The 125,956-nt window shown below is 42.7% G+C and overlaps 4 protein-coding genes across 5 annotated transcripts; 3 read left to right on the forward strand and 1 right to left on the reverse strand.

The window, feature by feature from the left end:
* Positions 1 to 2,563: 2,563 nt before the first annotated feature.
* LOC115264234 (major royal jelly protein 1) lies at positions 2,564 to 88,364 on the forward strand. 2 transcript variants are annotated; one of them, XM_062847423.1, is made up of 5 exons: positions 2,564 to 3,209; positions 86,010 to 86,669; positions 86,729 to 86,915; positions 86,973 to 87,167; positions 87,230 to 88,364. In XM_062847423.1, the coding sequence occupies exons 2-5, from the start codon at positions 86,027 to 86,029 to the stop codon at positions 87,828 to 87,830; spliced, it is 1,626 nt and encodes a 541-aa protein (XP_062703407.1). In that variant the 5' UTR covers positions 2,564 to 3,209; positions 86,010 to 86,026; the 3' UTR covers positions 87,831 to 88,364. The 2 variants fall into 2 exon arrangements, with proteins under 2 accessions (XP_062703407.1, XP_029723655.2); XM_029867795.2 differs by having other exon boundaries at positions 2,565 to 2,950.
* On the forward strand, positions 17,447 to 20,269 carry LOC134284122 (uncharacterized). The gene has a single exon (XM_062842430.1). It carries the CDS (start codon positions 17,447 to 17,449, stop codon positions 20,267 to 20,269), a length of 2,823 nt encoding a protein of 940 aa, XP_062698414.1.
* Positions 88,365 to 99,084: 10,720 nt separating the features above from the next.
* Positions 99,085 to 101,621, forward strand: LOC109404016 (glycerol kinase). Its single transcript, XM_019676879.3, has 5 exons — positions 99,085 to 99,374; positions 99,456 to 100,130; positions 100,231 to 101,047; positions 101,109 to 101,213; positions 101,342 to 101,621. Exons 1-5 carry the CDS (start codon positions 99,297 to 99,299, stop codon positions 101,449 to 101,451), a joined length of 1,785 nt encoding a protein of 594 aa, XP_019532424.3. The 5' UTR covers positions 99,085 to 99,296; the 3' UTR covers positions 101,452 to 101,621.
* A 96-nt stretch (positions 101,622 to 101,717) lies between these two features.
* Positions 101,718 to 116,042, reverse strand: LOC109404017 (uncharacterized protein C18orf19 homolog A). The gene is made up of 2 exons (XM_019676880.3): positions 115,088 to 116,042; positions 101,718 to 102,145 (listed from the first exon to the last, which is right to left on the reverse strand). Exons 1-2 carry the CDS (start codon positions 115,743 to 115,745, stop codon positions 101,907 to 101,909), a joined length of 897 nt encoding a protein of 298 aa, XP_019532425.3. The 5' UTR covers positions 115,746 to 116,042; the 3' UTR covers positions 101,718 to 101,906.
* Positions 116,043 to 125,956: the final 9,914 nt, after the last annotated feature.

Raw genomic sequence — 125,956 nt, forward strand, 5'->3', positions numbered from 1 at the left:
TTATTAGCCATCAGCACTATGTCTTTTGACATCCATATGAAAAATCATGAATTTTGAGCCGTCGAACGATGTGGTTCTGTGAAATTCAGAAAGTGTCCCCTTTGGGTCCCTGCCGAAACCCGTTCCGGAATATCCGGAAGTGGCCAGATCAATTATTAGCCATCAGCACTATGTCTTTTGACATCCATATGAAAAATCATGAATTTTGAGCCGTCGAACGATGTGGTTCTGTGAAATTCAGAAAGTGTCCCCTTTGGGTCCCTGCCGAAACCCGTTCCGGAATATCCGGAAGTGGCCAGATCAATTATTGGCCATCAGCACTATGTCTTTTGATATCCATATGGAAAATCATAAATTTTGAGCCGTCGAACGATGTGATTCTGTGAAATTCAGAAAGTGTCCCCTTTGGGTCCCTGCCGAAACCCGTTCCGGAATATCCGGAAGTGGCCAGATCAATTATTGGCCATCAGCACTATGTCTTTTGATATCCATATGGAAAATCATAAATTTTGAGCCGTCGAACGATGTGATTCTGTGAAATTCAGAAAGTGTCCCCTTTGGGTCCCTGTTGGAACCGGTTCCGGAATATCCGGAATTGGCCAGATCCTTTGTCGGACATCGGCACTATGCCTATTGACATCCAGATGAAAAATCATGAATTTTGAGCCGTCGAACGATGTGAAATTCAGAAAGTGTCCCCTTTGGGTCCCTGCCGAAACCCGTTCCGGAATATCCGGAAGTGGCCAGATCAATTATTGGCCATCAGCACTATGTCTTTTGATATCCATATGGAAAATCATAAATTTTGAGCCGTCGAACGATGTGATTCTGTGAAATTCAGAAAGTGTCCCCTTTGGGTCCCTGTTGGAACCGGTTCCGGAATATCCGGAATTGGTCAGATCCTTTGTCGGACATCGGTACTATTCCTACTGACATCCAGATGAAAAATCATGAATTTTGAGCCGTCGAACGATGTGGTTCTGTGAAATTCAGATAGTGGCCCCTTTGGGTCCCTGCCGGAACCGGTTCCGGCCTGCTACGCAGCCGGAACAAGTTCACCTGTCTCAGAACCGTGCATGTACAGGTGTACTAGAATTAAGATTTAAAATCAATTGATTTGTTGCGAATTTCAACACGTTTTCGCGTGTTTGTCTCAAAAAGTCCTGTTTTGGTACCTAGGGTACCCCAGGTTTTTCCGGCCTAAATCCGGAACAACAGTGAACTTTTATGGTTCCATTGCATATGTCTAAAACTCAACTAATTTGTGATTTTCTGTAAAATTTTTATCAAAATCGGATGAAATTTGAAAAAGTTACAGATTTTTAAATTTTTGATGTTGGCATCTGGTACTGTGAAGGTTAAATTAAAAGTGCATAAAAATAACATGCATAAAAAGAGGTTTTAATGTATTCCTATTCGTGCGGCTGGCACAAACAATACTCAATTCCCAAGGAAGTCTGGAATATTTTCATTACCAAAAGATTCTGTGAGACCGTTAAGGAGAAACTTCAGAGAATACAATCATGGCGGCCACAATGGCCGACTTGGTCCCCTACTCACATTTTCAAGAGCACAAATCATGAAAATTCGAAAACAAATGCTCTCGATTTGGAAAAGCTGCCTCTTTTCGCAAGTGAGCAAAGCCAGAATAAACAAGTTCAGCTTGGTTTGATGCTTCGTTCGTCAGATTTGTGCCTCTAAAGTTTGTATGCAAAATTGCAATGGAATTTTTTGATGTTTCACCTTAAAGATCGACAGTCGGATCCTTCACATACTGTTTACTGCCACGGCTATATGTGCCTAAACTGCTGTCATGAATGCTGAAAAGTGACCCGATGTTTGCCCGATGTTTGCGAACTAAAGTTATTCGCATGTTCGCCGATTATCAAAGTGGCCCCAGCCCCAGCCAACCTCCTGCTGTTTACGCCCTTGGATCAGCCTCCTAGGCTACTAGCCAGAATCGTAGAGCAGGATGAGGGCAGCGGTGTTCCCATTCTACACAACACACCCATCGCAGCAAGCCCATGCTCGCATGCTTGCGAACTAGAGACTGCTCGCTCCTTCGATCAGATGGCATTAGAACGTGAACAGTGCAGTAGTAGGCGAGTTAGAACGTTCGATGCGGCATAGCGAGGGAAACCCGATCGAAGCCTACTGTGATTGGATTGCATGTGCTGCTAAAGGATCCTGATGCACGACGCGATCGCTTGTTCGGTTGCTAAAGTTCGACTCAACTCACGTATGCGACGGTGTGAACGCTTACCGAAGTGCCTTACGCGGTACGCCTCAAGCTCACGTGAAACGCAGAGAGCCAACGCTTGCACTGCTTGGTCGTTTAGGCGCGTAACTAGGGTAAGGGAACCTCAGGTGCTTCTCAGGCTTCTCTGAGCACACCAGACGCTACCCTACCGATTCACTGCAAAAATAAATAAATATATAAATAAGTATCACTATTCGGTGTACTTCTTGCATCCACAAGCTCTCGTCTCTCTCTCGCTCTCATTAAATCTGAGTGTAGTCTAGTTATTAGCTCTTGGCCGACAACGACGGAGCCTTTTTCTTTTCCGATTCGTTGCACCTACCGACAACGGCAGCGTGCTGTGAAACCCTCGGAAAAACAAAAGAGCCCACTCGGCGGCACGCGTTCCGCAGTCTGCATTCAGACGCGAACTTATTCGGTACCTTACCTACCTACCTGGCTGCTGGTCGCGTGATTTCGCTTTTCAGTGTCGCGTGTTTCCCGAGACGACAAGGACTGGGCGAGCTGACGTAATTCCCGCGCGTACAACGGCCTACTGATCCGCTCCCGGTGGTGCGGTAGTTGACAACTTTGGTGATTTGGTTGGTCGCCGCTTGGTTACGGAATTTAAAAAGTGAATCGCAGCAAGCAGCACTGGTTCGAATCGATTTGTTGTCGAGAAGGTGGGCTACCTACTACGATTTATTATTGGTGAGAAATCTTTGTGATCTTTGTGTGAATTGTGTGCAGGGGTGTTTTCTGATGTTGGAACAGAATTTGGTGCAACTAGTAGACGAAGAAGATTGTACAATTGTAATTGTAGATAAGGCGGGCAATAGATCGCAGCTAAAAACAAAGGGGTGTGACAATTTATGGAACGGTGGCAAAATGAGCGCAATTTGGTGGTAATTTGGAGAAGTGCACTGTTCATACAATTGAATTAAATTTTCACGGACTCGGCTGTGAACAGGTGAGGAACAATGGCGACAAAATCCATTACCAGATTTGATCTTCAAGGTAAGTTAGTGAATTGATGCAGACTGATGATGGTGGCGTTTTGGTGCAGACAGCCACGCTGATGGAACTCATCATGTTATCCTAAACGAATCTTGTTAGCCGGAACATTGTGTTTAATACTGCGATAATAATCAAAGTAGGCGTCTTTGACGCAGACTCAAAGAAGCAAAAGTGAGGACATTCGATCGATGAAGCCTCTGCTCAATGGACTGTTATGGACTACTAGATCGTATTGTGACCCGATTACCCACGACGTTGCAAAACTGGATTAGAAACAGGCTTTGTGCTGAAGTGAAATTAAGTGACTGGAGTGGATATACCTACCTACCGGACGAAAGAAAAACTGTGTCCAACGGGTGGGTAAGCTCAATCAGGTGTCCGTTCATTATCGAGTGTCGTTTAATTGCTTGTAGCCTTATTTGTTGACTCGAGAAAGGGGAAAGATGATTAATATAATGAGTTTTTCTATTACCTTAATTAATGATGGCTAATTTGTTTCTCTATATCTATATCTATAAATAGCAAAATATTGTTGTGGTTTTGTTCTTTTTTATTTAACTTCTGATCTTACTTCCGAACTTTTTGTTTCAACAACTTTTTTGTGTTTATCGGCCTATTTTGATTTTTATGTGGGAAATACAGAGAAGGATTTTCTTTGATCGCAGTACGCAATTATTGACAAATCAAATGGTACCGATTGTACATATAAAGTTTCTGCCGGGAATCGGTCAAGAAATTTCTTAAGTTATTCCTTTCGAGCACGAAGCTGGGCTCCCGACGAATTTCGGTTAAATTTTTAAAGAGCTCTGTCTGTTATGTCTGTTCGTCTGGGGCAGAGCACACGCACATACCTTTTTCCATGTTGGGACCACTTTTCATCCAGACACCTTATGTAACGATGGCCTATTTCACCTTCGTTATGGCATTCATCAATTATTTCCGCAATTACGGACCCTTTCTTTCATTTTTTACATCATTTAATGATGACAACGTGTTTTGCAGTATTAATAGTCAATACAATTCATTTTGTATCTACTATAGAGGGTAAAACTATTATTCTATGATGGTTTGAAGTCTTTCATAAATATTGCACTCTTAATCCTGACTATGCAGTAGCGATTTTATTGTTTGTTTTATCGTTGTTTTCTTTTTGCTGTTCATTCCATTTTGTGGTAGGTACGGAGCTCGCAAGATTTTTTTGTGGCTTATCACGTAGTGACGTAGTGATGCTTGCAGAACAGAACCCTCCGAGGCATTCCTGAAGGAATCCCGTTAGTAGTTTCTACAAAAACCTTTAGAAGAGCTTCGGATAAATCCCATAATGGCAGAGACGAATGCCCCAGAGGTAAAGTCTCTCTAAACAAAAAAAAAAAAAAATCCCATAAGTAATTTCTGAAAGAATGCTTACTGCAATCTCCATAGAAATTCCTAGAGGCATTTCTGGAGGAATTCCTGGAATCATTCCTGAAAAACCATTGAAGGAATTATTATTGCAATCTTTGAAGAAATCTCTGTTAGGTTATCAGATGAAATTCCTTTAGAAACTCATGGAGGAATTATTGAACAAAGTACTGGCGAAATATCTGGAGCAGTTTCAAGAGGAATTACATCAGAAATGGGTCGATAAATTCCAGGAGAATTTCCAGCAAGAATTTCTAGACCTTGATCACAATGTCCGAGGCCATACTGTCCCGGTTGTTAAGTCGCGCTTTTTGGCGAAACAACGACCAAGAGATGCGTCATAATATCCTATGTGCCTGCTTCCCTTGAACTTCTTGACATATCTGCATGTTTGGATGCTATGCCCCCTGGAAAATGCGTCATAAAGTCCTGGGACATTATGGCCTCGGACGTTTTGATACTGCGCCGAATTTCTATAGGAATACCAAGACCCTGGAAACCCTGGAACCCTGGAAAAATCCCAAGAGGAACCGCCGAGAATACCAAAGAGGATGCCAAATTGGGGAATTTAATAGATTAATCTATATGAGTAATAACTGAAGGCATTAATAGAGGAACATTTTAGGAAATTCCTAGAAGGATTCCTGAAGGAATCCTAAGAGGAATTCATGAAAAAATCCTTAAGAAAATCGCTAGAATTATTCATTCGGCTCCAGGGGCACGTTCTCCTCCATTTGGGAATTTTATACCATCCATAGATTTGTTCATGGATGAATGCACGAAGTAATTCATATTGGAATTATTGCAGAAATATCTACAGAAATCTCTGAATACATCACTAGAGGAGTTCGTGTAGAAATTACTGGAAAGTTCTGCAGGAATACCAGCAAATTTTTTCGGAGGGATCCTAGCAAGAGTTCCTGGGGGTATCATAGGAAGAATGCATGAGCAATTTTTAGGGAAATATCTGATGGGGCTCTTATGGACATTTCCTGAAAAATGCTTGAATCCAGCAGAAGTTCCTGAATCAATCAAAGCAGATATATACAGAGAAGTTCCAGCAGGATTTCTTGAAAGAATCCCTAGGAAAATCCCAGTATAAATCCACGAAGCAATTCTAGGAGGAATTATTGGAAAAATCCATAAAGAAACATTGCTCTAGGAGTTCATGCCGAAATTTTTGGAAAAAGTCCTGCAGGAGAACCAGCAAGAATTTTTGGAGGAATCCCAGCAGGAGTTCCTGAATGAATCGCAAGAAAAGCTTCTGGATGAATCACAGGAAGAATGCTTGGAAAAATCATTAAGGGAAACATCTGAATGGATCAATTATAAAGTTCTCGAAAGAATTCCTGCAAGAATTTCCGGCGAAATGCTTGGAAAAACACCAGCATACATACATACAAGAAACGAAGCAAACATTCTTGAAGGAATCGCAACAAGAATTCCTGACGGAATCCCACCTCAAATTCCTTAAGGGTTCTGGCTAAATCCCTGGAAGAATTCTGACAACAATTTATGATGCAATCCAAGTAGGAAATCTACATCATAAATCTCATAATAAATTTCTGGAGCAATCCCAACAAGTAAACCTGAAGAAATCCCAGAGAAAGAAGAAAGCCGGAAAGAAGAAGTAAATTGGTAAACTTCCAATCACAAAAACGTTCAATGTTTGTTTCTGATCCAGAGGAAATTAGAATGAATAGCCTTGCTGAGCGTGACGGGATCGATTTTTGGTTGGCCCGGAAACGTTTCGTAATGGAAATTTCCTTAGCTATCTTGTGTATAAAATATCTTCATGACTACCACACGATATACATATGCGAAATAGTCATTGGCAGTGGGGGATCTCAGTTAATAATTGAGGAGCCCAGATGCAAAGGGGTGTAAGTGACCATTTTGTCGATTTCGAGCTGAGCATATCAAAAAATTCTTTAGATTTTTGGCTTTCAGGAACATTTTTAAGTTTATTTTTACGATGGCTAGAAAATTTCAATAAATCGGAGAAAATTGGGTCGATTTAGAACTTCATACATTTTGTATATGGGGTGAAAAATGGTGAAAACTTTAAACCTCATTTACTCGAAAGTAGATTTTTGTCACTTCACTCCTTGGCTTCTAATCCCCTCAATTGTGAAGGTACTCGTAAAATACTAAGCTGAAAGAGAGAAATAAAACACTAAGAGAGAGCGAGAATCTTCCAGCATTAATTGTATTAAAACGCAGGGGTTGGGCGCCAAACGGCGTAAATATGTTAGTTTGGGATTCCCATATAACATGGGATAATTATGCGTAGGACGGCAGTGTAGTACCATAGACATTGTAACTTTTTTTTTATTTTTTTTTCTGATAATCGGACGAGAATTATCGTGTGTGGTCGCTTTCCGATCATACTGCCTACTATACTGCCGGTGGACGCATAAATGTCCCATGTGCAAAAACAGACAATCGAGAAAATCGCGTCCAAAGTTCGAAAAAAGTAAATTGTCTCAACTATGAAGTATAAGTGCTGAATCGTGTTCTAACATTGACCGATTTTTAATTTGTGCACTATTTTTTGTTTTAGAGCGATTTTTTAGTTCCATAAGATTTCCAATGAAACGTGACGCTTATGCGTCCACTTTTAAGAGTGTTACAAATCGGCCATGCATTTTTTCAACAATTTTCGGAACAAACTACCTATTTTTATTTTCGCATATGATAGTACCCCACGATACATGGTCATGGGCTACAAAATCTCAATATTGCCAAAAATGCACATGGGACAATTATGCTTCCACCGGCAGTATAGGTGGCTCCTAGATTCACACAATACCTCAGCCTACAAGCAAATCCTACTCATTCCCTTGAAAAATCTGGGATACTGTAGATTCCACACTGCTTCTAGTAGCAACGGTTGTCGAACTAACATTCCTTCCCTTTCCCAATGACCGTAAGGACGTGTTCGGTGCCGTTATTGACTTTTTGAATGTTGAGCTCTCGAATTGTTGAGAACCATTGAGAATGGTTCTCTGTGCAACTTTGAATGTTCAGACTTTTTACCTCGCGGTGTTCTTTTTGGGAATACGTTTTGCTCGTCAAAAAACCTTGATTTATTTTTCCTTTCAGATACATTCACTCGTATTTTTTTCCTCATAGATTTCAATTTTGAATCTGACTAGATTATATTTTCTAATGCTTGCTGTCTTGCAGGGTTGTTACAAGAAGCATGGAAAAAAAATCCGCGCCAAATCCGCGAATATCGCGAAATCCGCTGAATTTGCAAAATCCGCGCTGTTGTAACAACCCTGGTCTTGCAATACTCTCATCTTGAGGATATTTTTCGAAATTTTAAATGATTTCAGACAAATTTAAGCATTTTGAGTAGATTTCGGATAAGTTTATGCCGAGAATATCTTCAAAGTCCTGTGTTGGCATATTTGTGGTATAATATTTGATATTTCACGAAGGAAATAACTAAATTTTGGGAGACGTTTTTGACAAATTCCTAGGAAAGCATTGCTATAACTCCACTTGCAAGGTTGTTGATATATGCCTCATAGGGTTCCTAGAACACATATAAGGAGATACGACATTTTTTTTTTGAAAAACATATGACATCATTGATAGTTTTTTTAACAGATTATTTAATATGCTCAAGAGATGCAATGTCCATTCCTTGTGAGAGACTTAATGCGATATATTTGAACGATTTCTAAGAAAAACGTTTTTACTTTTGTTTTTGTACTAAGATCTTTCGCTCATTTTTGGAAGATTATTGGTGTGTTCTCCGGTCAAAATCTATGGTTGAGATCTATTGCAGATTGTCGTTGTGATATTTTTAAGAAAGCCAATGAACTCTTCAACTGGAAACAGTGAATCAAAATTCAACCATCGCGCAACAATAACGACAATGTCGCAACCTGAATTTGTTGCGACATTCTACCCAATGCGACATAGGTTTGTCCCAACTTGAAAAAAAAATGGGATAAACATCATGCAGCATGAGTTTAGAGATTTTTAAGCCTTGCATTGTGATTTTCTAACGGTAACTTCGAGTCGGTAAACACTGCAACGCTGCTGAAGATGTATCATCAAAAAGTTTCGATTTTGGATTCGTAATAGGGTGCCTCTACCAGTTATCGCACCACCTAAGAAAAACTATCTCTACAAAAATAAGAAGACCGACGAATGTAAACAATAAGTCAAATGATTGATTAGTTTTCATACTTTACAGGAAAAATATAAAACCGGAGCCAAAACTACTTTTAGTATTTATTACGGCGTGTGCCAATGATAGGAACCCTGTACCAGTTATGGATACATTTGTTAATTTGGGTTCCACTTCGCACTATTTACATGCATTCCTTATGGGATTTGCCATAACTGGTACGCCCAAGGGCGTAGCGAGGGGGGGGGGGGGGCAGGGGGGGGCCGTGGCCCCCCCCTGACCGATCAACTATATTCTTACTTAACCGAAAAACTTAGATGATCAGAGCTGTTTTTGACTAGTAAAAATAAAATTCTCCTGCATCCTCGTCTTTTTTTAATGTATGCAGGAATTCCTTCAGAAATTCTTGGAGGAACACCTTCGAAAATTCCTGAGGGTATTCCTTCGGAATTACCTGGAGGAATTCCTTTAGAAAATCCAGAAGGAATTCCATCCAAAATTCCTGGAGGAATCCCTTCGCAAATTCCTGGAAGAATTCCATCGGAAATTCCTGGAGCAATTCCTTCGGAAATTCCTTGGACAGTTCCTTGGGAAAATCTTGGATAAATACCTTCGGAAATTCCTGGAGGAATTCTTTCAGAAATCCATTGAGAAATTCGTGAGGAAATCCTTAGGTGAATTCCTTACGAAATTCCTGGACAATATAATTCCAAACTTCCTGGAGGAATGCTTTTGGAAATTCCTGGAGGAATTCCTTCGGAGATTGCTGAACGAATGTCATTGAAAATTCCTGGAGGAATTCCTTCCGAAAGTCCTGGAGGAATTCCTTCGGAAAGTCGTGGAGGATTTTTTTCGGAAATACTTTTTCGATTTTTTTTGAAAATTCTTGCAGGAATTCCTAGCGAAATTCCTGGAGGAATTCCTTCGGAAATTCCAGGAGGAATTCCATCGGAAATTCCTGGAGGAATTCTTTCAGAAATTTTGGGAGGAATTCCTTCGGAAATTGCTGGACGAGTTCCTTTGGAATTCCAGGAGGAATTCCTTTAGGAACTCCTGGGGGAATTCTTTCGGAAATTCCGGGAGGAATCCCTTCGGAAATTGCTGGGCGAATTTCATTGGAAATTCCAGGAGGAATTCTTTCGGAAATTCCTGCAATAATTTCTTCGGCCATTACTGGACGAATTCCTTCGGAAATTGCTGGACGAATTCTTTTGGAAATTCCTGGAGGAATTCCTTCGGAAATTCCTGGAGGAATTCCTTCAGAAATTCCTGGAGGATTTTTTCTGAAATTCTTTTTAGATTTTTTTTTGGAAATTCCTGGAGAATTACCGTCGGAAATTCCTAGCAGAATTCTTTCGGAAATTCCGGGAGGAATTCCTTCGGAAATTCCATTAGCAATTCCTTTAAAAATTCCTGGAGGAATTATTTCAGAAATTTCGGGAGGAATTCCTTCGGAAATTGCTGGACGAATTCCTTTGGAGATTCCCGGAGGAAATCATTCGGAAATTCCAGGAGAAATACCTTTAGGAATTCCTGGAGGAATTCTTTCGAAAATTCGTGGTGGGATTCCATCGGAAATTCCTGGAGGAATTCCATTGGATATTCCTGGAGGAATTCCTTCCAAAATTCTTGGAGGAATCCCTTCGCAAAATCCTGGAAGAATTCCTTCGGAAATTTCTGGAGAAAATCCATCGGAAATTCGTGAAGGACTTCGTTCGGAACTTACTGGAGGAATTCCACCGAAAATTCCTTGGCGAGGTCCTTCGAAAAATCTTGGATGAATACTTTCGGAAATTTCTGGAGGAATTCTTTCAGAAATTCCGGGAGGAATTCCTTCGGAAATTGCTGGACGAATTCCTTTGGAGATTCCTGGAGGAATTCATTTGGAAATTCCAGAATGAATTTCTTTAGGAATTCCTGGAGGAATTCTTTCGGAAATTCCGGGAGGAATTGCTTCGGAAATTCCTGAAGCAATTCCTTCAAAAAATCGTGGAGGAATTCCTTAAAAAAATTCATAATTCTAGGAGGAATCCCTTCGCAAATTCCTGGAAAAATTCGTTCGGAAATTCCTGAAGCAATTCCTTCGGAAATTCCTGAAGGAATTCGTTCGGAAATTCCTGAAGGAATTCCTTCGAAAATTTCTGGAGGAATTCCTTCGGAAATTCCTTGAGGAGTTCCCTCGAAAAATCTTGGATGAATACCTCCGGAAATTTCTGGAGGAATTCTTTCAGAAATCTATAGAAAAATTCCTGAGAAAATCCTTGGATGAATTCCTTAGCACATTCCTGGAAAAAAAATCATTCTAAATTTCTTAGAGGAATGCTTTTTATGGTTCCTGGAGGAATTCCTTCGGAAACTACTGGACGAATTCCTTTGGAAATTCCAGGAGGAATTGATTCGGAAATTGCTGGAATAATTTCTTCGGAAATTACTGGAAGAATTCCTTCGGAAATTCCTGGAGATATTCTTTCGGAAATTCCTGGAGGAATTCCTTCAGAAATTCCTGGAGGTATTCCTTCGGAAATTCCTGGAGAATTTTTTTTCGGAAAGTCTTTTTGGATTTTATTTTTGGAAATTCCAAGAAGAATTCCCTCGAAAATTTATGGAGGAATTTCTTTACAAATTCCGTTAGGAATTCCTTCAATAATTCCTGGAGGAATTCTTTCGAAAATTCCGGGAGGAATTCCTTCGGAAATTGCTGGACGAATTCCTTTGGAGATTCCTGGAGGAATTCATTTGGAAATTCCAGAATGAATTTCTTTAGGAATTCCTGGAGGAATTCTTTCGGAAATTCCGGGAGGAATTGCTTCGGAAATTCCTGAAGCAATTCCTTCAAAAAATCGTGGAGGAATTCCTTAAAAAAATTCATAATTCTAGGAGGAATCCCTTCGCAAATTCCTGGAAAAATTCGTTCGGAAATTCCTGAAGCAATTCCTTCGGAAATTCCTGAAGGAATTCGTTCGGAAATTCCTGAAGGAATTCCTTCGAAAATTTCTGGAGGAATTCCTTCGGAAATTCCTTGAGGAGTTCCCTCGAAAAATCTTGGATGAATACCTCCGGAAATTTCTGGAGGAATTCTTTCAGAAATCTATAGAAAAATTCCTGAGAAAATCCTTGGATGAATTCCTTAGCACATTCCTGGAAAAAAAATCATTCTAAATTTCTTAGAGGAATGCTTTTTATGGTTCCTGGAGGAATTCCTTCGGAAACTACTGGACGAATTCCTTTGGAAATTCCAGGAGGAATTGATTCGGAAATTGCTGGAATGATTTCTTCGGAAATTACTGGAAGAATTCCTTCGGAAATTCCTGGAGATATTCTTTCGGAAATTCCTGGAGGAATTCCTTCAGAAATTCCTGGAGGTATTCCTTCGGAAATTCCTGGAGAATTTTTTTTCGGAAAGTCTTTTTGGATTTTATTTTTGGAAATTCCAAGAAGAATTCCCTCGAAAATTTATGGAGGAATTTCTTTACAAATTCCGTTAGGAATTCCTTCAATAATTCCTGGAGGAATTCTTTCGAAAATTCCGGGAGGAATTCCTTCGGAAATTGCTGGACGAATTCTTTTGAAGATTCATGAAAATTCCTGCAGGAATTCTTTCGGAATTTCTTCGGAAATTCCTGGAGAAATCCCTCCGGAATCACTTGGATGCATTCCTTCTGAAATTCGTAGAGCAATTATTTCGGAAATTCCTGGAGGAATTCCTTCGGAAATTCTTCGAGAAATTTCTTAAAAATTCCCGGAGGAATTTCATTGGAAATTCCTGGAGGAATTCCTATGGAAATTCTTACGGAAATTCCTGGAGAAACTCTTTTGGAAATTCCTGAAGGATTTTTTTTGGAAATTCCAGGAAGAATTCCTTCAGAAATTCCAGGAGAAATTCTGTCGGAAATTCCTGGAGAAATTCCTTTGGAAATTTCCAAAGGAATTTCTCCATGAATTTCCTATGTAATTCCACCAGGAATTTTGCGAAGGAATTCCTTCAGGATTTTCCGAATGAATTCCTCCATGTATTTCCGAGAGAATTCCTCCAGGAATTTCCGTGGCAATTCCTCCAGGAATTTCGGAGGGAAATCCTCCAGGAACTTCCGGAGAAATTCCTCCAGGAAATTTCGGAAAAAAATCCTCCACAAACTTCTGGAGGAATTACTCTAGGAATTTCCGGAGGAATTCCTCCAGGAACTTCCAAAGGAATTCTTCCAGGAATTTTCAAGGGAATTCCTCTTGGAATTTTCAAAGGATTTCCTCCTGGAATTTCCGAAGGAATTCCTTCATGAATGTCCGGAGAAATCCCTCCATGAATTTCCGAAGGAATTCCTCCAGAAATTTTCCGACGGGATTCCTCTACGAATTTCCGAAGAAATTCCTCGAGGAATTTCCGGAGGAATTCCTCCAAGAATTTCCGAAGATATTCTTCTAGGAATTTTCAAAGGAATTTCTCTTGGAATTTTTAAAGGATGTCCCCCTGAAATTTCCGGAGGAATTCCTCCATGAATGTCCGAAGGAATTCCTCCATGAATTTCCGAATGAATTCCTCCAGGAATTTTGCGAAGGAATTTCTAAAGAATTTTCCGAAGGAATTCTTACATGAATTTCCAAAAGAATTCCTCCCGAAATTTTCCGACGGAATCCCTCCACGAATTTCCGTAGGAGTTCCTCGAGGAATTTCCGGAGGAATTCCTCCAGGAAATACCGAAGGAATTCCTCCATTAATTTCCGAAGGAATTCCTCCAGGAATTTTGCGAAGGAAATCCTAAAGCATTTTCCGAAGGAGTTCCTTCATGAATTTCCGAAGGAATTGCTCCAGAAATTTTCCGGAAGAATTCATTCACGAATTTCTGAAGAAATTCCTCCACGAATTTTCAAAGGAATTCCTCCAGGAATTTCCTGAGAAATTCCTTCATGACTTTCCGGATGAATTTCTTCAGAAATTTTCGGAGGAGATCCTCCAGGAATTTCTGAAGGAGATCCTCCAGGAATTTTCAAAGAAATTCCTTCTGCAATTTCCTGGAGGAATTCCTTCATAAATTTCCGAAGGAATTCCTCCAGGAAATTCCGAAGGAAAAAAATCCTCCAAGAATTCTCGAAGGAATTCCTCCAAGAATTTCCGAGGGAATTCCTCCTGGATTTTCCCGAAGAATTCCTCCATGAGTTTCCGGAGGAGCTTGTCCATGAATTTCCGTAGGAATTCCTCAAGGAATTTTCAAAGGAATTTCTCCTGGAATTTTCAAAAGGATTTTCTCCTGAATTTCCGAAGGAATTCCTCTACGAATTTCCAAAGAAATCGCTCCCGGGATTTCCAAAGAAATTTCTTATGGATTTGCTTTGAAATACCTCCAAAAATTTCCGAATGAATTCCTCCAAAAATTTTTGACGGTTGTTCTCAAAAAAAATCCTTAGGATTTTCTCACATAATCCCCAAACGTGTTTCTGAAGGAATGTTTGAAGAAGTTACTCAAGTTTTCGTAGGAGTTTCGCAATACATTTTTGAAGGAATTTCTTGAGGAATTTCCGAAGAAACTTCTCAAGGATCTTTCGCTGGAATTCCTTGAGGAATTTCGTAAAGATTTATAAAAAACCGAAAGAAATTCCTCAACGAACTTATCAAAAAATTTCTCACAAAATTTCCGAAGGTATTTTATAAGACTTTTCAGACATTTGTCAAAAAAAATTCCAAACGAACTCCTTTAACAATTTCCGAATTTTCCTTATTAAGGCATGTTTAAAGGAACTCTTTAAAGAATTTCCGAATGAGTTTCTCTAGGAAATAAAATATCACAAAAAGCATTTCTTCAGGAATTTCCGAAATATTATTTCAAGGAAGTTTTGAAAGATTTTTAAAGAAATTCCTTATGGAATTTCAGAAGAGATATCTCAAGAGACTTTTAGTGATTTTTTTTTCAATATTTTCGAAAGAATTGCTTCAGGAATTTGGGAAGGAATTCTCACAGAAATTTCCGGATGAATTCCTCCAAGAATTTTTGAAGGCATTCCTCAAGGAATTTTCGGAAGAATTCCTCACGAAAACTCCGAAGGAGTTCCTCAAGGAATATTCTAAATCTATTTCAAAGAAATTCCTCAAGGAGTTCCCGAAGAATCTTCTAAAGGAAATCGTAGAAGAACTCTCGAAGGATTGTCTTATGGAATTTCTCAAGGAGCTTTAGAAATGAAGGAATTCCTCAACAAATTTCTGAAGAATTTGTCAAGGAATTTCAGGTGGAATTCCTCATGGATTTTCGAAATAAATTCCTGAAATTATTTTTTAAATGATTCCTTTAAAAATTTCCGAATGCATTCCTCTAGCAACTTCCAAAGATATTCCTCCAGGAATTTCCTTTAGAAATTTTCAAAGAATTTTTTTCCCGTAATTCCGAAGGAATTCATTAAAGGATTTTTCGAAGAAATTTCTCCAAAAATTTCTTAGGGTTTTCCTCAAGGAAAGGAATCTTAGTTTGATTGGAATTTTTGAAAGAATTTCCGGAGAAATTCTTAAAGTATTTTCTGGAGCTTCTCAAACGGATTTCTGGTGGAATTAAGAATGATATTTGTAAAGAATTACTGGGGAAATTCTCAAAAGAATACATGGTGAAATTCGTAATAAAACTTCTGGAGGAATTATTGAACAAATTTCTGAAGGTATTCCCAACGGAATTACTGCAAGTTTTCCGAAGGTAATTTCTTCTGGAATATCTACATTAAAATAACCTGGAAAAATATTTTAAAAAAATCTGTAGAAACTGCTGGATAAATTCAAATTCATGATGGCATTTGTTAAGAAATTCCTGAAGCAATATCTTGAGGAATTCCTCAGGATTATAATCATATATGATTCTTCCATTGAACCATTCCAGTTAATCACCCATATTTCATACTTCACTTTTATTTTTATTTAAATGATGAAGTATTTGAACTCCTTGTTACTGCAAAGTGGTTTTCAGTGTAAGGCTGCTCGCCCCCCCCTTACCGAAAAGCTGGCTACGCCCTTGACTACGGCGAAATAGGGTGCAAGGAGGCCGAAAAGTTAAGGAAAATGATTTATTTCTACCATAATTTGAGCAAATTGTGAAGTTTGAAAGATTGCAATCATCTTTTGTGATCGTGATTTATTGTTCACGAATTTTTTCTTGTTGATTTGTATCTGTAAAGGTTGAAAATCAACTATGGCGAATTTGAGGTACTATAGCCATAACTGATACACTGAGCCTAATTGATTATTCATGAGTTGAAACAAATTCAGCTTCCGTTTTGTCTGCAACAAAAAATTTCGGGATCATATCATTATCTGTTACCAGTTGGGATTAAGAGTAATCGCTGCGCCTTCTTTGTTGCTTGTTTTGTGCCTCTTTTGTCTGACAATTCTCTTCACTGACTGGAAATATGTCTTATCAGAAACTTTCCATTAATTTTTCCTTGCATCTGAGGTTTACGGATTTTTTTACCAGTTAGATGCCGTGTGCAGCATAGTTGTCCCATGTTAATAGGGATTCCCATAGAACAAGGGACAACTATGCTGCGCACGGCAGTTTCTGTATTCAATATTTTAGATATTGTTCCGTACCGGAAGAAGTTTATTACGCGGCAGAAATCATGTTCAAATCGAATTTGTGAAACACTATTTTGTATTAAGACCTTTTCGTATGTCATGCTTGGTTTAGGTTCTTTTCGTATGTTATTCTGTATACTTCTATAACGCGCCCGTCTTCCCACTCGCTCACTCACATGTAAATTGTAAACAATGAGTGAGAGCGGTGATCGCCAGTTTGCCGGTTTGACAGCTAGGCCAGGTAGCACCAATATGACAGCAGGCGACCGTAAGCACCAACCACGAAATTTCCTGAAAGTTCTGGATGCACGCTAACTGGATGATACCCGAAAGTTCGAGAAGTACCCCAAATGGGTATAAATAGCGCAGTGCAACCAGACCGGAGTCAGTTTTATTCCAACCGCGAATATAATCGTACCAAAGTGTAAAAGTGAAAAGTGAAATAAAGAGAAAGTTCTAAGTGAATTGAAGTAGTGTTTCTATTACAGTACCAAGTTCCAAAGTGTTTAGTGTTCTCCAGTAAGGAAATCGTCCTCCACGTTTAAGAAGTTACTTCCAATCCAACGGTTTCCTTACATCTCAAGTTCGAACCATATACAGTCCACTGCCCAGAAGAGAGTCGTCCACCAAGTCTACGAAGTTCCTCCTATCCAGCGATTTCTCTTCTCCAATTCCACCAGCCAGTGTGGAACATAATTTGGTCCTTCGAGCCCGGATATCGACCCATCGATTCCAATTCCTGAAGTTTCAACGTTCCTGTCTTCGAGTGAAGTGAAACACTACAGTTACAGTTTCAGTGAAGTGCAATTCCAAAATGCCACCAGTGCAGTACTCTCCGATCAAGCCTGTCAATAAGAATAATCCTGTGGTCAATCCTGAGATGAATCCCAATCCAGGAACCGTCTCGAATCCAGCAGGAGTGACAAACCCAGCAGTTGTGCCAAATCAAGTGCCAAATTCAACAGGGGTTCCGAATCCAGTGGAAGCGATGAATCCTGTGATGCCTGTAGTGCCAAATCCTCTTTCGAATGCAGGCCAATCAAGCAGTGGATCATCCTTCCATGGATTTCATTGGCAGGAACAAGTAGACCGTGGTACCATGACTAAGCTGAACGGACTTTTCCGCCAACGAAGCCAGGTCGAGCAGAAGGTGGTTCGCATCCAGTTCACCTTGCGAGACCAAAGACACCTGAGTCTGGCTCAGCTTAACGTCATTACCGGCAAACTTGCGGCAGCCTACGAAGAATTTAGCAAGTTCCACAGCGAGATCATGGCCCTGATCCCCGACGACGCTGAGGATGAACAGGAAGAAATCTACACCGCTTTCGAGGATCGTCACGATGCTGCATCCACCGTAGTCCAGGAGATGATCATAGCACTCAACCGCAACACTCTTCCAGCCGTCGCCACACCTCACGTAGTGGTCCAGCAGCAACCCCTGAAAGTTCCGATTCCCACATTCGACGGGACTTACTCCAGCTGGCCTAAGTTCAAGGCAATTTTCCAAGACCTAATGGAAAATTCTGCCGACTCTGACGCAATAAAACTGTACCATCTGGACAAGGCCCTAGTTGGAGCTGCTGCTGGTTCTCTCGACGCCAAAATCATCAACGAGGGAAACTATGAACAAGCTTGGAGAGTGTTGAGCGACCGCTATGAGAACCAACGGCTCATCGTCGAAAGTCATCTACGAGGCCTGCTCAACCTGAAGAAGATGTCCAGCGAATCATCCAAGGAGCTGCGCTGTTTGCTCGACGAGGCAACCGGACATGTGGAGAGCCTGCGATATCTCAAGCAAGAACTCACCGGCGTATCTGAGCATCTTGTCGTGTACCTCATCACCGCTGCTCTCGACAAGGCTACTCGGAAGGCTTGGGAATCCACTGTAAAAAGCACCGAACTGCCGAAGTACACTCCAACTATCGCATTCCTGAAGTCTCGTTGCCAAGTCCTGGAGAACTTCGAGTTGTCACAGGTTCCAGCTTCGCCAGTTCTCAAACCAAAGTCCACGCAGTCGTCTCTCAAGCTGTCGCCCCAGAAGAGTAACGCAGCCGTGTGTTCAAATCCAAGTGACACTTCCTGCGATTTTTGCTCCGATCACCACTTCAACTACCAGTGCTCGGCATTGAAGCAGTTGACCACAGCTCAAAGAGCAGAGAAGATACGATCCATCGGTCTTTGCTTCAATTGCCTCCGTAAGGGCCACCAGTCGAAACACTGCCCTTCAGCCAAAACCTGCCGGAAATGTAGCAAGAAGCACCATACCTTGTTGCATGCTGATTCCAACCTAGAAAACACTCAGGACCTCCAAGACAACGTTTTCGATCCGAAGTCAGTACACGACATGAGTGCTTCTGCTCCCAGCTCTCCAACTCTGAAGACAAGTCCATCGGTGTCGACGATCTGTTCATGCAGTAAAGCAGCACTTCGAGCAGCACAGGAAACCAAAACTGTTCTGTTGTCCACTGCTGTGGTCCACGCTATCGACAAGAATGGCAATCCGTATCCATGCCGAGTATTGCTGGATAGTGGATCGCAGGTAAACTTCGTAACCGAAACCATGGCCAATCTCTTGAGATTAACAAAAACGAAAGCCGACGTCCCTATCACTGGAATCAATGCTCGTCAAAGCATCGCCCGTGAGAAGGTTTCAGTTTCTTTCCGCTCCAGGCTCACCGAGTTTCAAGCTACTATTGAATGCTTGGTGACCCCCAAGGTGACACCGTTCGTACCCTCTACACGACTGGACGTCAGCGACTGGGATGTGCCAGACACCATTCATCTTGCGGATCCAAGATTCCACATTCCCGACAAGATCGATCTACTCATCGGAGGAGAACTGTTCTTTGACATCTTCAAGCATCATCGCATCGATTTGGGCGACAACCTACCCACTCTTCGTGCTACCAGCCTCGGATGGATAGTGACGGGAACTATCACTGCTCCAGCAACACCTGGGTCATCAGTTCGTCACTCAAACATTGCAATTGTAGAAAACGTCGAAGTGCTTGAGCATGTTCGGTCCATTTCCAGTAGTTTACCAACGAACAAAATCTACGAAGACCAGTCTGTGCCGACGCATTCTCGAAATTCAACAGATCGATTTGACTTTCGACATCCTTTCAAACGGACTGTGGATCAACTTGACAACCGGCGTGGTCCAGCACTGTCAGGATCCATCATGTTGGAGAACCGATTCAAACACGATCCAAGCTCGCGGGACAGATGCTTCAATCGTCTTCCTGAACATGATTCCTGTGAGTGTCGTTACCGCCTCGATGAAGCTAACAGCCTACCACTTCAAGCCACGTGCTGCATGTCCCATCATGCAGTTCTATTCCCAACATGCTCCAATCGAGAATCCTTCGATACAGGTGTGAAGTCGCAGCCTGCTATACAACCCTTGAACGAAGTTTTGATGCTCGCCAACGAAGACAAAGAAGATTCCGATTTCCAGGTTATGACCCAGCAACACTTTGATGTCGATCACACGTTTCTTGAAACTGAACCGGAGAAAAATCTTGTCAACCACATTGTGATGGCACACAATGAATGCCGAGAACAAACATGTAATTCGGCATCCTACGAGTCTCCACGGCGTACGTCATCAGAGCAAAGAGAGAAACATCTACCACTCTACGAAGACAACGTGAGGAAAATGTTCAAGGTTCTTGCTAAGTATGGCGATCCCAAAGACGATCGTTATCCTATCACCAACACAACGACCCAATCGTTAGCCTTTTCCCAGAAATCCGTGGAACTATCTGAGTACTCTGAGGTTGTGCGTCCCTCTGTTCCACTCGAAACCTTTTCACCAGTTGGCATAGTGGCTGAGCCCTCAATCCAACACACTTGGAAAGTCAAGCCCAATAGTGAAGAGCTACTAGACAACGAATCTCAACAAAGGTGGATAGATCTCTGAAGTGCTATACCTCAGTTGAAGCCTGTCCAAGTACCCAGGAGCGAGCTGTTTCCCAATGCAATGGTCTACGAGATACAAGAATTAAATGACATGGCAATCACCGCCTACGGATCAATTCTTCAGCTACACGAAGCGGATGTTTCAACCGAGTTACGCTTCGAAAACAGCAAGGAGCCCAAGGTTGTTCATCTGGACGGATACTCAGTTCCCCGAACAAGGTTCATCGCTCCTAACTGTAAGAAGAAATCTCCAGAGGACCAACCTTCAACAGACTGGAATGCTTGCTGCCATCTCGCCCGGTCTATCGCTGTCATCTTCTACGACCACCGAATAGTTTTGAGACTACGATGCCTCAACCGGGGGGAGTATGTTCCGTACCGGAAGAAGTTTATTACGCGGCAGAAATCATGTTCAAATCGAATTTGTGAAACACTATTTTGTATTAAGACCTTTTCGTATGTCATGCTTGGTTTAGGTTCTTTTCGTATGTTATTCTGTATACTTCTATAACGCGCCCGTCTTCCCACTCGCTCACTCACATGTAAATTGTAAACAATGAGTGAGAGCGGTGATCGCCAGTTTGCCGGTTTGACAGCTAGGCCAGGTAGCACCAATATGACAGCAGGCGACCGTAAGCACCAACCACGAAATTTCCTGAAAGTTCTGGATGCACGCTAACTGGATGATACCCGAAAGTTCGAGAAGTACCCCAAATGGGTATAAATAGCGCAGTGCAACCAGACCGGAGTCAGTTTTATTCCAACCGCGAATATAATCGTACCAAAGTGTAAAAGTGAAAAGTGAAATAAAGAGAAAGTTCTAAGTGAATTGAAGTAGTGTTTCTATTACAGTACCAAGTTCCAAAGTGTTTAGTGTTCTCCAGTAAGGAAATCGTCCTCCACGTTTAAGAAGTTACTTCCAATCCAACGGTTTCCTTACATCTCAAGTTCGAACCATATACAGTCCACTGCCCAGAAGAGAGTCGTCCACCAAGTCTACGAAGTTCCTCCTATCCAGCGATTTCTCTTCTCCAATTCCACCAGCCAGTGTGGAACAGATATAATCTTCAATATTCGCTGAAATCTGTCGATTGCGCTGTATTCGATTTATGTATCTATATCTATATATCTATCTATTATGTGAAAAAAAAATTACCAATACCACCTTGACAAGTATGAAAATAGTAAATTTACTGATTTTTTAAGAGCTGGGAAAAAAATCAACACGATCGAAACAAAACCAATCTAGAGGGCGGTGCTGCAATGATCGTAACAGCTGACAAACCATCACAAGTGGGCAAGACAAAGTTTGTCGGGACAGCTAGTTATTTGTAAAATCTATATGGTGTTTGTATGTCACGATTTGGATCGAGAGCGGGTCAACGGATGCACATAAGTCATTCGCTGTTACATTCGTGCAGGGCTCCGACGTTTTCGTATAAAAAAAAAAGAAAATCGACCGGGAAAGCAACAAAGAAACGGAAACATTTAGAATTCCATTTTACTGGTAATTTCTGTACAGAACTGCATGTTAAAAACGTAGTAGGCAGGCAGTACGACGTTTGCCGGGACAGCTAGAGTTTAATAGAAAAAAAAAAACAATCTGTTTATGACACATTCTACCGTGACGCCGTGACGTTTTGACGCCTTTTTGGTCAGATTTTTCACTATAACTCGTAACTGCGATTGTGAACCCTCAAATATTTTTGCATATTCGGATTCCTTGTAAAATTTACAATAAGTATGATCTCTAGAACAGTTATTTTTCATTGGAAAAGTATGTTAAAAATTGGCATGAGTAGCGAGACGCTACAACATTCTTTTCCGATGAAAACTAACTGTTCAACAGATCATACGTATTGGAAATTTTACAAGGAATCCGAATATGCAATAATATTTGAGGGTTGACGGTCGAATTTCCAAGTTATAGTGGAAAATCTGACCAAAAAGGCGTCAAAACGTTGTAACGTCACGGTAGAATGTGTCTTATAACTTCATACATAATAGGGGTATTTACTAAACAGATTAAATAACTGTGTAAGCCATGATTATCTGATTATTGAAATGTGTCTTGGATTGTGAGAGAAAAAAATAAAGATTACCTTGGTGATTGTGATGTTTTATCAGTTTAATCAGTTTACGCTTTTTAGTGAATCGCCTAAATAAGTTTTATATGGAGCTCTAAGGATATTTTTAAGTCTGCACCGTAATGCAAGATCAGAAAACCCCTGTTATAGTCAATCATGGAGTAGCAACTATGATTAACTGTTTGAATGATTTCTATCAAATTTCGATCTGGAATCGCAGTACAGCTTGATTACATTTCTCCAATTCGGACGAAATTTCCAACCATTTTATTGAGGGATTCTATCAGCAGCGTCTGCATAGTGGAAACGTATACGGAATCAGTTTATTTCCTTAATTTTGCTATTCAAGCTATTCATACTTAAAAAACTGAAGAATTGCAAATTTAGATATGATGACAAAATATGTTATTCTTTAGTTATTGGTTTGTTATTCATCTCTACCCGGGTTTCGATTGGTCGAAATTCTGGGAAATTTGGAGTAGGGTGAACCGCTAATTGTTGAACACAGCCCAAATGTTGAACAGTTTCTGAAAATTGTATTATAAATCTAACTTAAGTAATTTTCGCCCAACGTAAACGTATGAGGTAGATGCGTATACATGTGTGTCACGATGTATTGCTCCAATTAAGTTACAAAATTTTACATATTTTACGTCAGAAATGTTAATTGCAAATTTTGTACCGCTGGTGACACGAAAAATGCACAATTCTTAAGAATAATTTTAGGAAATTGATGTTACGAAATAAGCTTTGCTGGCAAATCGACCACAAATAACAAAGTCACAAGTCAAGTACAAGAACTGGAAGGATATCCATAACAGTTCAACATTGTTTAAAATCACATTTTGAAAAATATTGTTCTTATCACACTATCATTATGCATCGGAGATCCAATTGTTGAACATTGTCATAACCTACGACGTTAGCATGACTGTCAGATTTTCTTTCCACTTTTAATCGTGCATGTCATGGGGTTTCAAGGGCGTTCCCGGGATATTCCTGGGGTGTTGCAGAGGGCTTTAGGAAGGTTCCAGGGGTTTTCAATAGATTTCAAGGACGTTCCAGAGGGATTCCAGAAGGATTCAGAGTGTTAAGGTGCTCCCAGGAGTATTTCAGGGCATTCAAGAGGGGTTTAGGAGCGATCCACGGGTTTGCAAGGGATTTCAGGGTCGATGCAGGGGTGTTCTAGGGGGTTGAGTGGGTCCCATGGGTATCCAGGAGTGTTTCAGGGGTTTTCAAATGCGTTCTTTTCTTAAATCGTTTTCGCTTCTAGTTAAATCTTTAGGTCATTTTTTTTGCATCTAGTCATGTTTAAAACGATTTTAGTTCACTAGAGCTCTCTTCAAATGAGGAGCGAGTTCCTGTCATTTGAATAATTTTTCACTCAAATGACTAACTAGCTACAAAACACGAAAAACCCGGGAAAATTCCGCCAGAGTGAAAAATTATCGGATGTCGGGTCAAAGTCGCGTCAAATTTTATCAAATGTTGGACCATTGTTGGACCCACATCGTAAAACTGTAGGGTCAATGTTGGCTTTGGTGGCCAAAAAAAAAATCAGGTCAATGATAGGTTTATGTCGAGTTATACGTCATCAAAAACGAACAAAGCTTGAACCGTTCAACAATTAGCGAGAATCGTCCAACATTAGAAAAAGCTAGCTTATGGAAGCGTTCAACATTTGGGTAACAGGCTTCCCATACAAATGTTTTTTTTTACGTTCTCTGGATATTTTTCAACTAATGCGAGGTATGCACTTCAAACGGAATCGCTAAACTACCCATAAAGTGGAATTATGCACGAAAAAACAAGCGAAAACAAAATTGCCAGTACCAACCGTTCAACAATTGGCGATTTACCCTATTCATTAGTTTACGGACAAAATCAATCTGGTTGGCAGCATACTACATCAAATAGAGTATAGTAGAAACTGGCCAAATCAGACCAAATGACGATATTTCCCCTATGCTTTCGGATGAAGGTCAATGCACGCTTTTCAGGCATGCTTCGATTTAAATTTTGGACGTCATCGTCGAGGAGGTGACAAATGGTCCCGTTTTTAGATCTCATCTTGCCTATCCAACCAAGGTCTTTCTTTGCGAACTGCTACCCGGTATGCTAGTATTTTCAGTATTAGTGAACGTTTCCACAAATATTTAGCGACCATTTTCCTAGTTGCATGTGAAAACGTCGATGATCTACGACAGTAGATCTGCTCGTTGAATATCCTAAAACTATCAGCTACAAGAGGAATCAGTCAGAAGACTTGAACTGAAATTATGTAAGTGAATTCTATTGTTCATGACCTGAAATCAGTAACAAATTTTGAAAACGGCGTATAATCAATGCTACACCATTGATTATACGTCGTTTTCAAAATTTGTTACTGAAATGTAATCCTTTTGTAAAAATACAACAGGGCAGTCTGGTCGAGAAGATTACACGGAACCAGAAATCAACCCAAATATATGTTCTTTTCACTCATATCGGCTCTTCCGTGCGAGAACCCAAATTTGGCTATACCGCGTTAAAACTCAGAGTGGGTAGTTTCCGTTTGATCCCGGCAGAAAATTGCAACCCATCGCAAAGTTCTTTCTACCTAGCGTTGACTTTCCATGTACCCTAGTGGGTAGAAATGAACCCACTTTTGGTTAAACGGCAAAAAACAGAAATTTGGCGCAGGTAGCTACTTCTCGCTTCGTTTTTGACAACATTGCGAGCGGGAGAGCGAGGAAACAATCCAATGCTGGGTAAAAAGTTCTTGCGGTTTACTTATTTTTGCGTTCTTTTAACATATTTCTAGGTAATCTGCTTTTTCCGTGTAGGGTTACTTGCCGTCACATATTTCCTCTCTGGAGCCACCAACTAGGGATATGTAACGGCTTACAATCCTAGTCCTCTTGACAAGCCAACCCCATTGCATTTTATCCAGCGAGGCAGCACGGACGTCAACCACGAATAGATGTGCCGTAGTCCACATTAATTTGACATGTTTGGGAAATTGACACTTTTGGGCACTCTGACAGATCTAGGATGTGCACGACATTTGCGAATTAGTCATTACCAAAAGTTATTACTTAAGTAAAACGTGTAAAAATAGCAAAAGGTTATCAAAGTTTTAGCGTGCAATCGTTCGAAATTACACGAAAACGCGGAGATAGCGAATAAATCAGTAGGAAATTGTGTAATGCATCAATTTTCAACACAAACAATTTTGAACGTGTTTTTGTTGTGAGCTACGGGGATTTTGCCTTTCGCTGGCCCCCTGATTTTATCGCAATGGAAGCCAAGGGAAATTTGTAGCACCTAATTGATCATAATCCGGACAATGGAATTTCTTGTGTGTCCCTTGTGTACACGCAAAAACCGCTCAGCACAAAAGTGAAAAATTCCCAGACTACATCAAAAATGTGTAACACTGAATGTGTATTTGTAACAAAATTAGCTCCTGCGTCCGCAAAATCGTGAAATTCGCAAAAAAAAAAATGGTACGGCAATCTAGCTAGGTTTACTATTGACCTTGGAAAAAAAAATATCGACATTTCGCATCTAGAAGAGTGTACGAGCTGTTTTTGTGAATGTGTAACTGTTACTCATTTTTGTTGTGTTCTGGAAATTATGCACTTATGAGTAGGTCTTACGCAATTTAGGTGCTGAGCGGTTTTAGCGTGTATTGTAGCGAAAGTTTATGTAAGGAAACTATACTCTTGAAAAACTCAAAAACTCCCCTTTTTGGAACTTATTGTACAAATAACTATTTAGACCACCCTAATGGTCAAATCGCTCTAAGTTCCGCAGCTGACTCACAATACCACAAAATCATTTGTATCAATGACCATCGTGTCTCCGGTGATTTTTTTCTACGGGCAAAGAATATCAACAAAGCGGTGAAACGCATGAAACGGTCACGGCATATTTAACCTCAACCATTTGTTTGAAACCACAAAATACCGGTATGTACTCGCCCGCCAAATGCACTTGACTGCACACGCACCAACCGTTGCATCTGCATCTGTGACTCTGCACCGCACAGAGAGATATGACGGAAAAGCCCTTGCCTGCTATGATGATTAATGAATGATGAACCATCAGGAAACCCACGCGGCTTCTGGGCCGTAGGTAGGTGACAAACTTTTGTAATTACGACGAGACCACGAGTTGTATAACGATGCGTTACAATCGTCATCTTGCTCCGACTCGATTCCGGCAGTAAAACAAACAAAATCCTACCTCGGTACGATGATTGATACGCCGCTTCAGCCATCCATCAAAGGAGCCCTCCATGCCAAGGGAGCCATGACAACCGTGCACGACGAGACGACGGTCTCTAGGTAGCTGGTTGTTTGGGCACGCTTTTCAGCTCCGCCGGCTGTTTAGATGGCACCTTTGATTGACTCAATCGATGTCGATCGAAGCAATCCGAGAAAATAGCGGATCGAGTGCGAGTTCGGTATTAGAGTACGGACGGACGGTGACGTCCGGACGAATGATATCTATTCCGGCACAAGCGACGAGCCTGATGGCAAAGCGGAGCAGCAGCAATATGCAACGCAGGGCCTACTGCTGTTGGATTGTTCCGTACCAATAGCCAGACAGACGACAATCGGAATTTGGTTTTGATTGACTAGCGGAACGGGGTAGGCTGTGAGTGAACAAGACTACTGTAATTAGTCGGTGCATGGGAGTGCTTCGATCCGTTGGGGTCCGAAGGAGAGGGAAATGCCGCGATAGCAGGGTAACGTCAAAATAGAAAAGCCATAAATCATATGCCTAGTAGGTATAAGTTAGTGGCTACTAAGTGGGTAAGCCTAAAGATGTCGTTAGACGGTGATCCACTGAACAGCTGCATTCAGAGCGTAATGAGTCGCTAACGAAGGGTCTTGTTCGAGGTCATCCTTCTGAGCGTTCTCATGTTTCGCCTCGCTCGTGGTGACACAAAGCGAGGGTGTCCGCAATACCCCTTGAAGGGGTTGTTGGACAGACAAAAAAGAATGACTCGGTGTTGATAGGAGAACAAAAAAATCGGTTCGCTTCGGTGTTGGCCGAAGCCGTATGAGATCCGCATTCAGATGTTTTAAGCCTATTGCTGCTGGTGGTACGGTTGTTACAGACTTATGCAACTTTCATTATTTTATATGCATACATTGCAGCAGGCGACGACGACCAGTAGTGGTGGTCAGTAAAATATCCTATCAAGATCGGTTCGTGCGGTCGCACGGTAGCTCTAATGGCCGTATTGGTGCTGCGAAGTTCATATGTTCACAGATTTTTTTACATAATTGAAAATACGCCAATTTGTATGGATATGGCCTTCTACGATCTCAAATTGGAAACTGGCTGATCTGCATCATTTTTGATACTCGATCCGTTTGCGCAGCGTGTGCCAAAAATCCATCCGCAGCTGTCCATCACTCTTAGTAGGCTTTGCGCAATAGTTCTCACGACTCGCATCACCGACAACCTGCCGGCTACCCGGATGAAGTCACTAAATGGCAATTACCTTCAACGGGAGCCTTTCAACGTCCGGCCTCGCAGTCATCGAGCCATCGAGCGCCTTCGCGCGCAGAAGAACGGCATGGCATCTTCCCTTTCGCTCGATGTGTGATGATGTTCATGAATTGTTCATGAATGGCAAATAACAAGACCACCTTCGGTAAAGTCAACCTTTTCGGCGGGCGAGCGTCGAATCACGCGATGCAACGGGTTGCTTGGATTTGGATGCCGTCTGAAAAACACTTTCATCTTCGTTCCCGGGAATCGGCATTCAGGCAGCTGGTCGCCGTATCCATAGCGACGACAAGGTTTTCCCTTTCCCAAACCATTGGATGGAAAATCCGGTTTTTGGGCGCGCTTATCTCATTCGAAGACAGTTTTATGGACTCTTCCGTCCGTTACAGCAATGTTCCTATAAATGGGATGGCACTTGCACTTGCAGCTGGGATTCCAAACCGATCGGTCACGACCATTCCAGCCGGTCCAATGACCTTTCCGTGATTGTTGGAGTGCCTCTGAACGACGGAGCTAGTTGCAGTGTTGTTGATTTTTCCGTTGAAGGTCCCTGGCAGCGAAAGTGCAAAACATCAACCGTCTCGTCGGTCGCTCGTCGACTTGTGTAGAGTTCAATGTCGCGCGGCGAATTTTTCGCGCGCAACAGGAGGTGGAGGATTATCCGCCTTGTGCATCGCGCGAAGAACATGCTCGAAAAATGCGCGATTCACAGCACCTAATAGCCTCACTATGGAAATGAGCGAATAATGTGTTAATGTTGGCATGCGTGAATGTTAAAACAACAAACAAATAGTAGGCGCGCGTTGGTAGGCTGGCATGTATACAATCCAAGGAAGCGCTGATTTTGTGAGGTGTGATTGATGCCGGCATGTTTGGTAGGTTACATACATTGTTTATTAATAAATAACGCTTTTGGGCTTGATGTACAGTACATTAACATCAAATCAAACGACTCTAATTCAAATATATGCCCATTGCGATGTGAAGGGAATTAATTCATTCCAAACGAAATTTCAATCGAATTTTGCTTTGTCATGGTGTCGACGCAGCAAGAAAACGCGTAGGAATTTCAATTCTGAATCAAGAATCATGCTGAAACCTAAAAGTTAGTATTATTTTTCCACTTTTTCAGTAATATCGCATTTATTTCAAAACAGTTCTATCTGATCTGAAAAAGTTCCCAAAAAGATCATTATAACGACATAGTCGAAACGAAAATGAAAAAACTATCAGGCCCTCTTATCAGATAATGAAATGTTTGGCAAGATTTGGTCGCTGTTTGCTTGGATTGCTTCGATTGAAATCGAAAACACGTCAATGCGAAGTCAATCAAACGTGCCATTAATCAGCTAGTGCCTACTAAAGCGTATCCAAACAAAGTAGCTGCCAACGCCGTCGTTCGTTGGTCGCCATGGCATTAGAAGAGGACTCCTTTGATCTGTGGCAGCAGAAGCATTATCAATCATCGCCAGGACTTTGTTTCTTCGAAGTTTCTCGCCTGCTGCTGCCGGCATCCAGTACCTAGTGGCAACAGTTAATGATTGTAACGCATCGTTACACAACTGTGAATCTAACTCGATTGGCCATGGTGGTCTCGTAATTGCTGAAGTTTGTCACCTACATTACGTTCACAACAATCGGACCGTTTTCCTGGTTCATCGTTCATTAATTATGGGTGAGGGCTTTTCCGTCATATCTGTGCGCACAAACAGGTGCGCATGTATTTAATGCAATGGTTGGTGCGTGTGCACTATTTCTTCTTCTTCATCTACTTCTCCTTTAACATAGTTACTTTTAGTCCTGAGCACCCATTGTGGTTCAGAGGGCCGAATTGAAAGATCTTCATCCTTGACGATTGCGCGCCATCGCCTTAACCTGTAGCCAGGTCAAATTTCTGTCGGCGTCCTTAATTCCCTTGTTGAGGCTGCGCCGCCGTAAGTCTTTGGATCTGCTTCTGCTACGATGTGCTGCTGGGTTCCAATCTAACGCTTGTTTGCAGACTTCGTTCCCGCTCCTGTGTCGAGTGTGGCCGACCCACCTCCACAATCACTCCCGAATTTCTATCGCTATCGGCTTTGATGTCATCGACGATGGAGCTCCACGTTGGAGATCCAATTGTGAGGCCACCATGCATGAATTATATATCCAGGTAACCACTAAGCATTTGAATAAGCCGTGTATCAGCCCGTATCACGCATTTCAACTGCTTGCTGCCCTACATAAGCAGTTCGAATGCATAGCTGCCTTGAGTTAGCATAAGCTGTGCTGCTCAAAAGCTTTCGGCTGGTAATTAGCATTTCAACTGCTTGAAGTGTTTTCACTTGGGAGCATACAGAATGCTTTTCAACTGCTCTTTAAATGCTAGGAGCAAAAAGGTTGGGAGATATGTTACGCATTTGGCAACACATTTTGTCTCTCTCTTACAGAGCCTATGCTTCTGTTTACAAATTTGTGTATCTTATTTGTTTCTTCATTTTCCCCTACTCATCCAAAAGCACCAAAGAAAACATTACGGCAGCTGGATTGGATTGGGAACTTGTCCATCAAAAAATCACTAATTATTTATCATTTCGTCGGAAAATATGTGCCGAATAGGTGGATGCTTTGGTGGATCATAGGATTGTTTGAAAGAGAGAAGAAACAATCTTATTCCACAGATATTTAAAAGAAGGGATCGTAATGCTCTACCACAATGAAATATCTCAATGAAAACAAGTTTTGGATGTTGAATCTGAAGCTGTTATCGAATCATTCTTTATATTGGCGATTAAATCAACGCACGCCACCGGAACAGCTTTAGCATCGTGGATCGGGAGCAACAGAATTAGAAGCAGATATGATTCATCAATCTCCGGATCGTAAGTTCAAACCTACATCACTACAAAAATCAGCAAAAAAGTACCACCTAGCACCGGCTGAAATATGGAAGGACGATGAAGCGGGGAAGCACGCTCAGAGAACGAGAGGCAGACGTCAATCTATTTTTGTTTTTTTTTCTCGACAAGGCGTTACGCTTCTTTGACATTTCGTTACGACGTTCCTGAAGGGATAGCACTAAGACAGCCCGTTATTTTGCCAAAACCTGCTGTGAAGTAGCACTATAGGCGCATATACGGCTAATTAGCATTAAACGCCTTGTCGTAAAGGCTACTATAATGCTGAAGGAATGCTATTTTAAATGCTTACTGGTTACTTGGGTACCGCAGGCATCTATTGATAAAGACCTGCAACCGTTGAGTATTCTCCGCTGATACACACCACGTTTCACTGGCGTTCAGCAGTATAGATTTTACGTTCGAATTCAGATTTTGGTACGTCGACTAGTCTTATGTTTTTTTTTCATATATTTCTTTAACTCACAAAAGCAGCCCTCGCCTTCTTGATCCGTGCCCCTATGTCGATCTTGGTGCCACAATGCACTTTTGCCGCTTCTAGCCTATTCTCATGCACTTCTCGTATTTCGCTACCTATTCAAGCGATCCCAGTTTGCTGATCGCACCTTCATTTCCTCTGCAACTCCGTCAGCATTGTTGTGACTGCCCTGCTAGTCGCATTCCACGTCTCCTCAGTGCAGCACATCTCGCCGACGATGTCGTCCTTCGCTCCTAGCACTCCATGTCCTCCTCCGACGATATTGTTCTATACGCGCTCGCTTCTTGCATGGCTTGGCCATCAGCTGGAACGCGCTGTTTAGCTTCACCCGATTTCGCTTGGTTTTTAACGCCGCACCCTAGGCTGGAACTCCGTACCGCAGTAGACGCCTTCGCCGCCTTTTCACAGGCGTAGCTGACGTGGCTGTTTTAAGTTTGGCCGATCGTCGATCATCCCACCCAGATGCTTCAGTTCTCGTTTCGATGCCACTGCGTGTTCTCCGACGGAGATTTCCACACGCTGCACTGCCTTGCAGTTGCTCACCAATAGCACCTTCGTTTTGTGGTGGGCTATCCTAAACTTGTATCCATTCATACAGTTTTCAATGATGTGGATCGATTCTGCCGCCCACAGTTCTACCTCCTCCGGTGTCTCTTCTGTTACTGATAGGAAAATATCATCCATGAAATCCACGAGTCTGTGGGTAGCTGCATCGTAAGCACTCCGATGTACATTGTACATAGCGCTCCACAACGTTGGTCCGAGGATGGAGCCTTGCGGAACTCCCGCCGTCACTTTCATCCTCCTCTGTCCAGCTTCAGTGTCGTACACCAAGACTCTGTTTTGGAAGTAGCTTTTAACGATTCGACTACAGGTAGTATGGAACCCGCATTCTGTCCAGCGCTACGGCTATGGCCTCTCAACTGACGCTATTGAACGCGTTCTTGACGTCAATTGTGATTACGACGCAGTACCGGTTTCCTCTCCTCTACTGTTTGGACGCCTTCTCGGCCCTCTCTAGGACCGTTTGACCTTCTTCCAAACATTTCTGTATCGCTGTCGGGATCATATCGGGGTAAGCTAGAACCGCAGATTTTAACGCCACATCTGGGTTCCCGTACGGACCCGGGGCTTTTTCACCACTGCTTCTGTGAAGTTTGGTATTTCACTGGGATAGAATCACCCCTCACGTGCAGCACACACAACTTACCCAGGCTGACGTCGGTTCGCAAGTGGCCAGAGTGAACGCGGTTGGGTGACGCCTGGGGTTGTTGCTACGCAAGCAGGAATGCTAACATTGCTGCATGACAGTTCGCATCACATTCAAATGCGCTGTATCGCCTGCTGTGATCAATCTCCTTACCACAGCTCTATGCAGATCTTCCGCAATTCTTTCGTCTTCCTTACCATACCGTGGCGTGGTGTTGGTGGCCACGTCCTTGGGTCGTGCTTCGGAAAGAGACCTTCCACGATTACCTTCAGCTTGTTTGAACACATTTCGACTGGCGTCGCTGGACCTTTGATCTTCGCCATCACAACGACTCGGTACGCGTCACCCCAGGGGTTTGCGTCGGCATCTCGGCATAGCTCCTTGTGGCAGGTCGACTTGCTCACGATTATCTCCTTTTAAAATGCGGCTCTGGCCTCCTGGAACGCCAACTTCCACTTCTCCCAATCCGGGAGGTCTCTTGCTCTCTGGTAGCGTCTTGTCAACTCTACTGCATCTAGATCTGGAGTGTCGCTGACTAAACAAAGTGCCTCGACGAAGAGGTCCATGTCGAAGGGCTTCGTCTTCCACTTTCGCACGCATGTTCTGCTTCTCTGTATGGCCGTAAGGTTCCGTTGGCCAACGCTGTAGCAGATCGCCTGGTGATCACTATGGGTGTACTCTTCACTTACCATCCAGTTCATGTTGCTCGCCAGCGATGGACTGCAGAAGGTAATGTCGATGATCGACTCCCGTCCGTCTTTCCTAAATGTGCTAACGGTGCCAACGTTGCACAGTTGTACCTGCAACATCTTGCGTTGGTTAGCCTGCTACCCCAATCCACGGCCCACGCATTGAAGCCTCCGCCGATCAGTACTGGCCTGCGTCCAACCAGTTTGTCAGCTATAACTCCTCCAGCATCCGATCGAATTTCTCCTTGGGGTGCATAGCAGTTGCATACGAAGATAACGTTGATTTTACAAAAAACTCACTCTTTTTAAGGCACTTGCCATTGGCCGATTTTTCGGATTTTAGTACGAATTGAACCGGGATTTTTACCGCATTGTTTGGCTATGGTCCGGATCGGTCAAGGCGTTCCGATATGGCCAATTCAGTGATCCGGGCCAGCACCACCGGCGGAACTGGCCATATATACAACTGAATCAAGCCCTATATCTTGCGACACATCAAACTGCGTCGATTTTTTGTAACATTTAGCATATGGTTGACAAATTTTGTGCAAAAATCAACACTAGAACCAAAAATTCCACGATGTTGACCCAAAATTCAAGATGGCGGCCTAAAATCCAATATGGCTAATGTTTAGTTGAGTTTAGGCTCTAAAACCATGTAATATGGGTATATTTGGAATGGGGAAGTTGTCTGGAGTCCAAAAATGGCAACCAGAACATCCAAGATGCCGATCCAAAATCAAAGATGGTGGCTTAAAATTCAAGATGGCGGCTATTAACTGGAGTTTTAGGCTCTGAAACCATGCATTATGTTGGTATGTTTGGTATGGAGAAGATGTCTGAAGTCCAAATCTGGTGACCAGAATATCCAAGATGGCGCCCTAAAATCCAACATGGCGGCTCCAAATTCAAGATGGCGGCTGTTTAATGGTGTTTTAGGCACTAAAGCCATGCGATATGGGAACATTTGGTATAGTGAAGATGTCTGGAGTCCAAAAAGGGCGACCAGAATATCCAAGATGGCGATTATTTAATTGAGTTTTAGGCTCTAAAACCATGCAATATGGGTGTATTTGGTATGGGGGATATGTCTGGAGTTCAAATATGGTGACCAGAATATCTAAGATGACGATCTAAAATCCAAGATGGCGGCTCCAAATTCAATATGGCGGTTGTTTAATGGAGTTTTAGACTCTAAAACTACGCTATATGGCTATATTTGTTTTGGGGAAGATGTCTGGACTCCAAAAGTGGTGATCTGAATATTCAAGAAGGTGGTCTAAATCTGTTTAATTGAGTTTGAGGATCTAAAACCATGCAATGGGGGTATATTTGGTGTAGATGTTTGTAGATCTGTGGAATCTAAAAATGGCGACCAGAACATACAAAATGGCGTTCTAAAATTCAAGATAGCGGCTTAAAGTTCAAGAAAGCGGCTGATCAATGGAGTCTGAGTCATTAAAACCATGCAACCCAAGTAGCACCTGCAACTAAAATGGAAATGATCATCGTTGCAAACATGTTGCAACTGAGTTTTCATGAAACAAACAAAATTAAAACGTATCAAAATCCTGTTGTTAATGCCAAACTGAGGTGTAACAGTTTTATAACAACTAGCAAAATGAAAACAAACGTCATCATTAGTTGAAACTTGCGAAACCATTTTGTAACTGAAGTATAATCTGATTGTTTCAACGAATCTTAGTTACAACCGTTTACAAACCAAATCAACCAAAACATTGATTCTGATTGTTATAAACATGTTGCACCTGGAACTTATTTAGAACATAACGAACAATTTTGACAGGAGAGATAGAAGTTCCAAAATGTGCGGCAAAATGTTTTTGTGATCACGAAAAATATAAAATGCACTATAAAAAAACTAAAATGTTTCAAAAATAACGAAATCATGTACAAATAAAATGTAACCTTTTCTTCATAAATTTATCGACATATTCCAAATGTTATAAAATTAAAGTGGTAAAATAGAAATAAAACTGATTGGAAGTATAATATTGACCCAATAAAAAATTCTGCCTCATTTTCGCAGTACTGAACGACTGGTACCTGCCACTGGGAAGATTTGAATTTATGGGGTTTTGATAAATCTAACGTAACGTACAAAAATATTAGGAGTTTCCCACGAAAAATTTTACAATGTGTTTACATTTTTTTACAAAAAAAAACTTGAAATTTTCGGTACGTAATAAATGGACAGCCTTTTGTCGACGTAAATGGGAAGTACACGTCCAAGTGTCTGCTTTTTTGGTTATTTATGTCCTACACGGAAAATTTAAACTTCCTTATGTTGGGTCGATTTTACCCTAAAATGAGTATATCAAATTGATTAGTTACAAAAATAGGTTGTTTTTCCTCTCTCCCCCACAGATGTTGTCGTAAATAAACACAGATGCGTCTATCCAATGGGGATCCTTGAGGCCAATAAGCCAATTTTGGGTAAATGTAGATTTACCCAAATTTGGGTTGAATGAAGGGGGTCTTGGGTTGAATTTACCTACTTTTGAATATATTTTTTGTTGGTGGTAAAGGCAATTAACCTTGCGTGAGTTTAATCGATTCACACAAATGTTGACTAATTGGGCCGAACTATAGGATTGCGTCAAAAAAATCAATATTTTGGTAGTTTGGTGGTTCCGTGTACCACGTGCAGCATTGTTGTACTTTGTCAATAGTCTATTTTACGAGCCGATTTTATGAATGAATTTTGACAGGAGGTAGTGTCCAATAACCCGTGAAAACCAATATCATCATCAACATTGTTGTCACTTCGTAAAATGGCTCATACGGATTCCCATAGACATGATTCAGCAAATAGTATCTTTCTAAATTCTAAAATTATTTTCTGCATTTTATGGGTGCATTAAATAAGCTGCTGAAATGCACTCTGCCAAAGCAATATGGCGAGTTAATTTTTACTACAAATGTCTAAATTTTCACTCGCAAAATGATAGGTAGACTGAGGCGCGTTGAGAATACGGAGCTAAAATGCGTAACTTACCGATAAATCTGGAACGGCAAACAAATTGACGTTCTCGGTCAGCCTTATTTGCGGCATATTTATGCACACAATTTATTAATCAAATGAACGAAACTGTTGATGCATAATAACTGGCAGTGACGAATGTGATAACTAGCTGACTAGTTGTCGAATCGGTTACCATTTTTTATGTCGACTATATGTTGTATCTTGGTTATAATTCGATTGCGTATTAAAACCGTTTATATCACGAATGGATGTTTTATATTGGCTCCACCTCTTGCGCTTTTTTGGTTGCAATCTAGTCGTTAATAAGACGATTGGTTCAAATGACATAACTTTGAATATAGTTGCATACAAATTACAGGAACTTATTAATGTCCAAGTGTGTTGCTTGGGAATATGGGTATATTTTGTATGGAGAAGATGTATGGAATCTAAAAATGGTAACCAGAATATCCTAGATGGCGATCTAGAATCTAATATGGCGCTAAAAATTCAAGATGGCGGCTATTTAGTGGTGTTTTAGGCTTTTAAACCACGCAATATGGGCATATTTAGTTTGGAAAAGATTTCTAGAGTCCAAAACTGACGACGGTGGTGTCCCAAATTTCAAGATGGCTGTTCAATGGTGTTTTAAGCTAATAAATCAATGAATATGGGTATATTCGGTATTGGGAGCATTTCTAGAGTTCTTTCCGGAGGATAACCAAGATGATGGTTTAATATCTAAGATGGCGACTGTTTAATGGAGTTTTAGGCTCCAAAACCATTCAATATGGATATATTTGGTATGAGGAAAAAGTATTGAGTCTAAAAATGGCGACCAGAATTTCCAAGATGGTGGACTTAAATCTAAAATGGCGGCTCCAAATTCATGATTGTGGTTTTAACCGTTATGTGTCCGACAAACTTTTTGCTTTTTTCTACACCGTGCTTTTTAAACGGGTGCTGGATACCCGGGTACCCTGTCGGCCACATAAGGGTTTAGGATTTAAGGCTCAAACATCAAAAGCCAGATAAACGATATGATTTCTTGATTTTTGTTAAACGTATGGAAGTGCGATATTCATCAACATGTCTCTTGAGTTTTGTTGAATTGGATTTTCGAAGGCACGAGGAAGGCGTCATCACCGCTAAGTAGATTAATAAGGTTTTTTAGATTTACCCAGGAGTTTCTTTCGAGATTTCATCCAGAGTTTTTTTAACTTGCTCCCAGAGTTCCTTCTGAGATTTTTCCGATTTTCCTTCTGGAATTTCTGAGAGTGGTTCGCAGGATTTCTTCCACAGGTTTTCCCCGATATGACTGTGGGGTGTGAACGATGATTAGTGACATTCCCCTTGAGTGTCCTTCCCCTAGCAAGCGTCGGTGGCAGCAATCATAATCATAAGCATAAACCTCAATGAGGATGCATCACACTGCCCACCTTGTCATGATGCTTGCTGTCACCGACGCTTGTTAGGGGATGGACACCCAAGGGGAATGTCACTAATCTTTGTTCACACCCCACAGAAAGCTCACGGAATTTACTAGAAGAAGTTGCAGAAAAACTTTGGAAGAAATCGCGGGAGGAACTCCTGCAGGAAATTCGAGTAGAAATCCTAGGAAAAAATTCTGTGGAAACTCTGGGAGAGATCCCGGGGAGATGTCCTGGGAAAATCCTAGGAGGAACAACGAACAAAAAGAATTTCTGGAGGCAAATCCTTGCGGAGGAACTCTCAACTGTTTCGAGGAATCTCAAGCTTCAAGTAGGAGCCTGCACGGAGAAACGAAAGTACCCAAAAGTGAGCTCATTCCACCCAACTTCGAGGTTGCGTGCGGGTAGCCAATTTTGAGTTGATGGAGTCGATGTTACATTTGTTCTTTGTAGTTTGTATTTAGGCGTATACAACCAAAGTACCTAGAGTCAAAGTTCTTTTTACTCAACCGTCAGTTAAAATTACTCAACTTCCAATAGTATGTCACTTACTCAATTTTGGCTTCCCGCACCGAACACTCAAAGTTGGGTTGTTTTGCTAGTCACCCTCTGACAACAATAAAGAGAGCGAATGAAAGAGGATGCAAAAAACTAGGAGTGTGTAATGTCTGAGACATAACCGCAATGTTGACGTAGGACTAATTTTTAACGCATAATAAAGAATTTGGGGCTCACAGATGAAGTAAACGTGTATCTATTCAGCAAAAATAACGGCCAGAGTAAAATCACTATATGCTAAAGACTCGAAATTTGGCGATTGTTGCTGGTAATGATGATTCCCGTATCATGACGATGATGCTGCCGAGCAATGCCTTTAAAGTTGAAGGATTCGTCATTGAAATAATCGTCATCATTGAAAATTCGAAAGCAGTTTTCTCGTACAAAGCTGAAATTTCCGCAGTGCAAATGTATTCACTGTATTGCGGCTGAAGATTGGAGTACAGTGAACTTATTTTCACTGCAGAAATTTCAGTTTAGAATGAGAAAACTGCTTTCGAACTTTCAATGATGACGATTATGTCAATGACGAATCCTTCAACCTTAAAGCGCATTTGACAGGTATCCTACTCGATTGGAATGACATTGACAGTAAATTTGGAATTTCAAATACCAAATATACAGCGGTGTATATTTAGTATAAAAATTAAACTTTATCGATAAACTAAACTATAAAAATTAGAATTAGTTGAATTTTTAGAAATAATTGAATAATGCTCCAAATAACTCTTTCGGAAGCTTTGGGGCCCTTAAAAGAACCATTTTGGTATAATTTATTGCCACCCATGCCGCCACCACCGATTGATCCGAAAAGAATCGAGGCTTCATTGGACAGAGGGCGGTGCCACCCGCTTGCTCATCCGTTGAAGCGGATCTTTTTTGGGATCTCGCTGCTGCTGCCGCCGGCAATCCATGAAAGAATCGGGGCCCCGGCAAACGAAAAGTGACGCCAATCGAATTTTCGTTTGCCGAGGCGGATTTTTCTTTGGATGTTGCTTCCGCTGCTGCCTCCACTGCCGATGGATCCGAAAAGAATCGAGGCTTCATTGGACAGAGGGCGGTGCCACCCGCTTGCTCATCCGTTGAAGCGGATCTTTTTTGGGATCTTGCTGCTGCTGCCACCGACAATCCATGAAAGAATCGGGGCCCCGGCAAACAAAAAGTGACGCCAATCGAATTTTCGTTTGCCGAGGCGGATTTTTCTTTGGATGTTGCTTCCGCTACTGCCTCCACTGCCGATGGATCCGAAAAGAATCGAGGCTTCATTGGACAGAGGGCGGTGCCACCCGCTTGCTCATCCGTTGAAGCGGATCTTTTTTGGGATCTTGCTGCTGCTGCCGCCGGCAATCCACGAAAGAATCGGGGCCCCGGCAAACGAAAAGTGACGCCAATCGAATTTTCGTTTGCCGAGGCGGATTTTTCTTTGGATGTTGCTTCCGCTGCTGCCTCCACTGCCGATGGATCCGAAAAGAATCGAGGCTTCATTGGACAGAGGGCGGTGCCACCCGCTTGCTCATCCGTTGAAGCGGATCTTTTTTGGGATCTTGCTGCCGCTCGGTGCTGTCCGTCCGCTGCTGTGTGTGCCGATGAAATGATCGAAATGAGTGTGTGCACCACTTATATAAGTTTCGTCGTGTCGCCTCACAGAACTATGCTTGATTGTGATTGGTTGGGTAAGACTGATCTCGAGCTTTTACTAATTTTCAGCTCCAGCCTCAGTCAAGGCACATCATTCAATTGAGCCCCAGCTAGGAAGCATAAATTTGTGGTGTTGTAGGTTTAAAGCTTTTACCATAGTTGATGACGTCAAACCCGACATCAACCTATCATTCACCTATTTTGATTTTAGCCACCAAACCTAACATAGACCCAATAGTTGATCGATGTTGGTCCAACAGTGGCCCAACATTCGATAAAAATTGACCCGACTTTAACCCGACATTCGACATTTTTTCAGTCTGGCGGAATCCAGAAAGAAATCAGAGGGAACAGCTTTTATACCCCTAGTTTAGCCGATGCAGCTCCTCCCATTCGGCTGGCTTTCCAGAATATTTCATTTGCATGGCCCGCCCCGCCTGCTTCAGACGCTTCAAACGATTAATCAACCCAGAAATGGAAAAAAATTTCATTAAGCGTTAAAGTAAACAAAATATTGGATGATTTAGATCATTTTAATTCGAAAATTGTTAGAGTTAAACAATGTTTTACGGAAAATAGTTCTGATAGGGTAATGCGTTGCTGAATTCTGGGTGAAACCATTAGTGGCCGGAATTCAATCATTCATTTTTCGGGTGAACCACACTTTTCTCGATTGATGGAGTAAAATTATCTGATTTACAACTCTTGAAGAATCATTTTTTGGTGATCCTGATAAGGACCGTTTGATAAAGTAACGATTTCAGGAAGAAAATGGCATGAAACCGCCTTGCCACGCAATGCGTGTTGGTTTTCTCCGTGCTAATCCTGCAGGATGCCACCGAAAATTGGTAGGCCGCTTTCTGCCGTGGATAAGATTCATGACGCTATCAGCACGATAGCCGAGAGTCGCCGATGGGTAGTGCTCAGGTGTGGAGGTGACATCCACCCTGCTTGACTGATCCAACGAAAATGACGAAAGAAATCAGAGGGAGCAGCTTTTATGCCCTAGATTAGCAGATGAAGCTCCTCCCATTCGGCTGGCTTTTCAGTATATTTTATTTGCATGACCCGCCCCGCATGCACCAGACGCTTGAAACGGTTAATCAACCGAGAAATGAGAAAATTTCCATTTAACGAATAAAGTAATCAAAATATTGTAAGGTTAAGATCATTTTAACTCGAACAACGTTATAATTTATCGATGTTTCACGAAAAATGGTTCGGATAGGGTTGATAAATTCCGGATGGAACCATTAGTGGCCGGCATCATCATTCTTGCGGGGCCACCAAGCATTCAATCTTTCACTTTTCGGTTGCACCACACTTTTACCGATCCATGATGGAATGAAATAATTATCTGATTCACAACTCTTGATGAATAATTTTCTATGGTCCTGAAAAGAACCGATTGAATATTGAAAGATTTTAGACAAAAAATGACATGAATTTATCATGCCACGCAATGCGTGTTGGATTCCTCCGTGCTGAATGCTGAACGCCGTCGAAAATTGGCCCGCCGCTTGTTGCCCTGGATGTTCCTGATGCTATCATCAATGCGCCACCGCCAATCAATCGGCGAAAGGACCGAGCCCCGAGGACAGCGACGCAACTCGCAAATTCGTATGTCGCTGATCTTTCTGTGGATTTTGCTGCCTCTGCCACCACCGCCGAGCAATCGATAAAACGTATTCTTTCCTTCGTCTGCCGCGTTAGACGGTTAGAAGGCGAATGTGCAACAGCACCCTTGCCGACAACCACCGACGCCGAGCCAACACGGCCGTCAAAGAATAATGAGCGAAAACGCAAACGAAGAAAGTGGGCAGCTCTCGTTCGATGCGTTCACCTCGAGACGACAAAGGCAAATGAGGGAAGATGCGAAGAAGCAGTAGCTTTTATATTCGACGGGAGCATCCAAAATGTGCTCGATCGTGATTGGCTGGAATAAACATGGGTTCACTTTTCCCAATTTTTCAATAGTTTGTTATTGAAAAACAGCAAATATTATTATTGGACATAATTGGTGTAAAGATTTGCAATCGATTGGTGCCAAAATTTTGAAAATTCAACAAGAAATGGCTGAGCTATTAACGCTCAAAATCTCCACTTTAAACGTAACGCGGCTGATTTCTGAAAATTTAGAATGACACCCGGTATAGAAAAGAGAGACGTAGTCCTACGTCAAAAAAATAACTATGGAAGTGCTCATAGAAGACTAAGCTGAGAAGCAGGCTTTGTACCAGTGGCGACGCAACGCCAAGAAGAAGAATACGCCACTGTTTACTGAAATTAATCTACAATAGCCATTACATAATGTTGGTAACGTGTTGAAAAATTCAACAAAATTTAATTTTCAATTGCGATAAAATTGCTACAGACTGATTTTCTAGTGAGTTCCTAACACAGACTTCAATTTCGTGCACCAACCCACAGACGAAAGGAAATTGGCGGCAACTTTGAGGCTATAAAAGAGGCCATCACATTTCGAACGCTGTCCAGTTTGACTTCAACAGTTGACGAAGTAAGTTCGGAAAGATGTCCCAACATCTGCGAGCAAAGTACCGTGCGAAGTATCGCAAGCGGAAGCGTGAGATGGAGAATACAGACGAAGAAAGTGAAGTGTCAGTGTCGCCTAGACCTGCTATGACGAATGCGGAACGCATGAGGGCATACAGGTTGCGAAAAAAACTTGAGCAGGAGGCTGCTAGTAATTCTGCGGTGGTTAATTCCGGTTCTGGTCCGGTTGTTAATCTTGAACCGATTCCGGGTAGAAGTACCGATCCGGTGAGGTTTATGTCGATTCCTATTCGGAACATTCCAGAGGACGTTTCGCTTCCATATCGCGGTAAGTAACCACAATTTGATCATCGTATATAGTGTTGCCGAGGCTACCAATTGAGCCCCATATAAAAAGTTTAATTTGTGGTGTTGTGGGTTTAAAGCTTTTATCATCATTGATGACGTCAAACCCGACATCAACCTATCATTCACCTGTTTTTATTTTGGCCACCAAACCCAACATAGACCTAACAGTTGTTCAATGTTGGTCCAACAGTGACCCAACATACGATAAAAATTGACCCAACTTTGACCCGACATTCGATAATTTTTCAGTCTGGCGGAATTTTGCAGGGTTTATCGTGTTTCGTGACCAGCTAGTTATTTGAGTGACAATCCATTCAATTGACAAGGATTCGCTTCTCATTTGATAGTTACTGTTGGTTACTGTTCAAATGAATGAGATGATTTTCGCAACACTGGACAATACTGATCGTATACGTGTTTTCGATTATAATTTTTAAATGTATTCAGTTGTTTAACCGATGTTATCCAAACGGTAACGAAGATGGACAAAAGATTAAAGATGTTTGAAGCTGTTTTGACATCATGCAAATCAGATGCATGAGGCTCGGAAAATGGATCAAGATGTGGCAAAAGATATGCTGAATATTTTTGTTTATCTAGGGGAATGTGTATAACAAGTGTTTAGGAAGACTAGCTTTCATATTCTTACAGTGTATTTTAGACATATATGATCTAAAGTTTGCGAATACTTATTACCCACATTACAGCAATATTTTCATTGGGTAAACATTAGCGGAAATATTTAGCACATTCGTGATTTAAACGAATATTTTTGGAATTTCAAATTAGAACTGAAATTTTTACAATTGTAATATTGCTAAAAAAAACTCTCATTTTTTAGAAACGACTCCATCTCTCATTCGAAATGAGGTCGAACTGGGCGTTGAAGCCGAACAATATCAAAACCATGGTAAGTTGCATTATAAATTCAAAAATTTACTTTATGCATTCACCACAACCCCATTCGCATAAACTGTTTGATATAAAATTGATGGAACATTTACTCAATTTTTATAGATATTGTTCAACCAAGTTTTGAAGAGGATGAGTTTGATCAAAATCCTGCTTTAAGTCAGGGTGAGTTGTGTGTGCTTACTATATATTTCGTTGTGTTAACAAAATGTTGTGAATTTCATTTTTAGACGATAACCCGTCTGGTCTTACACAAGATGAACCAAATTTCGATCGAGCCGATCGAGAGTTCATCAAACGGTTTGTTGAAAATAAATTTGGTGTCGCATGCAGTGTGTGTGACAGACTTTGGTTCATCAACGATCTGAAGACTATCTCTGAAGCTGCAGGACAAGTGCTATTACAGGCTGGTCATTTCGAATCGGTTGCAAACTTCAAGGCATGTCAGACGTGTCGGAGTAGTTTGCAAAGAGGGTCAGTGCCGACATTGTCCTCGTCGAATGGTTTCGTGTATCCCTGTTACCCACCGAATCTTCCGCCGCTAGACCCCATCAGCGAGAGGCTAATCTCCCCGCGATTGCCGTTTATGCAGATTCGGCGACTGCGTCAAGCGCAAGGTTTGATTTTTGTTTATTCTATTGTAGTTCTTACGATTTTCAAAAATATTTTCCGAAATTACAGGCAGCTATACGATTGTAGGACAAGTAATTAACGTCCCAGTAGATGTTGATGAGATGGTTAGGGTTCTTCCTCGCGAGCTAGATAACGATTCCGCGTTTAATGTGTGCATTAAAAAGCACTTGATTCATAAATCTAGTTACTTGTCTGGATTTGTCAAAAAGTCTGTAGTAAATGCTTGGCTAGATTACCTCGTTACTACTCCACTATATCGACGAGAGGGTGTGACATTCAACCGGGAAAGATTGCACACTTTTGATAGTGAGCCTCAATCTTGTACATTGCAGGATGAGGATTCGATTCGACTTGATGTCATAGAAGCGCACAATGACACCGAGTTATTTGCCGGTCAGCAACAGACACTTATGTGGAACGAGGATAAGTGCCTTGAACTTGCTCCGGCACAGAACCGAAGACCGGTATCTATTGTGTACGATGAGAATGCGGAAGAGCTCTCATTTCCAGATATCTATCTTGGACATCCCAGAGTATTTAGAGCAGGTACTCACGTAACACCGTTCATGAAAGCGTGAGTTGCGAAGGAGTGACAGACGTGGTGCCAAGCCAAGCCATTTGTTGTATATGGTAATGAAAATCTTGCGCCTTCGTGTTACTGAGGGCTTACAACATACATTCAAATGTATGGGAACGGCAAATGTGACGCGACGTCAGCTTAGCGACAAGAGTTTCGTAGAAAGCCTCATGGAACAAAATCTATCGTTCATGAAGTCGATTCCGAACTCAGTTCAGTACTGGTATCAACGAAAGCAGGACCTTTTCGCCATGATACGACAGCTGGGGAAGCCCACAATGTTCCTGACATTAAGTGCCAGTGAAACCCAATGGCCGCTGCTTCTCCAACAACTTTATAAGCTCTCCAGTGATTATAGTGGGATCGACTTGACTGATCCATTGAAAGACTTGAACGCTCAACAGCGGGCGACGCTGGTTAACGATGATGCCGTTTCATGTTGCCTATATTTCAACAAACTTGTTGATGTTCTCATGGCAATTCTATCTTCACCGAGGTTCAGCCCATTTGGAAAGCACTTTGTTGTTGATTCCTTCAAGCGCATCGAATTCCAACATCGTGGCAGTCCACATGCACACATCATGCTGTGGTTGGCAAATGATCCCGATGAAAATGTTTCCGAGTTTATGCCTGCTACGATGGATCTCATCAGGAAAGTTTGCTCTATCAACTCCGTGCACTTGCCGGAAACAATCGGCAAGCAGATCCATCACCACACACGCACGTGTTATAAACGCAATGAAAAGCGTTGTCGGTTCAGCATACCTTACTGGCCAATGAATGAAGAGCGGTCATTGATTCCTCTCACTGCCGATGATAATCGGCGTGATAAGTTGAGGAAGCGTGCCTTAGAAATGAGAGAGATTTTGGAAACTAAGGCATTTGATACATTGGAGGAGTACCTTGCTGACTGTGAGTGCACATACGACTTCTACCTGGACGTACTTCGTTCCTCGATAAAGCGACCAACAATTTTCTTGAAACGAGCCATGAGTGAACTTTGGACGAATCCTTTCAACCCATGGATCGCCCAAAAGCTACGTTCCAATATGGATCTTCAGTATATCCTGGACGTTTACTCCTGTGCATGTTACTTGGTTGATTATGTCAATAAATCTAATCGAGGCATAAGTGGACTGCATCGTGAGCTTATTGCTCTGCAGGAAGAATATCCCGATCAGGACTACACCGCGTTGCTGAAGAAGGTCAGCTTAAAGATGCTCAATTCCGTAGAAATGTGTAGTCAGGAAGCTGCATGGGTACTACTGCGTCTACCTATGTCTGAAGCTAGCAGAAAGGTTGAGTTCCTACCAACGATGTGGCCACACGAGCGAATTAGATCCAGAAAGCATCATAAGCAAATGGACGAAGAAGGAATTGATGAAGATTCAACCGACGTATGGACCAAGAACATCATCCAAAGGTATGAAGAGCGTGAAGACTTGGAGGATGTTTGTTTGGCTGATTTCGCTGCTCGATATTCTCAATGTAGAGGTACGAATAGCTACAAAGCTCGTAGCGTTCCACGGATAATAAGGTGGCGCAACTATAGTATGAATGAGTTGGTTGAATACAAGCGTGAATCTGTACTTCTCTTTCTTCCATTCAGAAACGAGGTTTGCGATATACTTGATGAAAATAAATTTCTTCAACTATATGATGCGCACGAAGCCGAGCTTTTGAGAAAGCGGAGAGAATACGACCGTGAGCTTAATCTAGAGCAGACTGTCGAGGAATACCTACGAACCTGTGAGAACGAAGAAGTCGGCGCACAAGAGAGCACGGCCAATGATAAACATTCCGAGTTTGTGCGGACAATTGCGATGGAACCGAACAACGACGACATCGAATACTTGCCCACAGGAGCGCTGAATGCAGTGATTCGACAGCGTGCCAACGTCATGTCTAAACAAGACTACTGTTCGATGGTGCGGGCAACCAATGCCGAACAGCGAGATCTAATCTTACACATGATCGATGGACTGCATAGCTACAGCGAAAGCAATAAGCCATTGCAGATTTTTTTTACCGGACCTGCTGGATGTGGCAAAACTTTCACATTGAGAATACTAATGGAAACCATAAACCGCTTCAGTCAGGCTCACAATGCCCAGAGGAATGCGTATGTAGCATGTGCATCGACGGGGAAGGCAGCCGTTGCTATTGGAGGAACGACGGTTCACTCGGCATTCAGGATCACAATGTCACGAAGAAGTAACTCTAAACTCAGCTTTGAAATGCTGCAGTTGTATCGGAACGCATTTACGAACATAAAAGCGGTAATTATAGATGAGGTAAGCATGATCGGCGCGGATGTTTTGAATACTATACACACCCGTCTTCAGGATATTACCGGTAATTATGATGATGCGTTCGGAGGAATAAACATTGTGTTCTGTGGCGACTTACGGCAACTACCACCAGTTAATGCGAGACCAGTTTACAAGCCAACTGGTAATTCTTTCCATGGTGCTGTTCTTTGGCAAGCGCTGGATTTCTTCCCGCTAGTCAAAGTTATGAGGCAGACCGATGTGGAGTTTTCCAGTATCCTGACCAAAATTGGTAACGGTCAGCAAATGACTGCAGAAGAAATTCGATTAATCGAAAGTCGATTTCGGACAGTCGAGTGGTGTAAACAGAATGCACCAAGAGCTATAAGACTTTACCATCGCAATGTGGACGTGGAGCAGTATAATAACGAAGCGCTGAATGAGCAGGATGCACTGGACTGTATCGCCGATGACGTGTTTGCGGGATACAAGGATGCTGGTCAGTTAGCAAGCTCTCGCACCAAACTCTATAAGATGAGTGTCGTGGAAACTGGTGGTTTACCATATTTACTGCGTCTTTGCATTGGTATGCCTTACATGATAACTACCAATGTCGATGTGGAAGATGGCGTAGTAAATGGTGCGATTGGTGAGCTGAAATACGTGGAAAAGGATGATGATGCTCCAGGACAACCGATCGTAAAGCTTTGGTTTAAGTTCGAGAGTGAGGCTATTGGTGCGACTTTGAGAATAAGGTCAAGACCAGCCGTTTATTCAAGACCCGGCATCTTGCAACCCGACTGGACTCCAATCGTTAAGCGATCTGCTAACATCAAACTGAGCGGCATCATAAAATGCAAGCGCATTCAGTTTCCGGTTGCTAGTGCCTGTGCGTTGACAGTGCATAAGTCACAAGGCGGCACGTTTCCCGAGGTAGTTTATCACTACGAAAAGGGTCAGGATCAGCAATTGGTATACGTTGGATTGTCACGGGTTACATCGCTGCAAGGGCTTTATCTGACAAACCCAACCAATTCATTCAAGTTTCACCACGCAAAAGGTAGCAGTTCACCGAAAATGGTAGATTTGCGGAATGAGTTGCTGCGCTTGGGTAACCATCAATTGCGCACGATTGGAGCTGAGCTAAACGAAACATTGGAGAGAAGCGGGAATGCCACAACAGTGATGAGCATCAATGTACAAAGTTTGAACGCTCATGTTGCTGATATCACTAGTGATCGAATTTTGACTAGCGTAGAGTTCCTGGCACTGAGTGAGACATGGCTAGATGATCAAACCACAGTTGCGATTGAAGGCTACAACTGCATCATCCAGTACAAGCGTGTTGGAGTTAGAGCAGGTGGTGTTGCAATTTATCAAAAGGTTACGGCATCCACCATCGCAGCTCCTCACACAATTCGTCAGCTAAGTGAAAAATACGACGAAGAGTTTTCCCAAGTGAACAATTTTGGGGACATATGTGCAGCTGAAATACTAGTAATGGGGTGTAAGACATTGCTTGTATCGGTTTACATCTCACCAGCGACAAGTACAAGGAATATCAAACTATTCATGTTACGAAAGTTGTCCCATTATGTCATGATGGACATGCCCATGGTGGTAACTGGGGACTTTAATATTGACGTTTCCAGACAAGAAAACATAAATTTCCTTGATTTTATGCAGAAACATTTGAAACTATGCCTCGCGACTCTAAGAAATGAAGCAACCACATTTGGTGGGTCTTGCATTGACTTAACATTTACTAAAAGCGTAAGCGTAGAGTGTAAACGATACTGCTCCTACTTTTCATATCATCGTCCTATGTTGTCCTTGCTCGCTATGGAAGAACTTTAACCATCAAACATCAAATTTACTGAATACTGCTTCCGCTTCGCTGACCAAAAATGGAATGACCACATCCGACATCTCTACGTTCAACCTCTTAAACCTCAACAAGCTACATGATGAATGACCAGAAACGCTCATCCAAGGAATGCATCAGCCACAACATACAAAACGGTCCTTTTCAGGACTACCAAACGGTCCTTTTCAGGACTACCAAACAAATCCACAAGAGTTATTCAGAAAAATAAGCCAACATTCGTTCGACTTCTACTTTCCGAACATAAAACCATGGATTCGTTACTCTGACCTATAGACACTTCATGAAAAGACACGAAATGTTCCAATTGGAATTCCAAATTTACTGTCAATGTCATTCCAATCGAGTAGGATACCTGTCAAATGCGCTTTAAAGACATTGCTCGGCAGCATCATCGTAATGATACGGGAATCATCATCACCAGCAACAATCGCCAGATTTCAAGTCTTTAGCATATAGTGTCTTTACTCTGGCCGTTATTTTTGCTGAATAGATACACGTTTACTTCATCTGTGAGCCCCAAATTTTTTATTATGCGTTAAAAATTAGTCCTACGTCAACACTGCGGTTATGTCTCAGACATTACACACTCCTAGTTTTTTGATCCTTTATTCAACCTAATACCTTTTTTGGTTTTATGTTGGTTTTAATACCCATCTTTTCTAGTATATTTGACTAAAAAATGTAAACTTTTGTCGAATTTCACAAGGAATTCCACGCTCCAATCATGTGCATCATATGTCACAAAAAATTATATGTTTCTTTCGAACTAGGTTATCTTGAAAAAAGACTACTTCTCTTGTTTATGTTTATGAGAAACTGTAAGAGAACTCAAACCATGTCTGTAATATTCCTGATCTTATTTCGTTTATGCTTAGATTTACGTTTACGTTTCGAGATGACGCCTAGCGGATCTCTTTAAACATGTGAAGCAAGACCCTCTCTACAATAGAAGGAGAACCTTGACAACGATGCCATTAAAACCGCCCTGCATCCTAATACCGCACTAATTTGCCATATTTCACACCCGAAAGCATTTTTCACCCGCCGATCCGATATTAATTATACGGCGCGGTTGGTCATGGCTTGCTTTGCTGCCGCGCCTGGGTGCACCGACCGACATTCGGTGAATTTTTTGAATCACCATACCACATCGCAGCGCCCATAGCCTACTGCGACGGCGACGGGGCCGAGCCGGAGCGGAAATCCACCGCAAACAAATGAAAACAACGCCAAAAACCTTGACTGGAGTCAAGAAAAAGGTTATGCGTAACCTTTGCCGAATGGGTTTTCAAGATCAGCATCAGCTTCAGCATTCGTTGTTTTTTCGCGGGAAAATTCGATTAAACGGGGCTTTAAACTTGAACGGAATGGAAGCTTAAATTTACACCGTGGATGAGTTCATCCGATGATGAAAGGCGGCACGGCGGGTCAGAGCATCCGAATTAGTCGATTTCGTTCGGCCGTGATCTGGCCGCAACTGAGTCAGAGGTTAGCGTTAGAGCAAACAATTATTCGTAGTGAGAAGAGAAGGCTTTTACCAACGTCCTAGCTTGCTGGTCATTAGATAATTTTCCGAAAGTTGTTCCATCCGGTGTCCGCGACGGGGTTAACGAAACCATCAATTACGCTAATCGCGCCATAAACAGCTCAGCTCAGCTCAACGTTCCGATCGTTGTAACGCCTAGCATTTTATCGGTGTTTAGTAGGCTTCGACGTGAACGATACGAGCTCGTGTTTCCATGGGTACGCGTGCCTAAACTCGTTCACTCGTGTGATTTACAACTCCCGTCCCGATCAGCCCTATTGAAGCTGTTTAGTTCATCGAAGAGAGAAGTAAAACAGCTGTTAGCAGCATCTAATCAAGTGATTGAAAAGTAATCACCTTTTTATGTTCGATTTAAATGGCATGGTAGCCACCCTCTCATTGCAACTAACCTTGGTTCAACTGATCCACTACCGTCTGCTCTCAGTAGGTTATGTGATCTCGTTTCATTTGCCTTCGCCTGCTGCGATGATTGATTCCTGTGCAAACAATCGCACTGATCGATGGTTACGGACACACGATGATGAATGGCTACGCTAAGGCTAGTAATGGACTAGTGTGGCGGCGACCTTGCCGGCGCGACTTGCCTTCACTTTGACCAATCGAAGGCCTCAATCATATTCAGAGCGATGATTCCCATGAGATACCACCGTCTGCCTGCCGTCGGAATGGGGAAGCTTCTGAAACCGCGTCGTGGATAAAGTGCGTGACTTGCGCAATCTGGATCGTTATTACTTCCACGGTCGCGCTACTAACAAGATAGTCGCACCGAAAAACAGCCATATAAAAGCACTGACAGCAGTCAGTGATTGCAGAGAAGCTATTTCACACCAATCAATAGCCCCAAAAAATTGCACGGCTGTTAAATTTGAGAGTAACTGAACGTCCCTGAAAGTCGCCGCAGAATACAATGAGGATGTCATAAGGCATAACGCAACGCGCGCTGAACAAATACCGATCGATTGTGATGAAACCAAGACTCGAATTAGGTGGTATATGTACTAGCCTGGTACACGGTTTATATGGGAAAATAAAAAAAAAATGGAAAAACTCTAACTCCTGTATACTTTTTGAGTTCCACTTTGGTCCCATATCAACTGTGCAAAATTTCAGATCGATCGGAAAAACTATATTTTAGCGCCATCCATTCTTAGTTTTTCATACGATTTACTATGGGGAAATTTTACTTATGCAAAGAAAAATCGCTAGGAGTCACCACTAGATCCCTAAAAATAAGTCGATGAATGATTTCTGTAGAAAACTTCACGAGGCATCAGACCTCCGAAGACCGCAAACCGATACGACGTTCGTGGAAAAAGTTATTAAGCCTCACGCGATCGATAAAATGACGAGATTTTATTATTTATTGTTATTCCTTACATGTTAAACAGCGCTGGCATGCCATTCGGTTTTCAGTCAATAACTTTTTCCACATGCCTTAGATCGCTTTGCGGTCTTCGGAGGGTTGATTCCTCGTAAAATTTCCAACAGAAATCATTCATTGATTTATTTTTAGGGGTTAAGGGGCAACCTGTGGCGATTTTTCATTGAAAAAGTGATTTTCCCCATAGTAAATCGTATGAAAATTTAAAATGGCTGGCGCTAAAATATACTTTCTCCGATCGAGCTGAAATTTTGCACAGTTCATATGGGACCAAAATGGAACTCAAAAAGTGTACAGGAGTAAAATGTCTTATGGTGTCCCACGCTAATATGTACCCAATATAGCGTCGTAAAGACGATTGTGTACACACAGCGAGCCCTATGAGAATGTGAAATCTGAACCAATTAGCTTGATGCACAATGTGCGGCAAATTGTAACTAGTTGGGCCCTTTTCATTTAAGTGCAGTCGTAAAATAACTCGTGAAATAACTCGCGCATCTTCGAGCTGCCTGCGTGCAGCGCTTGCTACGATTCAGTGAAGTCGTGAGGAAGTTTTACACCTTGGATGGAGACAGCCTTAGACAGTACGCATGAACTAGCCTGCCGCGATTTCCACGCGACGGCGACGATGACGACGCGTGCCAGCGCCAGGCCTACTAGACTAGATCCATTCGAATTGCGTTCACTCAGTCGGCGTCAATCTACCGTGTGAGACAATTGAAAACATTGTTGAAATACCCATAGGTCAGAGGCGTGATCATCGATGACGGGCTATAAAAAAAACGAACCGCATTATATTAGTTGACCGTTTGTCCACCCAGAAGTAATTCGTCTTTGGCACGGGCCACGGTGAACCGTAACGAATAGTTTCAATTATTCCAGTAGTAGTGGAACGATGAGAAGTTTACAAGTTGAGCAACGACCCTGAGAATGAAATATATCAGTTGCCCGAACCAAAGTGTAACTTGCGACAATCTCCCCAGCACCGAACGAACGAGAAGAGGTTGACATTTGAATCGAGGGTATCGGAGGGTTCTGGGCAGAAATGTAGTTTGTGACCGGATTTAGATTGTCGGTGAATGTAGAACACAGAACCGGTGGACAATGGTTCATTCACGACGACGACACGTACCACGGGTAGGATCCGTATCTAATGCAAATTGTTTTTAGTTCTATGTAGAACGAGTTGTTGCACAATTCTGAAAACTCGTGATCCGCTATTTATGCAGTTTATCTTTTGACATTGTTCTAGAACTCAATACAAGATGCTGTTTAAGTAATTCATTTTGGAGTCTGGGGTGACCAGACAATGTTGAAGCTCCATGCCTCAATCCATGTCTGACAATGAGCAACTCTCAGTGTGTTTAGAGTCTTGTCCCTCAACATGTCAACAGACAATTGATAACGCACGCACATTTCGGCTCTATCGACTGACGAGATCATAGCAGGCTATGACTCTTTCTCTTTCTTCGGCCAGCGCTTCCCGCGCCATCCAGGTGTTTGTTGTAGTGCTGCTTCGATCTCATATCACGTTTTTCCGTCAAGATGCTCGAGTGCTTATTCCTGCATATTTCGGCAAGCGGCACGAAGCATTTGCGGGATGCGTTGAGCTTCTGGTAGAACTTCCGTGTTTCTTGTGAACGGCACAACAGTTCCATTTGTTCGCACTCCGAGAAGAACCGGGTCAGCTGCTTCCGCGTTCTTTTACCTCATTACACGTTACGTGTCGAGATTCGTGCTGAAGCATAACCACCTTCGCTGCGTTCTTCGCTTCCAAAATCTCTCTACATTCATCGTCGAACCCATCGTTCCTCCGGCTCCGTTCTACACACTCAGCATTGCTCTCATTTGCGTTGTTGATGGCTGTTTTTATCATACTCCAGCAGTCTCGAAAGGAGCTTCATCGAGCTTCCCCTCGTCTGGCAACGCTGCCTCGAGATCCTGCGCAATGAGATTCTTAACATCCGATGAGCCTCTGCACCTGGGGCCTTACCTGCTCTAAGGAGTTTTGCAATCCCCGCAAGCTCCTTATTGATGACTCTCCCCTCATTGCCTGCGCCAATTCCCAGCGGAGTTCCTCGATGATCCCAGCATCCATGGAGACTGCTCTGTAGGAGCTATTAGACCGCATGTCTTGACCATCACAATCCTCATGAATTCGTATTGGCACTCTAACAATGGCCTTTTATGGCAGGCCTTTTTGCTTGTCTTTTTCTCGATCGTGAGCGCTGCACCCGTCGCCTAGCCCGTAGACAAGCGCGGAGTACACTAGTGCACGTTTCCCATTTCTAGGCTGTACTTGTTTAGGCATGGTGGCATCGCGTTCACGCGCTGCCAACTGATTACCGTTTAGATCGAAGTAAGTTTTGCTCACAGCGGAGTGTCTTTCTAAATGTCTCGTCGTTAAAGTATGATGTCTTCTACCTTACTCAGCGGCTGCAGTACTGACACAGTAGTTGCAGCAGTTACCTAGGTGCACTGTGACTTGTCAGCTGAAGGCCTTGGACTTCCTGTAGGGTGTTTGCTGTTCGCGGCTTTCCCGGAACAAATCAAGCCCTTGGGATACTTGCCTTCGCCTCCATATCGGCTGCAAATCTTGTATGGTCCCATCTGAGCATTTGTAGTCCCATGAAGGCGGCTGATATATGCTCAACGAGCACACCGACTAACCCCCCTTAAGCTTCCCTAGTTTAACGAACTAATTGGCGACTACCGCAGGTAGTTAAACCAGCGCCATCTGTATCCCTGCAATTCCACCTTTCCGTAGCCGAACGCCTACTGTAGCCACCAAAGATCTGTTTTGCCAGACACTCGCTTGAGTTTGAGAATCACTTTACCGGTACGAGTGCGTCGAGTAGTGCTTACATCGGCTCCTAGATGCGTGAGCTTGGCATCGCTCCTCATCGCCTTCAAGACCTCTGAGTACTTAGACTCGTCCGTCTTGACGACGGCCTTTTCACGCTTGGTACCTGGCCTACTACCTTTCCTGATTCTCTTTTTCTTCCTCTTCTTCTTTTGCCTATCCACTAGGGTCCATGGGACGTCCTCTTTCTACGCAAGGACGCAACCCCCTCTACCTTAAACCCAACACGGGCCGGTCTATGGCACGCTCACCCTTCTCAGGTTTCCATGGCTCCTGACCGGGATCCAACGTACTGGAATTATCGCCCTTAATATTAGGCGTTAATAACCTCCTGGTCCTGCGAGCGCTGCTTGGTCGCTGCTCCCCTGACGGCTGCCGTGCTCGCTCCCGCGGTTGCCTTTTATAAGCGATCTTGTCTGGCGTGCTCTTCGGGCTACCCACGAATGTGAAGGCTTCAGTCTGGGTAGACTAAGACACTTTCAGCTTCACGGACAATGCTGCTGCCACGGCTCTGCAAGCCCTGCTCGAAGTCCTTGCTGATATACGACTTGGAGGACGCAATGTCGAAGTTGCAGTCATGATGTTCAGCCACTCCCATGGCAGAGAGTCCTTCCTTGTTTTTATGTATAGCCCTCACCAACTACGCTCTATCCCGTAAAAGCCGGGTAGAAAATGGGGCTCCCTACGCGGGCACTTTGCGCACTGCTACAATCTCCTGCTTTTGTTAGACCTAGCTAATCCGCTCACGCAAAGGGATTAACGTCACATCTACCGAGTAGTACGAGAAAAAGGTCCACCTCGACAAGTCCAGAACCGATGAAAGACACGTTATTGTAAGGGGTTCCCAGGTGTCCAACAGACTCCGTTAGCGATCGACCATCTGGGTGTCAGCCCATCATTTGGAACTTCCCCAGTAGCGCTCCAGCATAATATTGTTGATCCAAGTACAGTACACCTTTGTCTCGATATTTTCTTATTCCCGTCCTCTGCGAGCATTCCCTAACGACCAAACAGGCCTTGTACCACTCAACCCGTCCATAGATGCCTCGCTTGGTTTTTAAAACCTTCTTATTCTGGATGGCCTTTTGATTCTTCGGCAGCTCCTCGCGTGCCAAGGTGTTATTGTCTTCCAGAGCTTGAATCTCCTGCTGCGTAGCTTCTATCCTGTAGATCCGGCCGTTGCAGCGCTTCACTGTTGTACTAAGTTGGATCACGCATCTCTCTCACTCATTTGCTTCAGCACAGCCAGGCTTACTCATCGTGGCTGGAGCGCAATATCGTCATTATCTTTAGCGTAATCGCAGGCTTCCTGAAAATTTCCTCAGAGCCGATGTTCCTCCCGAAGACGATTCACCGCTTGCTGAAAGATGGCTTGCGGTTATGACAAACACACAAATGTATTCAAATTTGCTATGGCAAAATATAATCTTCATCCCATAAACGCTTCTTGCTTGCATTATGTTTCCTCTCATATCAACCGGTTCGATAGCCGAGTGGTAGCGTGCGAGCCTGGTGATTTCAAGATTCTTGGTTCGAATCCGGTTGTCAACAGAAACTTTTTTTAATTGTAAATCGGGTCCATGGTAAAATTGAAAACATTAATCTGTTAAATTGAAACGAAACTCAGTCTGCAAAAATCAAGTGGCGTTGTGCATTTATGTTGACCCTCAGAATAGTAATTTCAACCGCAAGCCGGCTTTCAGTGCAGTTGGCCCTGATTGGGATATGGAACATTCCAGAAACTCAATCTCAATGAAATCGACCGGATTCGAACTCTCTGCGTCGATGTATCCGTTCGGCAACATCATTTTGTTCGGAAGTGTTTAATGCGCACGTCTTCTGATCACACTCTATGTGATGGTAGTTTTATGTATGAAAACCTATTAAAAAGTTGGCAACTACAGTAGAATAACTAGCCACAGAAGTCCAGTGTCGCGACTGTTCGTGTGACTAACATCAAGTTTGCCACGCCCTTACAGCGTCAGCAGCGGTACTAGAAGTGTCAAGTTAATTTTGTTTACAATAACAAAAAGTCCTCTACAAGATGGACACTTGAAAATAGTAAATTATTGCAATCAAAGTTATTAAAATAATTGAATAAGAAAAGTGACTACAGCGCCATTGGAGTTCTAGTGTATTTCTATTGCAACTACTCACGACAAAGCAAGCAATCTAGTAGGCGTCACAAATCGCCACGTCCAGCAATGTCAAAGGTGTAAAGTCAGAGGGCATTCTCGCAGCTCCCGCTTACTCGCAATAAATCCAAATCGCACATTTGAAAATTCTGCCGGATTAAATTGGATTGTGGATTAGTACATATTACTTTCGCAATCCATAGAAAAGTGGTGCAGACTAAAGTGTCTCGAGTATACCAAAGTGGCGAATCCTGGTCGTTTTGACAGGTCTCCTGCTCGATTGGAACTATGGGGATGACAGCAAATCGGCTGTTCCAATTTTGACGTTTCTCCTCTTTGTTATTCCAGACTCGTTAGTGCAGACAGATCATTCTTGTGAGATCTCTGAAAAAAATCTACTTAAATTTCACAAAAAAAAATAATTTTTCAAGAATTTGAAATATTAACAGAATCCACTAGAAATGCTACTCCAAAGTATACAAGGCAATAGCTGCTCTTTGCACATGTCAAAGTGTAATCGATGAAAATATAGTTCATTTGATTTACCTGGCAGTTGTTGAACCCAAAGTCTCTTGTTTCTCTAGACTGTCTAGTCTTGTCTAATCTAGTACTCTAGTATACACATATGTAATGTACACACTACACAGTCATTCATGTATTGTGGATTTACCGGCCACTTGTATTCTACCGGTCGCTTCAGTATGGCCCCCAAAGTAGCCGTTTTATAAAAAGAGTAATTTAAATATGATTTGAAACATTTTTATTGTATGCGCTATTCCTCATTGCCACTAGCTACTCAGCGACATTCATTTTTTGACAATCAAGTTGATTTTTATATGAAAACGGCTACTTTGTAACGACTACTTAAGTAACCGGTAGAATACAAGTAGCCGGTAAATCCACAATAAAAAATCCTGAAAAACTATGGGTTCGGCTGCTCCTGTCATTTTTCTTGTTATTATTAATGGTTGCAGTGCATCAGAGATGCATTACAAGCATTAAAGCGCCCAGGCCTACTTTGCTGCGTTATTATTGTTATTGAAATTAGAAAATGGGGATATCTCGTACCAACCGTTCCGTGAAAAGTGAGAATAATATATCGCTTTGTTTGGAGTGACTTTGCTAAGAATGTTAGTGTCACTCCATGTCCTCTGGAATTCTGGGATGGAACAACAGTATTTCCCCGTATGCCCTGGCTCTTATGCCTAGGCTTAAGCGCCTTAACCCGCTCTCTGAAACGAGATCAAAAGTTATGGTATCCAGCCCTCCCCAAACAAACATTTACCCATAATTTTTTTAATGTTATTGATACGGGTATAAATAGAAAAAAAATCAGAGAGATCTCACCATATTGATTCTAATTGGGGCCTTGACCTCCATTGCAGAAACTAACAAACCAAGACAGCCGGCTGGAAAATGCAGCCGTTCGCGCGCGCGCAATCTACTGCGATGTCATAGTCTCTTGCTTCTCTAGTTTGGTGTCCTAAAACCAAAACCAAAACAAAAGTACAGTAGAGGTTCGATTACTGCAACATGTTTACGTTTCATTTACCGAATGAAATTCGATAACTGCAACAACTGACAGACGTGAAAGAGCTGTCACTTGTTGCAGAATGCAACTAATATGCATTCGGATAACATCGCATTGCTGTTGACATTTCAGTTTGACGGATAGCGATGCGATAACTGTAACATTGTTGCACTTAGCAGACTTGCAGTTAAAAGCCTTGCAGTTAAAGCGTTTGCAGCCTGCGATCGTCTACGGGTTCATTTAATTATTACATAACGCAAAATATGACAGTTTTAGACCCCCTCCCTCCTCCACGTAACAGCCTTTGTAAGGAAAATTTATAATTTTGTATGCAGCGTAACACAGCGCTAGACCCCTCCTTACCCCCCTTAGCGTTACGTGATATTTGAACGAACCCTACTGTACAAACAAATCTTGGAATACGTTCTTACAGGATATTTGGAAATCTTAACCAATTGGCTTCTTAAGTGGTGTTGAGATAATTCCATATTCTGAATCTGCATGCCAAACTGAGCCGAAATCCAAATTTTCATCAATTTTGGTGCCCGGGAACCTATTTAAAAATCAATTTGAAATTTGTATGGGAGCGATTTGTCGAATCACCCCTCGTCGCATTTTGTACTGAGCGGAGCTGTCAAGCAGTTGCCCAGCTGTCAAAAAGTGATTTCGAAAAATCTCTTTGAAATTGATTTTAGATACCAAAATAAAGTTCTAAAAATCTGAAAAAAATCATAGCGGCTCAGAAAAAGGTACTCTTTCGTTTAAAAATAAAAAATCATTGATTTTTTCTTAATTTAAAAACCCAATTGTTCACTCAGAAATACCTTGAGTGATCCCTTCGGGAATTGCTCTGTAGGACTTCCTTAAGGAATTTCTTCAGAGATTTCTTCGGGAACTGCTCTAGATATTTCTGTGGGAATTGTTCTGAGTATTCCTTTGGGAATTCGTCAAACGACTCCATTGGACATTCTATCTAACTTATCAATGTTTACATAGGGAATTCCTCCATGCATTCCTTCTGAATTTCAGACATAATTCCGGGATTTTCTCCCGGGATTCAATCGAAAATGTCTTAAGTTATTCTTTGGGGAATACCTCTCAAGGGAATTCCTCCAAGATTTTTTTACGAAAATTATTCCAAATTCTTTCTTAAATATTTCCAGAAAATCATAGAAGAATCCTCCAAAAATCCATTCCATCGGAAATTTCTCAACAGATAATTTGTATCCTCTTTGCGTAATTTCACCAGGAATTTTGCAAGAATTTTTACTCGAAAATTTCTGAGGCATTCTTTAAATGAATTTTTCCAGATTTCTAGTAGATTTCTCGAGCAAGTCGATGGAAAATTCTTTCAAAGACCTCTCGGGAATTCATCCAAGCATTCCATTACCATTTTCTTCAGGTACTTCAACGACCAATCAATGACAGTTTCTTCAGGAAGACGTGGAAAAAAAATCTATATGGAGCTTTGGAGAATGTCTACACTAATTGGAAAAAGTATTGCTCTAAATATTTCTTCCAAAACTCAAGGAATTCTGTTGTAAACTTCTCCATGTATCGATATTTTTAGGTATTCTTTGTGAAGTGTTCACAGCGATTCCTCGTTGATCTTTTCAGGTATTTGTTGGGAAAAACCTCCAGAGATTCCTTCGGGAATACTTCGAGGCATTTTTTTTTCGGGAATTCATTATGAAAATCTTAAGAAATTTCTAAAGGGATTCTTTGGGGAATGTAACTAGCTAATTTCTTAGAAGTGTCCAACAAGACCTTTTTTCTGGAATCCTTGGAGAATTTCCCCTGAGATTTCTTGGGGAATTCCTCAAAGGATTCGTTGCAGAAACCCTCCAGAGATACCTTGAGGACTTCATCTAAGAATTCCATCGGGAATTGTTCTATTTGGTAATTGCATTGTGAATTTCTTCAAAAATGCTTCAAAGAATTTTACTTTGTATTTTTTAAAAGACTTGTTAGAGATTTTTTTCTCCATTGATTCCATCAGGAATTCATCCAAAAATGTCGGTTTCCTCCTTGAATTTCTTCCAGGTTTGCTCCAGAAATTATATCCGGGATTCCACCTTCTGTAATTCCAAGCAACAAGATTTTCCTCCGCGATTCCTGCATGAGTTCCATTCGGGACTTCTCCAGGCATTCCTTCAGGAATTCTTCACATGATTCCTCCCTTCCGGATTTCCTCCAGGAGTTCTTTCCGGGATTATTCCTGGAGTTCCGGGAGGAATTCCTAGAAGATTTCCTGGAGGAAGTCCTAGAAGAAATCCTGGAGGAATTCCTGAAGAAATTTTTAAGGGATTCTTGGAGAAATCCTTGAGGAATTCCCTTGGTAATTCCTGGAGGAATCCTCTAGGAATTCATCCAGGAATTCCTCTAGAAATTTCTTTAGAAATTCCTCTAGAAAATCTTCCAGAAATTCCTCTAGGAATTCATCCAGGAATTTCTCTAGGAATTCGTCCAGGAATTCCTCTAGGAATTTCTTCAGGAATCCCTCTGAGAATTCCTGGAGGAATCCCTAGAGGAGTTCCTGGAGGATTCCCTAGAGGAATTCCTGGAGGAATTTCTAAGGGAATTCCTGAAGGAATCCCTAGAGGAATTCCTGGAGGAATCCATAGAGGAATTCCTGGAGCAATCCCTAGAGGAATTCCTGGAGGAATCCCTAGAGAAATTCCTGGAGGAATGCCTAGAGGAATTCCCAGAGGAATCCCTAGAGGAATTCCCAGAGGAATTCCTGGAGGCATTCCCAGAAGAATTTCTGGAGGAATTCCCAGAAGAATTCCTGGAGGAATTCCAGGAGGAATTCCCAGAGGAATTCCTGGAGGAATTTCCAGAGGAATTCGTGGAGGAATTTCCAGAGGAATTCCTGGAGGAATTCCCAGAGGAATTCCTGGAGGAATTCCCAGAGGAATTCCTGGAGGAATTCCCAGAGGAATTCCTGGAGGAATTCCCAGAGGAATTCCTGGAGGAATTCCCAGAGGAATTCCTGGAGGAATTCCCAGAGGAATTCCTGGAGGAATTCCCAGAGGAATTCCTGGAGGAATTCCCAGAGAAATTCCTGGAGGAATTCCCAGAGGAATTCCTGGAGGAATTCCCAGAGGAATTCCTGGAGGAATTCCCAGAGGAATTCCTGGAGGAATTCCCAGAGGAAATCCTGGAGGAATTCCTGAAGGAATTCCCAGAGAAATTCCTGGAGGAATTCCCAGAGAAATTCCTGGAGGAATTCCCAGAGAAATTCCTGGAGGAATTCCCAGAGAAATTCCTGGAGGAATTCCTGGTGGAATTCCCAGAGGAAATCCTGGAGGAATTCCTGAAGGAATTCCCAGAGGAATTCCCAGAGGAAATCCTGGAGGAATTCCTGAAGGAATTCCCAGAGGAATTCCTGAAGGAATTCCCAGAGGAATTCCTGGAGGAATTCCCAGAGGAATTCCTGGAGGAATTCCCAGTGGATTTCCTGGAGGAATTCCCAGTGGATTTCCTGGAGGAATTCCCAGAGGAATTCCTGGAGAAATACCCAGAAGAATTCCTGGAGAAATTCCCAGAAGAATTCCTGGAGGAATTCCCAGAAGAATTCCTGGAGGAATTCCCAGAAGAATTCCTGGAGGAATTCCCAGAAGAATTCCTGGAGGAAATCCCAGAAGAATTCCTGGAGGAATTCCCAGAAGAATTCCTGGAGGAATTCCCAGAAGAATTCCTGGAGGAATTCCCAGAAGAATTCCTGGAGGAATTCCCAGAAGAATTCCTGGAGGAATTCCCAGAAGAATTCCTGGAGGAATTCCCTGAAGAATTCCTGGAGGAATTCCCAGAAGAATTCCTGGAGGAATTCCCAGAAGAATTCCTGGAGGAATTCCCAGAGGAATTCTTGGAGGAATTGCCAGAGGAATTCCTGAAGAAATTTCCAGAGGAATCCCTGGAGGAATTTCCAGAGGAATTCCTGGAAGAATTCCCAGAGGAATTCCTGGAAGAATTCCAAGAGGAATTCCTAGAGGAATTCCTGGAGAAATTCCTGGAGGAATTCCCAGAGGAATTCCTGGAGAAATTCCCAGAAGAATTCCTGGAGAAATTCCCAGAAGAATTCCTGGAGGAATTCCCAGAAGAATTCCTAGAGGAATTCCCAGAAGAATTCCTGGAGGAATTCCCAGAGGAATTCCTGGAGGAATACCCAGAGGAATTCCTGTAGGAATTCCCAGAAGAATTGCTGGAGCAATTCCCAGACGAATTCCTGGAGGAATTCCCAGATAAATTCCTGGAGGTATTCACAGAAGAACTCTTGGAGGAATTCCCAGAGGATTTCCTGAAGGAATTCCCAGACGAATTTCTGGAGGAATTTCCAGACAAATTCCTGGAGGAATTTCCAGACAAATTCCTGGAGGAGTACCCAGAGGAATTATTGGAGGAATTGCCAGAGGAATTCCTGGAGAAATTTCCAGAGGAATCCCTGGAGGAATTTCCAGAGGAATTCCTGGAAGAATTCCCAGAGGAATTCCTGGAGGATTTCTCAGAGGAATTCCTGCAGGAATTCTCAGAGGAATTCCAGGAGGAATTCCCAGAGGAATTCCAGGAGGAATTCCCAGAGGAATTCCTGGAGGAATTCCCAGAGGAATTCCTGGAGGGATTCCCAGAGGAATTCCTGAAGAAATTCCCAGAAGAATTCCTGGAGGAATTCCCAGAGGGATTCCTGGAGGAATGCCCAGAGGAATTCCTGTAGGAATTCCCAGATGAATTGCTGGAGCAATTCCCAGAGGAATTCTCAGAGGAATACCTGGAGGAAATCCCAGAGGAATTCCTAGAGGAGTTTCTGTAGGAATTCCCAGACGAATTCCTGGAGGAATTCCCAGACAAATTCTTGGAATTCCTCCAGAAATTCCTCTAGGAATTCCTCCAGGCATACGATATAGATAAATATACTTCAACTGGTATCACTTAAAACCTTTCTTTCAAAAACTGTTTAATTAATATGCGTTTATTTAATCTGATTCTATCGCCGCATACCGTTTACTTAATCCATTACTCACAGCTCACGGCAAGCGATTCTATCACCGTTGCACAATTTTGCTGCACCCAACTCTATCCCACCAATAGGTAGGTATTACTCAACAGGCTCTCCTCCAGTTCACTCGCTTCGAAAGGCCTTTCGGGGTCCCCATGTCGTCGAACATGGGAGCACATGCACATTTTCAGGTGGCCTGCTTTGTGCGGCGATCACGAAATCGAAATCCCATCGCAGCAGCCAAAGCCAAATGGCGTTCGATTGTTGCTTTACCCAACTCGGGTTGGGGGCTGTTGGCAGTCTAGCTAGAACAGCCTGAGGCTGAGGCGCAGCTCAAAATGCCTCAGTTCCTAAATGCTCTTCTAGACTGTGGAGTGTGGAGTCACCACTTCACCACGTCGCGCTCTAAATCGATCGCCTACCGGCCTACTGGGTTGTCGGTCGGTAAACTACCCAAGTCAACTGACTTTTTTCTTTATCGCTTGCTGCTAAGCAACAGGCAAATTGAACTCTTGAATAAATTCAATAAGTATTATTGAATTATGTGTTCCCCCGTTCGTTCGGGCTCCGGCTCTATTACTCTAGACAAGGGTTCGACAGTACAACCGGCTCAAATTGAGAAGGGAAAAAAATAAACAACGAGATTTAGCCGTGTCACCAGTTGCTGTAACTAGTGCAACTCAGCAAGCCATGCTTTGCTTCAAAGCCGTGATCTAGTCAACCAGTCAACGCCGGTTAACGGCGGTGAAAGGCACTCGATCGAACTTGTCGATAGATTCCTCTTCAGCCTCTTTTAAATAATTTTGTTTTATATGAAAATTCAGAAATTCACCAATTTCGCGAGCGGAAATTTTTCCTCCCTCGTTAAAACCTATCAAATGTCGATCAATCATTTGGATTTTACCCCGAAATGGGGAGATCACAATCACCGATCGCGATACACCCATAAACCGCGGTCGAACATGTGTCCGTTGGCCATGTTTAGAATGCGACAGTTCGCCGTCAGTAGTCAGAGTGCCGCCCGGCGTCCGTGTGGACCTAATTATCCCCATAGTAAATAGTTTTCTGTATTTTTACGCGATCTCAGTAACCAATCCACTTAATCAGTGAGCTGTATAGTGTTGTAGCTGTTTGACTTTTTTCGCTTATTTTTGCTCGAGAGCTGCTAATGGCCTATTGACAACTCTGAGCAGCGCCTACTACCACCACGCGAGCATGTGGTACTTAGCTCATAGCCGTAGCCGTAGCGCAGCAAGAAGCGGAAAGACCAAGCGCGCACCACAGACAAAAACAGACCTCGGAGGGACTGTCAATTAAAAGCTCGATCGACCACGCGGCCCTCTCAGCCAGCAGGTTAAGGTAACGTACGATTCGGTCAAATCAATGCGAAGTGCTCTGCGTCCAAGAGTAGTTACACTTTTCAATTAAAACAAATCTCGCGGACCGCACACACGGAGAGCAGCCGATCTGAAACTGAAAGGAATCTGTTCCAAGGATAAGAGGGTTAGGTCCATTCGGAGCGCATGTACACTAGAAGTCGAATGTTTTGAATCGCAGCAGCAGGCGAGTATTGTTGAACGCGTTGGTGTCCGGTATGCGCGCCCATCGAAGTAGCCAATCCGATTCCAAAGAAGGAACGGTCTCCTAGGAATCCGATGGTGTTGGAATAGTAGGCCGGGTTAATTTGAATTTAATATCCATAATCGAGATTGTATGTGGTGCTTTTGGTCCGATTCTTAGTGGTGCTCCAATAACCCAATGGCAACGAATAATTGGAAGTGCGGTTCAGCTGTGAATCGCCGCCGCTCTTGAATGGCGGTATTTATGGGCAGAAATAAATGTCCGTGTGCGGAAGTATCCGCCGCGGGCTGCTGCGATCGTGACTAATGCGGCAAAGTGTTTGCATTCTTCGGAGGCGACTCTCATAATTGGAATATTGGTTCGCAATTTGTAGAGGTAGCGATGTTTTTTTTTTCGGCGGTTCTTCGGCATTCCAAAGGAGATGTTTGCGTTCGGGCTTTACGTCTTGGTACGAATGGGGTCATGGCGTGTCAGATTAGTCTTGAGTTCTGCTGATTGCTTTATGATGATAACCTTGGCTCATAAATGTGAACATACTTCGAAAACATATGTTGTTTTTGTTCTTGAACCTGAGTTTAAACTGGATCGAATTATAGTTACAATCCCGAAAAGAATTTCCGAGAAACTTCTAGAAGAATTCCTAAGCAACTTTTAGAAGAATTTTCGAGGAACTTTTGGAAGAATTCACGTAGAACTTCTGGAAGAATTCCCAAGCAATTTCTGGAAGAATTCCCGTGGAACTTCTAAAAGAATTCCCGTGGAACTTCTAAAAGAATTCCTAAGTAACTAAACTAACTAAGTAAGAAAAATTCCCGAGGAACTTCTGGAAGAGTTCCTAAACAACTTTTAGAAGAATTCCCGAGGAACTTCTGGAAGAATTCCCGAGGAATTCATGTAAGAATTCCCGAGGAACTTCTGGAAGATTTCCCCAGGAATTTCTGGAAGAATTCTTGAGGAATTTCTGGAAAAATTCCCGAGGAACTTCTGCAAGAATTCCCGAGGAATTTCTGGAAAAAATCCCGAAGAACTTCTGGAAGAATTCCCGAGGAACTTCTGGAAGAATTCCCGGGGAACTTCTGGAAGAATTCCCGGGGAACTTCTGGAAGAATTCCCGGGGAACTTCTGGAAGAATTCCCGGGGAACTTCTGGAAGAATTCCCGGGGAACTTCTGGAAGAATTCCCGGGGAACTTCTGGAAGAATTCCCGGGGAACTTCTGGAAGAATTCCCGGGGAACTTCTGGAAGAATTCCCGGGGAACTTCTGGAAGAATTCCCGGGGAACTTCTGGAAGAATTCCCGGGGAACTTCTGGAAGAATTCCCGGGGAACTTCTGGAAGAATTCCCGGGGAACTTCTGGAAGAATTCCCGGGGAACTTCTGGAAGAATTCCCGGGGAACTTCTGGAAGAATTCCCGGGGAACTTCTGGAAGAATTCCCGGGGAACTTCTGGAAGAATTCCCGGGGAACTTCTGGAAGAATTCCCGGGGAACTTCTGGAAGAATTCCCGGGGAACTTCTGGAAGAATTCCCGGGGAACTTCTGGAAGAATTCCCGGGGAACTTCTGGAAGAATTCCCGGGGAACTTCTGGAAGAATTCCCGGGGAACTTCTGGAAGAATTCCCGGGGAACTTCTGGAAGAATTCCCGGGGAACTTCTGGAAGAATTCCCGGGGAACTTCTGGAAGAATTCCCGGGGAACTTCTGGAAGAATTCCCGGGGAACTTCTGGAAGAATTCCCGGGGAACTTCTGGAAGAATTCCCGGGGAACTTCTGGAAGAATTCCCGGGGAACTTCTGGAAGAATTCCCGGGGAACTTCTGGAAGAATTCCCGGGGAACTTCTGGAAGAATTCCCGGGGAACTTCTGGAAGAATTCCCGGGGAACTTCTGGAAGAATTCCCGAGGAACTTTTGGAAGAATTCCCGAGGAACATCTGGAAGAATTCCCGAGGAACTTCTGGAAGAATTCCGGAGGAACTTCTGCAAGAATTCCCGAGGAACTTTTGGAAGAATTCCCGAGGAACATCTGGAAGAATTCCCGAGGAACTTCTGGAAGAATTCCCGAGGAACTTCTGGAAGAATTCCGGAGGAACTTCTGCAAGAATTCCGGAGGAACTTCTGGAAGAATTCCCGGGGAACTTCTGGAAGAATTCCCGGGGAACTTCTGGAAGAATTCCCGGGGAACTTCTGGAAGAATTCCCGGGGAACTTCTGGAAGAATTCCCGGGGAACTTCTGGAAGAATTCCCGGGGAACTTCTGGAAGAATTCCCGGGGAACTTCTGGAAGAATTCCCGGGGAACTTCTGGAAGAATTCCCGGGGAACTTCTGGAAGAATTCCCGGGGAACTTCTGGAAGAATTCCCGGGGAACTTCTGGAAGAATTCCCGGGGAACTTCTGGAAGAATTCCCGGGGAACTTCTGGAAGAATTCCCGGGGAACTTCTGGAAGAATTCCCGGGGAACTTCTGGAAGAATTCCCGGGGAACTTCTGGAAGAATTCCCGGGGAACTTCTGGAAGAATTCCCGGGGAACTTCTGGAAGAATTCCCGGGGAACTTCTGGAAGAATTCCCGGGGAACTTCTGGAAGAATTCCCGGGGAACTTCTGGAAGAATTCCCGGGGAACTTCTGGAAGAATTCCCGGGGAACTTCTGGAAGAATTCCCGGGGAACTTCTGGAAGAATTCCCGGGGAACTTCTGGAAGAATTCCCGGGGAACTTCTGGAAGAATTCCCGGGGAACTTCTGGAAGGATTCCCGGGGAACTTCTGGAAGAATTCCCGGGGAACTTCTGGAAGAATTCCTGGGGAACTTCTGGAAGAATTCCTGGGGAACTTCTGGAAGAATTCCCGCGGAACTTCTGGAAGAATTCCCGCGGAACTTCTGGAAGAATTCCCGAGTAACTTCTGGAAGAATTCCCGAGTAACTTCTGGAAGAATTCTTGAGGAACTTCTGGAAGAATTCCCGAGGAACTTCTGGAAGAATTCCCGAGGAACTTCTGGAAGAATTCCCGAGGAACTTCTGGAAGAATTCCCGAGGAACTTCTGGAAGAATTCCCGAGGAACTTCTGGAAGAATTCCCGAGGAACTTCTGGAAGAATTCCCGAGGAACTTCTGGAAGAATTCCCGAGGAACTTCTGGAAGAATTCCCGAGGAACTTCTGGAAGAATTCCCGAGGAACTTCTGGAAGAATTCCCGAGGAACTTCTGGAAGAATTCCCGAGGAACTTCTGGAAGAATTCCCAAGGAACTTCTGGAAGAATTCCCGAGGAACATCTGGATGAATTTCTGAGGAAATTCTGGAAAACTTCCCGGGGAACTTCTGGAAGAATTCCCGAGGAACTTCTGAAACAATTCCCGAGGAACTTCTGGAAGAATTCCCGGGGAACTTCTGGAAGAATTCCCGGGGAACTTCTGGAAGAATTCCCGAGGAACTTCTGGAAGAATTCCCGAGGAACTTCTGGAAGAATTCCCGAGGAACTTCTGGAAGAATTCCCGAGGAACTTCTGGAAGAATTCCCAAGGAACTTCTGGAAGAATTCCCAAGGAACTTCTGGAAGAATTCCCGCGGAACTTCTGGAAGAATTCCCGCGGAACTTCTGGAAGAATTCCCGATTAACTTCTGGAAGAATTCCCGAGTAACTTCTGGAAGAATTCTTGAGGAACTTCTGGAAGAATTCCCGAGGAACTTCTGGAAGAATTCCCGAGGAACTTCTGGAAGAATTCCCGAGGAACTTCTGGAAGAATTCCCGAGGAACTTCTGGAAGAATTCCCGAGGAACTTCTGGAAGAATTCCCGAGGAACTTCTGGAAGAATTCCCGAGGAACTTCTGGAAGAATTCCCGAGGAACTTCTGGAAGAATTCCCGAGGAACTTCTGGAAGAATTCCCGAGGAACTTCTGGAAGAATTCCCGAGGAACTTCTGGAAGAATTCCCAAGGAACTTCTGGAAGAATTCCCGAGGAACATCTGGATGAATTTCTGAGGAAATTCTGGAAAACTTCCCGGGGAACTTCTGGAAGAATTCCCGAGGAACTTCTGAAACAATTCCCGAGGAACTTCTGGAAGAATTCCCGGGGAACTTCTGGAAGAATTCCCGGAAAACTTCTGGAAGAATTCCCAGGGAACTTCTGGAAGAATTCCCGGGGAACTTCTGGAAGAATTCCCGGGGAACTTCGGGAAGAATTCCCGAGGAACTTCGGGAAGAATTCCCGAGGAACTTCGGGAAGAATTCCCGAGGAACTTCGGGAAGAATTCCCGAGGAACTTCGGGAAGAATTCCCGAGGAACTTCGGGAAGAATTCCCGAGGAACTTCGGGAAGAATTCCCGAGGAACTTCGGGAAGAATTCCCGAGGAACTTCGGGAAGAATTCCCGAGGAACTTCGGGAAGAATTCCCGAGGAACTTCGGGAAGAATTCCCGAGGAACTTCGGGAAGAATTCCCGAGGAACTTCGGGAAGAATTCCCGAGGAACTTCGGGAAGAATTCCCGAGGAACTTCGGGAAGAATTCCCGAGGAACTTCGGGAAGAATTCCCGAGGAACTTCGGGAAGAATTCCCGAGGAACTTCGGGAAGAATTCCCGAGGAACTTCGGGAAGAATTCCCGAGGAACTTCGGGAAGAATTCCCGAGGAACTTCGGGAAGAATTCCCGAGGAACTTCGGGAAGAATTCCCGAGGAACTTCGGGAAGAATTCCCGAGGAACTTCGGGAAGAATTCCCGAGGAACTTCGGGAAGAATTCCCGAGGAACTTCGGGAAGAATTCCCGAGGAACTTCGGGAAGAATTCCCGAGGAACTTCGGGAAGAATTCCCGAGGAACTTCGGGAAGAATTCCCGAGGAACTTCGGGAAGAATTCCCGAGCAACTTCTGGAAGAATTCCCAAGCAACTTCTGGAAGAATTCCCGAGGAACTTCTGGAAGAATTCCCGGGGAACTTCTGGAAGAATTCCCGGGGAACTTCTGGAAGAATTCTCGGGGAACTTCTGGAAGAATTCCCGGGGAACTTCGTGAAGAATTCCCGAGGAACTTCTGGAGGAATTCATGGGGAACTTCTGGAGGAATTCCCGAGCAATTCCCGAGGATCTTCTGGAAGAATTTCCGAGCAACTCTTTGAGGAATTTCCGAGGAACTCCTGGAGGAATTCTCGAGGAATTACTGATAACCTCCTAAAGGAAAACGAGGAACTCAAGGAGGAATTTCCCAGGAACTCCTGTTACAGGGGGATTTTATGGGATTTCATGGAGTTCCAGGGAGGCTCAGGGATTCTCAAGGAGATTTATGCCCAGATTGCTCAGCAAGATTTCTGGGAGTGTTTGGAACGTTTTACGGGAATATCAGAAGATTACTGGAGGGTTCAGGGCATTTTAGAGAATTTCTGGAGCGTTGCAGTTGGTCTCAATGGGTTTCAGAGGGTTCCATGGGGTGTCAGAGGTATTATAGAGAGTCTCAGGTGGATTCAGGGGTTTATCAGGGAGTTTCCGGGGATCTTCGTTGGATTAAGGATGATTTAGAGGGTTTCAGAGGTGTTTTAGAGTTTTATGAAATTTCGAAAGCTCACGATAAGTTCTTGAAGACAGTGCAGAAGGAACTCCGGGAGAAACCCCGAGAGGGATCCTAGGACCTATTACTCGAAAAGAAGCTCCCTAAGAAATGCGGGATGAACTTCTTGGAAGACCCTGGAAAACTCGTGAAAAATCCAGGGAGAAACTTAAGCGGAGATCTCTGAGAGAAATCCCGGGAAGAACTCTTGAGAAAATCCGAGGATGAACACCGGAAAGAATTGCGGAAAATCATTCTTCTGGAAGAATTCCCGGGGAACTTCTGGAAGAATTCCCGGGGAACTTCTGGAAGAATTCCCGGGGAACTTCTGGAAGAATTCCCGGGGAACTTCTGGAAGAATTCCCGGGGAACTTCTGGAAGAATTCCCGGGGAACTTCTGGAAGAATTCCCGGGGAACTTCTGGAAGAATTCCCGGGGAACTTCTGGAAGAATTCCCGGGGAACTTCTGGAAGAATTCCCGGGGAACTTCTGGAAGAATTCCTGGGGAACTTCTGGAAGAATTCCCGCGGAACTTCTGGAAGAATTCCCGAGTAACTTCTGGAAGAATTCCCGAGTAACTTCTGGAAGAATTCTTGAGGAACTTCTGGAAGAATTCCCGAGGAACTTCTGGAAGAATTCCCGAGGAACTTCTGGAAGAATTCCCGAGGAACTTCTGGAAGAATTCCCGAGGAACTTCTGGAAGAATTCCCGAGGAACTTCTGGAAGAATTCCCGAGGAACTTCTGGAAGAATTCCCGAGGAACTTCTGGAAGAATTCCCGAGGAACTTCTGGAAGAATTCCCGAGGAACTTCTGGAAGAATTCCCGAGGAACTTCTGGAAGAATTCCCGAGGAACTTCTGGAAGAATTCCCGAGGAACTTCTGGAAGAATTCCCAAGGAACTTCTGGAAGAAATCCCGAGGAACATCTGGATGAATTTCTGAGGAAATTCTGGAAAACTTCCCGGGGAACTTCTGGAAGAATTCCCGAGGAACTTCTGAAACAATTCCCGAGGAACTTCTGGAAGAATTTCCGGGGAACTTCTGGAAGAATTCCCGGGGAACTTCTGGAAGAATTCCCGGGGAACTTCTGGAAGAATTCCCGAGGAACTTCTGGAAGAATTCCCGAGGAACTTCTGTAAGAATTCCCGAGGAACTTCTGGAAGAATTCCCAAGGAACTTCTGGAAGAATTCCCGCGGAACTTCTGGAAGAATTCCCGAGTAACTTCTGGAAGAATTCCCGAGTAACTTCTGGAAGAATTCTTGAGGAACTTCTGGAAGAATTCCCGAGGAACTTCTGGAAGAATTCCCGAGGAACTTCTGGAAGAATTCCCGAGGAACTTCTGGAAGAATTCCCGAGGAACTTCTGGAAGAATTCCCGAGGAACTTCTGGAAGAATTCCCGAGGAACTTCTGGAAGAATTCCCGAGGAACTTCTGGAAGAATTCCCGAGGAACTTCTGGAAGAATTCCCGAGGAACTTCTGGAAGAATTCCCGAGGAACTTCTGGAAGAATTCCCGAGGAACTTCTGGAAGAATTCCCAAGGAACTTCTGGAAGAATTCCCGAGGAACATCTGGATGAATTTCTGAGGAAATTCTGGAAAACTTCCCGGGGAACTTCTGGAAGAATTCCCGAGGAACTTCTGAAACAATTCCCGAGGAACTTCTGGAAGAATTCCCGGGGAACTTCTGGAAGAATTCCCGGGGAACTTCTGGAAGAATTCCCGGAAAACTTCTGGAAGAATTCCCGGGGAACTTCTGGAAGAATTCCCGGGGAACTTCTGGAAGAATTCCCGGGGAACTTCGGGAAGAATTCCCGAGGAACTTCGGGAAGAATTCCCGAGGAACTTCGGGAAGAATTTCCGAGGAACTTCGGGAAGAATTCCCGAGGAACTTCGGGAAGAATTCCCGAGGAACTTCGGGAAGAATTCCCGAGGAACTTCGGGAAGAATTCCCGAGGAACTTCGGGAAGAATTCCCGAGGAACTTCGGGAAGAATTCCCGAGGAACTTCGGGAAGAATTCCCGAGGAACTTCGGGAAGAATTCCCGAGGAACTTCGGGAAGAATTCCCGAGGAACTTCGGGAAGAATTCCCGAGGAACTTCGGGAAGAATTCCCGAGGAACTTCGGGAAGAATTCCCGAGGAACTTCGGGAAGAATTCCCGAGGAACTTCGGGAAGAATTCCCGAGGAACTTCGGGAAGAATTCCCGAGGAACTTCGGGAAGAATTCCCGAGGAACTTCGGGAAGAATTCCCGAGGAACTTCGGGAAGAATTCCCGAGGAACTTCGGGAAGAATTCCCGAGGAACTTCGGGAAGAATTCCCGAGGAACTTCGGGAAGAATTCCCGAGGAACTTCGGGAAGAATTCCCGAGGAACTTCGGGAAGAATTCCCGAGGAACTTCGGGAAGAATTCCCGAGGAACTTCGGGAAGAATTCCCGAGGAACTTCGGGAAGAATTCCCGAGCAACTTCTGGAAGAATTCCCAAGCAACTTCTGGAAGAATTCCCGAGGAACTTCTGGAAGAATTCCCGGGGAACTTCTGGAAGAATTCCCGGGGAACTTCTGGAAGAATTCTCGGGGAACTTCTGGAAGAATTCCCGGGGAACTTCGTGAAGAATTCCCGAGGAACTTCTGGAGGAATTCATGGGGAACTTCTGGAGGAATTCCCGAGCAATTCCCGAGGATCTTCTGGAAGAATTTCCGAGCAACTCTTTGAGGAATTTCCGAGGAACTCCTGGAGGAATTCTCGAGGAATTACTGATAACCTCCTAAAGGAAAACGAGGAACTCAAGGAGGAATTTCCCAGGAACTCCTGTTACAGGGGGATTTTATGGGATTTCATGGAGTTCCAGGGAGGCTCAGGGATTCTCAAGGAGATTTATGCCCAGATTGCTCAGCAAGATTTCTGGGAGTGTTTGGAACGTTTTACGGGAATATCAGAAGATTACTGGAGGGTTCAGGGCATTTTAGAGAATTTCTGGAGCGTTGCAGTTGGTCTCAATGGGTTTCAGAGGGTTCCATGGGGTGTCAGAGGTATTATAGAGAGTCTCAGGTGGATTCAGGGGTTTATCAGGGAGTTTCCGGGGATCTTCGTTGGATTAAGGATGATTTAGAGGGTTTCAGAGGTGTTTTAGAGTTTTATGAAATTTCGAAAGCTCACGATAAGTTCTTGAAGACAGTGCAGAAGGAACTCCGGGAGAAACCCCGAGAGGGATCCTAGGACCTATTACTCGAAAAGAAGCTCCCTAAGAAATGCGGGATGAACTTCTTGGAAGACCCTGGAAAACTCGTGAAAAATCCAGGGAGAAACTTAAGCGGAGATCTCTGAGAGAAATCCCGGGAAGAACTCTTGAGAAAATCCGAGGATGAACACCGGAAAGAATTGCGGAAAATCATTCAAGCAGAATCCCGGATGAAACTCTAGGAGAAATCTCGCGACTACAGCTGAGAAATATCGTGGTAGTAACTTATATAGAAATCCCGGGATAAAACCTCAGAAAGCTCACGATGATTTCTTGGAGAAAAAGCTGAAGGAACTCTGGTGGAAATCTATACCGAGGAACTATACCTGTGGAAGAAATACTAGAAAGACATCCTGCCAGATGCCTGTGAGAAACTTCAGACGAGATCGGTCGGAATTCAGGAATCCTGGAAGATTCTCACGGAGGAAATCCGTAAAGAATTACTAAAATCTTGGTAAAATACCGGCATACATCTGAAAGAACCTCCGATTTAGACGGACTGCGAAAAATGTCCTAAAAAAAGAAGGATTATTTTGACAAATCCCAGGCAGGCATTTCCAGACGTGTCACCAAAAGAGTTCTGGAAAGAAACCTTGATGGAATTTCTGGAGAAATCTTTGTGGAGGAATGTCTAGATAAAGTTCAACCCCTAGATTTATACGCGTCCAACTAAAATCTTCAGCCTCTTATCCTCTTATAACCATCCCAAGTAGCATTTTTTTAGTCGAATATACTAGAAGAAGTTCTTAAAACCATCATAAAGCGAAAACTGAAGATATGAAGTTTTATGACGGTTCTCGAAACCTCTACAAGACTAACTGGTCATAAAAATGTTACTTGGGATGGGCTTGTCGGAAACGTCTACTTGATTCGAGAGTCCTACTTTTGTTTCTCTAAGTAACATTATGATGACCAATTAGTCTTGTAGAGGTTTTGAGAACCGTCCTGAAACCTTATACCATTTATTTTGGTTTTATGGTTGTCGTGATAACCTCTTCTAGTCTATTTGACTAAAACTTGTTACTTATCAAGACTTTTCTACATACAACTTGCTTTCCGAATATCCAGAGAAATCTGCAACTTCTTTGCGGAACCACAAGCTTCTAGCCAAAATCTCTAGCAAATAACTACAAGTTCGAAAATTTTCTGCCAACTTCATTTCACCAACTCGATTCATAACCACGTTCCACTGCTTTATGCAACGACACGTTTTGGATTTTATAGTTCCCCATAAAAGCCGATCGTGACAGGATTTAGCAAAAGTTCATCTATAGGTAGCAACCTGCGCTAAAACAAGTTTAAAACTTTGGTCAGGCACCACACCGAATCTGCTGATCTTTTATCTTGCAAATTTTCGTTCGCAAAATGTCCCGCACGGATCAATTACGCAACAACCTTGCGCAGAGTTCGTTCCTCGTCTTTTTTTTATTCGTTTTCACCTGGTCAAACAGGTCGCGCGACGCGACGCGGTAATCAGATTAATAAAAGTAGAAATTAATAATAATAATAACAGTGTTCATAGCTGTTCGCTCCGTCGCGCAGTAGGCCGGCGAAGTGTTACCATGCCTACTCTACTGTGAGCTGACTTACTCCGGATTGCGGCCTGCTTCGACTGGGCTGGGGGGATGCTGTAATGTTTGTGTTTATCTTTTCCAATGTGGCATTTTTCCGTCTCCATCTCTACCGGCGGCGGCACTCTCATTGAAAGTATGCTCTGCTCTGCTCTACAGATCATAGTAGGCCGGCAAACTTCATGGTCAGGCAGGAAATGAGTGTAGTAGATGTGGAAGCCACATTTTTGAAATACAAGGTCACATGCCTTCCATCAAAGCCCCCCAAGCCGGGGCGGACCGACACGGACGAAGACGGTGGAAAACAAGACGAATGAAGACATAAAAAGAAATGTAGAGTAATGAGAAGCGATGTAAGGAAAATTGTTATGATTACGGCGGTGGTGGAGGTGGCGGCGGTGGCAATGCACGTCTAGTAGGCTTGGGCTTGGCCACGGCCTAGCCTTGGTCGTTACAGGGCTGAAGTCGGCTTCAAAAGGAGTCTCGTTGTTGCCCCGAAGGGACTCCAACTTTTTTGCCAACAGTTTGGCATTCATCACTGACTGGTTTCACAGAAGCACAACCGGTTGGCCTTACTCGTGTAGGACTTTCTCTCCCGGGCATGTTTACCACCAAGTGGTTCCGTCGTTCGTTCGTTGGCAATGAATGACCATAAAACACCTCTCGTAAGGCCCTAAAGTCAGTCAGATCAGCGGGTAACCACAGTACTGGTCAACATATTTGGAACACTACTCAGAAACACTCGATTAACTTCCGTGAGACCACTTGTACGCGTCTGAATCTAAAGACCTAAGCTCCAGGGAGCTCGTCGGAAACCTTAAACAGTTCTTGGGCCCAAAACAAGATAGAATAGTGTTCTATGAGCCTGGATGAGTACAAACCTTATTCATAAACTATCGAATGATCGTTGGTTACGCTAGTAGATCTTAAGGCCCTTGCTTCGCAGATACCTCGGATAGCCTTTCACCATCTTTGATCCCAAAATCCGATAGAAAACAGTTGTATGAGCCCATATGTTCCTAAACGCTTGTAGCAACCTCTCTGACCAGTGCTGTTACTGACGGCGTTGGACGACAATAACGCGACAGACGGCCGACATGAGGTAATTTGCCCCATCGGTAACCTATTAGACCATTAGTGCGCGCCTGCGGTGATACATTTGCGCTAAACCAATTTGCAGTCTGTGCCTTACAGGTACGCAAATACGAGGGGCATTGTGCCAGTAGTGTAAGCGAACCGATGCAACAGATATGCATACAAATTTTCCTTCAAAGACGACGTAAGATGCAATGCACTGAATTCAATGGAATAGACAATACTCGCGAAAAGAGGTTGTGTTACTGACTTCCTCCGCCTGACGCCTAATCGACGAAAAAACAACAAACAATTCGCGCGCGCGGTGGCGTCTCCCCTCTGAGCAGATCGAAGTAGGCGCAGAAGAGCGTCGACTACTACGACGATCTGTGCGATTAGATAATGAACTCCGCGCATGGAGTGTACTGAGTAAAGAGAAGAAAAGAAAAAACAGAGCAACCATTGATCGTTCCAATGATGCATAACAACGCCGATTTGGCCCGCCTGGCCCGCCCATGGTTCGTCTATCTCTATTGCAACCGAGGGGAATTCGGCCGGCCACCCGCCGTAGATATACGTGATTAGCTGTTAGGTGCCGTGTGCCGTGCCGCCGATACACAGGTGAGTCGTAAACTGGCATGTAAATAGTGGAACAGTATTAGAAAGAAATGTTTCGGATACCGTGAAGGACAATTTGCTCCAGCATGACTGTTAGCACTAATTGAGGCGTGGGAAATCGGTAATGTCGATGTGGATATTTCATTTTTTTAAGTACCGGTATCGTGGGACAGTGAATAGCAATCGAAGTGAGCTATGATCGACTCACAAGTGTACACCAAATGGTCATGCAGATTAGATACTTGACCAGATCCAATTGCATGTGCCCAAGAGCAGGGTGTTGAAGGTTGGGAAAAGATATGCCGAAATCACTGAAATTTAAAAAAATAAAGACTGTCCTTTCAAACAATCGTGACCCAAAAAACCATGCGCAAAAAAGTTTCGGAGTTCTCTGGACAAGAGCCATTACTCTACAGGTTATGGGTTCGACCAAGGATTCGGTGCACGGAATATCCCAGCTCAGGGGAGCTTTCGGGTGCGGATGTTCCTGGACGCTCGCGGAGTGGTCAACACATGGGTCAACACTTTAACAGGAGATTCTCCGGCAGTGGCCGCCAAGAAAATCAATTTCGATGAGGCGTACGGGACAAAACTACGGCGAAACAAATCCTCAGGAGAATTCTTTGCACCCATGGTCATGGTCAAGAAGTCTCTGGTGACGCAAAACCTAGCACTCTTAGAAAAAATCATGTAAATTTAAGTTCATTTGGATGCACATAAAAGGAGCAGCTCGTTTGACACAAATTTACGTCTTCTATCACAAATAAAGTCGAGCTAGCAATCGCTAGAGCCAAAGCGAGAGATAAAACATATGTAAGTAAAATAATGAACTGGATTCGAACTCTGGTCCGTTGATTGAGAGGCATGTACTACACCTCTCGGCCGTATCACCGAGATGTGAGACAAACGATAAATGTAAAACTATTTCTACCTATCTGGTCAGATAGGTTTGTTGACATCTTTGTGGCTTCGTGGTCGTGCGGCTAGTGTCACCAAGCATTTAGTCGCATCGTGCTAGGAGCGCGGGTTCTATTCCCGCCGCAGCTGTCAGGAAAAGTTTTCGGCTGTGCCACTGGGCGTTGCATGCTAGTCCGTTGTCTAGTGTCGTGCTTCCTTCAAAGAGCGAATAGCTCACTGGAAGTACTAAACGTGTCCGTGTCTTTTTGTGCAACCAACTCGAACTTACATGATGGATGTTAAAATGAGTCAAATTTGCCATTCAGTCATGAAATGTTTACGTACGTTGATGGTTTACGTCACGTATAAATTCCTAATTTTTGAAGAGTGTAGTGGGGAAGCAACTGTGACAGTTAAGAATGAAGACCTGATTCGACCACTCAAGCTAGCAAGCACGGTACTGGCGAAACCGGACTTGATCGCGACGCTGTTCGGATCCCTTCGGAATCTGATAATCCGTTGATCACGGCGCTAGAAAATTTAGGTGATAACGAGTCAACGCTGGATACCGTGAAGCAAAGGCTTCTAGAAGAAGAAATAAAGCAGCAAGACCGGCAGCATGATGACGGATAAATCAACAACGTTCGCCAGCGAAAAGGGCAAGACAAAATCCAAGACACCGCTCAGCGGAAGTGCCATAGATCCGCTCGGAAGGGCCATATGAACAAGGACTGTTGCCAGAAGGGCGGTAGTGAGACCAACACGTTGCTGCAGGAAACAAACCCGTAAGTTTCATGGTCACCCGTGAGGAGAAGAATCCGGGTCGAGGTGAGAAGAAAATTTTCAAGCTTTACCATTTGGTAAACGCCAGCAGCACAGTCTGTGCCAGCAGGGTGTGCTAGTCAAGATTACCCAATCCGATCATCATTCGAGTGGCAATAGATGGCGACACGGATGCTGGAACAAATACACTCGGATCCAAGTAACCATTAGCATTATGTTTCGGCTTTTTGGCCTTATAGGGCTATTATACGGCCAAGATAGAGTAGGTCAGATCTACACTAGCAGGTCATAGTAGTCGGGAGAATTGCCTGACACGTGGTGGCATAGAGACGTTGTTTTGAAGATTGTTTCAGAGCGCAAGTATAATTGAATAATTTGGAGTTTTCTGTTATTCGTCTGATCGTGGATGGATTCCTAAATTTAATTTGGATTCGACCTCGACCCTTCACAGTGGATCATGAAAGAACATATTGTGCCAACGAGCAGAAGCCTTGGCCGAATGTATTCAAGTGGAGCCGACAATTGCATATAGGTACTTCTCATCAAAACGTCGTAGCCGAACGCTTCAATAACCCGGGAGCGGTCGCTGGCGTAACTGCCGCAACATCTCTTGCTGGCGAAGATAGGCAGGGATATAAGTGTCACAGCGAAAAAGTATGCAGTTTGACAGATACATACCCGGCAAGTTTGCGAACGAGAACTAAGGGAACACCAGCAACATTCGTCTTCAATAAGGAGTGTATCGGAAAGTAGTTGAAAATGTTCAGGATGCTCTATCTCGAAGCTGGGTTGGTCTTTTCATTTCGGTTCTTCTATGAAATCTTCACGATATAGTTAAGTTTAGAACAGCTTGAAAAAATTTGGAAAATGTTTAGTATTATTGAAAATATGATTAAATGAACACACCTCATAAAATAAAAATCTGCACAAAATGCAATTTTGTTAAGATTTTTCAACATTTCAAAAATCTGTAGCGAATAAAAATTGTACGATAAATATCTGGAAAATATTGATGCTTGTTAACAGTTATGTACACATAACATATCATTCAACACCGACTTTCAAAATTCATATTTTCGATAGAAAAATCTCCTATATCTATAAAATGGTCCACTCAAAAAAACGTCTATTTTTTGGTCAAACTTTGAAGTTCTGCTTTTAATATCTTAAAAGGTTATAAAATTCTATTTTTCGCTCTTACTTACTCGTCCATAAATTAAAAAACATACCCTATTTAAAAAAATGCGAATTTTTCATTTTATGTATTTTTTATTTGCGTAAACATGATTTGGAGGAGCATAGAAAAAAGGGGTTCCTCAAAAATGGCCTTTTTTTCATTTTAAAGAATTGCGCTTAAATGCAGTGGAGATTTTTCTTGAAAAAATAATTTGCCTATATCATGGGGATTCTGGAGCTTATAATATTTGCACAAAAAAGTAAACAATTTTCGAACATTATCGAATTTTTTTCGCAATTTCAATTTTTTAGAAGGTGTGCAAAAATTTAAAAACATGCGTTCAGTAATCTAGGTTAAAAACTCAGTTAAAAGAACATATTTAGAAAATCATAAAAGCCATTTCTTTTTTCAAGGATTTATACAGTATCTCCAAAAATAAAATTACTTAAAAGTTGTATTAAACTATTTTTGTAGCTATTGTAAACATTTTCAACTACTTTACGATACACTCCTTAGTTTCTTAACTCTATTGAAGTTGTATACACAGACAGGTAGGAATGAAGATTGATAGTGATGCAACTATCGCAAGCCACAAGCACAGAGAAACAGACGTAACACTTAGAACAAACTACATTTAAAAACATCGTCACGAAAACGTAACTGCCTCGTAGAACCGATGACCTTCTCCGAGGTGATAGCAAGTACCGATGAATGTTCTGCCACAGACAAACAGACGTAACTCTTAGAGGAAATTCATCAAAAACTTTTGACCGGTGTCATTTTCATGAGCACACTGCCATCTGTTGGTAGAACCGCGCGCGACACTGTCGACCATGATGGATTTCGATTTGACGTTTTGCTGACACGCACACTACTACACAAATTGCCTGTAATTTTCGTTTGCATCATTCAGCAACGTGTACACTGGCAAACGTCAAAGCGATCGAACACTAGCGCATCTGGTGGAACGATCGCGCAAATCAAATGAAATTTGAATTGATCGTTAAATGCATGTGCCAAGTCGTTTTGAAGAGTGTTACGTCTGTTTGTCTGTGGTTCTGCCATGCCAGAGGAGTTGCAGTCCATTGAAGACAACGATACCTGGGAGTTGGTGGAGCTACCGACCAGACGGAAGCCAGTAGAATCAAAATGGCTCTTCAAAATCAAACAAGTTGCTCAGACTGAAGTCACCCAGTTCTAGGCTAGACTAGTTGTACAGCCCGCAATGCGGCAGCGGTTACGATCAAGTTTTCACTTCTGTGGTTCGTCAAACGACATTCCGGACGTTACTGACGATTGCAGGTGCAGCTGAACTTGGTATGATGGTGCGTCAATACGATGTCATGAATGCCTTTCTCTACGAGTCTTCGGTAATCTTGAGGAGGAGATTTACCTCTGTCAACCATCCGGATTCATCGTACACAGAGACAGGAGAGCAAGGTTAACCCTAGGATAGGATACGACAACTAGTCAGCCCAAAAGAGACCAATTTGGGGACCAATAATCTTAGCAACGCGGAAAAACAAGACAGCAAGCTGTGAAATTAGACAGAGAAGTTGTAGGTGTCACATCCTATCCTAGGGTTAACCCATATCCGCCCAGCGTTAGGGTGGGGCTAATTTCAAAAAATCTCTCCGGGATTTGGTTTGCCAAGTGGAAAGTGATCTACTAGTCGAAATAAGTGAGCTGTACAAAAATGAGCGATTTTGGTTGATATTTAGGGGTGGCGAAAAGGGTTTAAGTAAAATTTTTGCAAGAACAAATCTTCAAAAAACATTTCAAACCAGTGGAGATATCGCAATTTTGAGCATAAATTTGGCCTAATTGGGTTCTAGAATCACCGATTTAGTCTAGAATTGTTATGTTTGAAAACTAAATTTGAAATGTTTTTTGAAGATTTGTTCTAGCAAAAATTTTTCTTAAACCCTTTGCGCCACCCCTAAATATCAACCGAAATCGCTCATTTTTGTACAGCTTACTTATTTCGACTAGAACATCACTTTCCACATGAAAAATCATATCCCGGAGAGATTTTTTGAAATAAGCCCCACCCTAGCCCAGCGTCCTATAAATAGGACAGTCCTTTTGATGTGAATCTTCAGAATTATGCAAAATTTTAGAATACTTTCTTCAGAGAAGATGTTCTCCACATCCATATCTTGCTCATAGTGGACATTATAGTTTGTGACTGGTTCACTAGGTGGCGTAAAAGATGCTGCAAAGTTTACATATTGTCACGATCTTCATTTCCAATGCGATGTATGTATGATTATATGTTTATATGCTTGTATGTTTATATGTTTGCCTATTTGTATGTTTATGTATGTATGTTCTGACATAACTCTGGAATGCGTCAATAAATTTCAATCAAATTTGGCATACATAATTTTAACGATGTGGAGGTGGTGGTAGGGGCATTGGAATTCAAGATGGTGGCTTATGTTTCAAAATGGCGGCGAAAACTCCAGAATGTATGCTATTTAACGGCAATGGGGCTTCGGATACCATACAATATGGGTATCTATCGATCGGGCTTCATGAGCAGAACTTAAAAATGAATATCCGACGCCATTTTGAAATCCAAGATGGCGGACCATATCCAAAATGGCGACTATGGAATGGTGGTTTAATCTATAATACTATGCAATATGGGTGTCTATTGAACGGGCTTGATGAGTAGAAGTCAAAAATCGATATTTGACGTCATTTTGAAATCCAAGATGGCGGACCATATCCAAGATGGTGACCACGGCATGGTAGTTTGAGCTATGATACCATGCAATATGGATATCTATCGATCGGGCTCCATGAGTAGAATTCAACTATCGATATTTGAGGCCATTTTGAAATCCAAGATTGCGGACCATTCCATCAGGATTTTACGGATTTCCTTTATGAATAACTTTAGAGATTTCTTCCAGAATTGCTTTAGAAAATCCTGAAAGGATTCTTACAGAAATTCTAGCCAGTATCCTTTTATGGACTTCTGCTGGAATTACTTCACAGATTCATCCTAGTATACTTTCAAAGTGTTCTGTCGAAATATATTCAGAGAATCCTAGTGAAGTTCTTTCAGGTATACGTACCGGATCCTTGCTGGCTTCACGAGAGTGTTTCAGGCATTCCTCTCGGGATTTATATAGCGATTCCTCCCGAGATTTCTTCTGGGTTTATTTCAGGGATTCCTACCAAGCTATCAGCTGGGATTCTTCTCAGGATTCTACCAGTAATGCCTCCCGGAATTCCTTCAATAAATCTTCCCGAGATTCCTTCAGGAATTTCTACCGAGATTTTTTTTTTAATCTTGAAAGGTTTCTTTCGAAAGTTCTAGTCAGCATTCCTTTAGTGATTACTGCTTAAGTTTCTACAAAGATCCCTTCTGGGATTTTGTAAAGGATTCCTTAAGAGGCTCCCGTTAGGATTGCTCCAGAGATCCCAACTGGTATTCTTCAAAGATTTCTTAAATCTTGAGAATCTTGCGAGATTCTTTTAGGTATTCGTGCCAGGATTCCTGCCGGGGTTCCTCCAAAGACTCTTCCCGTTTTTTTTTACATTCCTCCCATGATTTTTTTAAATTATTTTTTCAGAGAGTCCTGCCGAGCTTCCAGCCGGGATTCCTTGCGTGAACATGGAGAAATAGGCTTTTTAATGCTCTTAAATATCTTTAGTGATATCTTTAGTAAACCATGATGCCATCTGACAGTCATTTTCTTATTTTTCTCCAGAAGTTTTCCTCTCTTTCACTAATTATAGATGCATTGTATCTATACGGATCAGAATATAACGATAGCGTAGAAGTTGAGGACCTATAATGAAGATTTTTTGGAACTACACCTTAACGGGTTAAGCCTGTTAAGAAAAAGCTTATATGTATTGAAGCAGGCCGCGAGAGCTTGGAACCACAAGCTGTCATGGCCGCCATATCGTACTCTGACTTGCTCCATAGATTTTTTTTTCGATTAACACTGCGAGACGATTAGTGTAACTCTAGCTGTATTCTTCAAAGTATCTTACCAGCTAAATTACAAATCTTTACTAAGTGTGGAGCCTGGCCAGACCTAATAGACGAAAAGGCCATTGCTAAGTATGCTACCGTTCGCCATGCTACAAGAAGTATGTCATCATTGGTCAACAATATCCACACGCGTTGTTGAATTTATTGTAGCTTCCCAATTTGCACGTATAACAAAGTTTATAACCGTGTTATACGTAGTTTTATACAGTACAGTACAGTGGAGGCAATAGACGTGCATTGGCGGGCGAAAACAACGCAGTATGACTTGAAGCGATATCTTATGCGATGTACGGTGTACTCTACTGTGATGCAATGTAGCATCTTATGCGAACAAATGACGTTTGGACTTTACGCTTGACCTAACACTACACACAAATAAATACACACTGTCACGAGGTGCCCAAACCTCGCTTGAAAGACGTAATTTAAAAAGGTTATCGACAAATAAAAGTTTCCAAAGAAACAGCGTTTGTTAGGAGGAAGATATGTTTTCACTGTGAAGATTATATTCAAAAAGTTCTGGAAGAGTGATGTCCATTCAAGCTGCTGCCGGCGTAGGTGCAAGGCAAGGCGCTGAAGATGATCGCCCTAGGCGTTCGCAAGTAGGCGGTGCGTGGCTACCAGAAGGTTATATCATAAAGTTTATACTATTGATCACAATGGTTTTGCCTGTAAATCTGATGTCTTGTACTTCACGAGATTCTTGGATGACGTAGTATAATATCTGTCGAAGCCAATTATCGATTCGGCTCAGGTTAATGAAGCTTTTGGTCACACCGAATTTTTTGAAACGCTTCAGCAAAATAAATTGCTGAATTTCAGCAAATTTTTTTGCTGAATTTCGGCACAACGTTGCTGATCAACTGTCAAAATTGCTGGATGGTTCAGCAAGTTGAAAAATAATTGCTGATATTCAGTAAATTCGCATTGCTGAATGAAATCAGCACAAAAAAATCAGCAAAGTTTGCTGAATACCAGTAAACAAAATTTGCAGTGTAGACATTCAAGAGGAAAATATATTCAACAATATAGGCCGACAAATTCCTTCTGAACTGCAAACAGGAATTTGACTAAAAAACTAAATACAACGGAAAGAGTGTTGAATAGAATGTGTAACTCGTGATATTTAGCATTCTACGGAATCGCATATGATTTTTTAACTTTCATCTAATCTACTACACCATTGAAAATCCACATTTATCCTAACTATATTGCACTGGTGCCTACACGGGGTGAAGACACGCAATTGGTTTCGTCTCAGAAATATATATTATCCAATCGCGGTAGGCTATGAAAACAAATCAGGCCGAACATTTCAATAGGTCCTATCTGCATTTGAGAGGCTCTCTTGATTCACTTTCTCTTTCAATTATTGCAATGTAATGGTAAACTTTTCATCTACTTTTGCAGTACAAATCAAAAGACGATTGATTTGACCATCGTTCTATGCAAGGAGATAATCTTAATTCAAACGAAAAGCTGAGATATTAACGAAAGAGAGGGAAACCAAAGAGAGCCTCTCTTCTGCAGATAGGACCTTTAGACATGTTTGGCCTGAAATACTTACGCTCGCCTAAAGACAACTGCAACCACCGCGAACGCGTGCGCTGTGATGGTGAACTAAAAACGCCGCTCGGAAATCAATGAATCGATTTTTTTTCACGTTGGGTGTGATTATTTTTGAGCAACCCGTCGAACCAATTGGGGTGAGTCGCGCTCCAAGCGTTCAATCAGATCAAAGCTCTTGATTGAGAGGACCTAACTGATGAGCAATAAGACGCGCCGCCGGCGCGATGCACTGCGTGATCCAAGCAGGCTTTTTTTTCACGTGCTTCGATGACCATCCAAGCAATCCACGACCACGGTCAGCGTCAGCGGTAATCCAATGCAGATGTGATGCCCCAATAAAGTAGCTCTGTTTTGTCAGTAAACAACAATTATTAACTCATCTGCGTTGACGCCGACTTGTGTTGCGTCATATCGCTACACTTAATTATTGCAACTTTCGAGGTCAACTCTTAAAAGCAGAACAGTAAAAATACTCCAAGCGATCCAGTTCCGGGGCAAGGTCACCTGATTCACGTTCCAACATCCGAAAACAACTTCACTTTCAATGGGTGCTTGGCTATCTTTAAATTCCAATCGATCGTTCGTATTTATCTGATCATCTCTTTTTCACGCTTTCGTAACCGCAGATTTAAAAGGCCACGCAATGTACGGTAAACTGGCGGCGCACTTGGTGGCGCTGTCCAGCCTCTTCTGGTTGGCGCACGCAGTAGACTATGCCCCCAAAATGGAGACGGTCAAGCAGTGGAGTTTCCTGTCGTACAACTTCCCCTGGGACTACCCCGCCAACAGCAAGGAGTTCTACAACCCGGAAAACATCGTAGCAACCGGTATCGAAGTAGGCTACGATCGCATCTTCATAGCCACGCCGCGGTTGTTCAGCGGCGTACCGGCTACGCTGTCTGCGATCCCACGTGGTACGCAGGGCGATTCACCACCACTCCAGGCCTACCCTGATTGGACTCATCACACCGCCGGCACCAAGGAGTACAACTGCTCCGACATTGGACTGGTGTCCGTGTACCGTATTCGGATCGATTCCTGCAATCGACTGTGGGCCCTGGATGCCGGTGTTTCGCGCTCCTTGGAAGACTTCGAGGTGACTTGTCCCCCGAAGATCTTGGTCTACGATCTGCACACGGATCAGGTGGTACGGAGAATCGACTTCCCGCCGGAGGTTGTCCGCCGTGAATCGCTGTACACCAACATCATCGTGGACGAGACCGGTTCCAGGCCGGAGAACAACTGCGACGATGTGTTCGTGTATATTACCGATACAGTTGCTCCAGGTTTGTTTGAGGCCTTGGCTAAGGTTATGAGGCTATCTGTTGATGAATTTTTTTTTTAGGGATCGTCGTTTACGATAGTGGAAAGGATCTAACGTGGCGTGTGAGCCATCCGGCTATGTACCCCGATCCAGACTTCGCCGAATCCACCATTTTGGAACACCGTTTTACTCTTATGGACGGCGTTGTTGGCATTGCTTTCGATCAGGAAGCCGGAATCATCTACTTCCAGCCATTGGCTACTGATAGGTTTGCTTGAGCCTCCTCTGAACTTCCGATGATCTAATCTACCGATTCGCTTTTCAGATTGTTCTCCGTAACGACGGCAGCTCTGCGTGCCGGACCTTTGCCTTTCGGAAAGGACCTACCCGTCAAACTGGTCGGCCGTAAATCGTCGCAGGGCATCGGTTTGGCTGTATCGCCACACACCGGTACCATCTTCTACTCGCCCTTCACGGAAACTGCCGTTGCATCGTGGAACCCCCGTACCAATGAGCATCAGTAAGTATTTCACAGATTATCTTCTCCGTAAGTTCGCATCATTCTTACTTCCATCCGTCCAGGATCGTCGCCCAAGATCAGGAACGGCTACAGTTCGCAGCCGACATTCGAACTCCGGCTCGAGACGGATCCGCCCTCTACGTCCTAACCTCCAAATTCCACCGGTTCTTCCTCAAGAACATCGACGCCAACGAGTTCAACACCCGTATTCTACGCATCGACGGAGTTGTCGGTCCCTCGTTACCAACAATAGCTCCGTCCGGATTTGGACCAACCGTCGAGACGAACTCCGCTTTCTACAGCTTACCCGCCGTAACCCCGTCCGCAGCCAATTCCTTCAAACCTCTTCCTCCAACCATCCCATTCACCAAGTACCCGACGCACAAGTCCCCCAACCCCAAGACCTACGCTTTCATCCAGAACTACTACGTCAACAACAAGCAACCCTACGTCTACGAACCGGTTCCGGTCATCGACAAGACCAAAACCAATCCCTTCTTCATCCTGAACAGTGGCGAGAAGCCCTTCCCGGCTACGCAGCAGCGACCCCAGTACGGCCTCAACGGGGAGATCTTCTTCCCCAAGATCAACCACCACTTCAACGACTTCAACGGCCTTCGGTACGCCAAGAGCTTACGGGCCAATCTGACGGCGACGCCTTGAGCGTGCGTCCGCCCCCTAGTATTGTTTTGGACGATACCCCCATTCGGCGTCTCTCGCAGCGCGTGAAGAGACGGTCCCGAAATTGGGCACTCGTCCCGTGTCTAGAAGCTCTGATTGCACATCTCCTATACTCCAGAGCATGAATTCTAGCCTGCAAGTGTAAATAGTATCATAAATCTCAACAAATTTCAATTCCTCATTGTGTCTTTCCCCTTTTTTTGCACCGTCTAATTTGAGTACCACCGGAGAAACATTTGTCACATCTTGACGGACGAATGTCCGTCAACGAATTTCTCACAAAACAAACCACTCTCGTCAGATCAAATTTCCATGTTTATGACTCTTCTCTTCGACACTTATATTTTTATTGTTTTCATTAGATTATTAGTTTTCTACAACTTCTTTTGTTTCACACCCCTTGTGAAGATAATTTGTTGAACTGAACATCTCTGGAAATCAACTCTAAGGCCATTGTTCCAGGGATGTTCGATTTGCCTCGTTTTCGTACGAGAGGTGTCAAATGAAAGTGTTTCATAGAAAGAGAGCGTCCATAAATTACGTCACGCTTTAAGGGGGGAGGGGGGGTTCAGCAAAGTGTGACGACCCATACAAAACTTTCTGAGGTTCCATACAAAAAGTGTGACATAGGGGGGAGGGGGGTTGAAAATGACCAATTTTTGCGTGACGTAATTTATGGACGTTCCCAAATCGAATTTCATCGCAAGACGTGAAATATATCAAATATGGGAGTCAGATCTGACTGGAAAGTTATATTTTTCGTGAGTGTGATGTTTACTAAGCGTAAGTATTGTCTGTGTCAAACAAAATACTCAGTAATTTTAGAAAATTTCTTACTTCTTCCAACACCACCATTCCAGTTCATTTGTATCTGTCAACTTCTTTTGTAATGCCATAGCTCAATGCATTTTCCACAGCTCTCCTGTTTTTTGTTTGTTGCTAGCGGTACCTTGAAGTGAGGCGGCGTCCATGTTGAGAAGTTCTGGACAAATCCGCAAGATTTCATCCAATGTTTGTTACTACTAATTTTCGTTACTCGCATGAAAATTGCATTGGAATCTTGCTGTTTTGTCCGCCTTTAAATCAATCTTGTTTTCACTCAACCGATCTAGGAAGTTTCACGGAAGGGAGCGCTTTCAATTATGTAGTAAATTATATCAACTAAAAAACGAAAAGACAACTTTAGATCAGTGTAAATAATAAAATAAAATGAATTAAAACCAATTTTGCAATAAAGTTTGTTCGCTTGGAATTTGATGACATCCCTAGCACAAGCACGGTAGGGCGGTAGCCGGCTGTGCGCGCGAGTGGCTGCGTTTCCGAAACTGTCACGCGTTTTCTTTGTTCCGTGTTTAGATAGATAGATAGATAGATAGATAGATAGATATATAGATAGATAGATAGATAGATAGATAGATAGATAGATAGATAGATAGATAAATAGATAGATAGATAGATAGACAAGGGCGTAGCCAGCTTTTCGGTCAGGGGGGGGGGGGGGGGCAAGCACACTTAGAAATTTTTTACCTACCGTCGTGCGGGGCTACTTTTGAAATGCGGGGCTACTTTGGACACTTTTGAATATGTTTTTTTAATTCAAAATATGGTTCAAATCTGTTTGATGTCTTTGGGACTATTATGACGCAATATTTACCTCTTCATTTAGCTGGAATTGTTTTTGAAACAAACCCTTTATTGCTTTTCAGGAGGCGAAAAAACATCGAGTACACCAAAAATACATACATATCATATCAGAACATTTGCTCTGTAAGCTTTGATTATACAGTTCATAAATTTCAAAGGGTTAATCAATTCATCCAAGATGTATCAACGTAGCATATACAATCAAATATTTGTATCGTTATACACTATAAATGACCGTTTCAGATAAATAAAGGATTGATGGTCTCTTTTTTCAGGCTGTCTATATTACAATATAACGCTGCTCATAATACCAAAGGTAGCACAAAACCATCTAAAAACGTATATTTTTATTGAAATCATGTTTGATATGGTATGCTACAGTAACGGTACAAAGTAATTTTCTTAATAACCCTGGAATTTTAAATGCAGTTTTGTTATAGTTCAAAATGTCCAAAGTAGCCCCCATCCGGTTCTATATGAGATGTGTCCGATTGGTGTATGAACAACTTTTTTGTTTATTGATGGATTTAGTTCAAATTTTGCACACATCCTACATACATACTCACAATTGAGGGGGTTAGAAGCAAAGGGGTGTAAGTGACAAAACCCCATTTTCGAGTAAATGAGGTTTAAAGTTTTCGACCAATTTTTCATCTCATACAAAATGTATGGAGCTTCAAAATCAACCCAATTTTCTCGGATTTATTGTAATTTTTCTAATCATCGTAGAAACAATCTTAAAAAAGTTCCTGAAAGCTTGAAATCTGAAGAATTTAATGATATGCTCAACTCAAAATTGACAAAATGGTCACTTACACCCCTTTGATTCTGGGCCCCTCAATTATCGTGTGTAAAAATTGTGGAAATCCATTCGCTACTCTGGGAGTTATAATGTCATAAAGTTGAAAAACCATGAAAAAGTGTATAAAGAAGCCCCGCACGACGGTACTATCTTTTATAACTAAACGCAACATGATGAAATTGAATATAATAGGAAGCAATCAGTGAAGTACTAGATTGAAAGTAGTGAGCTGGATTTTTGTATGGTGAGATGATCAGTTCTCCGTTTCTGCAATGAAATGGTGCAAACAGCGTGGGTTATATGATTTCTTGCCTAATTTGATGCTGTTTGAGCAAAAGTTTGGGTAACTGTGTTGATGAAGTTGCAAGAAATAAATAATACAACAACACAGTTACCCAAACTTTTGCTCAAACAGCATCAAATTAGGCAAGAAATCATATAACCCACGCTGTTTGCACCATTTCATTGCAGAAACGGAGAACTGATCATCTCACCATACAAAAATCCAGCTCACTACTTTCAATCTAGTACTTCACTGATTGCTTCCTATTACATTATATTCTAAAAGCATTATTTAACCCTTTAGCAGTCATTATGATGTATTTTGTACAATACGTTGAAATAAACTCGCCTATTCTACACAAATCGAAGTGGTGCTGGAAGAAATCCCTAGAATAAATTCTGAATAAATCCCTCAGCTAGAGGAAATCTTAGAAAACATTCTGAAGGAATTCTTGGTGAAATTTCTGAAAGAATTCCTGGAGGAATCCCTGTAGCAATTCCTGGAAAAATCTTTAGAGAATCCTGGATTCCTGGAGGGATGCTTGAAAGAACTTCTGAACATATTCGGGGTGTTATTCCTGGACCAATTCTTGGATAAGAAGCAGGGATTCCTGGAGATATTCCAGGATGAATTCTTGGAGTAGTTCCTGGAAGAATTTTTGGAGAAATCCTGAAGAAATCTCCAGTGGAATTCTGGGAGGAATTCCTGGAGAAATTTCTGAAAAAATCCCTTGAGAAGTTCCAGGTGGATTTCTTGGAAGAATCCTTGGAGGTATTTCTGGAGGATTTCCTGGATGGATTTCTGGAAATATCCCTGGAGAAATTCTCGGAGAAATCCCTGGAGGAATCCCTGAGGCAATTTCTGGAGAAATTCCTGAAAAATCTCTGATGAAATTCCTAGAGAATTTCCTGGAGGAATTGCTGACACAATTTCTGAATAATTCTTTGCAATTCTTGGAGAAATTCCTGGGGTAATTCCTGGAGGAATTCCTGGAGGAGTTTCTAGAGAAATTCTTGGATAAAATCCTGAAAGAACGCCTGGAGGAATTCCTAGAGGTATTCCTGTGGAAAATGCTAGAGGAATCCCTGTAGGAATTCCAGGAGGAATCTCTAGAAAAATTCTTAAAAAAAATACTTGATGGAATTTCTGGCGTAATCTTTAGAGGAATTCTGAGAAATTTTTATTTCTATTTCAATTTTTTTCTTATTTTTGAAAAAAAAAAACCTTGAGAAATTTCTGGAGGAATTTCTAGAGGATTTTCTGGATGAATTCTTGGAGAAATCCTCGAATGAATTCCTGAAGAAATCATTGGGGAAATCCTAGATGAAATTTGAGGGGAAATCCCTGAAGAAATATCTGTACCAATTCCTGGAGGAATATCTGGAAGAATTTCCGGATGCATGCCTGAAGGAATCTCTAAAAAAATCCTGAAGGTATTACTAGAGAATTTCTGAAGAAATACCAAGATGATTTCGTGGATGAATCCTCGGAGGGATTTCTGCAGGATTTCCTGAAGGAATAGTAAAAGGATTTCCTGGAGGAATCCCTAGAAAAATCCATGGAGAAATTCGTGAACAAAACCCTTAAGGAATTCGTGAACGAGTTCCTGAAAGAATCTCTGAAGAAATTCATGGAGAAATGCCTGGAGGAATATCTGAAAAATTCCTAAAGGTATTCCTGGAGAATTTGCTGGAATAAAATCTGAAGAAATTCCTAGAGGATTTCCAGGAGAAATTCCGGGAGGATTTTCTTGAGGAATTCCTGAAGAAATTTCTGGAGTAATGTCTGGAGAAATTCCTAGAGAAATTCCTGGATAAAATCCTGGAGAAATTCCTAGAGGTATTCCTGTGGGAATTCCTGGGGAAATCTGTAGAGAAATTCTTGAAAGAATTACTGGATGAATTTCTAGAGGAATCTCTAGGGAAATTCTGAGATATTGTTATTTCTTTTTCATTTTTTTTCTATTTATGAAAAAAATAACTTGAGAAATTTCTGGAGGAATTCCTAGAGGATTTTCTGGAATAATTTCTGGAGAAATCTTTGAATGAATTCCTGAAGAAATCCCTGCGGTAATCCTTGGAGAAATCCCTGGAGATTCCTGAATCTCCTGATCTGAAGCCATTCCTGGAAGAATCTCTGGAGCATTCTCCGGAGGAATGCCTGGAAGAATCCTTAAGAAATCATGAAGGTATTCCTGGAGAATTTCCTGGAAATATTTCTGAAGAAATCCCTAGAGGATTCCCTGGAAGAATTCATGGACGAATTTCTGCAGGATTTCTCAGCGAAATCTTTGAAGGGTTTCCTAGAGGAAGTCCTGGGAAAATCCTTGGAGAAATTCGTGGAGAAATCCCTGAAGAAATTTCTGAAAAATTCCTGAAGGTATTCTTGGAGTATTTCCTGGAAGAAGTTTTGAAGAAATCCCTAGAGGATTTCCAGGAGAAATACCTGGAGAAATTTCTGACATAATTTCTGAAGGATGCCAAGAAAAAAATCCTGGAGAAATTCCTGGATAAAATCCTGGAGGAATGCCTGAAACAATTCTTGGACGTATTCCTGTAGAAAATGCTGAACGAATTTCTGGATGCATCTCTAGAGGAATTCTCAAAACAATTACTGGATGAATTTCTGGAGGAGTCTCAAGAGGAGCTATAGGAGAAAATTCTGAAAAAAATCCCTTGTGAAATTCCTGAAGGAATTTCTGGAGGATGTTCTGGAGAAATTACTAAAGAAATCCTCGAAAGAATTTCAGAAAGAATCCCTGGGGGAATTCTTGGAGAAATTTGTGGAGAAATCCCTGAAGAAGTTCATGAGGAATTCTTAGAGGAATTCCGGATAGAATTCCTGGAGGAATTCCTGTAGCAATTCCTGGAAGAAAATCTGGAAGAATTCCTGGAGGAATCTGTGGAAAATTTCCAGAAAGTATTCCTAGAGAAAATCCTGGAAGAGTTTCTGAAGGAAATTCTGAAGAGTGAAGGTTCTGGAGAAATCAAAGGAAGAGTTCCTGAGGCAATCCCAGGAGAAATTCCTGGGGAGTTCCTGAATTCCTTTAGAGGAGTCATTGAAACATTTCCTGAAGGAATATCTGCAAGAAATCCTGGAGGAATCTCTGAAAAAATCCTGGAGAAATCTCCATAAGTCCAAGAATCCGACGAATTACTGGAAGAATGACAGGAATCATTCCTGGAACAATGCCTAAGAAAATTTCTGGTGGAAGTCTTGGAAACCCTGATGTAATTCCTGGAGAAATCTTTGGAGGAATTCCTGTAGGAGCTCCTGGAAAAAATATTGGAGGAATTCCTTGAAGAATTCCTGAATAAATTCTTGTAGGAATTCCTAGGGAGATTCCTGGTGGTTCTCTTGGAGGAATCCCTGACGCAACTCCTGGAGAAATCTCTGAAAGAATGCCTGGAGGAAGTCCTGTAGGAATGCATGGAGGAATCCCTGAAAGAATTCCTGTGGGAATTCTTGGAAGGATCCCTGGATATCGTAGAGAAATCTCTATAGTAATTCCGAGACGAATTTCTGGTGGAATTTTTGGAGAAATCCCTAAAGAAATTTCTGAAGAATGAGTAATTCCTGAAGAAACTCCAGAAGGAATCCCGGAAGCAATTTCAAGATTAATTCCTTAGGGAATCCCCAAATAGTTACTGGAGGAAGTATATCCTAGAGGAATGCCTGTAGGGATTCCCGGAGGAATCTCTAGAGAAACTCCTTTTTGTAGGAATCCCTGGAGGAATTTTCATAAGAACCCCTGCAGTAATTCCCAGAAGAATCCCTGGAAGAATTCCTGGAATCCTAGGAACGTTTCCTGAAAAAATCGCAGATGGAATTCTTGGAAAAATTCAGAAGGAATCCTAAGAAGAGTTCGTGAAGGAACTCCTTGAGGAATCCTTGTAGCAGTTCCTGAAGGAATCCCTGCAGGAGTTCCTAAAGAATCCCCAAGAGGAATCCTGAAAGTAATTTCAAGAGGCATTCTTAAGGGAATCCCTAGACAGTCCCTGAAGGAAGTATTGGAATAATTCCTGGAGGAGTTTCTGAAAGATTACCAAGAGGATATCCTGAAGGAATTCTAAAAAGAGTTCTTGGGGTAATTCTTGGAGGAATTTTTGAAATAATCCCTGGAGGTGTTTCTGAAAGAAACACAGAAGAAATTTCCGGGTGAATCCCTGGAGGAATTCCTTAAGAAATTTCATGGGGAATTCCTTAAGAAATCCCAGGAAAACTTTCTTAAGAAGTTCCTGGAAGAATTTCTGTAGGAATATGAAGAAATCCATGTCTGCAATAAATTCTGGACGAATTATTGTTGGATTCTTTGGATCTACTCCCAATATAATGTTTTATACAATGTTTTAAAAAATTCCTGAAATAATTTTTAGATATTCTCTGGTTCAATTTTCTGAAAGGGATTTTAGTAGATATTCCTGCTGAAATACTTCAAATTATTTCAGATTGAACGGATACGGGGATTCTCTCGGCTTTTGCAGTCGGTGACAGCAGCGAAAACAAGTTTGCCTCAACTTCCAACGGTTTCGGTTTATTTTAAACCTTCTTCAGGGGATTATAAGAGCAATCTCTAGTGGAATATGGAGAAAACCTGAGAAATCTCTGAAGGAATCCTTGAAAAAAAAACACAGGAACAATCACTGGAAAAACCTCTATAGATATCGCAGAAGAAATTTCCTAAGGAATATCTGGTGAAACCCCGAGAGGAATTCCATGATCCATGAAAAATTCTAAGAGGATTTTATCGATGCATCCTTGCAGAAGTATCTGTAAAAAAAATTCCGAAGAAATCGTGGGAGGAATCCATGAAGCGTTTCTTAGCACAATGCCTGAAACAATCACTATCGGAACTCAGCAAGATGCCAATGAAAGAATTTCCTGAAGAAGTCCTTTGAGGAATTCCTGAAAGAATCCCTGGAGAAGCTCATTAAGAAATTCCTGAAAGAAATTCTAAAGATGTTCTTAAAAGAATTCATAACGAAATCTCAGGTATTTTATTCTTAGCATGACGATTGTTTGAATTGAATACGAGTAAAAATTCGTGAATTAGGTGCTACTACACTTTATAGCAGCATATGGTTCTACAAAGTCCTTCTTTTCCCTTACCAGAACCGGATCCGGCATCTGTAAAATTTGGCATGTTGATTTTGTAGTTCATGAACAAACATCACAAAATTCAACCATTCAACCAAGCTTGTTATTTGGTAAAATTCTATGATTAGATCAAAGTGGTTCTCTTGGAGAAATACTTTGCGAAATTTCTTGTGGTTTTCGAGTTAAAAGGTTTGATAAATATGGATAAAAACCTTAATTATTAGAATAGTTTATTTTTTGACATAATTTCTCTGGAACTTTGAACAATTGATAATGTTTGAGTTGCCTTGAATTAAAAAAAATCTAGGGACCAGGGGGGGCACGGCCCCCCCCTGCCCCCCTCTGGCTACGCCCTTGTAGATATCTATCTACAGATAGATATAGATATAGATAGATGCATATATAGATAGATGCATGATAGATAGATAGATAGATAGATAGATAGATAGATAGATAGATAGATAGATAGATAGATAGATAGATAGATAGATAGATAGATAGATAGATAGATAGATAGATAGATAGATAGATAGATAGATAGATAGATAGATAGATAGATAGATAGATAGATAGATAGATAGATAGATAGATAGATAGATAGATAGATAGATAGATAGATAGATAGATAGATAGATAGATAGATAGATAGATAGATAGATAGATAGATAGATAGATAGATAGATAGATAGATAGATAGATAGATAGATAGATAGATAGATAGATAGATAGATAGATAGATAGATAGATAGATAGATAGATAGATAGATAGATAGATAGATAGATAGATAGATAGATAGATAGATAGATAGATAGATAGATAGATAGATAGATAGATAGATAGATAGATAGATAGATAGATAGATAGATAGATAGATAGATAGATAGATAGATAGATAGATAGATAGATAGATAGATAGATAGATAGATAGATAGATAGATAGATAGATAGATAGATAGATAGATAGATAGATAGATAGATAGATAGATAGATAGATAGATAGATAGATAGATAGATAGATAGATAGATAGATAGATAGATAGATAGATAGATAGATAGATAGATAGATAGATAGATAGATAGATAGATAGATAGATAGATAGATAGATAGATAGATAGATAGATAGATAGATAGATAGATAGATAGATAGATAGATAGATAGATAGATAGATAGATAGATAGATAGATAGATAGATAGATAGATAGATAGATAGATAGATAGATAGATAGATAGATAGATAGATAGATAGATAGATAGATAGATAGATAGATAGATAGATAGATAGATAGATAGATAGATAGATAGATAGATAGATAGATAGATAGATAGATAGATAGATAGATAGATAGATAGATAGATAGATAGATAGATAGATAGATAGATAGATAGATAGATAGATAGATAGATAGATAGATAGATAGATAGATAGATAGATAGATAGATAGATAGATAGATAGATAGATAGATAGATAGATAGATAGATAGATAGATAGATAGATAGATAGATAGATAGATAGATAGATAGATAGATAGATAGATAGATAGATAGATAGATAGATAGATAGATAGATAGATAGATAGATAGATAGATAGATAGATAGATAGATAGATAGATAGATAGATAGATAGATAGATAGATAGATAGATAGATAGATAGATAGATAGATAGATAGATAGATAGATAGATAGATAGATAGATAGATAGATAGATAGATAGATAGATAGATAGATAGATAGATAGATAGATAGATAGATAGATAGATAGATAGATAGATAGATAGATAGATAGATAGATAGATAGATAGATAGATAGATAGATAGATAGATAGATAGATAGATAGATAGATAGATAGATAGATAGATAGATAGATAGATAGATAGATAGATAGATAGATAGATAGATAGATAGATAGATAGATAGATAGATAGATAGATAGATAGATAGATAGATAGATAGATAGATAGATAGATAGATAGATAGATAGATAGATAGATAGATAGATAGATAGATAGATAGATAGATAGATAGATAGATAGATAGATAGATAGATAGATAGATAGATAGATAGATAGATAGATAGATAGATAGATAGATAGATAGATAGATAGATAGATAGATAGATAGATAGATAGATAGATAGATAGATAGATAGATAGATAGATAGATAGATAGATAGATAGATAGATAGATAGATAGATAGATAGATAGATAGATAGATAGATAGATAGATAGATAGATAGATAGATAGATAGATAGATAGATAGATAGATAGATAGATAGATAGATAGATAGATAGATAGATAGATAGATAGATAGATAGATAGATAGATAGATAGATAGATAGATAGATAGATAGATAGATAGATAGATAGATAGATAGATAGATAGATAGATAGATAGATAGATAGATAGATAGATAGATAGATAGATAGATAGATAGATAGATAGATAGATAGATAGATAAATAGATAGATAGATAGATAGATAGATAGATAGATAGATAGATAGATAGATAGATAGATAGATAGATAGATAGATAGATAGATAGATAGATAGATAGATAGATAGATAGATAGATAGATAGATAGATAGATAGATAGATAGATAGATAGATAGATAGATAGATAGATAGATAGATAGATAGATAGATAGATAGATAGATAGATAGATAGATAGATAGATAGATAGATAGATAGATAGATAGATAGATAGAGATAGATTGATTGATTGATTGATTGATTGATTGATTGATTGATTGATTGATTGATTGATTGATTGATTGATTGATTGATTGATTGATTGATTGATTGATTGATTGATTGATTGATTCCTTACACAGTTTTGGAACTGGACTCACAGAGAACAGACATTTAAGCTCGAACAAAAATACGTCGAATTCGTGTGTAAAGGATTTAAGTGTACCTCAACGCCACCAACGGAGACTGCCCCACATATAAAGTCGATTTGACCCCACGATGGCAGTGTTCATCGTTAAAATACACTAGCCCACAAAGCGACACGAGCGCCAAACGGCCAAAAACGGCGAGCACTGGAAACTAATATGACAACACAACAATATAAGTGATAGGACGCTAGCGCCGCGCAACGGGAGCATAACCACATACTCTGATATGACCGTTACAAAGTTTTACACGAGGCAGAAAGCGAAGATAGACGTCTGTTCTCTGTGCTGGACTTGGATGTCTGTTTTCTGTACTGGTAAGCAACATCGGGCCTAAAGCCTGTACTGTTCACATCAACCCGACACCAGATGGCAGCTGATTCGGTTGAGAGCAGCATTGATTCACTCGATTTGCTTTTAGGTTCATCCAAGTTCATCTTAACGGTTCATTCGATTCCCGTTACTCGCGGTTGTCAGTCAGTCGGCGAAAATCAAAACACAGCGTTTTCCCCCCTTCCCTCTTCCTGTTCTTGTTCAACGTTCTCGTCTCGTCATCTCCCAAGCAGAGTGTTGTTTTTCTCGCGCATCCGAAGAAAACGCGATGCTGTGAAGTCATCATTATCCTATTTTTGCCTACGAACAAACGAAAACGCTTAAGTTAGGTGGTGTATCCTTCATCCTCTAGAATGCCCATCAACCAGTAGCAGTCGCAGCGAAAGATGAACGGCCCGTCCCGCAGTAAGTTCGGTCCGCTGGTTGGGGTCCTGAACGTGGGCCACTCCAACTGTAAATTCTTGGTAAGTGGTGCACACTTTCTTCAAGGTCTTTCCGTATCGATCTGATTGCGAAACAACACACTCTCTGCTCTCTGCCCGCAGATTTATGCAGCGCGGAATGCCGAGGTGTTGACCTGTCACGAGGAGCCGCTGGAGGCGCACTCGCCCCAATCCGGATGGGTGGAGTTCGATCCGGCGGAGATCTGGGACAGGATTCGGGTCTGCATGGAGCGGGCGGTGCAGAACCTGGAACTGCTGGAAATCGATCTGCGCGACATGGTGGCCGTTGGGGTGTGCAACCAGCGGGAGACGAGTGTCCTGTGGGATCGGGCGACGGGAGAGGCGTTATGTAATGCGGTTGGATGGTGCGACACCAGGACTTCCGGTTTGGTGGCGGGGCTGCTGGCGAGGGTGAAGGGGAAGATTAACTTCCTGAAGGCGGTTTGTGGGCTGCCGTTGGCCAATTGTTTCAGCGCCGTGAAGGTCCGGTGGATGCTGGATAATGTTCAAGGAGTGGAAGGGAAGGAGGTCTGTTTCGGTACTTTGGATAGCTGGGCGGTTTGGAACTTGACCGGTGGAGTGAATGGAGGAATTCACATGACGGATGTGACGAATGCTTCGAGGACGATGCTGATGAACTTGGCGGATCTGCAGTGGGACGCCCGGTTGTGCCATTTTTTCAAGATTCCTAAGGAAATTCTCCCGCAGATTCGGAGCTGTGCGGAGATCTACGGATACATTAGCGAGGGACCGCTGCGGGGAATACCGATTGCTAGTGTGAGTAGATTTTAAATCCTGAATCAAGTAACTTTAATGCTTTTATTATCTTGGTGCTTCTCTTGCTAGATCGAAATAAAATAGACTATTCTCTTTTCAGTGCATGGGCGATCAGCAGGCGGCACTGGTCGGGCAAATGTGTCTCAGCGCAGGGCAGCTAACGTGCAACGTGGACGAAGGATCTTTCCTTCTCTTCAACACGGCTCAGGAAATCATCGACTCGGACAATGGCCTGCTCTCGACGGTGGCCTTCAAGCTGGGTCCGAAGGCGAAAACTTTCTACGCCTTGGAAGGTGCCATTCCTCATGCGGGAAGTACCCTCAGTTGGTTGCAGGACAACCTTAAGTTACCCGGCGATTCCAACCAGAATGGATCGCTAACGCAGAGCTTTTTGGGCGATCCGGGAGGACCGTCTGCCCTGTTGTCATCGATCTGCTCGATGAGTTCCTCGTTCGGGGCGTTTCAGAGCGAGACCGGGAAGTTCAAGAACCCGAACTACGAAGTTATTCTGGTCCCGGCCTTCAGCGGTTACTACACGCCCTACTGGAGGTACAAAGCCCGTGGCATGCTGTTCGGATTGACCCTCCAAACGACGGCCCAGCAGATCCTGTTCTCCGCCTACGAGTCCATCTGCTTCCAGGTGCGTGAGGTTCTGGAATCGCTCACCAAAGACTGCCGAACGTGGCCGGCCGTGACGAAGCTGGTCGCCGGCGGGGATCTCAGCGAGAAGCCCTTCCTGATGCAGATCATGGCCGACCTGTGCGGGGTGGCCATCGAACGGCCACAAACCTCGACGCCGGCCTGCCTCGGAACCATGCTGGCCGCGGGGCTGGCCATGGAAATACTCACCCTGGACGAGTTTCGAGCATGTTGCATTCCGCCGACCGATCAGTACACGCCGGCACTCAATTCTAGTCGTAAGGAGAAGGAGTGATGTTTCTGTGGGCTATCGTTCTGATTTGTGGTTTTGTTTTTCAGATCGTGATATGAAATTTCGCAAGTGGAAAATTGCAGTCGATCGTTGCCTAAACTTCGATTCCGTCTCGGAGACGGATCTTTCCAAATTCCAGCAGGAGGAACTGGGTAAGTCTAGAACTTTTTAAATATTTCGTCTGGTTGTACCAACGACAATTCTCAAAAACTATTCAAGCTGAAAACAACATCGTCTCCTCTAAGTTCCACCTATTACCTCCACATCATCCCATCCGCAGATCCAGAGTACTCGGTCCGCTGTTCGATCCCCGGTGGGATCTACCTAATTTCCTCGTTTGCCCTCATCGTACTGGCGCAGATTCTCCAACAGAATCGATCGGCCTCCTAGGTGCGCAGGATTAGGGGGTTTCTGTTTGTTCCTTTCGCGAGACGTTCCAACGAGTTCAGATACCTAGTTGTTTGCTTCTTGCCCCCGTTTCTCTTCGAAAGCTGTTGATGACACAAACTATCTTTTATTGTAGGATATGTAATTAGGAAAATTGCGACGCTTTGCTTTTTTTTACGAATTACCAGTAAAAAATAAATGTTGAACATTGTTGCAAGATTGGACGTGGGCTGTTCCTTCGAAAGAAATCTCCATTTAAGTAAGAAACGTCTGTTTAAAGGATTTATTTGTTGCCAAAAATAAATTTCAAACGAAGCATGATTAACAATTTCCAAGTAGAGAACTCTAGCACTTTGTTTTAGCACGTGAAACGACTTTTACATACATTTGTTTTTACAGTACAACAAACCAGAAGAGTACGAAACGAACACAACAGTAAACGGTGATTCCACTCGGGGCTATTTTGGCTCGGTCACGTCCTTCTTCGGTTTGATCGTCTTCATCCGGTCCTCTAGGTTCTTTTTGCTCGCATCCGTCAGCTGCTGTTTGCGATCGTGGAAGTCCTGTTTCTTTTCGGCGATCCGCTCCTGGAGGTTCTCCTTTTTGTCCTTGTACATCTGGACCAGCTTGGCCTTGGAGGGCATCGGTTTGATGTAGCCCCACTGGACCAGGTATTTGATGGAAAGGGTGGTACCGCCTGGAAATGTGAAGAAGGAAGATAATAAGAAAATGATTTGGCTATAATGCCCACATGTCATCCACAAAGCAGATTTTTATTTGAAATATCCTCGATTTTTAAGAAGTTAGTGGAGGTTGTCGAATGAAGTAGCAACTGGTTGGAGTGCGGTCGTACTAGCAAATGATATCCACATTTTATTGGGTCTTTATTATAGGGATTTTCAGCCTTATGCTTTGATTATAAGAAAAAGAGGCGCAAAAGAGGCCCTCCTTGACATGTTACATGGTTACAAGGTTACATAATTACAGAGTTTGATATTATTTTTGGTTATAGATACTAGTAGCAAATCGTGTCCTATACACGGGCGTATTATGTAAGTGTTGTTATAGCTCCGTGAATCGAACTATTCCGATCTGTCAGGATCCTATTCACACCTACAAGGTCTTCCCGCCAGCAGTTATGTGAATGCGAAACGCAGTATGATTATTGGCATCGAGCACGTGCATCTCCTTACCAGCCTGAAGCTTCGCAAAGGCGGAAGAAGTGATCCAGTCGCATCGAAAACTTGTTTCGGTTGATGCATCTACGGAAGAAATTCTGGAAGTGAAGGATCCGTGGAGCAGCTGAATCTACATGTCGGTCAGGACATGACATGACACGAAGCCGCTCGAGTCCGATGAAGAACTATGAACTATGAAGAACTATCGGGTATCAGAAGGCCGGCTTCAGAGGCACGTTATCCTCCATTTGGGACATTTGTGCCATCGCCAAAATAATAGCCTATTTCGTCATCTACCTGAGGGAAAAGGAAGGAAATAAGTATAAGGATGGGGATAAGGACAGGTAGGGAAATAGGAAAAATACCCTGGAAGAGGATACTAACGCATAAGCGTACCACAATGGGTTCAAACAGCGCCCTGAGAAGGGCACTGTGATAACGCATAAAGCGTAAAGAGAGCCTATAGCTCTTTACCACAGTGGGTTAAGAACCACAAAATATCCTGAATATTCGGTCTCTGAAGTCGGTTTCACCTAATAAGTGTTTACCGAATGCTCGGAAACGCAGTTGCGCAAAAACAGGACAGTTACATATCAAATGATACGAAGTTCCATAATCGGATTCACAGCTATCACATGCGAGATCACATGCAAATGAATCAGCTTGCTGAATATTCGCCATGTGGTAGCTGAGTCAGCAGTGGCCAGTCAATGCTTTGACCAGAATGCTGCAATTCTGCTTTAACAGCTTTGCAAGATACTTTGCCACCCTTGGAGATGGCTCAGTACAATACAATTTGGTTTGACGACATGACTCCAAACTATTCCAGTATTGTCTGTGTTGAGTGGCAGCCCAGGTGTGAATCTGAAGCTTTACCCAACACTTCAATATCGGAATAGCTGGCTCAGGGCCAATGAAGTCATGTGATGCTCCAGTGCGAGCTGACTCATCAGCCAATTCATTTCCAGCGATGGAAGAATGACCAGGTACCCATAGAAGGTGAACAGTGTTTGCTGAATTCAGCTCCTCGATTTGAGTTCGACAAGCGATAACTATCTTCGACCTGGAGTTGGCCACCGCAAGTGCTTTAATAGCAGCCTGGCTATCTGAGCAGAAGTATGTTACTTTGCCCATTACGTGCTGCTGAAGTGCTGATTGCACTCCGCACATAAGAGCAAAGATTTTGGCCTGAAAAACGGTGCAGTGTCTACCAAGTGAGTAAGACTGATAAAGCCTTAGCTCACGAGAATAATCACCAGCATCTGCTCGACCTTCGAGAAGGGAGCCATCAGTGTAACATACGATGCCGTCTGAAATACTTCTTTCCAGATATCCAGATATCCAGATGTCCACTCTTCCCGGGAAGGGAATTTCGTGGAAAATGTCCTATATGGAAAATTACAAGCAATTGTTAGATCACTTGGAGCAAGGACAACTTTGTCCCAATTCCACCAAAAGTGGAAACAACGTGAGTTTTTGGAGGCAAAGTTTACAGGCCGCGTTTTCCTTCGGTCGTCGTCGTCGTCTATTTGACTGCTCATCTTCGTACGGGGCGATTTATGATACGATAAATGCAACAAACAACATTTTTTGCGATTTTAGTCAACAGACATTGAAATGTTCGTCACGTCAAGTGTCGGCCCAAGTTCCAAAGCCACGTTGGTTCAAATCACTTTATTTTCTGTTTCGTTAATTTTCGCACTTCGAAAACTATCTGAATGGTTCGTCATCTTCGATGTCGGCATGTGTTTTGTTTTAGTCCAAATGAAAATAAGTGGTTTGATATTAATAGGGTTGCATGAATCACTCCACTTACCAAAGTGAACTCATATCATGCGCCCTTTCCCCTCCCCACTAACAAAAAGTCCTTCCCATGACAGACGTGGAGACGCAGAGGTGATCTCGGTCTTTAGTAAGCAACGCACGTCATAATAACATTCCTTTCCTTCCTCGATGACCGTAAGGACGTGGCCGGCGCCGTTATTGACCTAATAAAGTTTGGAATTCTCGAAGATGCACAGGACGATAAGCTACTCCCAAGCTCCGTCTGTTGGTTCCTTGTGCAACTTCGATTGTTCTGGTCAATCACGGAGTAGCAACTACGAATAGTACGGTCATCTATGCTCATGCTCTATGCTCATTCACCAAAAGTGGAAACAACGAGGTGTGTGTTCACAGGAGTTTCCTCTAGTAGACCGAGTACCCGTAACCGGTAAGTGCAAGAAAGTGCTTCTTGTTTGAGATGAATGTGTAGTGAGGCAACGTCAAAGAGAACTTCGAGCGCTGCCTTGGGAGTTGAAGAGAACGCTTCAGACATCGCCATTAAGCACATCCTTTGGAGATGGCCTAATTTTGACTGGACCGTTCTCACTTCGCCCATTTGCCACCACACAAGACATCCATAGGCAACCATTTGATATACTTGGGTTTTAGACCCCATGTTGTACCAAAGGTTCGTCGGCATTGCCCGAAGGCCATACAAGCTTTCTTAATTCTGAACTCAACATGAGGTGTCCAGGAAAGCTTGGAATCAAGAATGACTCCAACGTACTTTACCTGTTCAGTCACATTGATTTCAGAATCAAAGAGACGTAAAGATCGAACACCATTACGGGTTCGCTTTTCCGTGAAAAGAACAATAGATGTTTTACTCGGATTAACCGAAAGGTCATATTGGCGACACCAACCCTCAACTACCTGAAGAGCGTTTTGCATCAGGTCGAAAAGGGTGCTGCTGATGCACATACCGACTAACAATGTTAGGTAGTCGTCGGCAAAACCATAAGTAGGAAAACCGCTATTATTGAGTTGCCTCAATAGCGTATCTGCTACGACATTCCACAAAAGCGGTGATAAGACTCCCCCTTGGGGGCATCCACAAACAATCAATTTCCTAATCCCTGCTAGTCGCAATATCGAGAAGAGATATCGGTTTTTGAGCATTTGGTGAATCCAATTGGAAATCATTGGAGATATACAATGACTCCGTGCGGCTTCCAATATGGCATCGAAAGGCACGTTATCAAAGGCACCCTTGATATCTAAGAAAACACCCAGACAAGACTGCTTTCTCGATATCGTAAACAACCTTGTGTAAAAGAGTCACAGTGGACTTACCAGATTGGTAGGCATGTTGGTTCACATGAAGAGGCACGTTGGCCAGATGAACATCACGGATGTGATGATCCACAATGCGTTCTAAGCATTTCAGAAGAAAAGAGGTCAAACTAATAGGTCTGAAGCTCTTTGCTTCTTCATACGACGCACGACCCACTTTCGAAATAAACTTTACAGTAATATCCCGCCAGGATTTGGGAATATACCCTGTAGCAAAACTGCAAACAAGTAGTTGTTTCAAAACATGTTTGAAATGATCGAATCCCTTCTGAAGGATAAATCCCATCTGCTCCAGGAGATTTGAAAGGATCAAAGCTATTTAGTGCCCACTCAATCGATTCTATAGTTACAATACTCCGAGCCGAGGCCAGGGAATCAAAATTACAAGAAAAGACACCAGGTTCATCCGAAGATGTAATAAGTGTGTGCTGAATAATCATTCCAGAACTTCCTCATCAGAGGAAGTCAGATCGCCATTTGGCAAACGAAGTTTGTTCACTCGAATAACCTTAGATTTCGCAAGGATTTTGTTTAACCGACTAACTTCACTCAAACTCATAAATTTTAAAAGGAATTTCTTTTAAAAAAACTTCAAAGAACTTACCTTACCGAAATTCCTTTACATATATCTAAAATTCTGATATCTCTCCCGCAGGGATGGCATTCCGCACTAAAAATGTGCAGCTCATTTTCATAATAAAACCGCGCACACCGGCACACACTCTGAGGAGCATACCATCCCCGCTCTCCCGAGATTGTTTTGAAAGAATCCCTGTAGGCTTTTCAGGAAGAATTCGATCAGAAATTTCTGACAAAAAAACCCTAAAGGAATTTGTGAAGAAATCTCCAATAAAGTCCCTGTGCAAATCTCAGGAAGAACTCTTGAGTACCTCTCTAGAGCGGTATCTGAAGAAATACCAGGGAAATTTTCGTAGGAATTTCTGAAGAACTTCCTATTTATCCAGGAAGCATCTCTTTGGGATACATTTGTTGGGATTCCATGAAACGTTGAACCATTGGAAATACTTTAATCAAATTAGCGATGGATTTTCTTGAAGTATTTTGGGAACAATCTGTAGACGTATTTCTAAAGGAATTTCTGTGAAATTCATGGAGATGTGCCTAGATAAGCCGCTGTAAAGATCCATAGAAAATTATCTCGAATATTTCTTAACAAAATCCTCTGTTGGAAGCGATGCGACTGGAAAACTCTAGTAGGCTATGATTAGTCGATATGTCATTAAATAGATACGTATAAAATAAAAATGTATTCATTCTGTTCTTGCCCACTGTAGAAGAAGGTTGTTTCACGACAACGACTACGGCCCACCTCCCGTAGGTTATTGGCCCAGGGAAGATCACTGCGAAGATCGAACATGAAGATTACGATGGACGGTGGAAAATTCAGTATCGAGAAGTTACGAAGCGGCGGATATGAAACCTGGCGGTTCAAGGTCGAAATGTTGTTAGTCCGGGAGAATTTGTGGAAGTTCGTGTCGGAGGCCGCCCCCAACCATTCCGACGGACGCTTGGAAGGAAGGTGACGCGAAGGCCCGGGCTACAATCGCCCTTCTGGTTGACGATTGCCAACATCCGCTGATTAGAAACTGCAAGACCGCGAAGGCTACGTGTGGGACGAAATCAAGATGCAAGGCGGAGTACAACGAAAACGGAGACATGGAAGGCCACTTGTTCTGGATGGAAGAACTTTTCTCCAGTCTGGTGAACACGGGTCAGGAATTGGATGCGAACCTGAAAGTAGCAATGGTTCTGAAGAGCATGCCGGATTCCTTTGGCAACTTGACCACGGCATTGGAGACTCGTGAAGACAAGGACCTGACCATGGAGCTAATGAAAGGAAAATTACTGGACGAAGCGCAAAAGAGAATGAAGAAGGCCCGTCAAGGCGAAGCCATCCTGCATGTTGGTACCGAGAGGAAGACCATCATCTGCCATCAATGTCGGAAGCCAGACCATATGAAGCGTGACTGTCCGATGGTGATAAAGAAAGAAGGCTCGTCCACGTTTGCAGGACGAGGAGGTACTCAGCAGAAGCCCAAGCCGAAAGGGAAGACAGCGAAAATCACACCGTTTACGTTCACGGCATCCCAAAACCAGAAGCAGTTGAAGACGTGGATAATCGATTCCGGTGCTACTGCCCATATGTGTTGCGATCAATCGTTTTTCGAGGACCTGAAGCAAAGTTCTGACGTGACCATCACTCCAGCTGACGGCAACGAAACGGATGTCCAGGGAGTATGAACCGGCCGTCTGTTATGCTAAGATGATAATGGAGAGCAACAAGAAATCAACGGCAACGTCTTCTATGTTCCGGAATTGGAATCCAACTTGGTGTCCGACGGAAGCCTAGTCAACAAGGGAGCATAAGTGACGTTCACGTAATCCCGAGGCTGCGTGATTCAGTATGGAGGCATTGTTGCGGCAGTTGCGCACAAGGTTGGAGGATTATATCAACTGAAGACCTGTACCGAGCGAAGTATGAAGATTGCACATCATACGAAGGGTTGCATTCATTCGTGGCATTGTAAACTAGGACATCGCATTCCGGAAGCGATCCAGCGAGTTGTCCGTGAAGGTTTGGCGAAGGATGGACATCTGCGGACCGATGAATGCTGTGACGCCGGGTGGATCAAGAACAAGATATTTCCTGGCATCCATAGACGATTACAGCCGCTATACGGTTGTGTATTTTTTGAAGCGAAAATCTGAAGCGACAGAAGTTATCGAGGAATACGTTGCAGTGGTCCGGAACCGATTTGGACGAAATCCTACTGTAATCCGCTCAGACCAGGGTGGTCAGTATAAGGCGAAGCGTTTGGGGCAATTCTACCGAGCCAACGGGATTGTTTTGCAGTACACAGCAGGTTACTCGCCACAACAAAATGGTGTAGTGGAACGCATATTCTTCTTCCGAATCAGATGACATGCTCACCAATCTGGACCCATCTTCTCCTGGACATACTGTTCTGCTCTACAGACATAGATTCCAATACTCGAACGCGACGTCTCAAAAATTCGAGCAGTTCTGCAATGGTGTCTGTGTCCTGTTTTGATGACTCTTCTTCCCAACTGCGACGCGTAGATGTATCCAGTTTTGTGTACAATAGATGCACAAGTAATAGATGTTTATAGTCTGCATCCTGCGAAACTTGATCCAAAGCCTTCATTACCCCTTCAAAACCATCAGTGAGATCAAGAAGCTCTCTCGCTTCAGTTCGGGATGCTGGAAAAGTTTTTGTACTTGTTTGCGTATTAACAGCTTCTTGTTGAAATATCCGTTCTGTTCAACGACGTAGGTTGAACTTGCTCGAAGTTGCTGCATCCTACTCTTACCCATTTGTCAACAAACGGGAAAGAGCAGGATGGAGCAAGTTAGAGCAAGTTCAACCTACGTCGTTAAACAGGACTATCGTTTCGCGAGAAGATCCCATGCCACAACGTAGTTATCTTGTGTGAGCGGTAGTGAACTAATCACAAACAAAGCCTCGCCGTCAAGTTGTGAACGAAGATAGTGAATTTCTCGATGGTGGGCAACTCAGCCGAACTGTGGATGAGGGCGATATACAGATTCCGGAACGTAGACCAATCCTCTATGTTTCCAGAAAACCTGGGCAAAGTGATTCTTGGCAGTTGTAGTTTCGGAACCGTTTGCTGTACTACGATGGACTCATTCAGGCGAAATGACCGTTCTGCGTTTTGTGGATCCTGCTCTAGCTTGCTAACTAGAAATTCCTTCACCATATATGTAGTACTTCTTCTCAAACGCAATTTTCTCCATCAGGTAGGTCGCAACATTTTCAGGATCTTCGTCGTTGAGCTGCAAATCCATGTACACAGCCATCAGTTGCTCGTGAAGCTTCTCTAATTTCTCGAGACGGATTTTTATTGCTGAGGTGGTTGTTTGCTCGTTGTATTCACCCATGAAGTTGAACAGTAGTTCAAACGAAGCCAATTCATTCTCCTTTTCTATTTGCAGACCTTTAACTTTCCTTGCGGCAGACATTGTTGTGTACGGGAACGTTTCAATCGGTTCGAAGGACCAATGTTCGATAGTCAGAGAGCGTCTTACTGGTTCTTTCTAACTTTGGACTCCTTCCAGTTTATCGCGAATAATTTACACATCCAGTTACTTGGAATACAATCTTTATTCGCGCCCGGTCTGTATCATGGACGATCAAATACTGAATACAGCCAAATATACAAAGAATCTATATCTCTAACTTTACAGTGGATCTCTCGCATGTAGGAATATTATAAACAAATCTGGCGTGAACAGACGCCTTACGTGCATGTTCTGGCTGAGAAACGGAGGAAGCTGGATACAAAGGAAAATAAGCAGACATTCGTTGGGTATACTGACAATCACAAAATTTTTCGGTTCATTGATCCGGATACCGACAAGATAATCATCAGCCGGCATACTGCCCATAATCGCATAGTTGACGTAAGCGCCACTGTAGTTTTCAACAAACTTGTGAAATTTTAACAATGATTAATGATATGTTCATGTTTTTTTTTCACGTTGATATCTAGCTAGTGATTAAATCTTGTGCTCTATTGAATAAAACTGGTCACAATTATGCACATTTGACAGATATTAGCTTGTAAGTGCTGACATTGTCAATGGTTGACGTAACCTATGCGATTATGTGCAAGATACGCAGTTCATCGAAATGGAAGATCAGGAAGCAGATAATTCCCCCAAGAGTCCGGTATCGTCGCAAATTGTAGAATATTAAGCTGAAGTCATTCCGTTCAATCCTGAGTTTGATGGAGATGGAGAATTTCTGATGAAGAAGGCAATGTTGATGACACCCGGGTTGAGGAAGAACCTGAGGATACAGATTCCAGCTTCTACGATACAACGAATGAAGACGAATCTGATGATGGAAATACGTCAGCGCGTCGGCCGATACGTAGCACGGAAGGAGTATTGCCACAACGATATTGAGAGACCACTGGTATGGTGCGAAAGCTAAAGTGCCCCACACAATGCATACGATTGCGTGTGCGTGACAGTAGTTTGACACATTTCCCATGGGAAAACTGTCAAAAAAACGCAAACCTCGACGGAACGGACGCTGTGTTCCAGGCTTAACTGACGAGCCGAGGACATTCAATGAAGCCTTGAAAGGATCTGAAACGGAGTTGTGGAAGGCAGCTATGGACGATGAGATGATGTCGTTGCAAGAGAATGGCACATGGCAGGATTTACCGCCGGGACGTAAGGCGGTTGGCTGCAAATGGATCTTCGAGCGGAAGCTAGACGAAGATTAAAAAGCGTGTTAAGATATAATGCCCGTCTAGTCTGGACAGACTATGACGAAGTCTTCGCTCCGGTGGTTTGTCAGGTGACTTTCCGGGTGCTGCTGACGGTTGCCAGCCAACGAGGAATGGTCGTGAAGCATGCAGATGTGAAAACCGCATACCTGAATGGAGAACTGGACGAGTCAAACTTCATGCGACAACCACCCGGATACGACGATGAAAACAGGGATGCCGTGTGTTCGCTACAATAATCCCTTTACGGACTGAAGTAGGTTTAGCCATGTTTGGAACAAGAAATTGGATCATGTTTTAAGCGAATGAAGTTCCAGCAGTCCAAGAACGATCCATGTTTGTATGTGAGACGCAACGGAAAACGATATACGTATTTGGTGATTTATGTGGACGACATGGTTATTGCCTGCAACGATGACGAGGAATACAATTTCTTCAAACGTCGTTGGGCGATATCAGCCATTTCCTTGGAATAAAAGTCAAACGCAACGAAAAAGGATTTTCATTGAGCCAGCAGACGTACATCAAGCAAGTTTTGGAGCAGTTCGGCATGAATCAAGCGAAGCCGTCCAAATACATCCTAGACCCTGGCCACATCCAGCAAAAGGAGGAGCAGAAAATGCTGTCGTACAACCACCAATACGCCAGCCTCATTAGAAAATTGCTGTACGTGGCGGTAAACACCAGACCGGATATTGCCGTAAGCGTTTCCATCCTGGGCAGCTTATTACAAGTGAGCAAGAGCAAAATAAAAATCACACTGTTATTCGAAGCTTGCTTCTCGAGATTTGTGGATTTTAAGACGTTTGTCCTCAAGCCGAAGAAATCGATCCTAATCAGCATACCCTCCTCCAATGAATGTAATTAGTTTGTGTCTTTTAATTCTGCCCTCTAACAAGATAACCCAACTAACATTTATTGTGAATGTAAACGTCAACAAAGCGTCCTCAATACGGCTTGATGCTGAGTTACTGTGTTGTACATATGGACGGAAGCTTCTATGCAAGCCCTATACCAATGAATCTGGCGAACTTAATCCACTTGTACATGCTGTGCGATCAGCCTCTATACCACCTAGCCATAGCTCTTTTCTCGGCTCCTATGTAACCCCTAACTGAATAACATCTTGAGAAGGCGCTTTTTCAGCCTTTTCGCAGTCGTTAAATAATAGTTTTACGGCATCGCCAAATTAAACGATTAAATATAATTAGGTTATGGATACCGTGACGCAATACATGTGGAACTGGAATTATCACTTTTAAAATTGAATAATTAAAGTACTTGCCGCCACTTGGAATCGAACTCCCGATCTCCATATCCACTGATCCCGATGATGTCCTCGCTGCCACACTGCTATTATAAATGACATAGAAAATAGCCCGTTTTGTTTTACTCCAGACAAGGCTTCATAATTGTGCCACAAGAAACCTTACCCAACTTCATCTTGCTACAAAAGCTTGTGAAACGTCAAACGCAATAATGTTTACATTGAACAAGCTGTGTGGTTGCGCCAACAGATTCTTCTTCACAGCTTCTAGCTGAAAGAGTGTTCTTTAAACGGCTACGAAGCGCTGCTGTTTTGTGTTTTGGCAACATTACAAAACGTACTGTATAAAAGCAGATGTTGTAGTGGATGGGACTCTTACTCGATTTGCACATCTTTCGGCAAATCTTCCGACATTGAATTAAAGTGCCGTAAAAGCAACCCAAATAATTTCACAGCACAGACATGGATAGCTGTAAAGAATTTGTGTAGTAGCTATTGCTTTTTTGCACCGTATTCGACCCCCTGCAGAAATTTTTTGTCACACCACAATATGTTCCCACCAGTTTCAGCATACATTGGTTCGTTTCGCTGCTAGAAATTTTAAGCGTCGGTTACACTTTTTGGGTGGTGCATGGAATAATCGGTTTGTTTACTTGCTACTTTCTTTGGTGTTTGACGTGTGAACAAATATTTTAGACGATTGAACATTTGCACGGTAATCTAAAAAGCAAAGCAAGATGCAATATATATCCCGCTTAAAGTTTGTTTTGACAATAATGTTTATATCCGACAAGCCGTGTTGGTAAACCGACAGTTTCTTCATTACAGCTTCTAGCCGTAATGAAATCGCATAACGGCCTTTAAAGCGCTGTTGGTTTGGGGATTTGTCAGTATAACGAATTGTACTGTATAGTAGCAGCTGTTTTGTTAGTGGGGACTCCTATTCGATGTGTTCAAGTTTTCACATCTTCCGGGAAATCTCCTGGAGTTGGAATAGAGTGGAGTAAAGGCAGCCCCAGTGACAAGCAATGGATTTCTGAAAACCGAGTTTGATAGCTGTATGGTGCTTGTTTTGCAGTCGTGTATTAGCTTATGATTTATATTCGACTAGCTTTCCTTTTATTCAGCGTTGACTGCTTTTACTCGATGATTACACAACAGAAAGCAAATAACTGAAGCTTATAGCGCTGAAAATGTTAATTGGGAAATCATAGAGGGCCATAGCGTACTTTTCAAGTCATGATTGCTTATTTCATTGAATCTGGAAATGTAACTGTTTAAAGTTGGCATCGGATAAATTAATCCTTTGTTAGGGTAGGGCGGGGCAAGATGAGCACCCTAAGGATCACACTGAGTTTATTGAATGTGAACACAATTTTTCAAGGTACCTCTCAGTAGTTCTTTTCTATATCATGTTTTCTACCACCCGTAAACATGGTAGGGTTCAAAATTCACAATAAGGATGATTTATTAGAGTAAACAAAAAAGATGTTTATGGGCAGTTCGAACATGCTGCGGGGCAAGACGAGCACTTCATTAAAAACCCAATATTTTAACTATAAATTGGCCATACAGTGATTGATATAGTAAATCTCGTTTATAACTATGGTATCACGTTCCAAAATTATCAGTTTCTTTTTCGATTTTTGAAAAAAATGCGGTTTTATAATACTTTATACGAAATGACCCGAAAAACAAAGAACGATTATTAAATGGCTTATGTTTAGAAATTTACGCAACCAAATAGTTACAGAGGATACGGAAACCAATGTTTGACACTATTGAGTGGATTACAATAATTTCAAAATATTTTCTATACTCCCATCAGGGGTGCTCATCTTGCCCCAATGTAGAGAAATAACTAAAATTGATTAAATTTTAATGTTTTTTGTTAGAATATATTTTCTAATATAACTTAAAATGCTTTGTAGTATGCTAGTAATATTGGCTGATAACCATAATTATGGTAAACATTTGATTCTGACGTAAAAGCCTTATTTTATTTGGATGATTTCTTATAAGAAAATGTTAAAAATCCATGCTATTGACTAATTTGACGATATTTTTCAATTCGTTCATTATGAAGTACCTTTTTTCAGGTTTACAAATAGAATGAACTTTATTCTAACGGATTATGATGTTGTTTGGACAAAATTCATCCTAAAAGTAGTAAAACGGAGGGGTGCTCATCTTGCCCCGTCCTACCCTACTAGAATCTTTCTAACTTCATGTACCGTGCGGTACCCATATTCTGAACGGTTAAGGGAATCTCACAACAAACACTAAAATAAATGGAAGTTCTTGTTGCTAGAGATAATGCTTCACATTACCATCAAATGTGTTTGTTGTCTAGCTAAATGTATAAAATAAATTAAATCTCATAAAAACTTCCAGTCTCTGATCCTGACATGTTTTTGTTTGTGGACGACGTGTTCCTAATTATGGACACCATAAGAAGCCGTGGTCCTAATTCTGAACACATAGTGCTACTTACTATGTACAAACACATTCTCTACGTTCGCAGTTCAGTCAAAAACGATATGTTTTGTAACGATTGGATAGTAGAGGGGCTCAATAAAATTAACAACTCAACAATCGATTCAATATATGCTTCATAAAAGGAAAATCTATTTTGCGTTAGCCGACTGTTCAGAATATGGAGCTGTCTATAATATGGTGCTCACACGGTATAATAATCCGATATTTCCCATTGATAGACAAGTTGATCGACTTACAGTGAAAATTTTGAGATTTTTTGATACACTAAGCTACTCACCCAACGTGACGGTGTACCGCGCCGGTGTTGCAATCTTGTACAGCAGATATGCGACCGCAATATGCCCCAGACTGGAGTCCCGCACTGGATCGATCAGCTTCTGCGAGACTCCCATCGACTCTAGCAGGGCAATTACATCCACGCCACTCTTCGACGCGTAGTAGAAACCGCCCAACCAGAACACCGACGTCACGCAGTGGACCGGAACCAGCACGTACCAGTACTCCTTGTACATCTTCTTGAAGCGTGCAAATAGGCCAAGCTTGGCCGGTTCCTCCTGTTGCATTCCACTGCTGCTACCACTGCCATCGACGGGCGATGATTGGCTACTGCTCGCCGTCGATCCAGGTTCTCCCTTCTTGTCCTCTGGAATCTGCTGTGCTCGGTCAGGCACATCCCTGAAGAAACACCGCACACTTTGATGCTGAAACTGTTGCCGTTGCAGATCCACCAAGCACCCCAGTCTACTGCGATCTGCGTATATCGGGCTCGGCCTACTCCAACTGTGCAATCCTCTGCTGCTGGAGCAAACAGCCACATTCCTGAGTTGGGCACCATTCAGCTGAAGATGCGACAAAAACCTGTTTGCGGGTGACCTCGCTGCTGTTCCTAGCCCGGTCAGCGTCACACGCGTGAAACCGATTACCATTGACGACATTGCGTTGTGTATGTCGTAATACTCTCGTGGTCGAGCAATGCGAATCCTTCTTCAGTTCAACTTTCACTTTCGCACCTTCTAAAACAACGCATCCCCGCGAACGATTGTGCAACTTTTCTATTTGGTACGGAAGAACATCCGATGTCTTATCTTCAAAGAACACTCTCTAGTCACTGACTATCTCTGAACTTGGTTGATTTTATAATCAGACCGGTTTTTTTGGCTACCACCAGAAAGGAGAGAGTTTACTCATGCGACTGTTTACGTTTTCGCACTTCGCCCAACTCGACTGGCGTTCGTTCGGTGAAACTCGAAAAGCGTTTGCTCCACCACCCACCGTCCCACGTTTTGCATGCTGGCTGGAACGTCAGTGGGGCTTTCGCTTTTTCTTCTTCTTCTTTCTTCTGGTTGAACCGCTGGTTGACGGTTCGCGTTGAGGGCCAGTCAGAGTTGACTATATGCCCTGTTGACTTCTACGTTGGGTCGTTACTTTCTAGCTACAAATCCAATTTGCAGCATCTCACAAAGTCGCTGATTTCTTTGTATAGGAGAAGGTTTTTGGATTTCAGTACGTCCATTAGTGTCCTATGTGAGCGTTCGAAACTGTAGTTCATCCTTGTGTGGCCGTATCTTGGGCAGTCCATAATAACATGGTCTGCTGTTTCGGCTTCCTGGCACAATTCACACGATTCATCGTCCACGATCTTCATTCTCGCCAGCCAGTAGCGTGAATAATTGTGCCCTGTCATTAATCGGTTGATCAGCCTCACTTCTTTTCCTGTCAAGTCTTTTCCATTGAACCAGGGTTTCTCTGAGAATACGTTTTGTAGTTCGAAGTATCGCTTTCCTTTCTCGATGGAGTAGCTCTCGTACCATTGTTTGGTCTTCTGCATCATCTGCGCTCTCAGGAGGATGAAAACGTCCTTCGCAAAAAGGTTGTTTTCTAACAAAGTTGAGGTTTCTCAGGGGGTGGGAAACTCGGCACAAAGTGCCCGGCACACTCGCCGGCACACTTTTGGCACATTTGCCGGCACATTAATGACGCTGGCTGTCATCAAACTGGCAACACTTTTTTATGTTTTTTTTTTCTGGAGGAGAAAGAAAATGAAGAAGAAAATAACGAAAACAATTTTTCTCAATACTTTGGAAAAAAAATGCAACTGGTATCGAATGTTTTTGAAGCTCGAAAGCTGCCATGAAAGCTGCAGTTTTCTTTCCAGCTGTGTCTAATGGGAGGCGTAACAAGAATGAGGACCAGGATGAGGACCCAAAGCGCTGGATTTCTTAGCAGCAGCAGCATCAAGATCAAGTCTTCCCCTGTCTTCCTGATTTTACTGAAACAAGCGCATCCCCTGGCGCAGCTAGTGGAGGTTTCCTACGGTACTGATATACTGATACATTTATTCGGTCTCGGTGGAGTAAATTTTAGCCAAAAACATGCTTTCAAATACCAGAAAGATCGCAGCATAATCAGGAGATTGCTTTTGAATCGGTTTTTGATTCCAATAAAGTTGCAAGAATCAGGATCAAAACAAAATAAGTGAAAGGTTGCCAGATACACAAAAAGCAATTAATCAACTGACAGCATAACTGCCAGCACGCTGGCACACTTCGGCACGTTCGGCACATCACCGGCACATTTGGCACAAAATGAAGTGTGCCGAGTTTCTCACCCCCTGAGGTTTCTTGAAGTCCGAGTCGGGCTAACTCATCCGCCAAGTCGTTGCCTCAGGGGGTGAGAAACTCGGCACACTTCATTTTGTGCCAAATGTGCCGGTGATGTGCCGAACGTGCCGAAGTGTGCCAGCGTGCTGGCAGTTATGCTGTCAGTTGATTAATTGCTTTTTGTGTATCTGGCAACCTTTCACTTATTTTGTTTTGATCCTGATTCTTGCAACTTTATTGGAATCAAAAACCGATTCAAAAGCAATCTCCTGATTATGCTGCGATCTTTCTGGTATTTGAAAGCATGTTTTTGGCTAAAATTTACTCCACCGAGACCGAATAAATGTATCAGTATATCAGTACCGTAGGAAACCTCCACTAGCTGCGCCAGGGGATGCGCTTGTTTCAGTAAAATCAGGAAGACAGGGGAAGACTTGATCTTGATGCTGCTGCTGCTAAGAAATCCAGCGCTTTGGGTCCTCATCCTGGTCCTCATTCTTGTTACGCCTCCCATTAGACACAGCTGGAAAGAAAACTGCAGCTTTCATGGCAGCTTTCGAGCTTCAAAAACATTCGATACCAGTTGCATTTTTTTTCCAAAGTATTGAGAAAAATTGTTTTCGTTATTTTCTTCTTCATTTTCTTTCTCCTCCAGAAAAAAAAAACATAAAAAAGTGTTGCCAGTTTGATGACAGCCAGCGTCATTAATGTGCCGGCAAATGTGCCAAAAGTGTGCCGGCGAGTGTGCCGGGCACTTTGTGCCGAGTTTCCCACCCCCTGCGTTGCCTTGTGTTTCGACATGGCTTGGTATCCACTGAATGGACACACCCCACCGATGTGCTATTTTTAGTATTTCCGTGATGATACTTTCTGCTTTTCGGGTCTCCAGAGCATTTTCCAGCATGTAGCAGGCAGCCATCGAGTCCGTGTATATCACCTGCCGTCGGAGTTGGTGCTCTTCGATCAAATGTAATGCAGTTATCAAAGCTTGGATCTCCGCAGCGGTAATGCTTGTTTCCTGCTCCAGCCTGAAGGATCTTCTAATTTGTACTGACTCGATATACACCCCTATTGCACAAACTGTTGCTTCCTTGGACGCATCGGTAAATACACGTCCTCGGTTTTTGTACTTGCCGTGCATTACCCCTAGTGTCGCTTGTTTTAACTTCATCTTCGGTTGATTCCTTTTGGGTCCAATAACGCCTTCTAATGTTGAACAAATTTCGACTTCGACGAAGCTTGGTACTTCCTCTATCGGCATGATTTTGTTGAAAAGATTCCTATTCTCGCTATATACTCTTTCCATGTACGAGTATTTGTCCTCCTCGCCATTTTCAATTTGAGGTATTTGCATTAGCTGCTTCGAAACTACGTTTCTCCTTTCGAAACATCGCGCTACATTTCTGCCGGTTGCATATTCCATTCGAAGGTCTAACGGTTCTTGTCCAGATATAGCTGCGAGTGCATTAAGCGGTGTGCTCTTAGTACACCCAGTCGCTTTCCTCAGACATTGATTTGTCAGTGTTTTAAGGATGTTTCTATTGGTTTGCTTGGCATTCCATGTCACGACACAGCCGTATTCCATAACGCTCCTTATTAGTGCTTTGAAAATGTTCATCAGCACTTGCGGATGACTACCGCTCTTGATGCCAGATATTACCTTGATCATATTCAGTCGGTCGTTGATTTTTACTCGGGTTTCCCGTATGTGAACCCCGAAGCTGAGGTAACGGTCAATCGTCACCCCAAGGTAACGGGTACTTTTTACCGTTTCCAGAGGGGCTCCGTTTACTCTGACATTGAGTGTGTTGTTGCTGTTTGTGAAGAGGACTATTTTTGTTTTTTCCGGATTCATTTTGAAGTTCAATTGCTCCGCCTTGGTCACGAAGTTGTTCACAGCATTTTGCACCTTCGTGTTCAGTGTTTCCGTACTTTTGGCTCTTACAATTATTCCAAAATCGTCCGCGTACTGTACGAGGATTACATCTTCCTCCCCGCTGTGTAGCCCGACAGTGTACAGGTTGAACAAAGTTGGTGATAAGACATCTCCCTGAGGCAGCCCGTTGGAGATTATTCGACTAGCCGATCCGTTCCTCAACTTCATCGTAATTTGACTGTTGTACAGGAAAGATGTTATCCAAACCGTGAGCTCGTTCGGGACTGCGAAGGAACACAGGATTTCTTCCAGCTTATCCACCTGTACGGCGTTGAATGCGTTGGATAAATCTACGCAAACCATAGCTGAAATGAATCCCTCTCTTTTGTTCTGCTTAATGGTGTTGATGACATAGGACAGGCAAGTATTTGTCGACATGTTTTTACGGAATCCAAAAGAGGTGTGTGGGAGTATGTTTCGTGATTCGATGAAGTCTTGTAGTTTCTCCAAGACCGCCGAGTTCACGATCTTTGTTGGTGTTGGCACCAGGGAAATCGGTCGTTTTCCAGAAGCAGTACTTTGGTCACGGCCAGGCTTCGGGATAGCAACCACTTTAATAGTCTTTAAAGGGTCGCTGAGTCTGCCATTCCTCCACATGCGATTCAGATCTTCAATTATGTTTCGAGTAGCGGTGTCGCTTAGATTCCTGAGCATCTCGTAGGTTATGCGGTCTTCTCCAGGGGCGGTGTTTTTCTTTCGTTTTAGAATTCTATGCCACGTCTCAAGATCCAGTATGTTGTAGTGGGCTGCTACGCCGTAGCTGCCAACCACTCGCACGTCGTTTTCACCGAAATGAGTGTCTAGGAATTCTTCTGCTTCTTCTTGGACATCCCACGCTACATTGTTCTCCTTGCGATGGACGTGTTTTCCTGTTAATCGGCTTACTTTTCTCCACAACTCTTTGGAGCTCGAGAACGGTGTCAACTCCTCTGGGAACTCCTTCACTTTTTTCAAAACTTCCTGTCGTTTTTTCCGTTGAAATATTGCTGCTGCCTTCTTATATTCGATTAGATTTTCTTCACTGGATGTGTTGTTGAATTTCCTCCTAGCTTCACTTTTGATCTTCCAGGCTTCATCCACGTCTTCGCTCCACCAAAACTTGGGCTGTCTGTTATCCTTTTTCCTATGCTTTTTCGTTAGCTTTTTAACACTGTTCATCAAATCTCCGATGTTTTCCATCTCCGTGTCATTCAGCTTCGACAGTTCTTCGTTAATCCGCTTGTGGTTGTAGATGTATCTGATTTCTTGAGTAGCTTGAGCTGTGGTGATTGTGGTTTCTATGGCCAGATGATGACTGCAGCCTACACCCGTGTCCAAAACCTTCCAAAGCACTTCTGGGAAGATGGCGGCCGTGCACATCGTCAGATCTATCGCTGTTGATCGCCGGTCCAATTGGAGAGGTATAAATGTCTTCGTTCCATCGTTCAGCATGAGTAGGTCGTGGTCGTTGATTATCTGCATCAGTATTTCCCCGCGTCGATCGGATCTATCTCCTTCTGGATCCCATATATAATGGTGGGCATTCAAATCCCCACCGATAACCATTTTTTTGAACGGTCTTAACGTATTAACAATTTTAGTAATATCTTCTTCAAACGTATTATTAGTTATTGATGGACTGACATAAATAGATACTATAACAAGATCTAACCCTGCTATTCGGAGCGCTACTATTTGTACAAAATCTGAAAGTGTTGGCATTTGAATTGGGTAATAATTGTATGATTTTTTAAGAAAAATAGCCGCTCCGCCATAATTATCTGGCCTGGAGTGTAGAAGTTGATGGTAATTTGGAAGTCTATACTTATTTGTTTGTTCTAGGTCTAATTGCGTCCAAGTTTCGGACAATAATGCAACATCGTAATTTTCTGCTTCTAATATTCTTTGGATTTCTGCTCTGTTCGTACTCAAGCTTTGTATGTTACTTTGAAACATTTTGAACGTTTCAGCCATTTTTAAATTTTACACAATCGTCTTCTGGAGGTCAAAGCACTCTTTCGAAATCTCTTTAAACTTTTCCCTAACTTCATCTGGCAAACCCTGGTCGATCACCATCGAGAAAAACTTCATAACCTGCTCTTGGAGCACCTTGTTTGCGTTTTCGGTCGCTTTCACTGTGGCATCTCGAATCATTCCCTGTACTCGTTCCATGTCCAGTACTCGGTGGGGGTTGTTCAAACCCGCTCCGTTTCCGGACGACTCCTCTCCTTTCTTCTTTCCTGGTTCCTGTTCTTTCTCTGCACTGTTTACGGGTTCAGCTTCGTGTTTTCGCTGGTTTTTCTTTCGTTTGTCCTTTTCGTTGTCGCTTGGTTTCCACAGCTTTACCGCAGGTGTGATGCGTTCTCGTGGGATGTTGGTTTTCTCCCACTGCTGCTTGAAGGATGCGTTTGTTTTTGCTGCATTTGAGTAGGCGTCGTTCAGTGATGGATATTCCTGGAAGTTACTCAAAAGGTCGTATCCATTTGAGCATGAGACTGGGCACAGTTCTCTTGCTTCGGCATATGTTAGGTTGGATTTTGCGCGGACTGAGTTGATCCTTGCTTGACGTTGCCTTTCTGGACACTTCGGATCGGTGGAACTATGTCCCTCCGTTCTGCAGTTGGCACACTTGATGGGTTTTTGGCATTCTTCATATTCGGCTTCCTCTTCATGTCGATTGCCGCACCGGCGGCACCGTCGTGACCCGTTACAGTTGATTGTACGATGGCCGTATCTTAAGCACTTCTCGCAAAGGTCCACTCGCTTGGTGAACGGAAGTACTTGCGCGGTGCAGGAGAACAGTCTTACCTTCTCCGGTAGCTGTTTCGCTCGGAAGGTTACGCTGATTGCATTTGATGGAACTTTTCGCCCTTCGATGTATCGATCCAGCCTACGTACCTGTAGTACCGGTTCTTCGCATTCCAGGTCGCTCTTGATTTCTTCTTCCGTGAGGTGGGTTGGGATTCCAGTGATTTTTCCGGTAATGACGACCAGGTGGGTCGGAATGTATGCACGATAGTACTTACTTTCGGCGTTCAGCTTCTGCAGCAGTAGGTTGGCCTTGATGAAGTTGTTCAGTAGCACGATGATCTTGAAGCGTCCGACATACTTCATGTCGATGATGTGTCCTCGGAGTCCCTGCATTTTGCGTAGCGTTGCTCCCAACGCAAACTTGTTGATTTTCGCATCCGGGTTGTGCTTGTCCACTAGCTCGACATAGACTCGATTCGGTGGGGCATCGGTGAACGTGTAGAGGATATCCTCCCACTTCCTTTCGCCTTTTTGTTGTTCGTTTCGCATTCCATCGTTGTCCTGGTGATCGCTTTCGTGGGCCGTCGGCCATGTGCCTCCGACTGCTCCTTCTTCGGAACCGTCCGGTTCCTCCATTCCGGACACTTCTCCCCTAACCTCACTTGTTCACTTATTCACTCTTCGCAAAAACAAAATGGCTGCCTTTTCGCCAAATCGAAATTCCCTCAATCACTTGTCACTATTCGATTTTTCTTCTCAATTTCACTCTATATCCTTCCCTTTGGAACTCTTCCTCGTGATTTTGTTTTAAAAACCGCACTCGAAAACCGTTTGATTTTGTAATACGCTCCGGTGAAAAAAAAAAATCAACTGCACGCTTTCGTTTTCCGATATGGAATCTTTCGCTTTTTCGATCGGGTGGTGGGTCAGTCGTGAACATTTGTTTTTGTTCATCCTGGTTGGGTTCATTGTACAGGGAGTGTCCAAAATGTTGAACACTTTTCCTGGCCGCGATCGCTGCGACATCTAGTGGCTGGTGAAATAAATATTATAAAAATAATAGGTAAATCCAACGGAAGCTAACGATCCCTCCGCATCTGGTGGCCGGAATGAGAACCCTATGAAAAACGTGACTCCACCAAAATTTGCCATGGCGCAGCATAGCCAAAGTGCACTTTTTTCACTTTTTCGTATCGAATTCCGCACCGTAGAGAAACAAACGAGCACTTTTTGGAAAGAAAATTTACTCCTCTTTCAGATGTGCTTAGATCCGGTAGGTACTTACGATCAATTTATGTGATTAATTTGAGGAGCTCTTGCTATGCCTCCGGCGGGCAATCTTCCGGATTTTTTGTTAGCTGGCCAATCCGGTGTCTGTCGCCGTGGGCATCGAGATTGATGATATTAGAAGCCATTGCAAATGGAAAATAGCAACTTCTAGAGCAAAAAATCAGTAAAATTTGACGACAAAAAATGACTTTTTTATGTAAACAAACGATTTTCTCCTTATCTCACGAAGCGCCTCTGCAATTGGGGGTCATCTGAATTAGCCTATACCTCCGGCGGGCGATCTTCCGGATTTTTTGTTAGCTGACCAATCCGATGTCTGTCGGCGTGGGCATCAAGAATACCCAGATCTTTACCCAGATTCAAGAAATCTGGGTTTTCGGGTTACCTGGATTTTGACAACTGCTAACAACATGAAAATCCGGGTACAATCGACCCGGGCGATGGGTAGTTTCAGGTTAGCGTGTAGGTTGCGATGCAATAGGCAAATTCAGATGACCCCCAATCACAGACAAACAGACATACTACTTAGAAGAAAATTGCTTCAAAAAAATCGTTTGGCATCTCACTAGCACCCTCTATAATGCTCAATCCGAAGTAATCATTTGCAGGTGTGGTTTCCCCCGGTTCGATGTAACAATTTTGCAGATGACGACTCCCTCGTGGCGTCATCCATTCATAAAACATGAATGAAGGTTCATGATTGAGTCATTTTATGTAAACATTGATCGGCGTCGCGTTCATTTCTCTCCAAAATTGAGAGGTGATGTTGGCACACCAGCGCCACCATGACACATGCGAGCACAGTCCGAACCACACTATATTTTCAAAATGACCGTTAAATCGTGCGATGATTTCGATTTGAGTAGTATGTCTGTTTGTCTGTGCCCCAATTGTAGAGGCGCTTTTTGAGATAAGGAGAAAATCGTTTGTTTACATAAAAAAGTCATTTTTTGTCGCCAAATTTCACTCATGTTTTGCTCTAGAAGTTGCTGTTTTCCATTTGCAATGGCTTCTTATATCACCATTCTCGATGCCCATGCCGACAGACACCGGATTGGCCAGCTAACAAAAAAATCCGGAAGATCGCCCTCCGGAGGCATAGCAAGAGCTCCTCAAATTAATCACATAAATTGTTCGTAAGTACCTACCGGAACTAAGCGCATCTGAAAGAGAATTAAATTTTCTTTCTAAAAAGTGCTCGTTTGTTTCTCTACGATGCGGAATTCGATATGAAAAAGTAAAAAAAGTGCACTTTGCCTATGCTGCGCCATGGAAAATTTTGGCGGAGTCACGTTTTTCATAGGGTTCTCATTCCTGCCACCAGATGCGGAGGGATCGTTAGCTTGCGTTAGATTTGCCTATCTAGCATCTAAGTGTAAAAAAGTTTGATTGAATTTGCATCTTGTCACTTTAATTTGCAGAAGAGAGAATCGATGAAGAGAACTCTCTCATGTTACTTTCGCCCTTATTTAAACTCAATCTAGATTTGTCCAAAAGGAAACCAATGAAAAAGATTGAGTCTTAAAAAAGTCATAAAAAAGTGAAAAACTGCGCCTTGGAATTCTTTTCCTGAAGTCATTCTTTCCGTGGGGTTCTCATACCTGCCGCCAGATGTCGAAATAGGTGAATTCGGATGACCCCCAATTGGGTTTTAAAATTAAGAAAAATGTTTTGATTTTCTAATTTTATACGAAAGAGCACCTTTTTCTGAACCACTATGATTTTTTTCAGATTTTTAGAACTATATTTTGGTACCTAAAATCGATTTCGAAGAGATTTTTCGCAATCACCTTTTGACAGCTGGGCAACTGCTTGACAGCTCCGCCCAGTACAAAATGCGACGAGGGGTGATTCGACAAATCGCTCCCATACAAATTTCAAATTGATTTTTAAATAGGTTACCGGGCACCAAAATTCATGAAAATTTGGATTTCGGCTCAGTTTTGCATGCAGATTCTGAATATGGAATTATCTCAACACCGTTAAAGAAGCCAATTGTAGAGGCGCTAAGTGAGATAAGGTGAAAATCGTTTGTTTACATCAAAAATTCAATTTTTCGTTTTCAAAATTAACTAATATTTTGCATTGGTGGTAATGGCTTCTATTATCATCAATCTCGATGCCCACGGCGACAGACACCGGATTGACCAGCTAACAAAAATCCGGAAGATTGCCCGCCGCAGGCATAGCAAGAGCTCCTCAAATTAATCATATAAGTTGTTCGTAAGTACCTACCGGATCTAAGCGCATCTGAAAGAGAATTAAATTTTCTTTTCAAAAAGTGCTCGTTTGTTTCTCTACGATGCGGAATTCGATATGAAAAAGTGAAAAAAGTGCAGTTTGCCTATGCTACGCAATGGCAAATTTTGGAGGAGCCCCTATTTACCTATAGGTAAATCCAACGGAAGCTAACGATCCCTCCAAATCTGGTGGCAGGAATGAGAAACCTATGAAAAACGGGGCTCCGCTAAAATTTTCCATGGCGCAGCATAGGAAAAGTGCACTTTTTTCACTTTTTCGTATCGAATTACGTATCGTAGAGAAACAAACAAGCACTTTTCGGAAAGAAAATTTGATTCTCTTTCGGATG

This window comes from Aedes albopictus, chromosome 1, assembly GCF_035046485.1.
Source record: "Aedes albopictus strain Foshan chromosome 1, AalbF5, whole genome shotgun sequence".
NCBI lineage: Eukaryota > Metazoa > Arthropoda > Insecta > Diptera > Culicidae > Aedes > Aedes albopictus.

Excerpts from the sequence above, each read along its gene's own strand:
- LOC134284122 (XM_062842430.1), top strand. The coding sequence starts at position 17,447 with ATGACTAAGCTGAACGGACTTTTCCGCCAACGAAGCCAGGTCGAGCAG.
- LOC115264234 (XM_062847423.1), top strand. The coding sequence starts at position 86,027 with ATGTACGGTAAACTGGCGGCGCACTTGGTGGCGCTGTCCAGCCTCTTC. Across the intron at positions 86,670-86,728 it reads TACCGATACAGTTGCTCCAG|GGATCGTCGTTTACGATAGT; the intron begins GTTTGTTTGAGG and ends TTTTTTTTTTAG. Across the intron at positions 86,916-86,972 it reads CAGCCATTGGCTACTGATAG|ATTGTTCTCCGTAACGACGG; the intron begins GTTTGCTTGAGC and ends TTCGCTTTTCAG.
- LOC109404016 (XM_019676879.3), top strand. The coding sequence starts at position 99,297 with ATGAACGGCCCGTCCCGCAGTAAGTTCGGTCCGCTGGTTGGGGTCCTG. Across the intron at positions 99,375-99,455 it reads ACTCCAACTGTAAATTCTTG|ATTTATGCAGCGCGGAATGC; the intron begins GTAAGTGGTGCA and ends CTCTGCCCGCAG. Across the intron at positions 101,214-101,341 it reads ATTCCAGCAGGAGGAACTGG|ATCCAGAGTACTCGGTCCGC; the intron begins GTAAGTCTAGAA and ends TCCCATCCGCAG.
- LOC109404017 (XM_019676880.3), bottom strand. The coding sequence starts at position 115,745 with ATGTCGTCAATGGTAATCGGTTTCACGCGTGTGACGCTGACCGGGCTA. Across the intron at positions 102,146-115,087 it reads GCGGTACACCGTCACGTTGG|GCGGTACCACCCTTTCCATC; the intron begins GTGAGTAGCTTA and ends TCACATTTCCAG.